The sequence below is a fragment of the Meriones unguiculatus genome, chromosome 8 (genome assembly GCF_030254825.1).
Source record: "Meriones unguiculatus strain TT.TT164.6M chromosome 8, Bangor_MerUng_6.1, whole genome shotgun sequence".
NCBI lineage: Eukaryota > Metazoa > Chordata > Mammalia > Rodentia > Muridae > Meriones > Meriones unguiculatus.
Genome location: NC_083356.1, coordinates 110,532,959 through 110,677,137, shown reverse-complemented (window position 1 = coordinate 110,677,137; position 144,179 = coordinate 110,532,959). Strand labels below are relative to the sequence as shown.

Here is a 144,179-nt window from a genome sequence, read left to right as displayed (position 1 = left end):
TTATTTTTTAATTCTCTTTGAGTCTTGGATAGATTTGATAATGCTGGTCCATATAGATGGAGCATATCCTAATCTAGTCTATTTGTTAAAATGTTATTTTTCTTCATTAGCACAACCATAAATGTTTAAAAGACTCTAGTCAGTGAAATTTATACAGAGATGAAGCATAACCCTTATCACTTCCGTCACCTTCATCAAATTCTCTCTCAAATTTGTTTCCTTTTCTGTTTCTACTCACAGTGTCTGGGAGTCACATAGTAGACACCTCTCCTCAACATCTCTCTGTGGACTGCGTCTCTCAGGCATCATGCTTGCCTTGACGTAAAGTAATTCATCAAAAGTGCATGCATTTCCTCACACAGTTTAAAATTCAGATCTTCACCAACTCTTTCTAATTCACCTCTTAACCACTCTTGAAGGTTTTCTTTCTTTCACTTGGTCTTAACCTGCAAACTGATGATGTCATGTTCCAGGAGAAAATTAGCCTACTTCCTGTTACTTATAGACGAACATACGCATTTTATTATAACAGATGATTACCAATGCTAAAATTTCTTTTTTATCATTTTACTTCATTTTTAAAATACAGTGATTTTTTTTAAGTTTAGTTTCTCAGTCATATCCAATACCACAGTGTTCTTTATGTTAAAAGAAAAAGTCACATTGATCTTAGGAGAGAGCTAAGTAGATTTTGGTACAACTTTTTTTTTTTCTTTTGTTTTTCTGAGGCAGAGTTTTTCTGTGTAGCCTTGGCTGTCCTGGACTCACTCTGTAGAACAAGCTGGACTTGAACTCACAGAGATCCGCCTGACCCTTCCTCCCCAAGTTCTGAGATTACAGGTGTGCGCCACCATGCCCAGCTTTTGATACACCTATTTATGGCTTGCTTTCATTAGCTCTTTGAAATCTCACTGCAGAAACAGTTAACATTTTATTTGTGGTAGTTGTTTAAATTACAGTTGAACAGTCATTTCTATAGGAGTATTAGATGTTTCTTCACAGCTATCACTCAATCAGGAGGCGACAGACCCATCATGACAGAACAGAGATACGGAACAACTGCAATCTAAGCAAACCCAGAGAACCTTCTGATCAGGAGGGTTAGACCACCATGAAGGTCTGGACCACTGAACTGATGTACCCAACTGTTTTAGTTAAGTTGCTATTGCTTTGATAAAACACCATGACCAATAGCAACTTGAGGAAGAAAGGGTTTATTTGGCTTAAACATCCATATCCCAGTCTGTCTTCCTAGAAAGTCAAAGCAGGAACAGAACACTGCTTGCTCACTGTCCCTCCTGGCTTTATCAGCCTGTTTTCTTCTATCACCCAGGACCATCTAACTGGGGACAATATCACTCCACTATCAATAAAATGCTAGACTAATCTGATGGAGGCATTCCCTCTCCCCATATCTATTTCTACCTTATCTCAGGTTGACATAAAACTAACCAAAATACCAGCTCTCGTACAATATGAGGGGGACTAAAATTTAAAAAAAAAGGACATCAAAGGCAATTATCTTGGAATCATTGTCACGTAGACAATGCTGCCTTATGAACAAAGGTTAAAGTAGATATCATTCTGGTGGTGTCAACAAATACAAGGCCATTCTGTCATCACACGTGATCATGGTGTAAGAGCTGCTACTGCTGTGACATAGACAGATCCTTCCTAGATTGAATGAATGACGACTTTGGCTTCTTGTGGGTCCTCTCATCTCCTAGGTTTGGGTTACTTGGAGGGCCATCTGAAGTGCTTCCAGATTTTGACAGCATGGTGTCCTTGAACTGTTTCCCAAATGTCTGTCCTAGTATCTCCCGACCTAGCTGCTCCTTCATGCACAGTTCCCCTGTCTACTGAAGCTTTATCCTCAGCAGTCAGTACTTCCGTGCACTCTGTACATGAGCTATAAACAGTACTTCATTCCTTACATCTGTATTAAGCATAGTCAATATTCAGGTGTGAAAATTCTTAAACCTTTCACATATTTCAAACTTTCACACTTCCCCTGTAAACACCTGGTTTACCTCTCTCCACTTACCTTCTAAGTTATTATTCATTAGAAGAGTTAGCCCCACTAAAACAGTTATGGATGTGATAGAAATCCTTGCATATCTACTTTAATAGACTAAGGAATGTCCAGGAGCTTGGTTAAAAGTCACTTCTTTGAAGTGTGAGAGACTGACACTGATATGAACAAACAAAATTAACACCTCTATCGGCTGTCCACCTGTGCTCTCTGATGGTCAGTATTTCTGGATGCCTACAGCTCTCCAGCTTACTTGTGGTCTTATTTCCTTCTGTGTCTCTAATCTTCCTCTCTTTATATACCCTTTTGAAAGATTGTCCAAGGGTTCTTCTCCAAATACCCCTATCCACCTCACAGTTACACGAAGGAAGCAAACAGTATATAGACCTTTCTTGATCATTTAAACATTTCCATAAAACATGTTTGTAAGTAAACTTTGCTTTAGAAAACTTCCAATTTTAAAACATTACACGGTAAAGTTAACAATATCCAAACTATGTGTCTCGGTGAATTTCAACACAGTTAGTATCAGTTTAAAAATAATTAGAAAAAGGCTGTTTAACAGGCAATTTATCACACATTTCATGTTGTGCAGTGTTAAAGTGATTGGCTAATTAATAGGCCTTTGTTAAAGAATAATGAAGTAAACATCTAATATATCACTTACATATGGTGTGAAATTTCACAAGTAATAAGTACTTCAAAAAAGTTATTAACACTTTAAAGAATGTGAAAAGACTGATTTCAGAGATATGCCTGAACATTGAGTATATAATTTGTAGTGTGGCATATAGTATAAACAGTTTGCAGCACATATAAATATATAAGCAAAAATATGAAAATGTTAATTTGCCAGTGTGGATATTTGGGGAAACTGCTGGTTAAAGAGTATCTACTGCATTACTAATAGTTGAATCAATATTAATTATTAATAATAATTTCCTACGCTGGTTACCTATACAAGACCTGTACAAGATCATGTCACACGTGCGTGAGGAACTTATAGGAACCCACTCTTCACTGATTGGGCAGGTAATGAATTGTGGGAAAGGGCGTTATCATTCTCTTCTGTGGTGTAGCCATTCCAAAACTGCCTATGTTCGAGGGAACAGCCTCCCTGACTCAGTTTTAGGTGTACAACCATAATTAATCTTAATGAATCGAAATCAAACAAACAAAGCAAAAGATTTCTAAGTAAAGAAGCACTTGTTTTGGAAGGTGATTTCAGTGAGTAGGGTTATTGAAAGTGAAAGGTCAGTGTATATACACATGAAATTGTCTGAGAAAAAAAGCTATGATGAAAATATTGATCAGATCAGACGAGGTGATTCTGGAGACAGGGTTGTATTAGAATTATCTCAATACTGTGTTAATATAGTTCAAAGAAGCCTGTAGAACCAAAAAACTCAAGTGAAGCTGAGGCATTTTCCAGCTACAGAATTATTGAGAAAATTTTGGGGTGCCTTTGAGTTGGGTAGAGCTGTAATGTGAATGAATGAAGACTTAGTTTTATTGAGGATAGGATGAACTAATGGACTCTGAGAAAATTCACTGTCCAGATAATTAATTACACTAAAGTTTGTGAGGGCTGAGGACTTGTAACAAAATCCTATACTTGCACTCTTGGCTCTTGTTTTCTACCTCCTGTCATGTGAATGAATATTCAATGAAATATCTCTGAGCTGAAAGTGTCACTCTCGAAGTGATGTGATGTACACACACACACACACACACACAGTGATTATTATTGTAGTTAAATTAAATTAAAATGCAAGTACATTTATTGGTCTATAATTATTAAGTGAAAAATATTGACTCACTTAAAAACTGGCACAAATTAAAACACCAAATGGAACTCAAAAGGATTTGAAGAAAATATTTTGTTGTTTGATGTGATTGTCTGAATGAGAAATGTCCTCCTAGGCTCAGGTAGTTAAATATTTAGTCCCCGTTACCATTTGGGCATGCAGCCTTCCTGGAGGAAGCTGGTCTCTGGCGGAGGGCTTGCCCCAATCCCCGTTTGCTCTCTGATTTGTGTTTGTGTGTGAAGATGCAATGTCTCTGTTTCCTGTTCCAGCCACCCTCTGTCATTCCTACCGTGCCAGTTTGGACTCTGCCTGTGAATATGTAAGCCAAAGAAAACTCTCTTCTGTAAATGTGTCTGGTTATGATATTCTATCAGGACCATTGAAAAGTAACTAATACCTTGGACTTTTCAGATAAAATACTGTTTTGTTTTGATTTGATTTGATCTGATCTGAAACACAGCAGTCTTGCTATGTTTCCTAGTCTGGCTTCAAACTTGTGCCTCAGCATCCCAAGCTCTGAGATTAAAGGCATGAGCCACATACCCAGTTCAGATAATTTAATAACCTAAAAGAAATGTGGATGGAAAGGTGACTCAGTAGGCAAACCCTCGTGTTGCACAAACATGAAATGGAACTCCAGCACAAGTCTGGTGTAGTCCCGCGCCTGTTTCTCTCCTCTATACCAAGAAGACCACAGCAGATACACGCAGACTGCGAGAGCATGCTGACTGCTAGCTGGAGTTGCCAGCCCCAGGGTTGAAGAGAGGTTACCTGGAAGAAAAGGACAGAGAGTGATGGAGGAGGAAACCTTCTGACCTCTTCCGATTTCTTCTTACGTAGGCACACTTAAACAGAAACATTTTAATCCTCTTGAATTAAAGAATGAGGCTGATCTTTGGCTAAATTAATAATGTGACTCAAAATTTAAAATGATATAATGTTTTATTACCGAAATGCATGTAAATTTAGAAATTCAGTATCCAAAGTATTTATTTTAACATTCTCTCTCTATGTGCATCACATACATGTATTGTGTGTTTCTTCTTCTTGTAGAACTTTTAATAAAGCATGTCAATATCTTAGTCTAATTATAATATTAATATTTATTTTGGCACAGACTATATAAAATTCTAGAGCACTAAACTTTTAATTCATATAATTTAAATTCATGCACATTGATTATGAATCTTAATGAAGACATATTTAAGTATACATGTGTATATAAATCTGTGAAAAGAAGACTACATGAAATTCCCATTTTCATTAACTGCAGCCTTACACCATTCTCAGGATCATTTAATAAAACCAACTTTCATGATAAGCTCTTATAAGGAGAACTGAATTAATTTCTTGGTATAATGTCTCTTTTTTTATTTGAAACATATATAGTCATTATTCAAAAATGTAAACTGGGTCCCCATCACTAGCAAAATTGCTTTATAATAAGAATATGTTTTAACATGGATTGTATATTTATGGTGTAGCTGACCAGAATAAATGAGCACTTAATTTGTGTGTGGCATCATAATATTATACAAATAAGGATCTTTACGAACTTTTTAGTCGACCTTTTTATTGTACACTGCATTCACTGCATCGTTCCTATGTCAGGGACATGACCTTGGACTCCTGGAGACAGAGCACTTGGCGTGAAATCAATGTGCTGTCTGAGCAGTCACAGACGGTTTAACTTTCTCAGAATACATTGTTTTTACTGTTGCTATAAAAGATCAAAATGAAATTCCCCATGGGGATTTTAACTGACATGTTAAGATATACAAAAGTAATTTTCTAACAAGTGGAACTGCAGAAATGAACTCAATTTCATTTTGATTATGATATATGTTACAGAGACAAAAGAAGATTCCAAATGAGCCTTTGGAAAATTTCATTAAAATTTAATATCATCTCTTGTAATATTTGAAATGCCTTATAGTAATGATATGGGAAGAGACAATACATATTCAGTTCAAATATCAGTGTCTTTTAGCATTGTATTTATCTTGCGAGATTGACTGGGCTTTTTACCTGCCAATAATGGCACTGTAAAATGGGAAAAGGCATGTTCACGTTTGAGTCAGTTCTTTATTGTAAGTATAAAGTTATCAGTCTGCAAGTCCACAGAGCAGTGTGAACTTCTGTAGACTCCAGACTGGCAGCAAGCCAAACCCAGCTGTGCACGGTGACACAGGACCTCTAAAAATACAGGCCTGTGCTAACACACACACAGAGAGAAGGATTTAAAACAGAATCTCTGCCATGTGTAGCTTGATTTACATAATTTAGTGTAAAATCAGGAAAACAGACCCTTGACTTGCAATCTCAGAAATCCCATATTACAAATTTTGGCACCTTCCAAACAAAATGCTTTAAACTTGCTTTATTTAAATTTGCCTTAAATTTGGATTATTTTTGCCTGTCATCATGAATGAGTACCTTTGACATAAGACTGCGAAACACATTCCAGACATTATAGAAACAATTTATTTAGTCTCTTGGAATGCTCTGCAGAACTGTCAGAAATTTGGTCACCTTTGAAACCACAGCTTTTTCAGTCACTTAAACCACAGAGAAGATCATAAAATAAATATCAAAAACAACTGGAATTGTTATTAGGATGTCTCTACTTCTGCTGTTGTTGACTTTCTGGTTTCTGCCTCAGTCCTGCTGCTTCTCCAGCCATTGCAGCTCCCATGGAAGGATTTCCCCAGCCTCAGTCAGTCCTGCTGAGGAGCCTGAGTCATTACCCCCCCCCCACCCCCCCCACCCCCCCCACCCCCCCCCACCCCCCCCCACCCCCCCACCCCCCCCCCGTCTCCTTCTTTGCTTCACCTCATCTGGGCTTCTTGGCTTCTTCTGGTCAGTCACATTGGTTGGCCAAATCCAGGAAAGGAGGGACAAATCCAGGAGTGGCTGCCTTTGCTTCCAGAAGATAGCAGAGAATCGAGGATTTTATACAGGATTTTATACAGCAGAGCATTCTAGAGCAGAGATTTCAAGAGTGAGGATTGGTGGCATTTCAAGTCCTGAGCTTGGGGCAGCTTAGGAATTGGTGGGTTTTTGTTCAGACTTCTCACCTAAAATAAGCATAAAGCTGGGCGAGGCCTCCCTGAGGGGCTGGAGGAGACGTCCTTGGTGACAGAGGGTGGAAATGCCAGTGTGACATTTAGAGAGGTGCAGAGGAGTGCCCTATTGACTCATGCCTCAAGGGGTTTGCCCAGTCCTGAACTCAAAGCTAAACGAAACAACTTTCCTTAACTATACTAGGAACTTACCCCAAGGGGTCAGATTCGGATCCTGGTCCCTGGCTGGCAGTGCCGGACGCTGTAAAGCTCCCTGCCTCAGAGGAATGGCTAGTTTACACATTGCGCCACAGATGGCTCTGAAGCTCACAGACTAGCTCCAGTTAAACGCTCCTTCCTCCCTTGAGTTCCCTGTCAGTAGCAGCCATAACGGAGGCCTCAGGTGCTGCCGCTTTCTCTGTGGCTTCAGCGTCTCAGTTTCTTTTTTTTTTTAATTTATTTATTTATTATTGATTTTATGTCCTTGTTGTAACCCCCATACCTCTTCCAGGCCCACCCTTCCGTTCCCCGGCCCCTAGCCTATTTCTCAGGAGAGCTCCCTTTCCCATCCAGCCCAGCTCATTAAGCATGTCCACTTCCCTTGTGGCCTGGCAAGACAGTCCCACCAGAAGAAGTGATCCAAAAACTGGCAGGTGAGTCCATGTCCAATGCAGTCATCACCTCCCTTACTAGAGGAACCATATGAAGTCTAAGCTGCCCATTGGCTACATCTTTGTAAGGACCTAGGTCCAGTTCCTACATGGTCCCTGGTTGATGCTTCAGTCTCAGCAAGCCTCTGGGCCCTGGTTAGTTGGCCCTGTTGGTCTTCTTGTGGAGCTCCTGTCACCTCCAGGTCCTTTTCCCTTTCTCCCACTTTTCCACAAGACTCCCTATACATGGCCCAATGCTTGGCTGTGAGTCTCAGCATCTGTTGAGACATTGCTGGGTAGAGTCTCTCAGAGGACAACTCTGAGCTCCTGTCTGCAAGCTGAGCAGAGTATTGTTCATAGTGTCAGGATTGGCACTCTCCAATAGGATGGGTCTTTGGGTGGGTCAGGCATCGGTTGGGCATTCTCTCAATCTCTGCTCTATCTGCTCTTTATCCCTGCACATTTTGTAGGTAGGGTAAATTTTGTGTCAAAAGTTTTGTGGGTGAGTTGGTGTTCCCTTCCCTCTGCTATGAGACTAGTCTAGCTAGAGGATGTTCTCTTCAGTCTCTATGGCCTCTTCTACTAGGAGTGCTTGAGTCCCCTCATATCCTCCCAGGAGCCTACCTTGACTTAGGTCTCCAGCTTGTCACAGAGATACCCTCATCCTCAGTGAGGCTATCTTTTCTCTATCCTCTCTATCTATCCTTCTATCCTCTCTCCATCACTCTACCTGGGTCTGATCTTAACTCCCTAAGCCTCCTCATCTACCTGGTTCCCTCCCTTCAAGCACTACCTCTGTCAACACAGACCCAAATAAGATAAATAACAAGGAGGATCCAAGATTCTCAGTTTTTTCAGGAGTCTGGTCTTAGGTCCCAGGGCTGTGGAGATTTATCCTCACATTGTCTGGAGTCCTGAGGTGGTGTTCTCTGGAAGTATAGAGAGGCCAGCAGCACAGCCTGAAGATCTAGCACTCCTTTCAGGGACCACACAGAGTGCCACCCAGGGGAGCTGATAAGCTGAAGAGGGTCAAAGATGTAGAAGGAGCCCAGAGGCAAAACTTGAAGCAGCCGGGTCTGGCTGCTGGATCTCCTCCCCAGGGCCTCGGACACTTTCCTGCAAAGTATGCATTGAATAGCCAACGCTGTAAAGCCCAATGAGCTCTTCTGTAAGCTGCCTTGTCACAGAGTTTTGTCACAGCAACATAAAAGTACACTAATCTTATTTTCAATCTTGACTACAAAATATGCATTCTAAGTATAGCATCCACAGCACCGTACTTAACAATTCTAGCTTCAGTACAAAAGCCCATAGATGACATCATCCACAGGGGCTCGTTCCTGAAAAGGCTGTTTACTATTTTACTCTTAGGTCAGCCACACCTGAATAGATCAGCCATGCTTTATTCACAGTGCACCCATAATCATATCATCCTTGATAACTCGCTGAGGAGCACCTTGCTTGTTCATCACAGTATCTACAAATGTTGAGAGGTCAAAATGAAAATGTACTTAAGGCAAGAAATACAAGATCTCATTTGTAATAAGTGTCAGCTGTAATACAGATCAACTAAAGGCCCTTTCATGCTGAAAAAGAAACCAACTGCGATAAAAAGAATCAACAAAACTAGCTGTATTAGAGAGCAGCATTAGGCTCAGCTTCAGGTATGGGAAGCAGTTAATAATGGCAGTAGCTAAGTTCCTTTTGTCAAGGGAAACCCAGCTACTTTTCTCATGACTGCAACTCAGTACAGGGAAGAAAGGAATAATGGTTTAGTTTGACCTTCTTAGTACTTAGAACAGGGCAGATGTTGACCTCAGAGATGGCAGTGGTAGTACAAGGCACTATTAGTACTAGAACAGCTCTATGGCCCAATTTCCACAGCTGGGTCCCAGTCCTAATGGTTCAATAAGTTTCCAGCGCACTCCTGGTCTGGGAATCAGCTGTTCACATGCATAAGCCATACGAGGTAAGACTGTCCCTCCCAGATCTGCAAAGTTTGCAAAGCCTGTTCCAGGTCGCCACAATGTTACTACTGTTCTGCTGGTAAAGTGCTGTTGGAGAAAAGTACCAGCCCAGTGGCCTTAACTATCAACCCTATGCTTTGGCTAGACCCCTTGCTCAGATCCCCATGGCTTTCTGGCAACCTGACCCCCAAACCAGCATCTGCTTGCTTGTTAGATTGCTCCAACTTGCAACATCCCAGACAGAAGACTTGTGTCTCTCAGGAACAGCTGTGTCACTTTTCTCTGACTGCTTTACTTAGTCTGTAACCTTGAATCTATTCTTAAATTCTCTACCTTTCTTTTTTTATACTTTCTGACAGGTCAGGTAACGCATCCGCTCTAACTTCCCTCCTTCAGCTACTGCCACCCTCACCACGACCCCTTCTCATTTACAGAACTTCCTTCTTCCTTACGCCCAGCCATTCTGTTTTAGAGAAATGTGTTTTACCATATACCATTTTAATCCCTGGCTCACCAATATGAAGTCAAACGTTTACACCCCTGGATGATAATATCCCTTACAGGGCCTTTATGCCACTCTGAGCTCTCTATCCTGGTCACAGCAGTTGACTGCAGCATGCATGCCTTAGACTTAAGTGTTTCCTGAGCTGCAACATTCCCAGCCACACCAGGTATCTGCACGCAAGCCTCTACTCGACCACTCCTGCTATCAGAGTCTTGTTGACACCATGGCTATTGCTGCTTTCCAGCGTCTTATTCCACACACGCTGAACCCCAGTCTTATTTACACACTGTGTTATTTTTTATCTTTATGTTTGTTTGTGCCTTTGTGAAGGAACCTCCCTGAATAGAACCACATCTCCACCGAAGCCTGGGGAAAGCTGACTAATTGATTAGGACTTCAGTGACTGCAGACGTTGGAAGGGCACAGGCCCCGAGCCCAATTATAATTTATTTCAGGATCTTTCAAACACTCTTGGTAACCATTCCATTCCCACCTCTGTCTAACTGAACATCTTTGTGACTAACAGGTAGAACCTTTCAGAAAATATCAACAGACCACTAGCTTCTATTTACCAAGAGATTGAGAATGTCATCAGGCAGCATCTGAAGCCAGCTTGAATTCATGAATTAGTGTTTCCACCAACGTATTTCAAAGTGCCTTAATTTAATTCTTTCTTCCTTCTGTTACTATAAAAAGTTCATTAAACTGTTACCAACTTGAAACATGGAATGTGGGGTACAGTAAATCTGCATTCCAGGGCTATGGTCATGCACACGTCTCCAGAATAAACTGTTTCTCATCTAATTTAGAATGAGAGTTGTATTTTGCACTGACAGTTTTTTGTTTTGTTTCTGTTTTTATTAAATGATCAGCACCATACAGGCAAAATTTTGCTTGATTAATTAATATGTCACAATTAATTAAAGTCACTGATACATAGTATGTGCTAAACAAATATTTGTCTTAATAATTAAGAAACAAGTGGTTGTTTGTAAAAAAAAAAAAAAGAGTGAAAAAGAAAAAGAAAGTCATCCCCTTTAAAATAACGGTCACACTGAATCCCCAGTCTCTGGAGCCTGAACGCTGAGAATGTGATCTTATTGGAAACAGGGTCATTGCAAGGAAACAAAATTAGGGTAAGATTATTGGGGTTAAGCTAAATCGTATATCAGTAGCATATTTATAAAAAGGAAATTTGAGTGCAGGCTTCTCCCACAGTGGAGTGCATCCCATGAAGAAATAGCTAAAACATGAAATGACCATGAAGGCAGAGGGCAAAGGGCTGCAGCTGGGAGAACCCCAGGGACCGCCAGCAAATGGCAGAAAATCCGGAAGAGGCAGGACAGAGGCTCACAGACCTCAGACAGATGACCTGCCAGACACTGAGATTTCTGACATCAAGACCATGAACAAACAGATCTTTTCTTCCTGTTTTAAGCCTTGTGGTTTGCAGTAGCTTACTGTAGCAGTGCTAGGAGGCTGAGAGTAAGTTTGTAACAAGTCACTGCAAGGAAAATTATGGCAACGTCATCACAAACAAATTCACTGACTGTTGAGGACCCATCTGATGCCAATTTAATTGTTTTAGTGTTTTTCAAAAGCCATTGAGAATATCCTGAGGAGCTCTGATTTTTTAAGTAAAAATTATTTTAAATCTGTTAATTCTGTTTGATATGTTTCATTATTTTAAATATAAATCACTATATCTTCCTTTTAATCTTCTGTCTTTGGTTATTATTTCTGAAGGGGCTATAGATTTATTTTTCCACTTTTTATGAAATGTGTGCACTTTGATTCACTGAATTTAAATTTCCTGAAATTGCATATTTTCTACCATATGTACTATGTTTGTGTTATTCATACAAATATGTTTACATACATATATGTTATATATACAAATACATATATTTATAGTCTTTGTCACATTAACAATTAATAATGAAATGTTTCTTATTTAATACTCAATTGGAGCATTAAAACAATATTTTTACATAAATATTTATTTAATATTTCTCATCTAAAAGAAGAATGATTTTTTTATACAGCCATATAGGAGCAATATGTTTGATAATTCTAGAAAGAATTCAGAGACAGCCTAATATCCTAACGTAAAGAAATTAACTACTTGATAGAAGTTACCATAACTTGACCATCATATGCTCTATAAATATTAAATTATCCCATTTAAACCCATATCCAAACAGAAATAACTAGCTGGTAGAAGTTACCAAGATTTGATATTCACACACTCTATAAATATTATTTTTTCCATTTTTCCAATAAGCACATATAATTACAATAGGTTGATTAAAAACTTTTAGAAACTGGAAGTTCCATGCTTAGTTTATAGATTAATGTAAGCAACGTATTTCCTCATTAAAAAAATCAAAATCCCTCAAAATCTTATACACATTTATGTTTAAAGCCTTGGAGAGATCAGGGATACAAGGCACATATCTAAACAGTAAAAACAATATACAGCAAGCCTATAGCCAAAATCAAACTAAACAGAGAGAAACTTTAATCAATCAAACTGGCATCAGGGACAAGGCAAGGCTGCCCACTTTCTCCATATCTCTTCAACATAGTACTTGAAATCCTAGCTAGAGCAATAAGACAACTAAAGGAGATCAAAGGGATACAAATTGGAAAGGCAGAAGTCAAAGTATCACTATTTGCAGATGATATGATAGTATACATGAGTGACCCCCAAAATTCAACCAGTGAACTTCTTCTGCTGATTAATACCATCAGCAAAGTGACTTTACACAAAATTAACTCAAAAAAATTAGAAGCCCTCCTGTATATAAAAGACAAAAGAACTAAGAAAAAATTAGGGAAACAACACCCTTCATAATAGCCACTAATAACATAAAGTACCTTGGTGTGACTTTAATCAAGCAAGTGAAAGACCTGTATGAAAAAAAAAATAAATAAATAAACAAAAACTTCAAGTGTCTGAAGAAAGAAATTGAAGAAGATATCAGAAGATGGAAAGATCTCCCATACTCAAGGATCGGTAGGATTAAAATCGTAAAAATGGCCATCCTGCCAAAAGCAATCTGCAGATTCAATACAATTCCCATCAAAAATACCAACACAATTTTTCCATAACTTGAAAGAAAATTCTCAACTTCATATGGAAAAACAAAAAACTCAGAATTGCCAAAACGATCCAGTACAACAAATCATCTGGAGGTATCTCCATCCCTGATCTCAAACTGTACTACGGAGCAATAGTAATAAAAAGTGCATAGTACTAGCATAGGAACAGAATGGTGGATCAATGGAATTGAATAAAACACCCATAAATAAACCCACACACCTATGGATACTTGATTTTTGACAAAGAAGCTAGAACCCTTCAGTGGAAGAAAGACAGCATCTTCAACAAATGGTGCTGGTCGAACTGGGTGTCTACATGCAGAAAAATGAAAATAGATCAATATTTATTACCCTGCACAAAACTAAAGTCCAAGTGGATCAAAGACCTCAACATAAAGCCAGACACACTAAGTTGGTTAGAAGAAAAAGTGGGGAAGATCCTGAACTCATTGGTACAGGAGACAACTTCCTGAACAGAGCACCAACAGCACAGGCTCTAAGAGCAACAGTCAATAAACGGGACCTCATGAAACTGAAAAGCTTCTGTAAAGCAAAGGATACTGCAATCAGAAAAAAAAAAAAAAACAAAAACAAAAAAACAGCCTGCAGACTGGGAAAGGATCTTCACCAACCCTGTATCTGACAGAGAGCTAATGTCCAAAATATATAAAGAACTCAAGAAGTTAAACACCAACAAACCAAGTAATCCAATTAAAAACCAGGGTACAGAGCTAAACAGAGAATTCTCTATAGAGGAATATAGAATGGCAGAAAAACACTTAAAGAAATGCTCAACGTCCTTAGGCATCAGGGAGATGCAAATCAAAATGATCCTGAGATTTCACTTTACACCCATCAGAATGGCTAAGATCAAAAACTCAAGTGACAACACACGCTGGAGAGGATGTGGAGAAAGGGTAACCCTTCTCCATTGCTAGTGGGAATGAAAATTTGTACAACCACTTTGGAAATCAATCTGGTGCTTTCTCAGACAATTAGGAATAGGGCTACCTCAAGATCCACTCCTACATATCAAATGGCAGAGAAACACTAAAAGAAATGCTCAACCTCATTAACCATCAGGGAAATGCAAATCAAAACAACCCTGAGATTTCATGTTACACCCATCAGAATGGCCAAGATCAAAAATTCAAGTGACAACACATGCTAGAGAGGTTGTGGAGAAACGGTAACCCTCCTCCACTGCTGATAGGAATATAAACTTGTACAACCACTCTGTAAATCAATCTGGCAAATTCTCAGACAACTAGGAATAACACTTCCTCAAGATCCAGCTACACCACTCCTAGGCATATATCCAAAATATGCTCAAGTACACAACAATGACATTTGCTCAACCATGTTTGTAACAGCTTTATTTGTAATAGCCAGAAGCTGGAAACAACCCAGATGCCCCTCAACTGAAGAATGGATACAGAAATTGTGGTACATCAACACTATGGAGTATTACTCAGCAATGAAAAACAAGGAAATCATGAAATTTGCAGGTAAATGGTAGGAACTGGAAAGGATCATCCTGAGTGAGCTGTCCCAGAAGCAGAAAGATGTACATGGTATATACTCACTCATATAGACATACAACATAGGATAAACCAACTAAATCTGTACATCTAAAGAAACTAATCAAGATGGAGGACCCTGACTAAAATGCTCAATCCCCATCCTGAAAGGCAAAGAGGATAGACATCAGAAGAAGAAGAAAACAGGAAACAAGTTAGTAACCTGCCACAGAGAGCCTCTGAAAGGCTCTGCCCCACAGACTATCAAAGCAGATGCTGAGACTTATGGCCAACTGTTGGGCAGAGTGCATGGAATCTTATGAAAGAAGTAGGAAATAGTAAGATCTGGAGATGACAGGAACTCCACAAGGAGAGCAACAGAACCAGAAATTTTGAACACAGAGGTCTTCCCAGAGACTCATATTCCAACCAAGTACCATGCATGGAGATACCCTAGAACCCCTGCACAGATGTAGCCCATGGCAGTTCAGTGTCCAAGTGGGTTCCATAGTAATGGGAAGAGGGACTGCCTCTGACATAAACTGATTGACCTGCTCTTTGATCACCTCCCCTTAAGGGGGGAACAGCCTTACCAGGCCACAGAAGATGACAATGCAGCCACTCCTGATGAGGTTTGATAGACTAAGATCAGAAGGAAGAAGAGGGGACCCTATCCATCAGTGGACTCTGGGAGGGGCATTCCTGAAGAAGGGGGAGGAAAGGTGGGATTAGGAGGGGAGGAGTGAGGAGTATATGGGGGATACAAAGTGAATAAAGTGTAAATAATAAAAGTTAAAAAAAATCCACTCCTACACATACATCCAAAATATGCTCAAGTACACAAGGACATTTATTCAACCATGTTTGTAGCAGCTTCATTCTTAATAGCCAGAACCTGGAAACAACCCAGATATCCCTCAAAGGAGAAATGGATACAGAAATTGTGGTTCATTTACACCATGGAATATTACTCAGCAATTAAAAACAAGGAAATCATGAAATTTGCAGACAAATGGTAGAAACTAGAAAAGATCATACTGAGTGAGGTATCCCAGAAGCAGAAAGACACACATGGTACATATTCACTTATAAGTAGATACTAGACACATAACATAGAATAAATCTACAAAAATCTGTACACCTAAAGAAGCTAAGCAAGAAGGGGGACCCTGGGTAAGATGATCAATCCTCACTCAGAATGACAAATGGGGTGGACATTGGAAGAAGGAGAAAACAGGAAACAGGACAGGAGCCTACCACAGAGGGCCTCTGAAAAACTCTACCCAGCAGGATATTAAAGCAGATGCGAGACTCATAGCCAAACTTTGGACACAGTGCAGGAATCTTATGAAAGAAGGGGAGATAGTAAGACCTGGAAAGAAGAGGCGCTCTACAAGAACAACAGAACCAAAATATCTGAGCACAGGTGTCTTTTCTGAGACTGATACTCCAGCCAAGGAGCATTCATGGAGATAACCTAGAACCCCTGCACAGATGTAGCCCATGGCAGTTCAGTATCCAAGTGGGGGGCCCTAGTAGGGGGAACAGGGACTGTCTCTGACATGAACTCAGTGGCTGGCTCTTTGATCACCTCCCCCTGAAGAGGGAACAGCCTTGTCAGGCCACAGAAGAGGACAATGAAGCCAGTTCTGATAAGACTTGATAAGCTAGGGTCAGTTGGAAGGGGAGGATGACCTCCCCTATCCATGGACTTGGAGAGGGGCATGGCAAGAGATGAGGGACAGAGGGTTGAATTGGGAGGGAATGAGAGAGGGCACTTCAGATGGAATACAAAGTGAATAAATTGTAATTAATATAAAAAATAAAAATTTAATTAAAAAAATCAAAATTCCTAATCCCATTCTTAGTTTCTTTAGTTTTAATTACTATGTAATATCTCTGTGTTTGTAATATTTAACTGATTTTAATGATAAAAAATGTAAGTAAATTATATTCTTGTGATTTTTTTAATCATATTTAAGGTTTGTTTTTAATGCACTCTGGGATTGTCTAAGAATCTTTATTACCCTTTTTGTTCAGCCCAGTATCTCTTTGCTTACAGTATATTCATTGCCTTCGTTGTTACTGACTGCCAAATCGTCACAGGTAAAATTGAGCAACTAAAACAATAAACAGGCTTTATTTACCATGTGTGGGATGTTCAAAATTCATCTGTAAATCATGGGCTTACGTCCTGGTACCTAACAAACGTTTTCTCCACCACAGCTGTCTGTGTTCCCTGTCTTGCCCCTAAATACAGCACCATGACTGTTACTCACTTTAGGATCGGCAAAAAGGAAAGAAATTTCTAGTTTTATGACACATTTAATCAATCTGTAAAGTTATCATTCACATAGTTCTTGAGCTTATTAGCAATTAGTTGAAATACAAATTTTCAAGAAGGAGAAAACCTTTTGATTCCTTTGAAATTCAGTCTCAGTGTACATTCATATTCCTCAGTATAGCCCATCCTTACATCATTTGAAGTTATACATACTTCAAATAGGAGTATATATTATAGCACCATTTTGGATACTTTAAACTATTTTAAAGTGCCATCTCCACCTTTTGTGTCTATCTACTTTTTAAAATTTCTCTCTGGTCTTAGTACTTAGACTATCCTAGCCCATACTCTTAACAAGACATAACAATTAGTATAGTCTTCATCTCCTTGTCATTCTACACAACATTTTAATAAGCCCAGTCATGCATGGCTTGCTGTGAACTGTATACGTTGGTTGACGGGCAGGATACTTCTGCCCAAAGGCACCACAGCTAACTTTAGAATAGAGGCAGCTGTCTCCCAGGAATGATGCACCATTAAGCATGCCCAAAGGGGATTTAGTTTATCTTCTTCAAACTCAGAAAAGTTGCTTAAGTTTTACATAAATGCCTCATTCTGCTACACTTAACTGTTGAATAAAAAGTTAGTCTGTCAGAGGGAGATAAGCGGATTAAAGGTAAAGATTTAATTATTGTAATCAAATTTACAGATTCTGTAAGCATAAAGGCTGAAATAACCTGGAGCCGAGGAAGGAAGGTCTCAGACTGCAGAAGACCTAAGAGGGAGAAATATTAGTGATTTTTTTCTATCCTAGAATTGTTCCTACCATTTTCCTCAGGAAAGAAACTTCTCCGGTATGCTCTCTAAAACTGTGATGAGTACCATAAATTTAACTGGCTGCTGGCTCTGCAATTCCTCTGCAAATATCTCTAGCTATGAATTGTTTGCCATTGCTTTTAACCTTTCACAGAGACCTATCTAAAATATCAGGATGCCTCTAGTCTCCATACAACTTACGCATCTTCTAGATCACAGTCTAGTCGCTCTGTGAAGGTGTGATGGAAGCCACCTACTTGACAGCATGGACAGGAAGCAAGGGCACGTTAGATTAACTGCCCTCATGTAGTCAACCAACACCAAGCATTCAACTCAGTCATTTGTATTGAACATATGGTCTTTTGGTTCACTGCATCACAGGTGCTTTCCACATGAGGCCAGTACTGATCCCACTGAGAACAGGGATAAGATGGTTAGCAGCTCTGCTCGCTTTGTGGGTTCACACTCAGAATTGTCTCTTGTGTGGAAGCTGAGCAGGAATGCACTGTTTTCTTCCTTCCTTCCTTCCTTCCTTCCTTCCTTCCTTCCTTCCTTCCTCTTTTCTTTTTCTTTATTTTTTTTCTTTTGGCCTTTGCAGATTATACAGTTCTCATTTGATTAAGGAGTTTGTTTAAAACAAGAAACTTGTGTATGCTCCACGCAAATTTCCCAATGATAACAGTCATTATATTAAGGAAACTAGTACCAAATCTGTCTCTAATTTTACTTCAAGTAAAATGCCAGGTGAGTCATAAAAGGGTTCAGATCAGTTTCAGCTCTCTAGATACTGTAACTGCCCACTGCACTGCTTCATCAGACGTCTCCATGAATCAAAATGAAAGTTGTACTGACTAACACATCCTGCTATACTGGATTAATGCCTTCAGTCAGGTGGAAAGGTCAAAATGTTTTTTTAAAGATATTTATGTGTTTACTAAATAAATTTCATTAGGATTTGTTCAAGGAATTGAGGTTGGGAATCTGAGAGTAGGTCTAGATAAATAGTACAAGTTTAACAATGCGCTGTGATGGTCTAGTCCTTTGCTGGTGACTCAAGAGTATGTGGTATGACAAAAGGGTATGGTAACATCCTTGACAGTCAGATGAGTAAATCAGTCACATAGGAAATTTTTATGAAAAGCTAAGTCTGAGAAATGGAAGCTGTATTGCTGAGACACATTTTTGTAGAGACTGCTCACAGTTTGACATGCATTACACATAGAGACACCGGCAGATTTGGTGCACCTCCTCTTTTATCTATTATACTAAATCACCTTGAAAGATTATGATGGTTAATTGTTAATTTCAACTTAACTGAGCTAAGATATGCCTTGGTAGCTGGTGAGATCTTTTTTGTTTGTTTGTTTGTTTTTCGGTTGGGCGGTTACTCTGATTCATTTTCAGGGTTATATAAGACATCACTAGTTTTATGTGGAACCCAGAACAAGAGAAACTTCTGAAACGTATCCAGGGTGCTCTGCATACAGTCAAGCAAACATGATCCAGTACATATCATTTGTTCTAGCACATACAATCAGCACATACCATATGTTCTAGCATGCACAATCCAGCACATTGGATGCAATGCAGGCAATAGTAGCAGACAGAGATGTTGCTAGGAATCTTTGGAAAGCCGTTAAAAGTAAATTTAAGGGCAATCCTTTGGGATTTGAGGAGACAGTGCTTGAACTGTTACTGAGCCACAGTAGAAACGGAGCCTCACTGTCAGTGAAGGCTGCCCAATTATCTCAGTGCCTGAGCTACGTGTTATGAACTGAGTGTTGACACAACACCTCACACTAATATTCATTCTGAACAATATTCCACTACTGCACTCTTCTTATACCCACTACAGAGCTCACTGCAAAACAAACAATAAACCATACTATAACCTCACAAACATACATGACATCACACGTATCATGATGCCTCATAATAGCAACTCTGTTACCAAGAAAACCAACTATACAATAATGCTCTACCATATTGTTAGGATAAATTCATTGTGTCATACTTTAATATAAAATAAATCATGAAATTCACTTAACAGAATCTTATCTCATTGATGTTTAATCTTATATTTCTTTTTTTTTGCTTTTTAATTTTTTTTTTAATTTTTCATCAATTACACTTTATTCATTCTGCATCCCCCCATAAGCCCCTCCCTCCTGCCCTCCCAATCCCACCCTCCCTCCTCCCTCTGCTTGCATGCCACTCCCCAAGTCCACTAATAGGGGAGGTTCTCCTCTCCTTTCTGATCTTAGTCTGTCAGTTCACATCAAAAGTGGCTGCATTGTCCTCTACTATGGCCTGGTAAGGCTGCTCCCCCCCAGAGGGAGGTGATCAAAGAGCGGCCAATCAGATTATGTCAGAGGCAGTCCCTCTTCACATTACTATGTAACCCAATTGGACTCTGAACTGCCCTGGGCTACATCTGTGCAGGGGTTCTGGGTTATCTCCATGAATAGTCCTTGGTTGGAGTATGAGTCTCTGGGAAGTTCCCTGTGTTCAAATTTTCTTGTTCTGTTGCTCTCCTTGTGGAAACCCTGTCCTCTCCAGCTCTTACTATTTCCCAGTTCTTACCTAAAATTCCATTCACTCTGCCCAACAGTTGCCCATCAGGCTCAGCATCTGCTTTGATAGTCTGAAGGGCAGAGGCTTTCAGAGGCCCTCTGTGGTAGGTTCCTAGTTTATTTCCTGTTTTCTTCTTCTGGCTTTCAGTAGTCCTCTGTAGAAGGTTCCTAGGTTGTTTCCTGTTTTCTTCTTCTTCTGATGTCCATCCTCTTTGCCTTTCCGGATGGGGATTGGACGTTTTAGTTAGGGTCCTCTCTCTTGCTTAGTTTCTTTAGATGCACAGGTTTTAGTGGGTTTGTCCTATGTTGTATGTCTATATGAGTGAGTATATACCATGTGTGTCTTTTTGCTTCTGGGACAACTCACTCAGGATGATCCTTTCCAGATCCCACCATTTACCTGCGAATTTCATGATTTCCTTATTTTTCATTGCTGAGTAATATTCCATTGTGTAGATGTACCACAATTTCTGCATCCATTCTTCAGTTGAGGGGCATCTGGGTTGTTTCCAGCTTCTGGCTATTACAAATAAAGCTGCTACAAACATGGTTGAGCAAATGTCCTTGTTGTGTACTTGAGCCTGTTTTGGATATATGCCCAGTAGTGGTATGGCTGGATCTTGAGGAAGCGCTATTCCTAGTTGTCTGAGAAAGCGCCAGATTGATTTCCAGAGTGGTTGTACAAGTTTACATTCCCACCAGCAGTGGAGAAGGGTTCCCCTTTCTCCACAACCTCTCCAGCATGTGTTGTCACTTGAGTTTTTGATCTTGGCCATTCTCATGGGTGTAAGGTGAAATCTCAGGGTTGTTTTGATTTGCATTTCCCTAACGGCTAGTGAGGTTGAGCATTTCTTTAAGTGCTTCTCTGCCATTCAGTATTCCTCTACAGAGAATTCTCTGTTTAGCTCTGTTCCCCATTTTTTAAGTGGATTACTTGGTTTGCTGCTTTTCAGCTTCTTTAGTTCTTTATATATACTGGATATGAGTCCTCTGTCAGATAAAGGGTTGGTGAAGATTCTTTCCCAATCTGTAGGTGGTTGCTTTGTTTTGATGATGGTGTCCTTTTCTTTGCAGAAGCTTTTCAGTTTCATGAGGTCCCATTTATTGACTGTTGCTCTTAGAGCCTGTGCTGTTGGTGTTCTGTTCAGGAAGTTTTCCCCTGTACCAATGAGTTCTAGGGTATTTCCCACTTTTTTTTCAAGCCGATTTAATGTGTCTGGTTTTATGTTGAGGTCTTTGATCCACTTGGACTTCAGTTTTGTGCAGGGTGACAAGTATGGATCTATTTTCATTTTTCTACATGTAGACATCCAGTTAGACCAGCACCATTTGTTGAAGATGGTGTCTTTTTTCCATTGTATGGTTTCGGCGTCTTTGTCAAAGATCAGGTGTCCATAAGTGTGTGGGTTTATTTCTGGGTCCTCTGTTCGGTTCCATTGATCCACCATTCTGTTTCTATGCCAGTACCATGCAGTTTTTAAAACTGTTGCTCTATAGTACAACTTAAGATCAGGGATGGAGATACCTCCGGAAGATCTTTTATTGTAGAGGATTGTTTTAGCAATTCTGGGTTTCTTGTTATTCCAGATGAAGTTGAGAATTTTTCTTTCCAGGTCTGTAAAGAATTGTGTTGGTAATTTGATGGGCATTGCATTGAATCTGTAGATTGCTTTTGGTAAGATGGCCATTTTTACTATGTTAATCTTGCCAAGCCATGAGCATGGGAGATCTTTCCATCTTCTCATATCTTCTTCTAATTCTTTCTTCAGAGATTTGAAATTTTTTTCATACAAGTCTTTGACTTCCTTGGTTAGGGTTACTCCGAGGTACCTTATGTCATTTGTGGCTATTGTGAAGGGTGTTGTTTCCCTAATTTCTTTCTCAGCCCTTTTGTCTTTTGTATACAGGAGGGCTACTGATTTTTTTGAGTTAATTTTGTATCCGGCCACTTTGCTGAAGGTGTTTATCAGCTGTAGGAGTTCCCTGGTAGAGTTTTTGGGGTCACTCACGTATACTATCATATCATCTGCAAATAGTGATAATTTGACTTCTTCCTTTCCAATTTGTATCCCCTTGATCTCCTTCAACTATCTTATTGTTCTAGCAAGGACTTCCAGCACTATGTTGAAGAGATATGGAGAGAGTGGGCAGCCTTGTCTTGTCCCTGATTTCAGTGGGATTGCTTTAAGTTTCTCTCCGTTCAGTTTGATGTTGGCTATAGGCTTGCTGTATATCGCCTTTACTATGTTTAGATATGTGCCTTGTATCCCTGATCTCTCCAATACTTTGAACATGAATGGATGTTGGATTTTGTCAAAGGCTTTTTCAGCATCTAGGGAGATTATCATGTGGTTTTTTTTCTTTCAGTTTGTTAATATGGTGGATCACATTGATGGATTTCCGTATATTGAACCACCCCTGCATACCTGGGATGAAGCCTACTTGGTCATAGTGGATAATATCTTTGATGTGTTCTTGGATTCGGTTTGCAAGTATTTTATTAAGTATTTTTGCATCAATGTTCATAAGGGAGATTGGCCGGAAATTCTCTTTCTTTGTTGAGTCTTTGTGAGGTTTAGGTACCAAGGTGACTGAGGCTTCATAGAATGAATTTGGTAATATTCCTTCTGTTTCTATTTTGTGGAATAGTTTGAAGAGAATTGGTGTTAGCTCTTCTTTGAAGGTCTGGTAGAATTCTGCGCTGAAGCCATCTGGTCCTGGGCTTTTTTTGGATGGGAGACTTTTGATGACCACTTCTATTTCTTTGGGGGATATAGGACTATTTAGTTGATTTACCTGGTCCTGATTCAGCTTTGGTAAGTCAAATCGATCAAGAAAATTGTCCATTTCATTTAGATTTTCAAATTTTGTGGCATATAGACTTTTGAAGTAAGTCCTAATGATTGTTTGGATTTCCTCAGTGTCTGTAGTTATATCCCCCTTTTCATTTCTGATTTTGTTGATTTGGGTGGTGTCTCTCTGCCTTTTAGTTAGCCTGGATAAAGGTTTGTCGATCTTGTTGATTTTCTCAAAGAACCAGCTCTTGGTTTCATTGATTCTTTGAATTGTTTTATTTGTTTCCAATTGATTGATTTCAGCCCTGAGTTTGATTATTTCCAGCCGTCTACTCTTTCTTGGAGTGTCTGCTTCTTCTTTTTCTAGGGTTTTTAAGTGAGCCATTAGGGTGCTTGAATGAGCTGTCTCGAATTTCTTCTTGAAGGCACTTAGTGCTATGAACTTTCCTCTTAGCACTGCTTTCATTGTGTCCCACAAGTTCGGGTATGTTGTGTCTTCATTTTCATTGATTTCTAGAAAGACTTTAATTTCTTTCTTTATTTCTTCCCTGACCCAGCTGTCATTTAGTAACAAGTTGTTCAGTTTCCATGTGTGTGTAGGCTTTTTGTTATTTCTGTTATTGTTGAGGTCCAGCTTTATTCCATGGTGATCAGACAAGATACATGGGATTATTTCAATCTTCTTGTATCTGTTGAGGCTTGCTTTGTGACCCACTATATGGTCTATTTTGGAGAAGGTTCCATGAAGTGCTGAGAAGAAGGTAAATTCTTTTGTGTTTGGATGTAAAGTTCTGTAAATGTCTGTTAGGTCCATTTGATTCATGACCTCTGTCAGAGACATTGTTTCTTTGTTTAATTTCTGTTTTGTTAACCTGTCCTTTGTTGAGAGTGGGGTGTTGAAGTCTCCCACTATTAATGTGTGGGGGTCTATATGTGCTTTAAATTTTATCAATGTTTCTTTCACAAATGTGGGTGCCCTTGTATTTGGGGCATAGATGTTCAGGATTGTGATGTCTTCCTGGTGGAATTTTCCCTTGATGAGTATGAAGTGTCCTTCCCCATCTCTTTTGATTAATTTTGGTTGAAAGTCTATTTTATCAGATATTAGAATGGCTACTCCTGCTTGCTTCTTGGGTCCGTTTGCTTGGAAAGTCGTCTTCCAACCCTTTACCCTCAGGTAATGTCTATCTTTGTGTCTTAGGTGTGTTTCTTGTATGCAACAGATTGCTGGGTTTAGTTTACATATCCATTCTGTTAATCTGTGTCTTTTTATTGGAGAGTTGAGTCCATTGATGTTGAGAGAGATTAATGATCAGTGGCTGTTAGATCTCTTGATTTTGATGTTGGCTGTGGTCATCAGGTTGTGTGCTTGGTTGCTTTTTGTTTTACTGAAGTGAGGTTATTTATTTCCTGTGTTTTCTTGAATGTAGCTAGCTTTCTTGGGTTGTATTTTCCCTTCCAGTGTCTTCTGTAATGCTGGATTTGTTTGTAGGTATTGTTGAAATTTGTTTTTGTCATTGAATATCTTGTTTTCTCCATCTATGAGGACTGAGAGTTTTGCGGGGTATAGTAGCCTTGGCTGACATCTGTGTTCTCTTAGGGTCTGCATGATATCCGTCCAGGCCCTTCTGGCTTTCATAGTCTCTGTTGAAAAGTCAGGTGTGATTCTAATGGGTTTGCCATTATATGTTACTTGGCCTTTTTCCCTTGCAGCTTTTAGTATTTTTTCTTTGTTCTGTATACTTACTGTTTTGATTATTATGTGGCGGGAGGATTTTCTTTTCTGGTCAAATTTGTTGGGTGTTCTGTAGGCCTCATGTATTCTAATTGGCCTCTCCTTTAGCTTGGGGAAATTTTCTTCAATGATTTTGTTGAAAATATTTTCTGGGCCTTGGAGAAGGCAGTCTTCTTTATCCTCTATACCTATTATTCTTAGGTTTTGTCTTTTCATATTGTCTTGCATTTCTTGGACGGTCTGTGTTAGGAATTTTTTGGATTTAACATTTTCTTTGACAGATACATCGATTTCTTCCATTGTATCTTCTACACCTGAGATTCTTTCTTCCATCTCTTGGTAGTCTGTTGGTTATGCTTATCTCTGTAGTTCCTGTTTTCTTCCCTAGATTCTTCCTTTCCATTATTTCTTCCGTTTGTGTTTTCTTTAATTTTTCTAATTCTATCTTCAGGTCTTGAGTTGTTTTGTTTACTTCCCTCACCTGTCTGATTGTACTTTCCTGTTTTTATTTTAGTTCCTTCAACTCTGTTTCTATCATTTCATTCAGTGTTTTAAGCATTTCCTTTCTAAAGGCCATAAACTGTTTGGTTGCAGCTTCCTCTATTTCTTTACGGATGGCAATATTCTGTTTGAGTTTATCTTCCTCTATGTCTTTACGAATCTTATTTGTTTCCTCTGTTATCATCTTCATGAGCATACTTGTTAGGTCATCTTCTTGGATTTCAGTTATGGTGGGGTATCCAGGGCTACTTGCCCCTGGGTAACTGGGTTCTGGAGATGCCATATTGCTCTGTCTTTTGTTGCTTGAGCTTTTACGCTGGCCTCTACCCATTGTGTTATCTTAGGTGTTTGGGGTTATTTTCTGGTGGTTCCTGGGGATCCTGTGGTGGAGAGAATCCCCTTTGCAGAAAGCTGGTTTTTCCTGAAGGATGTCTTCTCAGCTTTTTGGGTATAGTCCCTGGATGGCTGGTGTTTTTTCAGGAGTTGCTCACCTCAGGGATATAGACCTGAGTGGTAACTGTGGTCTTTGTTAGTCGAGAGGGTTCTCCTCTCACCCAGGGAAGTCCTGAGGGCAGCTGCCCTGTTTCTGGGTTTCTTGTTGTAAATTTAATGATCAGCTGCTGTGACCCAGTTGGACATCAGGCGCGCCTCAACTGTTTGTGCCTGTGTCTGGAGCAAAGCTGAGTGCTGGCGCCTCGGCCCCACTAGACTGCTAGACTTTTTCTAGGGAAGGAGTGGGTGATTTAGGTCAGTAGTTTCCTTCCTTCCCTGTGGATTCTCTGGAGACACAGATTTCCAGTGTCTTTTTTTGCCCTGGTGCACACTGCTCAGTGTCTGCCAGCTGGCTGGCCGCAGAAACTGCCTGTGCCTGGAGCACAGCTGTGTGATGGCGGCTCAGTCTCTGCCAGCTGTCTGGTGCGCAGAAACTGCCTGTGTCTGCCTTTGCGGCTTTTGGGAGCCCGAGTGGCTCCCTAAGCTGGGTAATTTTCCGGGGACCTTTTCAGGTTGGGGGTGTCGGCTGAGTGCTCTGAGATCAGACCCGCCGTTTCTATCTCCGGAGGCGAATCAGGCGCGCAGGCAGGCAGGGCTCTGTGCCGGAACCTGGGTCCCCGGCTCTGGCTCCGGGCTGGCTCCTGGGGTGCCCGTGGAACCCGCCTGAGTCTTTTCCAGGGGATGTCTGGGTGACCTAAGGCCGGTCCCAATCGTTTCCTGTACCCTGGGGTTATCTCTCGACTGAAAATTCCAGTCTCTGATAGTGTGGTGCACAGGGTTCAGTCTGGGACCGTGACCAGAGACACTGGCTTGTGGCTCTGCGCTGGGGCTGGGGCTGGCGGCCGACAGCCAAGCGTCTGGCGGAATCGGGATCTCTTCTGTGGTTTAGCCGGGTGACTTAAAAGCTGATTGAATCCCCCACCGTGGGGTATCCTCTCACCTGGGAAACACAATGACTGTGTTTTATGGCCGAGAGTTCTGATTGCTGGTCACTGTGCTGATCCTGCTGTGCTGCTGCTCAGAATGAGAGTCCTCCCGGCGCTGCCATCTTGCCCCTCCTGTTAATCTTATATTTCATACTGTAGTATAACTTTTACTTTATGGAATATACAATCTTCTAAATCATATATGGTAAATTACACAATATGTTATATATCAGTCCCCCTGGAGAGCCTCAACAACATAGAAAAAAATTGGTACTCAAGTTGGATAAAGTTTTTGACCATAGTGCAATACGACTAGAAATTATTTGATATTTGAAATTATGCTAATACTCAAAAAGGTAGCAATTTTTTTCATAAATAACCCAATGGGACAAGTAGGTCCAGATGACTATTTAAGATTAATTTTGAGACAAATGAGAACACATACTATGGAAAAGAAATTTGTAACAACTAATAACAAAAACTTAGAAATATATCAAATAAAAATCTACTGTTCTACCTAATGAGTCAATTAAAACTAAAAACAAACAGCCCAAATCAGCAGGAGAAAAGAAAGAATGCTAACAGTGGAAGTTAATGAAGTAGGGCTCAAGAGCACAAGCAGAGCCACGCAGCAGTCTCTCCCAGAAAATCCCCTGGACACACCAACCACAGAATCGTGACTGCTGATTTATCTTATTTTATTAATTTTTATTTTTTATATTAATTACAGTTTATTTACCTTGTATCCCAGCTGTAACCCCTTCCCTCAGTCCCTCCCAACCCCTCCCTCCCTCACTCATCTCCTCCCTGCCCCTCTCTTAGTCCACTGTTAGGTGGAGGTCCTCTTCCCCTTTCATCTGACCCTAGCTTATCAGGTCTCACCAGGACTGGCTGCCATGTCCTCCTATGTGGCCTAGCTAAGCTACTCTTCCCTTGGGGGCGGGGGTGTCAAAGAGCCAGCCACAGAGTTCATGCTAGAGATAGTCCCTGTTCCCCTTACTAGACCAGCCACTTGAATACTGAGCTGCCATGGGCTACGTCAGAGCAGGGGTTCTAGGTTATATCCATGCATGGTCCTTGGTTGGAGAAGCAGTCTCAGACAAGCCCTGTGCCCAGATATATTCCAAAATATGCTCAAGTACACAACAAGGACATTTATTCAACAATGTTTACAGCAGCTTTATTTATAATAGCCAAAACCTGGAAACAACCCAAATGTCCCTCAAAGAAGGAATGGATACAGAAATTGTGGTACATTTACATCATGGAATATTACTCAGCAATTAAAAACAAGGAAATCATGAAATCTAAAGGCAAATGGTGGGAACTAGAAAAGATCATCCTGAGTGAGGTATTCCAGAAGCAGAAAGACACACATGGTATATATTCACTTATAAGTGGATACTAGACACATAACATAGAATAAATCTACAAAAATCTGTGCACCTAAAAAAGCTAAGCAAGAAGGAGGACGCTGGGTAAGATGATCAGTCCTCACTCAGAAAGACAAATGGGATGGACATTGGAAGAAGGAGAAAATGAGAAGCAGGACAGGAGCCTACCACAGAGGGCCTCTGAAAGACTCTATCTAGCAGCATATTAAAGCAGATGCTGAGACTCATAACCAAACCTTCTGGCAGAGTGCAGGGAATCATATGAAAGAAGGGGAGTTAGTAAGACCTGGAGAGGACAGGAGCTCCACAAGGTCCAAATATATCTGGGGGTGACAGGTGGTTTCCATCTCCTCCTCATCCTCCGAGTCTGATTTCCCAGTCTTGTCTGCAGCTTGGAAGCAGACCACCTGCTGCAGCCTCTCCTTCTCGGCCACCACTCCCAGGGGACTAAGCAGACTCTTTTCTATACTCTTCCTTCTCCATGCCACCATTGTAGCGGGTCCCCATTCCTGTGTAACAGGAACTCCGGCAGTCACGCCTGGCAGGGACTCAGAGGCACTCTCCAGCAGGAAAACCAGAGACACCACCTGCTCCGAAGACCCAGTGAGGAAAACAGAAGTTATTGAGTATGTATTAGGGAATTTATTGGCATGACTTACAGGCTGAAGTCCAATTAATCTAAAATGGTTAGCTGTGAATAGAGAGCCCAAGAATCTAGGAGTTGCTCAGTCCCACAAAGCTGGATTTTGTACAGCTGCTTTTCTGTATATGCTGGAATGCTGAAGAAGTAAGCTCCAATGCTTCCAAGGGATGTGCTAGCAGGGAGAGGACAAGCAGGCAAAGAACAAAACCTTCCAGCACATGCTGTGACCCAGATTTAAGGCTGGATTAAAGGCTCGTGTCATCCAGCCTCAATATCCAAATTAAAAGCCTGTGGCTTCCAGCTTCAAGATCCAGATTGAAGTTCCTGCCTGGAGAGCGAGATCACAGGTATACAGGCTACAAGATTCCAGGACTTTTGTGGTGATGGCAGCTTTTAAATCTGATGATCAGGTTACAATCTATACAGCCAGAGATGTTAGATGTAAAGTAAGTGATTACTTGGATGTAAATGTAACTTTTATTTGCCTGATGTAATTGTCACCCCAGAGGCTTACTGTTGAATATGCTCAGCCTTTCTAGTTCTTTCTGAACTCTGACTGGCAGGTTTAACACTTCTGTTCTGGCTCAAAACTCCTCTCCAACCTGACTGATTCAAACTGGCTTCTCTCAGCTTCTGACTGAATTGCTCTGCTTGGCCTCATCCTAACTTTGGCAATATGTTCTAATCTTCCGGCTTCTTCTCATTCTCTGTCTCATTCTGTCTTCCACTCTGTCCAGCTTGTTCTCTCTCCACAGCCTGTCTCTGTATGACTGAACCAGTTGCCTCTCAGCTTCACTTACTTACCTTCCAGGAGCTCAAATCCACTGCGCTGCCTCTCAACTGACTGACTCACTGACCCACTGACTGACTGACTGACTGACTGACTCGGCGAACTCAACTCAACTGAACTCCACAGAAACTGACTAACTCACAACTGACTGACTAATCCTCCCTACTCTGCTCTTAGGTAGACTCTCTCTCCTGCTTGTTCTCCTGAGAGTTGTGCATCTCCTATCTCTGATTCATTCTGTCAAATCTTTCACTGCCCCTCAACTAGACTTCCTTCAACCAACTAATCTTTGCTATATTGTTAGGGATTAAAGGGATGCACTAAGGGCATGTCACACAAACCTTGAAGGTATTTGGATGTGATTCCTTGCCTCATCAGCCATGTTGATAGATTAAGATTCCACTACAAAAGAATTGGATCACTCTAGGAAGGGAAAATAGAATAGACAGTTGTGGATAGATGGGAACAGAACTGGAATGAAAGAATCAAATGGGAAAGTGAGGGAAAATGGGTGAGTAAAAGAGTATAGGAGGGCAATTGAGGCTGAATGGAAACCTAATACAGCAGAAGAGTCCTAAAATGCCTACATGTATGAAGCTGATCTAAAGAGAATCACCAAATAATAGTGATTTGGAGCCCTAGCTGGAAGCTCTTGTTGTCAAATGAAGACTCCAGTTCTGGGAAATGGGTTACATCTAATTGTGTTGTTGACCAAAAGGACCCCATGAGAAGTCCCAAATAATTCAAACTATTGCTCAGCCTATTGTTTCCTCTCCAAACTGATGAGCAGGCACTATTGCTGAAGACAACACCCACTCAACTCACGGAACATGGAGAAGTTGAGCTGGTGGATATCTAAAGCATTTATCCCTCCTGACTAGTGCTTACAGTACTGGACGTACTCTACATGCTCCCAAAGCTTGCATTTAAAGGCCACAAACACTTGCATTAGTGGCACAAAGCTTGTGGGATCAACCATCCAATATCTGTTTGGATTTAAGGTCCATTCCATGAGATGCAACCAATCACCAATACTGGCCAAGAGGCTGGAACTAGATAGGCCATAGACCTAGGGGAAAACCAAATACCAAAGAAATACCAAACGTTAAAGAAATGTAGCAAAAAAATGACCGCTAATAATGTTCTGCTAATCTTATATATCAGTGTCTTACTCAGCTATCTTCAGAGAAGCTTCCTCCAGCAAGAGATGCAGGGAAGAGACCCACCCCTGGACAAAGTGCAGAGAATGAGAGGCCTTAGAACAGTCAGTTCCAAATCAGATGTCTCCATAAATTCTGTCCCCTCAGGTCTCAGGGAAGCCGAAAGAAGGTAAGAGCAGATGGAGAGGAGCAAAGAGGAAAGGCTCCCTGAACAAAGCATGAGTGAGGCACGCACGCACTCATGGAGAATGTGACAGCACACACACGGCCCACAGAGGTCTGGGCCTGATGGGGTTCCATTGCTGACTGTGGAAGTGGACACAAGCCCACACTCCTAACCCAGAAGCTTTAACCACTCACACATCAAAATTTAGTTTCTCTACAAAAGTCTCACTGGGTTTATAACCACTCTAAGGCCAGGCTGCATGTCCAGCAGTAAATCACCAATACAGACCCAAGTCAATAGTAATTTTGAAGTATTTTTTGTTTGTTTGTTTTTGTTTTTGTGGTTTTTGTTTGGCTGGTTGGTTTGGTTTGGTTTTGTCACATAATGTTCTTTCTGGTTTTTATTTTACTTTCCCCACTGTAGGTCTTTGGGTTGTATATCATTGTCTCGATTTTTACGTTCCATGGGATTTCTGTGTTTGTCAGTGTTCATGTGTATGCATCTATACATGTTCCTTTTGCTTTGTCTTTGTTTCTATTTTATCTTGTTTTATTATTTTTCTTTTTTCTTTTAGATGTCTGTTTTCCAATGACAAAGAATGAGAAAGAATGTGGATTTTGGTGTGTTGGAGGTGGGGAGGATCTGGGAAGATTTGAAAGATGAGAAACCATAATCAGAATATATTGTATGAAAAGACTATTTTGAATATAAAAACCCAAATGACATGAACTGAAATCATGAACTAAAGAAGCAGTTCTTTTAAAGGCTTACAGAATTGTGCCGAAGGTCACGCTCAGCGTTAAGTATCCACATTGCTCTTTCCGAGTTCCTGAGTTCAGTTCCCAGTACCCACATGAGCTGAACCACAGCTACCTGTGACTACTGTACCACAGAATCAATATCCTACAGTTCTCTTTCAGCACTGCAGTCATTCTTATACCCACATACATATACGCATTACACGTACTCTTTAAAAATAATTAAAGGTAAGCAACACTTAAAAAGCTTTAACTGAATGAAGAAATATTCAAAATCAGAGTTAAAAGATAAAACTATATGACCAAGAGCAGCAAAGGATCATAAAACTATATGACCAGAACCAGCAAAGGATCATGATAGGTTATTATGAACTACCATATTGCCAAGACCTTTGGTAAGATAGAAGAAATGGACAAATTCCTCAACTTTAAGTTGACTGAATCACAAGAACTCTGAAAAGACTGATAATTAGTGATAAAATCTTGTAAGTCATAAACTAAAAGCCTGGGGCAAGATGCCTTTCCTGTTTAGTCTCAGTAAATGTTTAAAATGAGCATGTACTAATTCTTAAATTGCTTTGTTAAGGAAGCAAAAGGAATCCATATAAATAAATTCTATAAGGCCAACATTCCCCAGATAAAGATGCAAGATCATGTTCTTGGTAAATACACATGAAAAATATTCAATAAAGTTCTAGTAAATTAAACCCAATACCACAATGAAAACATTACTGTGATTACCTGAGATTCGTGTCAGGACAAGAGGATGATTCCATACTTGCAAATGTGATCATCCTCACAGATACAGAAAAGGAATTTAATGACAGTCAGTATCTCAGGATGGTGAGAAGGCTGAGCTGGTAAAGATGCTTGCTTCCAAGCCTGACCATCTGAGTTTCTAAGTTCTATCCCCAAAACACACACGGTGGAGAGAACCACCACTGTTAACTGGCCTATTACGTCCATATGTGGAATGGGCAGATACAGCTATTTCATCTGATTTTTCATTCCTTGGAATGCATTCTCCTTCCATATATGTGATGCCTCATCCAATTTCATAGAAACCATCTCTCAATTGGAGAGGCAGCGTGAGTTAGAGCACTATTAGACCTTATTGTCTCTAGGCAATAGACAGTGGAAGATAACCCCAGCTGTTCTCACTATTCATTTGGAACAGCATCCTTGAGAGGCTAACAGCCAGAAAACAGTCTTTCCTCGAACACTGGCACCTGCTATGTGTTTGTTGAGAAGCTCTAGTTGTCTGATATTGATAGTGTCAATGCCTCATGTCGATGTCATGTGCACTACTCTTTGTCTAATGGAGACTAACAGTGTAATGCCTTCTAAGGAAGGGAGGATATCTGCGTTCAAAGCCCGAGGGTACTGGAAACTTTCCATTTTTACAGCCCTGTACCTAGGACATCACAGACATTGACTGAATGTTTACAAGTAAGTGCTAGTCTCCGTGTCATAAATACCACAAGGAATTTGCATAAAATGCACCATGCAGAAACACAATAAATTGTTAGAATTAGCTCACTTTGTTTTCCAGCAATGCAAGTGAATCATGTTCTGTTAAATTCTTTTACCAGATTAAGAACTTGGCATAACCTAATAAGTAGAAAAAAATGGTACAGGAGTAAGTGTGTCTGGCCTACTTTGACATACAATATTTAGTTGAAAATTAAATTCTATGCTATCCTTTTTCCCTTTTGTTACTATGGAAAGATGAGTCAATTAGGTCTAAAATTAGTCCTCAAAATAATAAAATAATTTTCCAGTAGCTGTATTTGAAACTCTATCCTTACTTATTCTTTGCTTCTTACATGTTCAGCATACATGACGATATGGATAATAAAACAGTACACTTGCTAGAAAACCAAAAATAACCTATGAAGCTTGAAGGCGATTGACATACAATATTTTTTTCTCTTCCATATCTGTTGGGTTGCATTTTGGATCTGATTTGACCTGAAATCTCCTCCCAAGAATGCCTGGGTGTTTAGGATTATTAGCCCCCTGTCTAATTCTTATTGTCTAAGAATAAGACAATATTGTCTAAAAATAAGACAAGAGTTCTCTAAGAATATTGCCTATTCTTAGACATTAACAATTCTATATCTTGCTGAACTGCCTTTGACTCTCAGGACTGCAGATATCAAAGAGGAAGAATGAGGAAAAGATAAAGATACTCTCTCCTGCAACTTCGAAATACATTGTCTCTATTTTATTTACTTTTGATTTAATTTTGTTACATGTTTCTGTAATATCACTCTGCATTATATTTTCTTATTTTACGATTGAATAGTTAACATTTAATTAATACTTAATATTAAATCCAAATATCATATAAAAGTAACAGAGAAGAATTGAAAATTCTTGTGCATTTTAAAGGATGATCTTAAGGAAGAGGAACTTTTTTATCCTTATCAATAAATTGTACTAAAATAAAGGCTTCTTGAGAGACAAGATTATCCTGGAGAGTAACAGTAACTTGGGAATAAAGCCCTCCAAAGAATTAAAAATGGTTTTACTACAGAGAGATTATCTCAAGCTAACTCTAAAGAAACTAGATTTCACTTGATTCATCATCATTTTTAGGTATTTAATATTTAATTCTGAAATAACTGTACATTGTATCTTCTGCCAATCTGAAGACAAACGTTGTTTTTCTTTTTTTTTTCTTTCTTATTTTTGTCTTTTACAATCAACAAGTTCTCAAGTTATGGGATGCAATATCATGTTTTCAAACATGTGTAAGTTTTGTAATGATTAAGTCTGGTGATTAGTGTACCTCCTGCCTTGAAAATCTTCACAGATTCCCTGCGCAAACATTCCAAGTCCTTTCATCTAACTTTTGAAGTGAATAATGCATTATTGTGAATCATCCCATTTATGCAACAGAATACCAGAAATAAGTAACATTACATGATCTTATGCACATGTAAAATCTACACAGCTGAACTCACAGACGTTAGAAGAAGAGTGGCCATCAGAGGCAGAGAAAGAATGGGACAAGGAATGGTTAGCTAAAGTCTTTCAGTTGTGATGAGAAAAATACCTTTCGCTCGTGTAACTAGTCAGTAAGTTCAAATAAGCCTATTTCACAATTATTTTACTTCTTTTCAAGGCATAATAGCTGAGTCAGGGTCATGTTTTAAATACACAGTGTGGTTTCTACAGATTAATCATTGAAGGAAAGGATATTTCACAGTAAGATGTTTGTTGTTATATCTGTAGACAATAGAAAAAATGTGTTTCTTTACAATGTCTTTTTATTGATTAAGAATTTCATGTATTTATACAAACTACTTTCATTATATCTTCCCCCTCTCCTTCCAGGTGACACCCTCCCTCCACTTCAGTCCTCATTTTTGGCAAATGAGGACTTAAAAGACTATTTCATAGCCTGCTCTTCTCCCTGACCTGGCCCTAATGGTCTTTCTTTCTCTTCTGTGAAAAAAAAATTAAATAAAAAACATGTTTTTAAATTTTTCCATGAAAGCTTTTTTTTAGGAGCTATTTTCTATTTTCTATTGAGCCAAGAATATCATTGTATTAAAATGGGTGTGATTGTAAATAGCTCACACCATAAATCAGCTAAGATTGTTATTTAGATTCATTATGTGTATTTAGATATTTTAATGGTGTTTTCATTTACAATAATTACTCATTAATCACTGTAGTCAAGGGACTGAATAATGCAGAAATTTTATGTGTGTCTCTGAGTCTAACGGAATTTACCTGCTAGCATTGAGATTATGAGATTTAGTGGAAACCAGAAGATTCACCACTTTACACTTCACTTTCCTGTATTAACTAGGAGATAGCTGTTAAACAATGGGTTATTCTAGAACATAAAAGATTATCTGTCTTCTGAAGATCATCTAAACTGTGTAATAACTACTTGAAGTCCATAGCACAGGGAGAGAGGAACATTCTAGACAAATGACCAAGGGATGTAACAAAGCACAAGTCTAAGTAAATGTGAGGACTTTACCCACAGAATGTAGACCCGAGGCTGACCTATTGATAGAATGTGTCTGCAGCTGATTTACTAAGTGTGCTGCTGTGAATAAGAGTGTCCCCGTAGGATCATATACTTGAGTGCTTCTTCAGCAGTGAATGGAACTATTTGAAAGGATTCAGAGGTGTGGCCTTGTTAGAAGAGATGTGTGTGTCACTGAGGTTGGGCTTGCAGTGTCAACAGTCCACACCAGGCCCTCTCTCTCTCTCTCCCTCTCCCTCTCTCTCTCTCTCTCCCTCTCCCTCTCTCTCTCTCTCTCTGCCTGTTCACCACAATTCTTCCCACCATGATGATAATGAACTAAACCTCTAAAGCTGAAAGCAAGCCCCAGTTACTTCCTCTTTCTTATAAGGGTCACTTTCATCATGGTGTCTTTCACAGCAATAGGAAACTGACTAAGACAGAAGTGGGTACCAGAAGTGGGGTATTGCCGTGACAAGCCTGATGATGCAGTTGTTGGTAGAATGTGGACTTTGGCTTAAGAAAGCAGCCGAATGCTTTATAGGGCTGAAAGGACCATACTATCGGAACTTGGGAAGGCAGTGGTACTGAGAGAAATGTAGACTACGATGCCAAGGCTCAAGAAGTTTCAGAGGAGAAAAATAGTAATAAGTGGCCTACAGATGTTTCTTGTAATATTCTGACCAAGAATGTGCCTATTTTCTGGCCTTGTTGGAAAATCTGCCCAAGCCTAAATTGAAGAATTTTTGGATTAAAAGTATTGGCAAAGCAGATTTAAAAGTAGCCTAATATTGGCTCTATTGTTTGGCTATTAGTGAACACTCTCACACAGTTCTAAAATAAAAAAGAACAAGCCGAGCAAAGAAAAATACAAAATTTACAGAGGCAAAATTTGAGGGACAAAAAAGTGCCAGAAAGTATAATGAAGCTAAGTCCAATGCTCAAGGACATAAAACATTTAAAGAAGAAAAAGCCTGATCCTAAACGGAATTAGGAGAATCATGATCTCAGGGCAGCTAAACTTTCAACTTTTGAAAATGAATTAAAGAAAAGCTTAAGAAGTGGATGAAACCATCAGCTGCGGGCAGCTGATGAGTTGTGATTCAGTGAGGCAGGCAACGTTCTGCCTCAGCAAGCATCAACCTGGCAGCTTTAGCAGTTTCTGACTTTAGCAACACAAGCACAGTGAAGGTTTGGTGAATTTCCCTTCCTGGCTGAGGAAGGCCACTGAGGCCTTTCAGGGTGTCAGGGTATTTCTGTATGGAGGCCCAGAAAGAACTTGAAGCATAAAGGGGAAGCCTGGATTTTGTTGGATAACCCAAGATTTTGGAGCTGCTAGAGCCATGGGGCACCTGTCAAAGAGAGCTGAAGGCCTGGTGTGAAAACACTCCCAAGAGAGAGAGGCATTTGGAAGTTATGATGGCAGGAACTGGAGATCTGAGGAACATCTTGACATCAGACGTGGAGACAGAGAATATGGAGTTTGCCCTGTTGGTTTCAGTCATGCTTCTCAGTGTTTGCTCTCTCTGCTCCTTTCCTTTCCTTTGGAATAGTAATGTGTACCACGTGACACTGCCTGCCACAAGTATGTGATCATGGAGGTTACAGTTTTTAAAAAAAATGCCATTGGAAAAGATTTTGAATTTTGGATTTTTTTCTTTTTCTTTTATTTATTTATTTTGAGACAAGGTCTATCTGTTTTAGCCCTGACTGTCCTGGGACTCATTAGAGCTATGGACTTTTAAACAGTGCTGAAACTGTAATAGACTATGGAGACTTTTGAAGTTGGGCTGAAAACATATTTGCATCACAATATGGCTGCAGACCTAAGAGGACCAGGTAGTGGAATGTGGTGGTTTAAATATAAAGCTCTCCCCTTCCATCTGACCTTGGCCCATCAGGTCTCATCAGGGCTGGCTGCATTGTCTTCCTCTGTGGCCTGGTAAGGCTGCTTCCCCCTCCACCCACTCAGGGGGAGATGGTCAAAGAGCCAGCCACTGAGTTCATGTCAAAGACAGTCCCTGTTCCCCTGTGGCATTAGGAGGGATCAAGGGAGAGAGTTATAGCTGGGATACAAAGTGAATAAATTATAATAAATAAAAAAATAAAAAGAATGACTCCCTAGATTCATATATCTGAATGTTTAATCATCAGGGCTTGGCACTACTCGTTAAGGATTGGAAGATGTGTCTTTGTTAGGGGAAGCGTCGCCTTGTTGAAAGGAAGTGTGTCACGGGGAGTGGACTAAGCTCCGCCCCAAACGCTTGCCGCCAGGCCCAGTGGCTCCGTGTTGCCTTCTGCGGCCTGCAGACCAGATGTGGAGTCTCAGCTCCTTCTCCATCACCGTGTCTGCCCGCAGACAGCCGTGCTCCCCACCGTTATGAGAACAGACTAACCCTCGAAAACTGTAAGCAAGCCCCCAATAATACTTCCGTTCCTGAGACTTGATGTGCTCATGGTGTCTCTTCACAGTGGTAGGACACTGAGACCGGAAGCAAAGAAAACTGAATGCAATCTTGCTGTCTGAGGGTCCCAAGGCTGCAGGCAAGTCCCTCAAACAGTTTTTCTCGCTTGCTAGCCCTGTGAGAGGTGCAGATGTAGAAGAGTTATAGCACCAGGGAAAATATGGCGTGGCAGCCAGAAAGATTTTGAGCTGAGTGAATACACAACACAGATGTTATACCTGGGAAATAAATGGAACTAGAAATAAAAAATTAAAAATGATACAAAAAGACAGAATATATACAGAAAGGAAAACTAAAACTCTCCTGTGTATGTATGGAAAGCTAGTACACTGACAGAGTCTATAAGCAAATGATGCACATATTAATACAACTTGGATAAAGAAAGGAAAAATGAAGCACGCTGGAAATAATTTAAGAAAGAAACAACTTAAAAGAGAAAATTGTTTTCCAAGGAAGATGATAAATTTAAATCAGGGCTGTGAAATGACAACTTGGGCTTCATAATTTCTGCTTTGTCTTCCCACTGAAACACTCTGCCATTCTTTATCACAACAAAATGCTCTCTGCTACCAATGTCACTGGTGTTACATGTCATTAAAAAAATCTAGATGTTCAACAATTATCTAATTAGTCTATCAGTTATAACTATTTAATACATTTAAATTACTTGGTGCTTCAATAATATATGAAATAAATACCTAAAATTTTGATGTATTTCTTATTGTCTCAAACACATAATAGAAATTAAATTCATTTAAATAATAACATGTATTAACAACTTCTGTGGCAATAATCTTGTTATGCAATGTTGTTGCTTTTGTTACATATTTACTATGAATTTTAGTTCTTTAAAAACCAATTAGCCAAGGCAATCTTGAGGACACAGTTGGATACATTGTAACACATGACCTCAAAACATACAGAAAGCTATAACAGCCAAAATACTATGGTATATGCATAAAAACATGACAGGCAAATAGAACACAATTGATACCAGAGAAATAAATCCATTCATACTCAATTAATTCTTGACAAAGTTGCTAAAAGCATATGTGCTACCCTTGCATATTTTTTGAAAGTAGGATCAATATAAATATTTTGTAAATTAACATTTTTAAATGTCAGAATGTTATCAATTAGTAAATGTGTCCTTACTAATCATCAACTTCATATAAGAAATAGAAATTTAAAAGATTGTCTGGTGTCTGAATATCTTGGCACAATTAATAATACTAACTTTCAAAGCTTTCTTCATAACAGTAACAGCATTCCCAGTAGAAATGAAAACATTCTCTCTCAAGTTATTTTGATAAAATTAGATAAAACTTACAGAAAATCTGATTTATTTGAGTAGCGACTGAATGAAGAAAGTTAAGAGTATTCTAGAAACTGAATATTCATTTGATAACATGGTCACAGAAAGTATGATATATTCACACACCAATGTTTGCTTCCATAGATAGAAGATAAAACCCTAATAAAATGAGAACAAGAAAGAACATGTACTAAGGCACATCTGTTAACAACTGCACAGAATCCTCATGCGTATTGCGTTTACAATGCTGCGATGATCTTAAATAGATCTCGTAATTGTTGTGCTTCATAAACTCAGATTCTGATGGTTACTGTCCATTGGGTTAAGAATTGACAGAGTCTTCGGCTCTGATGTTTGCATGCTTGTTTTCAGTTGTGGACCAATTTTTGGTAGGTGTCCTTGTAAGGATTTTGAGAGTTTAAGACTCCAGGCAGTCCTATGCGCTCTCTCTCTTTGTGCCCACAGTTGAACACATGACCCCTAGGCTTGCTGTTTCAGCCTCCATGTCTGATGCCACATTTGAAGCTTCCCGTGATGGTGGTGGACCCTCAGCCCTCGGGAACAGCAACACTAACTCAGTCAACCCTTCCTTATATAAGTTGCCTTGGTCATGGTGTTTTATCACAGAAATAAAAAAAAGTAGCTAATACAGGATATAAACTTACAACCATCATATAAATGCTGACTAGGTTTTTGCTTTGTTTTGTTGCTTGTTTTTAGTGTAATAAAGAAAGCTTGTTATACTGACATAACACACAGGAACACTAAAGTCTGACAAACATTGCTTTTACATTGATCAATCAGCTAGGTCTTTAGAAAACTTAAAGGCTTACATTTTCACATAAGGCATAGACTATTCATGAACCATATTTACTCTAAAGATTTACTAGTAATTTCAAATATATACACGATTAATAACAGACAAATCAGATTTAGCATTTATTTACTTTAGTTCTGCCTTATACAAATACTTCCTATAAGCTGTAACTTCAGATAGTCAGTTAAAAAAATTCAATTTACCACAAAAAAAATGGGAGTATTTACAGGATGAAAGAAAATTACATATATCATGTGATCTTGTCAAAGGATGCATGACAGTCCTAGGGAAAAATGCAAAGTTGCATTTTTGTTTTATTTTGATAAAATTTAAGCTGTATTTTTATGAATATAGGAGCTTTGCCTGCTTATGTGTCTCTGTACCCTGTGTGTATAATGCCCCTAGAGGCTGGGGGTGGGGGGCTGAGTTTCACTACAACTAGATTTACAGATGTCTGTGAGCTTCCATGTAGGTGGTTTAAACTGAACCCAAGCCCTCTGGAAGGACAGCCAGTATTCTTAACCCCTGAGCCATCTCTCCCCAACTCTAGGTTGTTAAACCAGGGCACCCTTCCTTCAAAGTACTACCTACATAACAACCCACATGACTGCAGGGAATGTCATCTGTCCATCTGCGGAGAGGTCAATCATTTACGTTTATTTTTCCTGGTAAGATTTTGTGAATCACTTACCTTATTTTACTTTGGGAACACTTGCCACTTCTACTTTTAAGTGGAAGAGAAATGGATTTAAAATTATCAGCTATGTAAAGATCCAATGAGATAATTCATGCAGAGAATTTAACCAAATAATCACCAAGTTAAAATCCATGATCGCCCTGCAATGGTGCAGACCTGAAAACCAAGCCACTGGGGAGACTGAGCCACAGGGACTGTAACTGCAAGGCTTGCTTAAGTGGGAGTCAGTGGGTTCAAAAACGTGTAAATGAGTGAAAGCCAGCTCAAACTAAAACATGCAGGAAGCCATAATTATAACCATTATCAACTTTCCTATATTCATTCAGGGTTTACAAATCATTAACCATAATATAGGTGGAATTCAGGCACATTTAATGTGAGAAAACGTAACATTGTTGCTATCCTCTTTCAGTCACTATTGGTTTAATCACTAAACAGAAACTATTTTCTTAGCAAAGCACAGTTCTCTTTTTAAAAAGATGCTAACTATAAATTATTGTCCTTATTCCACAAAAAAGTGAGAGGTTGAAAAAAGTAGAGTAGCAAGTATTTTACTTAATATTGATAATTTTAAAAATTATACTAATGATCATTTTCTGAAAAAGATCACCATAGAAAAACAAAGTTTTCTAGAATGCATTTTGTAGCAGAGTACAATCAGAGAATTACTTTTAAATTTTTATAGAAAATTTAGTTTAAGTATTTGAGTCTTAAAATCAAACTTATGAAAATCAGCTGCTTAATTGTTTCTTTTACAAAAGAAAGAAAAACATTTGGGAAAATAAGTTAAAGCCCAATATTATAAATCCTCCACTTCAAGGTGATAGATATAGATCTATTTGCATTTTTCTACATATAGACATCCAGTTAGACCAGCACCATTTGTTGAAGATGCTATTTTTTTTTTTTTTGGTATGGTTTTGGCTTCTTTGTCAAAAATTAAGCATCTGTGGGATTTTTTTCTGGGTCTTCAATTTGATTCCATCAATCCACCATTCTGTTTCTGTGCCAGTACCATGATATTTTTATTACTTGTTGTTCTGCTGTACAGCTTGAGATCAGGTATGGAGATATCTCCAGAAGATCTTTTATTGCACAGGATTGTTTCAGCAATTCTGGGTGTTTTGTTTTTCCATATGAAATTGTGAATTGTTCTTTCAAGTTCTGTAAAGAATTGTGTTGGTATTTTGATGGGAATTGCATTGAATCTGTAGATTGCTTTTGGTAGAATGGCCATTTTCACTATGTTAATCCTACCAATCCATGAGCACGGGAGATCTTTCCATCTTCTGATATCTTCTTCAATGTCTTTCTTCAGACACTTGAAGATTTTTTGTTTTTGTTTTTGTTTTTTTGTTTTTTTTATACAGTCTTTCACTTGCATGATTAGAGTCACACCAAAGTACTTTTTGTTATTTGTTGCTATTGCAAAGAAGGATCCTGGGGAAGATGCTTAATCATCATTTAGAACAGCAAACAGAAGAGGCATTACAAGTAGGAGAAGGCAGGGAACAGGGCAGGAGTCTTCTGCAGATGTCCTCTGCAAGACTCCACCAAGGGGGATTGAAGCACATGCTGAGACACATAGCCAAACTTTGGGCAGAGTGCAGGGAATCTTATGGAAGAAGGGTAAGTCAGAAAAACCTGGAGGGGACAGGAACTCCACAAGGAGACCAACAGAAGCAAAAACTCTGGGCCCAGGTTGCCCTGCAGAGACTGATGAATCAACCAAGGACCATGCATGGAGAGGACCTTGACTGCCTGCTCAGATGTAGCCCATGGGCATCTCAGTCTCCATTGGGGTTACCCTAGTAAGGGGATCAGGGCTAACTCTGACATAGATCCACTGGCCAGTTCTTTGGTCACTTTCCCTTGTGGGGAGCAGCCCTTGTCAGGCCACAGAGGAAGACCATCCAGTCAGTCCTGATGAGACCTGATAGACTAGGGTCAGATGGTAGGGGAAGACCTCCCCTATCAGTGGACTAATGGAGGGGCATAAGGGGAGAGGGAAGAAGAGTGAAACCGAGAGGAGGCTAGGGAGGGAGCTTCAGCCAGGATACAAAGTGATTAAATTGTAATAAATACTAAATAAATCCTTCAGTGTAAGAACTGCTTCATGAGAGCTTGTTGTCCCATAATTAAGCTCAAATCAAAAAACAATGGTTTCAGGATCTGAAGGTTATCTAAAGCACTACACAAATTCAATGTTAAATAACAACACATGTACAACAGGTGTAGACCATACTTGAAATGAAGCACCTGAGTGACGCGGACTTATGGGATACTTAGTGTTTAAATGACACTTTTTCTTTGAACTTTCTTTTCTTGCTTGCTTGAAGGAAACATTTACTTTTGTTTCTTTTAAATCATTGAAGGAAAACACAGATGGTTCTAATGGTCACTTAATAGAAATCTCTTAATGATTACAGATATCAATAGTATTCACTCTCTGGGCCAGGACAGAAAGGAAAACAAAACAAAACAAAACATTAAGACCATAAAGAAGACCATACCATGTGTGGCAGGGTGGTCCATGGGTATAAACCCAGCAGTACAGAAGTGATGAAGGAGGGTTTTGAACTCAAGATCAGCTCGGGCTTCATAGTTAGACCCTTTCTCAAGTGCACAGATAGACATAAACAAAAGAGCTTCTCTTTATGAGTCCATGCTTAAAATCTTTTTTTGTGACATTTTGCATAAAACTTTCAAAAATAGTTCAACTAAGAATTTTTCATGAGGAAAGGGAGAGAAAAAGAAAGATCCAAAGATACAGGGAATACAAAATGAAACAACTTGTTTATATAGTAATTTTGTCAATAAGGGAAACTGAGTGAATTTATAACTACTGCAAAGATTCTTTCAAGGCCCAGTACAAGGCAAAAACCATCACCTTTCTGCTTGTAGGGCACTTAGTTAGGGTTTCCATCACTGTGATAGAACATCATGACCTAAAGCAGCTGATGAAGGAAAGGGGTTCTTTGGTTTATGTATCCTGAGTCACAGACGACTGAGGAAAGCCAAGGCAGGAACTGTAGCAGAGGAGGAACCTGAAGACAGAAGCTGAGGCAAAGGCCATGGGGAATGCTGTTTCATGGCTTGCTCTCCAAGACTTGGTCAGCCTAATCTTTTCTACACCCCGGATCACCCGTGAAAGGCTGGCACCATCCATCTCGCACAGCATGGATCCTCCCACGTTCACTGATAATTTTTAAAATGTACCACAGACTAGTCTAGAAAGGACATGTTCTCAGGTGAAGGTTTCTTCTTCCCAAGTAACTCCAGCTGCGCCAGGTGACATGAAGCTAGACATTGCATCAGAACCATGGCTGAGGCCGCATGGCTGAGAAGAGAGTGCCAAACACGGACAGGTACTAACACAACAGAGTGAGCATCAGACACTACAAGGGACTTCTGGGTGGAGAAGCCCCAGCAAGGAGAAGATGGTAGACAGGGTTTTGTTGTTCTGTTTCTTCCAGAAATGTCTCCAAAGATTCACTTTATTCTCAACTTCATTACGTGTGAAGCCATATTAAAGATAAAGCTTTTCTCAGACTGTTCGCTAATTAGGTGAAAATATTAGCAACAACATATAATCAAGCCATAGCTGATAAGCAGCTACCTTAAATAGCACTGTGATCTCCTGCACTGTTAATATAAACAGCCAGCTGGCAGCAGATGATAAGCATGTAGTAATATTTTAATTGGCACTTGTTCTGAGCACATGCATTAGAATGGTTACAATACCAACTACATGAATCAGTGACAATTATTCCATGTTAACAAAAAAACAAATTTCCTATAATTCAGTATTATGAAGATTAAAAAGTAAGGAAATTACAAAACCACAATTAGAGGTACTTTACTTAACTGTGTTAAAATGAATATTTATTCCTTGAAAATATTGAAAAGTACCACCTTATTTCTGCGGTGGTTGTACATAATATGATGTGGTTTTGAAAAAATAAGAACAACAAAAGGCCCTCTGAATGCAATACTCATTTCGGTCTAATAAGAATAAACTTAAACTTAAATAACCAGACAGCATGGGTCTCTGCTCTATGAAAATTGATTTGGGTTACAACATTAAGCTCATAATTTTTAGTGTTTTTAAATTTTTTCATATAATGTTGTTATATATTACTCTCCCAAAGTCCTTCCAAAGTCCTCCCAATCTTCCTATCCACCCTACTTTATGTTCCAGCTCTAAAAAAAATAATAAACCGGGGACAGGACAGGAGCTTACCACAGAAGGCCTCTGAAAGACTCTACCCTATAGGGCATCAAAGCAGATGCTGAGACTCATAGCCAAACTTTGGACAGAGTGCAGGGAATCTTATGAAAAAGGGGGTAGATAGAAAGACCTGGAGGGTCAGTAGCTCCACAAAGAGACCAACAGAACCAAGAAGTCTGAGCCCAGGGGTCTTTTTGAGACTGATACTCTAACCAAAGAAGGTGCATGGAGATAACCTAGAACCCCTGCGCAGATGTAGCCTATGGCAGCTCAGTGTCCAAGTGGGTTCCCTTGTAATTGGAACAGGGACTGTCTCTGACATGAACTAAGTGGCTGGCTCTTTGATCATTCTCCCCCTCTCCCCCAATTGGGGAGCAAACTTACCAGGCCATAGAGGAAGACAATGTAGCCAGTCTTGATGTGACCTGATAGACGAGGGTCAGATGGAAGGAGAGGAGGACCTCCCTTTTTACTGGACTGGGGGAGGGGTATAGGAGGAGATGAGGGAGGGAGGGTACGATTGGGAGGAAATGAGGAAGGGGGCTACAGTTGGGATACAAAATGAAAAAACTGTAATTAAGATAAAAATAAAAATAAATTTTATAAAGAAAAATAAATAAATAAACACAAAAAATCAAAACCTTCAATGAGCCAATAAGACAAAAAAAAAGTCAAAATAGAAGAAAAAGTCTTAAAACAAACCAAAACCTATGGCATTCATTTTGAGTTGGTCAACAACTCCTGGGAAGAAGACATAAGGCCTTCTGAGAATGTGGTGGTTATACCCTTCTCAGTGCTGAGACACTGTGTGGCTTAAACTTCTGAGAATGTGGTGGTTATACCCGTCTCAGTGCTTAGAGTGGCTTAAACCGGTACAAGTCCTGTGCATGTTTAATACAGTGTTTTTTAGTTCGTATTACTTTCAGTTGTTGAGTCTAGAAGACAATGTTTCTTGAAGTCATTTGTTCCCTCTGGATCTTGTGATCTTTTACTCTCCTCTTCACGTAGATCCCTAAGCCTTTAGGGGAGAAGTTTGAAGAACATATGCTATTTAGCAGTTAGTAATCCAAAATCTTTCACTCTCTGTGCATTGTCTATTTTGCATTTCTGTGTTATCATCTGCTGCAAGAAGAGGCTTCTCTGGAGAGGCTTGAACCAGGCAATGACCCAAGGTTGAGCAATATTTCACTAGGAGCCATTTTACTGCCATGTGTAGGATGCTCCCTGAGGCCCATGACCTATCTAGCCCCAGGGTTTTGGCCACCTTAGCAATGTCAGCTAGGGGTTCCATCACCTGGAGATGGCCTTACAACCACTGAAAAGTGGTTAGTTACTCCCATAACTTTTGAGCCACTCTTTCACCACTTTTTGAAGACAGGTTGCTGTTGAGGGTTGTAAAGTATTGTTTCCCCTCTAATGGTGTTTAGTGTGCCTTTCAGCACCGTAGAATCTGGTCAGTAGACATGAAAACTCTGGTAGACCTCAGATCTATTCATGCTTGATGACATAAGTAGTGCCATCAGCAGTAGGGCCTTACCACTAGTTTGTAGAAAGCAACCAACAGCCTTGATGAACCTCCTGAGATACTGGAGGCTTCCATAAGACAAGGTTAGCCAGTAACTCCACAAAATGTAATCCATTCCAAAATGGCACTGGGAGTTTTCCTTGTTGGAATAAAATGTGTAGTTATTGTCTCCCCCCATTAGCTATTGATAAAACAGGGTTAGATGAAAGGGGAGGAGGTCCTCCCCTATCAGTGGACTTGGAAAGGGGCAGGGAGGAGATGAGAGAGGGAGGGTGGGATTGGGAGGAAATAAGGGAGCAGGATACATCTGAGATACAAAGTTAATAAAATGCAACTCAATAAATAAATAAATAAATAAATAATTCTTAAATTTGAAAGTAATCCCATTTCACCCAGTCTCTGTGTCTTTTTTTTACGAAAGTATTCAATCAAATGATTACCCAATAGTAATTTCTATTTTCATATTTGGAAGGATGTCACTTTTGAGATTATCATGTCCTTCCTTAAACCTTGAAAATAAAAAGGTAGCTATTGACAAGGTGTTTATAGATTTATGGAATTATTTAGTATGTGGAATTAATAGTTTTATATTGTCCAGAAAGAGTGGCAATGGATCAAGGAACCTTTGAAACACACTCCTAGCTCTTAACCTAGCTCTTAAGGTTACTGCTGAGTACCAACTGTGTCCATGCAGCGGCTCAAAAGCAAGGATCTTATTTTATATACAGTGTGTTCAACCCTGTCCATTCATGACTGACTCAAAAGAATCTGGGAACGTTACAAAATTAGATTCGATGGGTGAGGCCAGGAGGAAGTAGGGTAAAGTAGAGGGTATAGAAAGAGCAGGAGAGATATAGGGTATAGAAAGAGCAAGAGAAAGGAAAAGTAGAGGAGGGAGGAAGCAGAAGGGAGCAGGATTCTTTGTGGGGTGTGGCGCTGACATTTAATTTAAAAGAGCGTGGTTATGGGGTGGTACGAAGTCTTTATTGGAGAAGGTGGATAAAGAGCCAGATGTCTGGTCCGAGGTGCCCACGGAAGCTCTGCCGACCTTTGGTAAAGCTGATACCTGAGCTCTCACATCTCAGGCTCTTGCAGGGCACGATTACACACTTTTTGTTTGGATCATCTGAGGGGTGAGGGTTTCCAGGAGAACCAGACTTACGGTCTGGGTCGTCACAGTCTCTGGGGCCGAACTTCCCAATGTGAGGCACTCCACCTCCTACGCAGCCTCCACTGTTCTATGTGGAACGTAAGCTCGCGGGGCCGCAGGGGGCCGGCACCGGTCATTCGGAACTGAGGGACCAAGGCGAAGGAAGCCAGGAAGCGTCAAGGGAGGACCTGAGTCCCCAGCTGCTATGGAGCTGTACCTCAGTGCCTGCTCCAAGACGGCCAACGTGGCGGCCAACAAGGCAGCCACCAGCAAAGTGGCTGAGGACAGTCAGCAATGCGGAGATGTGAGTAAAGTGGCCTCGGGCTGGGGCGGAGGTCCTGGGCCTCAGGCCAACGTGGCTATGCTGGGCCTCAGCCCCAGGAGCAGCCTCGTGGGCCTGGGGCCGGTGATCCTCTCAGCAGCTCCTAGCTGGCTGTATAGCAGGGTGCGCTAGGCTGGCTGGAGAGAGGGACCAGGCAAAGGTGTGCCCTTCAGACCTTGCCCTTTGGTTCTTGAGTTTCTATCCTTACGTGAGGATATGGATCAAAGCAAAAGACTGTTGCCAACAGAAAAGACAAATTCTCTGATTATATTCGACAGGGGACACACAAAACCCCAATTCCAGGGGTGGGAGCCGCTCAACTCCTGGATCTTCCTCTTGGGGTCAAGCTGCCTATGATCCCAGGAACTGATACTATATATTTTACTACGAATATCAGTGAAAAGGTAAGACAGCTTCTTACTGTATCAATTGTCTAACATCTCTGTGCTCTCTTTTCCTCCTTGCTCTTATATTCTCCAAGAGTACACTAGAAAAATAAGTACTAACCAGGAATGCTACCTCAGGTCCTGCTTAGATCGTATATAAAGCAGTTTCATCCAATGGCTTTACAGAATCATGACCCTATTTTAATTCATATTACCTAGCAACATACTAACATTTAATTGTATGACCTTTTCATGCCTATGTATTTATTAAGTTGTATTTAAGAATCATTTGATTCAAAGGCAATATCACTATTGACTATTAATTATTCACTAGAATTTTAACCAATACTAACTAGGACTAAATGCTCTATAAAAGACTTTTTTTTTTGTCTTTGTTTTTGTTTTTTCCTTTTGAGCCAAATGCTATCTCGTGCAATAAGTCTTTTTAAAGAAGATCTGAAATGATTTTTCATGTTTGGTATTATAATTCTTGTAAATGGAAAAAGGAAGGCCATGTGAAATGAGAGTCCATGGTCATCTGAGCCTTCTTTCTCTAGTCGTAGCTTCAGAATGAGGTCATCTAATCATTGTGTTTTATGCCCAATCAACAAACAACCACTATATTTTTGGTTCAATTTGTCTCCAAACTTGGTTTACTCCCCCCTCCATCCCAGTCCCCTCAATTCTTGACTAAATGATTCTGAATAAGGCTTAACACATTTATATTGAGTGGTAACTTTAATAAATATTGAGAAACATGTTTTTCACCATTAAAAGAGAGTTGGTAGGGGGAGGCTCTTATCTGAGCAGTAGAGGAGGAGGGATAGTGAGCGTTCAAGCTGAAATACAGAGAGGATGTTAGCACATTCCCACACAGACTTCTATCTTCTTTTTCTTCTTCAGAAGCCCTTGTACAAACTACCATCATCAGTTTCCCTTTGAAAAATTAACTGAGAACTCACATCAAAACCTTATTCTGATAATGATTTAGTTGATAAATGAGATTAAGTAATTTAGGATTTTCCTTCATAGTTAAAAAAATAGGGAATCATGAGCATTAGTTGACTGTCTTTCATTCTTCTGGTATCTATGTTGTAATATTTATATTTATATGGCAAGATTACATTTATATGATATTTATTGTATGAGGCTGTTTGGTATTATCACATAGGATAATACCCATTTTCTTTAAGATTTAAACTAGTATTTCAATGTGTTGAACTGTTTGACATGGACATTGACTTTCTGTATGACTATAACATTCAACATGCATTGGGTTTGTTAAAGGTCCCAAGACACAATGAATCTTTATTGTTAGTCTCTAGTATCTGAGTTCCATCTTTATTTTTATATGCATTTTTCCATTTAATTATACTAAAAGATTTTTCATTATTTTTCTACACTTTCAGATGATTGAAACATAATTAATTTTTTTTTTTTGAGTATAGTGTCTCCTCCAACAAGGGAAAAAGAAAAGGCAGAATCTTGGCATTGGCTTTATTTCTTAAAACAGATTATACACTATTTCATTTCTTTTCTCCTGTCTGTTTTTTGTCTCATGGCCAGAGGGTGATACAGCAGGGAAAGAACTGATTTAGCAAGGCCAACTATTTAGATTACTTCACATGGGTGAGGAAAGAAAGGAAAGCTTTCCTGAGTAAATCCTCCTGTTGCTCACATATTCCCAGTTCAAATTTAAACTACATGTTTGATTTTCTATTCATGTCAACAGGTTAATTAAAACTGAAAATATATTAATTTATATTTGTAATATTTTAATATCTGTGTTTGCAGCTTTTTCGACCTTCCTATGGTTTTAACCTGAGTGATCCTTACTGTCGACTTTTGGAAACTCAATATAAAAGTCTCCATGACCCACATTTAAGAACATATTACAAGCGCAAAGACATTCTAAGGAGACTAAAGAAAGGTGGCTACATCACCAGCAATAATAAAGTGAGTTGAAGGTTGCTTTAAAAAAAAATCAATGAAAACTTACACTATGCTGTGTTTGCTTCTTTACCCTAATAGAAAGCCAGTCTCTTGATGAAAAAACACAGCTCTTACCTCAAAGGGAATAACAAATAATTGCCAAAAATGTGTGACCATAACTCAGAAGCACAATTTTCCATTACTCCAAATTCCTTGATCTAATGTGGAAAAAACTTCAGGAAGTTTTTATAATAATCAAACAAAGAAAATCATAAATCAAGAAGCTTTTCAAATGTGTTGGCAGAAAAATCAGAAGTCTATAGAGCCAAGCAAAGATATCTCCGCTATAGCGTTGTTCTCCCTTAAATGAGTGGAAAATAGGGTTCTGTTAATACATCTACAAAGGGGTTTATGTCTTCGTGACAGTATGTTAGTTCCAGTACAGGTGGGAAAGGAATGTGTAAAGATACCCTACGTCAAAGTAAAACTGGGCTCTGGATCTGCGGCGTTCCAACTCCTCCACACCACTGCAGCTCTAGTCAGCTGTCAGCCTTTGCAGACAGCTTCTGCCCAGGGACTGTCTTTCAGAAGTATCATCATGACCCTTGTTCTAATCGGACACTTGGTGGGTTTTACAGAATACAGGAATCAGACATGAATGCTTCATATGTGACTATTTCCTTTACTTTCTTTTCTGTAATATCAAGAGGTTATTGACATGTATCTTGAAGAAGCAAAGGTATACTAATGTTCCCAGATGTTTTTTCTGATATTGTTTTCTTGTACACGATTTATATTTTTATAAACTTGAAATAGGAATGTAGGAAGATAGTCTGTTAACATCTTGAGAGATTATTCTTATTTGAACACTATACTTACAATATCCAATTAAAATTAATTTCCATTATTTTAATAATTACAGTTACTTGTGAATGATAAATTTCTGATTATATTACAGCAATAAGAATGTTTTATTTTTAGATAGAAATTTCTTGCTTACAAATGTGGAGGTGCCAACTATGAAACTGTTAATAATTTTTAATGTTCATACCAAAAAGGTCATCATTGCTCTTATTCCTCCTAAAAGCAATTGTGAGGAATGTTCAACTTTAATATATTTAAAATATTTATACAATTTTGATGTTTTTTTCTTTTTTTTAGATTGTATGTAGCTTGAGGGAGCTAAACAAATACCGGCAATACCTTACCAGCTTAAAATTAGACTTTGAAAGAAACTATTTAAGAGAACAGGTGAGTTATGAATTTATATTAGTTTGTTAAAATAGAAGATATAGAATGTTTTATTTATGTATATAATATTGTCTTGTGTTTTAAGGACCATGCACAGAGAGGACCTAAAACTCCTGCTCAGATGTAGCCCATAGACTCAGTCTCCAAGTGGGTCCCTAGTAAGAGGAACAGAGACTTTCTCTGGCATGAACTCAGGGGCAGGCTCTTTGATCACCTCTCCCTGGGAGGTATCAGGGAGGGCACAGTCTCGTCAGGCCACAGAGGAAGACAATGCAGCCAGTCCTGATGAGACTTGATAGGCTAGAGTCAAATAGAAGAGGAGGAGGACCACCCCTATCAGAGGAATGGAGGAGGGGCTTAGGGGGATAAGAGGGAGGGAGGGTGAGATTGGGAGGAGAAGGAGGAGGATGCCACAACCAGGATACAAATTGAACAAATTGTAATAAATAATAACAATTAATAAAAATGCAAAAAAGTTTTAATTGTTGATTAAATAAAATTGCATGTGAATTTGGAAGCAGAATGAACAATTTTTGGAACTTGCAACATTTGCCCAATAAGGTTAAAGGGATTAGTGATACTAATATTTAACATTATTATTTATATTTACCTGTTAATTTAGTAAGTAATTCAGTAAGTCAGTTATGCTACTCAGGCCTTAGCTGGCACCAGAATCTGTCTGTTGCATTAGAAGATTCTAAAGCTAAAACCAAAGCAATTTTTAAAACCAGTGTTTTCTTTTGTTACATTTATAATATTCTGCATAATATTTAAAATTCAGGCTGACTGTATAGATAGATAGATATGTGTATATATATATGAATTCATTCACAAAAAGTCATAAAAGTGAAGAATTCTTAAATTACAGATAGTGAGTCTTGAGTCAAAATTGTGTATAGCGTACAGCGTACATCTCTCTTTCTCTTCCTTGCCTCTTTCCTCCTCCCTCTCTGTCCTTCCTTTCTTGGCTTTTCTCCCTCTCCCCTCTCCTCTCTGTTTGTGTCATATAAATGGGTGCAAGTTTTTATTTTTTTAAATTTTTAGTTTTTATATTAATTACAATTTATTCACTTTGTATTCCAGCCGTAGCCCCCTTCCTCATTCCTTCCCAATCCCACCTTCCCTCCCTCATCTCCTCCCTGCTCCTTTCCGAGTCCGCTGATAGGGGAGGAGGAATCCCCTTTCATCTGACCCTAGTTTATCAGTTATCTTCAGGACTGGCTGCATTCTCCTCCTCTGTGGCCTGGCAAGGCTGCTTATCCCTTGGGGGAGAGGAGAGGTCAAAGAACCAGCCACTGAGTGGGGGGCCCTAGTAAGGGGAACAGGGACTGTCTCTGACATGAACTCAGTGGCTGGCTCTTTGACCTCTCCCCTCCCCCGAGGGAGAAGCCGCCTTGCCAGGCCACAGAGGAGGAGAATGCAACCTGCTTGGATACTGGGCTGCAATGGGCTATGTCTGAGCAGGGGTTCTATCCAAACATGGTCCTTGATTGGAGAATCAGTGCAGCCTTCAAGTGCCTGCAGAGCCCAGATCCAGGGTCCTTCTAAGCTAGCAGCCAGACATCAGATCCCTCCCACCTACACACCTGCTGTGGGAAACAGAGAGAGAGTATTCTCAACATGGAGGCCTATGTTCTGTGCGGTCTACCAGTGGAGTTCAGGCAAATACCTCCTGGAGCTCAGACAGAGCTGAATACCAGTGGCCTGCAGGCCATTGAGGTTTACAGGGGATCTGCGCATGTTTTTCTTAAGAGTCAAGAGATGTCAAAGAGAGGCAAGTGTGTTCTCAGAATTTTATATTACAAAGTAGGAATGTTAAAGAAAATGAGAATGACTAAGGTCAGTATGCATTTGAAGTCCTGGCACTCTGCGAAGCTTAAGTAGGAGCGCTGTGAGTTCAAGGTTAGCCTGAGCTGCAGAGTGTGAGGTCTTGTGTCATTAAGAATAAATAAATAGGAAAATAGACAGACTCAGAAATGTAGTATTGGTGAACCAATTAAATATTTGTCTTTTTTTCAGAGAGACAAATCCTTAGTGTCATTCTGTATTAGTAGTGGATGCGAACTAGAATTAAATGTAGTTTAAAAATTTGTCATTTACAAAATATAAGAATTTTAATGATTATATTCTTGGGAAATGTAAAAATAACATGTATTTCTTACATTTTTTTAAAATAGGAATTGATTTCAAAACAGCTACATAAGCTGCAAGAAACCAGTCAACTTCCTACCTGTTCTGAGGTCTCACGGTTCCAGAACTGGTTGTTACAGGAGAATACTCAGTCTATTAAGGACCAAGAACGTCTGTTAAGGCATAGGTGAGACTGAGGTTATAGCAGCGTGTGTGTGTGAATGAAATTTATTGTACTGAAAAGCAGTGTAAGCAGGGCTTTTATTTTTTTATTTATTTATTTTTTTTTCAATGCAGTTTATTCAGGAACCTTGAACAATCCTCGGACCCTGGGGAAAGCCAGCCCACAGCTTAAATAGCCTCTGGGTAGCCAACCCAGGCGTGCCACGTGGGCAATGCAGATAGGTCCACATACATGGAAGCAAGCCAGATCCTCAGCCTTAGCCAAATGTGGAATTGTTCGTGACAGAGAGCACTCACCATCGGGAAGGTGGAAGGCGGAAACCAGCTCCATTTTTAAGGCATAGCATTCCGCAGCTCTCTACAGTTCCCCCTTTTTATTTTAGACGCATCAGGCAAGGGCTTTTATTTTTTAAGTAATAGACAGTGTTTAGTGCTCTTCAACATAGCAAGAATGTAAAGGAAATCAGAGAAGTACAGGAATTAGGAATCTTTATCCTGAAGTTATAGGCTGAATCTTCCAGGGACTTGAGTTTTCTGGGAACCCAAGATTTTTTTTTAATTTTATTTTTTTATAAATTACAGTTTATTCACTGTGTATCCCAGCCGTATCCCTCTCCCTCATCCCCTCCCAATTCTATCCTCTGTTCCTCATCTCCTGCCATGCCCCTCCCCAAGTCCAGTGGAGATTTAATGAAGTCATAGCTGGAGGAAGCACCAGATCCCAGAGACTTTCCAGAGAAGAAATTATTTAAGCAGCAGCTGAAAAAGAAACAAAACTTTTTATAATGGTCTTTAAAGACCAACAGCATTAAGTTTGGAGAAATAAGTTCAAATACAGGAGTTTTAATATATCTGAAGAAAATATAACTATTCTAAATAACTACTAATTTATTCAGATAGTTCACATTCTTTTTTTTCTTTATTAATTACACTTTATTCACTTTGTATCCCTCCCTCCTCCCGTCCCAATCCCTCCCTTCCTCCACCCTCTGCATGCATGCCCCTCCCCAAGTCCACTGATAGGGGAGGACTTCTTTTCCTCCCTTCTGATCCTAGTCAGTCAGGTCTCATCAGGAGTGGCTGCCTGCATTGTCTTCTTCTGTGGCCTGGTAATGCTGCTCCCCCCTCAGGGGGAGGAAATTAAAGAGCAGGCCAATCAGTTCATGTCAGAGACAGTCCCTGTTCCTATTACAATGGAACCCACTTGGACACTGAACTGCCATGGGCTACATCTGTGCAGGGGTCTTAGATCTCCATGCATAGTCCTTGGTTGGAATATCAGTCTCAGGAAAGACCCCTGTGCTCAGATTTTTTGGTTCTGTTGCTCTCCTTGCAGAGTTCCTGTCCTCTCCAGATCTTACTGTTTCCCGCTTCTTTCCTAAGATTCCCTGTACTCTGCCCAAAGGTTGCCCATAAGTCTCAGCATCATTCTTAATCACAAATCAACATTCCTTACCAAATTTATTTTTCTGAAAGCAAGTCTTCTTCCTTTACTAAGAGTGAGAGCTTTTATAGTGGTGACTTCTACACTGTGTAGTTTTGCTCCTCAGCAATGACATAAGACATGCTGTGTCGCTGTCCCGGGCTGTCAGAGAGTTTTGTGTTGCTACCAAGAGCCCAGTGATCACTCTGTTACTAAAGGTCCTCCCAATGAATACATTTGAAGCTTTGATCGCTTTCTGTCTTATTTGCAAGTCAAAGATTCCTAAACCCACTGTGTAAAACTGAGCTAGTTTGCTCTAAACCCCACAATTTCTTTGACCATGATAACAAATATATATTCAAAAAGAAAAAATTTAAAATGAACCAGATATTATGAGAACATATAATCTGAAAAATGATGATGGACCTGACAAAAACAACCAAAACAAAAATTATGAAAACCCTATGACATTTCTGTGGTTCAAACCATAACAAACAAGGCAGGATTTGATTTGGAGTATAAGGCTAAAGCTTCCCAATTCACCTGCAATCATATGTTCATCCTAACTCAGATATTTAGATATGATAAGTAAAGAATTGGATCAACTTGAGCGCACAACACAAGAGCAGCGCATACTCCGCATGGACAGAGAAGAGAGACGGCAGCGGGAATACACACGAAAAAAACTTAGTCTTCGTAGAAAAATTGAAGAGGTAAGAGGTAAATTTAAATGTGTGAGGAAAAATGTGTACAGTTTTTCCATTTGTAAATAAGTTTAATTGTATTATACCATTTGAAAACACTTCGGTTTTAAACTTTCATATCTCTATAGTGCATGAATTACTCCATAAACTGTGGAGGCAGATACTACAAGCTACATAATGAAACAATTCTTTTAAAGATAACTATGATATAACTATTAAAAGTATTAATCATTGCTTCATTTCCCATTAAACTTCAGTGTGCACAAGAAGTATTTTTTAAATTATCTTAGTAAAAATTAACCATAGCTAATTCGTAATTAACAATTCTTTAGTCATGTGTGCACATGCCATGGTGGAGAAGTCCTGACAGTGTGTGGACGAGTTTTCTCCCTCTGCTGTGAGGGTTCTGGGAAGTGCACCCAGGCTGACAAACTAGACAGCCTGACCTTGCCCCCAAAGCACCTTGCCCCAGCTACTTACCTGATTTCTCTCTTCAAATTATTTTATTGTTATTATTTATTACAATTTATTCACTTTGATTCCCGGATGTATCTCCCTTCTTCATCTCCTCCTGGTCCCACCCTCCCTTTCTCTTCCTTCCCTATGTCCCTCTCCTAGTCCACTGCTAGGGGAGATCCTCCTCTCCTACTATCTGACCTTAGCGTATTAGGTCTCATCAGGACTGTCTGGATACCCTTTCTCTGTGGCCTAGTAAGGCCACCTCACCACAGGGAGGTGACCAAAGAGCCAGCCACTGAGTTAATGTCAGAGGCAGACCTTGATCTCCACTTATTAGGGAACCCACTTGGATACTGAGCTGCCATGGGCTACATCTGTGCAGGGGTTCTAGGTTATATCCATGAATGGTCCTTGGTTGGAGTATCAGTCTCAGAAAAGACCCCTGTGCCCAGATTTTTTGGTTCTGTTGCTTTCCTTGTGGAGCTCCTGTCCTTTCCAGTTCTTTGTATCTCTCCCTTCTTCCATAAGGATTCCAGCACTCTGCCCAAAGTTTGGCTAAGTCTCAGTATCTCCTTCGATACCCGGTGGGTCGAGTCTTTCAGAGGTCCTTTGTGGAAGGCTCCTATCCTGTTACTACTTCCAGTGTCTATCCTGTTTTCCCTTTTGAATGAGGATTAAGCCTCTTCCCTAAGGTCCTCCTTCTTGCTTAGTTTCTTTAGGTATACAAATTTTAGTATGCCTATCCTATATTATATATCTAATGTCCACTTATAAGTAAATATGTACCATGTGTGTCTTCCTCCTTCTGGGATATCTCACTCAGGATGATCTTTTCTAGTTCTATCCTTTTGCCTGCAAATTTCATGATTTCCTTGTTTTTGATAGCTGAGTAGTAAGTATCCCATTGTGTAAATGGACCACAGTTTCTGTATTCATCTTCGGTTGAGGGACATCTGCTTTCTTAATGCAAGCACAGTAGGGAAAGCTCGTTCGAGAAGCACTGGGTGACTTTCACATTATCTGGTCCAATGTTTGTTGGGCCCTTGACTTGTCAGTTTTTCCTGCTGGTGCACAAAACGCATTTGCCATGAAAACGGAACACGCACCTACCAAGCATGGTAATACTGTGGTTCCTAGGAATGGAAGACAAAGGAGATGCTGCTCCTCTCGAAGATTGGAGAAGACGTGAAGAGAGAACAGAGGGTAGAAGAACAAAGGCGGAAAAGCCGGGAAGAGAGCGACAGGAAGGTGGGTGACATTAGGTTCTTTCCTGCGACATTGGAAGAGAGAGTAAATATTTGTGTAACCTGTTACTCAGTTAATGCACACACACACACACACACAAGTATGTAGGCATGTATATGTGTTAAATACTTTAAAAGTTCATCTTACTATGTGGCCTAAGCCTGTTCATAAACTCCCGGCTCAGAGTCCTGTGAGCTCCGTCTTCTGAGACACACACAGGCCTTGTGCCCACTCCACTCCGCAGGTACACTTTCACCTGTAGCAACTAATGCACTTTTATACTGTGAAAAGCATCGCACCAGTATTTGGTGTAGCCTCTTTCAGATTAACCTTCACGATAAAACAATAACTCTAGTTCTTATGAAAATGTTACTCTGACCAAAAAAAAAAAAAAATGTTCTTCTCGAGAACTAGATATTTTAGTTAAAAAATCTTTGATTTCCCTATCTTTCAAAAACTTTTACTCTTTTTGAAGTTTAATAGTATGCTGTTCTTTGTGATTTAGAATGCAAAGCAGAATAAGGAAAACCTGCAGCACATAGAATCCTTTTACCAGGTTACTGTTAAGTACACAAAGACATAATAATACTTAATATTCTTATGAATATTCATTCATTCCAAACAGTAAGCACATTCGTTTGTATCTTTTTTTAAAGACTTTTTTTTTTAGTTTATGTTTCTGAGTGTTTAACAGCGTGCATGAACCTACAGAGGCCAGAGTGAGCGTCAGATGCCCTGGAAACGGAGTCACAATGGTTGTGAAGCACCGTGAGGCGCTGGGAACTGCACCCAGTCCTCTGGCAGTGCTCTCGGCCCTGTGCCCTGTCTCGTGTTCTTGCTTTCATATCTTACAGATTATTTTATATGCTGCTTCTTCAACTAATAAAACACTATAAATAATTTTATGTTAATAAGTGTAGATCTAAAATTCTGAATGTGGAGTAACTCATTCCTTACAAACGGGTAGGATTTACAAAGTTTGATGTGCTGCAATATAACAATCTGCTTAAACTTCACAATGTTGGAAAATAAAGTATCTATTTTATTTTTTATGAAAATATCATAAATTGAAGTTTGACTTTTTTTTCAATTATGCTTCTCTCATGTACATCTTAGTCTTGTATGAGAGTCACTATTCATGTGAATAAGTAGGCATGTCTTATTTAATATAATTGGCATATCAGTGCATAATGTAAATCAAAATTTAAATGTTCAATCAATCTGGAATATGTGGTCATTAAATCAATTCATTCCATCAGATTGTATTGTAAATTGTATTATATGTGGTTTGATAAAAATTGCCAAAATTTTGTGTGGAACCTTGTAGAAGAAATAAGATTTTTTTTTTATCTTGTTCAGTGTCTTTTTCTAGATCTGGTATTGGTGCATCACTATCTCATTCAGTTGGTTTGTAATTCTGCTCAGGTTTCTCCTGAGCCTCTGAGTTTACCATTTGAGGAAACTTTGGAATTTTGTAGGCAGCCATTCCCAGATAATTCTCATATTAGTTACTTTCTCCCCGTGGTCAAATATGTAACAAGAAGTGACTTATAGAAAGAAGAGTTTATTGTGGCTTCCAGTTGAGGGGATCCAGCCTGTCATCTTAGGGAAACAAGAGCACAGGATCATGACAGCGGGCCACAGGGCAGCCACGGTGCCATGTGAAGAGAAGAGCAGAGACATGAATGTTTGTGCTCATCTCACCTTCCTCCTTCACATTCAGGCTGAGGTCTGTCCTCTGGCAGTGTACTGCCCGCGTTCAGGTTGGTCTTCTGCTTCAGTCAAGCCTTTCTGTAAACCTTACAGACCACCATGTGGTATATGTCCACCATGTGGCGTGTGTCCACCATGTGGCATGTGTCCACCATGTGGCGTGTGTCCACCATGTGTGTCCACCATGTGTGTCCACCATGTGGCATGTGTCCATGCTGCTTCCAAATCCTGACATGTTTGCAATGAACACTAACTGCACATGCACATATATGCTTTCCCCATTCCAGAACAGCAACTATGTTAAGCTGTCTCATGTATCTCTGAAGTCTGAGTTTTTTCTCTTCCAGGGTTTTTTTTTAAGATAGTTTCTATTACCAAACTCATACAGATCTCTTCTAAAATGTCAGATCTGTTGTCAATTCCTGTTCATTGCTAATCTCACATACTGAATTATGTAAATTCTTTTGTATCCACAATATCATCATTTTATTTTGCAAGCACATGGAATGTTACTATGCTGAGTGGATTGATATTCTTTGTCTGAATTCCAACTTCTTTGTCTTTTCTGGGTTAATTGTAATTGAGGGATTTATCTTTACAGGTCACTGCCTTATTTCTGTGCAGGCCCAGCATTCTTCAACTAGATGCCATATATTGACTTTGCATATTTAGTTTATTTCTATCTTTGGAAACATTTTGGTTAACCAGATTTTTTATAATTTGTTAGATGAGGCTCGTGTTAGTTTTTATCTGAACTACTTAGTCCCTGTTATGAAAGCAAGAACTATTTCCGTATTCTAGCCAGTGTGACTCCTAAAGCCTTTATACTGTAGCCTGTGAAATACATATATTTGCATTTCATAGGAACACAAAGCTCTCTTCTATCTTACAACTTATGATGATCCTTTATGCCACCTTGATTGTTTCTTCATGTTTACTGATTCTTTCTCTTAAGGAATGCTGAATAAAATTTCCAAGGCTCTCCCTGTGCATGGATCTCTCTTCTGACATGTCAATGGTCAGTAGTAGTCCAGAGATTCACAAAGAAAAGTTACATTTCAAAGACTGTAATAATTGTTCCAACATATTCAGTGAGGTAAATTTCACTAAGTATTTGATCAGAAATAAAAATGGACTCCTTACTACTCTCAGGCTCTTTAAATTTAAAATTTTAAATGGACTCTTTATTGCTCCTTAAGTTTTATATTCTTTTAAGTCACAAGACACAAGTAATTGTTTGTTGCTACTATACTTTATGGCTTAAACATCTGTTTTGTATTTATAAATGCCAAATTAATACTAATCAGTGTACTTTCTTTAATATTTTAGAAACAAGCATTACTAGAGAAAAAAATGGCTTATCATATACAAAAAATGCAGGATACTGGCATTAAAGATGACATGGGAAGAAATGCATTTGAATATAAAGGACAAAATGGAACTACTTATGAATGTGAGAATATTATCCACTAAGTAGGAAGCGTTGATCTCTGTTGCATGTAATATCTTACCTGCTTGTACCTGCCACCCACTTTATATGGAGTGCTAAACTCACCATTCCACATTCCTGTTAGAGTTGGAAAGATCACACTTGCGCGTGCATGTATACACACACACACACACACACACACACACCTTAACTAAAACAACTTTATCAACAGGTTCAATAGACAAATTTGATTGCCCTACTGTTTCTACTCCATTTCCCCATGCTTAAGATAATGTATAATTTACTACTAATACTTTAAAACTAATGTGTAAAATAATTGTTCTTATGTATCAACATGGTGCTTTGCTATGTTGCCAACTAGTAAGAATAGAAATAAACTGGAAAAATAAGAAAATAAAGATGGAGGAAAGAGTCGTAGAGAAAAGAAGGAAGAAAGAAAATGGAAGGAATAAAGGAGCATAACATGGCTGTGCCTAATCCATAGCAGTTGTATTTTGTGTAACATCGAGAAACCACAGCAAAACTCTCTATAGTAGTTATCAATTAACATAGCAGTATTTTTAAAAAATGTTCTGGGGATGTATACTATTGAGACAAGAACATGGCCACCGACAGTCTTGTCCCTTCTTGGCCTCACTTTGAGATGAGACCCTCCCTTTGTCACTACATCACCCCATTACCTGATCTCAGCTGGATCCCACTATTTAACTTCTCCCAACTGATTTTGTGCGCCTATATAATTCTGATAATTTCTTCTGCTAACCCCAAACTACTTCCCTCTAAGTTGAGTGTAAGGTATGGAGAAAGTGCTCTTGGCCACATGAAGTGCCGTCCTAACGTAAACTCGGAAGCCTCCTCTGCGCCCTGTGTTTGCGGTGATGCTGTCCCTTCCTGGCACCGTGCGCAGGCTCTGGAGCCAGACTCCTGCTCCAGTTAGAAAGCTCCTTCTTTATAATTTTTGAGACCTACAGATGGTTTTGACAAGTCACTTAGCCTTTCATAGACACTTTCACTGTCTAAAACTGCACCTCATGCACTAAACAGCTGTTGAAGACTTTTAAAATTCTAGCACAAATTAGGGCTTCACAGTTCTGTCAAATAAGAATATTGACTATTATTAAACAGATTAAATTTCTAATTTATTTTGCCTCTCTGAGTGTATTTTCTCAGCCCACAATCACCAGTCACTGTTTCTTTCTAATCTTTCACATTCGATTTATATCGAATCACATATTTTTAATAACCTTAACTGCATGAGCCGCTGGAAGCTTGCGACCTTCTATCTGGCTACAGCTTTCTAACAGTTTTAATTACTCTAAGACTAAATTTCTATTTCTGTATATCATAGAACTTTAAGGAAAACGAACCTACAAAAATAAGTTTCCTAGATGAATTAACTCTATTTATTTACTTTTTTGAAAGATTAAAGATTACTACAGCTCTGTGCTTCAGAGGACACGTCACTTCACAAGCTCTGTAACCCTGTTGTCTCATGCAATAGGGAAAGAATGCAAATCGTCCATTTTTCAGTCTTCATGAAATTTATGTTACATACATGAGTGTGTTTCTGTACACACGTCTGTATATACGTATACACAGTATCTGCATAGCCGGTGTCTGTGAGGCTTAGAAGAGGACAACATACCGGTGGAACTGTTGGTCCTGGGAAGCAAACCCAGGCCTTCTGCAAGAGGAACAGGTGTTCCTAACGTCTAAGCCATCTGTTCATCCCCCTGAAATTTGAGTGTACAACACTGCTACATCAAATCACCTTTAGAAAGCAGGATGTTAATATTTTTATAATATTGAAGTGACAACAAATAACGATATCAAATTCACAATTGTATACCACTGTAGTAATATCCTCTTCTACCAAGTAAATTCTCCTAGAGAAACTTATGTATGCACACACACAACAATGTGTGTGCGTGTGACATGTGAAATCCAAGAATCTTATAGTCCGTTTGGCCCAGTGGACCTTCATCCGTGTCGCTATGCTGGCGCATCCTACAGACAGGAAACTACATGCTCCAGCAGATTATGGTGTGGGCTTTCCACTTTCCAAAATAAAAAAAAATAAAAAAAGCCCTTTAAGCTAAAAACATGCCTTTTAGGTTGAAGGCATATTCAGAAATAATTATATCTTCCCTTTTGACATTTCTCTATCTTCTTTCTTTCCTCCAAATTCCCAAATAGATTAATACTTCTCTTGATAATGAAAGGATAGTCAATTTTGGTAGTTTCATTGCCACTACCAATAATATGTTTTCTTATATTTCAAAGCTTCAACAAAGAAGAAAAAGAAGCAGTTTGATGATATAAAAGTACTTTATCCTGACACTGAGCTGAAACCATGTAAAGGAACATCAGGTAATTGAATATTTTAACAAGCACCAAATATTTAGAGCAATGATTTGGAGGAAGACTGAGTTGGGTGTGACCTTCAGTTGAATGCAGATAAAACTTTGGTTTATCATGATGAATGACTGGTTTTTGAGGTTTCATGCTGTGTACTGTTTATAGAACTTAATCTCTACATAGCTGATTTAGTGTTTCCAACTGGTCATCAGACTATCACTTAAGAACAGTTAAAACAGTATTTATTAGTGATAAATAGTAGATATGGATTGACTGATTGCAAAATACCTTAAATTCTCAGAATGATTTTAGAAAACTCAGAAATAGAGTAGAAGCTAAACACATTGATTTTAAGCTGCTGTGTCACTTATGCTGTGTCACTGATGTTCTCAGTTTAAACTCATCATGTTATGAATTTTCAAGAAGTACTCTGATGATAAACATGAAAATGAAAAAAACGAATTTTCATTAATAACTCTCAAAGTTGTAAAAACTTACAATAATGTGAAAACAGAATAACCTTGAAATTTACTGATAAAAAAGCTAAAGAAAACAAAGTTGCGATTTTATTTTTCTTCCCTGTGTGTAATCTGCTTGCTTTTTACAAAATCCAGAAACCTGGCAAAAAAGACAATGCTGCCTAATCTTCAACTATCTATTTACCCCAGAGATTATGAGTTTGAGTATGTTCATCTCTATGATGCCTTGAATGAGAATGCCCCCCAGGCTCATATATTTGAATACTGGATACTTAGGTGGTAGAATTGTTTCAGGAAGAATTAGAAGGCGCAGCCTTGTTGACTAAGGTGTGTCACTGGGGTTGGGACAGCTTTAGTCTCAAAAGCCCCATTTCCAGTTAGCTTTTCTCCGCCTCTGACTACAGTTTGGTCAAAGTACCATGGCCCATAAGAAAATCTTCCTCTCCCTCCCCCAATAGCTGTCACAGTTAGTAATCACTGCTGCTTCATTTTTAACACTATTGTCCATGTCTTGTTTGGTTTTATCACCATTGTTGTCATTGTTGGGGTCTTACGTGGTTGTTGCTGTTTTCAGAGTTTCATCTTGTAGCCCAGGGTGACCTCAAACTTGTAGCAATGCTTCTGCCTCAGTGTCCTTTGTGCTGAGATTACAATCATAAGCTGCCACACCAAAAGTCTATTTTTCGAGTTCATTTCCTGCCTGGCTATTGTTTTTACCATGCTCTCTGAACAGTCTTATTGGGTATATTTTACATTATAAAATGCATTTTCCTTAAAAATAAACAGTAAATCAACACTGTACCTTCTTCAGTGGAATATACCAATCTTGTCACTATATCATAATATTCCTCTCCTTCAGAAGTTTTTCGTGTAACACATCTCTATACATTCAATGGTCAGTTAGATGTGGTAAATTTTCCTTTTAATTATGAAATATATGTTTTACAAATTTGTTAGGAGAAAGTACATCGTCTGTCGAGATTGCTGCCCTGCCCCTCCTTTAAAGACATTTGTGCCTCGTTATCTTTCTGCTGTTGTTTCACCTCCGCTGCTTTAGTGTCTCTTTTAAATCAGCTTTTCTAACATCAAGTGATTCTACTACTTTTGCTTTTTTGTTGTTTGTTTTTTTAATTTCATAATGTTTTTAATCTCTATTTCTTAAATGTATTACTTTCAGTTAAAATAAATTTTAAGTTGAAAGTTTATATCTATATAGTTAATATATATTATACATTAAAACTAATATAACATTATATAACCAATATGTTATCTTAATTATATTTTATATTTAGCATATAATTAATATTATGTATTGTATTACTCTTATATAGAACTAATATATGTGCTAGGGAAATGGTTTATCTTTGAAGTGCTTTTACAGAAGTAGAAGGACCTGAGTTCATATCCCCAGCATTCATGTCAACATTCTGAGTACCTAATGCCAGTGCTGGGTCAGGTGGTGAGGATGAATAGACACCTGGATCTGATTGGCCAGCTGAAAAGAAGAGTTTCTGCTTCAGTAAGAAACTCTGTTTCCAAGTATTTAAAGTAGAGCCTGGTCATAGCAGAGTCTTCGTTGACCTCAGGCCTCCACATACATGCACACACACTTAAATCTATATCATGTAAACATGTGCACACCATAAAAGACATGTACCCACATATGTCTACACACAGAAAAAGATTCTAGTTCACTTTTTCTCATAGTTCTGACAATATATCTATAATATTTTAATTAGTGTTTATATAATGTATCCAATATGATATTATATACTATCTTCTGTACATTGCTACTCAAAATCGGCATTGACTTTTTCTTTCCATAATTTTTGAGGATTTTAAACTTTTCCTAGTAAATAATTAAAATAGAAATAAACCAAGTGGAAGGTGATAGTATGCCTTGTATCTTCATGACTACCATCTTCAACAAGGCGGCAGCCATTTTATCTGTCTCCAGCCTGTCCCACATATAACATCATCATCAAAATTTCAGTATGTGTTCTACTAAAATAGGGTTACTATCACTACTGTAAAGTTTCTGAGGTTATTTAAAGTTATATGGCCAGGAAGATTTTAAGATAAAGTTTTATTAGCTTAAGTTAAGTACATAAAAAGACATAGCAATAGTTTGATAGAACTTTACATTAATTGATTAGTAGATATATAGTAAGTACTAACTACATATGTGTTGCGCTTTCCTATGTGTGTATATACATACATATATGTATACATATTCACATAATTTTGCACATGAAGACCACAGAAGTCCATTTCAGAAATGGCTGAAATGAAAAACAACTGAGATGTCTATGAACTGATGGTAAAATACAAAGTGTGCTGTATCCAAATAAAAAGGAACAAGTGTGGAACATACCACGTTATCATGTTGCATGAAAGAGATCACTTTACTTCCTCCAAAACAGAGACAAGGGAGAAATGTGCACACTGTGTAATTTCATTCATGGAAAATTGCAGAAAGCACATAATAATCCTAAGAGTTATAGATCAGTTCTGTTGGGAATAGAAGGATGGCTTCATCACACACATGCAGGGATTTCTATGTGAGAAATTCCAATACGCTATTGATCTACTCTTTCAGCTGGATCCCTCTCGGAAGTATCATTACTCATTAATGTTTCAAATTTTAATAATTTAAGACAACAATTTTTGCTCTAACAGAGTATTCAAAACCTAAAGATTTTCTTCTTATTTACTCCTAGAAGCAGCAACTATAGTTAATCAGTCTCCAAGCAGTGCAAAGAACATTACAAAAATGTCAGCATCCTCAGTCGCTTATCAGACAGAAGTGTGCAACAGCGTTTCGGAACAGAAGGTAGAGTGTTTCAAAGCCGGGCTGCTTCACCTTCAGTTTTCTTTACATGTGCTGTCTCTTCTACTAACCTTGTGTTGATTAATTAGGAGAGATGAATTCTTGCAAGAAAAACTGATCCCTTTCTGGGGTAAGAAATAGTCAATTTAGCTTTATTACTGATGGACTGTGAAATTTAGCAAAAACAAATTCAAAGCCATTTTCAGTTTTGATGGTGATGTTGCCATTTCCTGGTACTATAGAAAGTCTTTGCTCACACTATTAAATGAACATTGGAAGGAGCCAAACCATGGGGAAACAGGAAAATTGGGAAAATAGAATACAAAGATGAGTAAGACAGTCACTCATCTTGAAGACACATGCCTGGTAAGGCACAGATACAGGAAATGTTACAGTAATCTGGAGTGACTATTTTTTGCTCTAGCTCTGACCCTTAGGAGTGTTTTGAATAGGCATTATATAGTGCTGCATAGGATTTGAATTGGTAGAATTGTAATTGTTTTTTAATCCAATTGTTTTAAAACTATCCATTGAATGGGCCACTGTGCCATTAAATAAAGTCCAGAATGGAAGAAAAGTAACCTGTGCATGGCTATGAGTGGAGTTCAATTTTTAGCTCCACCTGAGATAGTGAAAAGTATTCTGAGGAGTTAATGACACACACTGTGCCAGTACACTCTTTATGTCTGACTTAGGCATGAGGAGAAGCAAGTGTCTAGATTCATTTAGTTATCCGATAGAAAAAAAATTTCTTCCAGGAGTATTGATACTAACAAATATTATTCTCTTTAATATTTTGCTGTATAGAGAAATGGAATAACGAAAAAAATAAGTGAGGAAAGAGGTAAGATTATGAATAGTACTACTGATTCTGGTATTAAGTATATGATTTTACTCCATTTTACAGTTTTTTAATTAAATTTTTATTTTTTATATTAATTACAGTATATTCACTTTGTATCCCAGCTGTAGCCCCCTCCCTCATTCCTTCCCAAGCCAGCCTTCAGTCCCTGATCTCCTCGCATGCCCCTCTCCAAGTCCACAGATAGGGGAGGTCCTCCTCCCCTTCCATCTGACCCTAGCTTATCAGTTCTCATTAGAACTGGCTGCATTGTCCTCCTCTGTGGCCTGGCAAGGCTGCTCCCCCATAATGGGGAGGTGGTCAAAGAGCCAGCCACTGAGCTCATATCAGAGACAGCCCCTGCTCCCTTTCTAGGGATCCCACTTGGATGCTGAGCTGCCATGGGCTACATCTGAGCAGCGATTCTAGGTTATCTCCATGCATGGTCCTTGGTTGGAGCATCAGTCTCAGAAAAGACCCCTGTGCCCAGATATTTTGGTTCTGTTGCTCTCCTTGGGGAGCTCCTGTCCTCTCCAGGTCTTACTATCTCCCCCTTCTTTCATATGATTCCCTACACTGTGCCCAAAGTTTGGTTATGAGCCTCAGCATCTATTTTGATACACTGCTGGGTAGAGTTTTTCAGAGGTTGCTGTGGTAGGCTCCTGTCCTGTTTCTGGTTTTCTCCTTCTTCCAATGTCCATCCAATTTATCTTTCTGAGTAAGGACTGATCATCTTATCCAGGGCCTCCTTTCTAGCTCAGCTTCTTTAGGTGTACAGATTTTTGTAGATTTATTCTATATTATATGTTTAGTATCCACATATAAGTGAGTACATACCATGTGTGTCTTTCTGTTTCTGGGATTCCTCACTCAGGATGATTTTTTCTAGTTCCCACAATTTGCCTGCAAAATTCATGATTTTCATGTTTTTAGTCGCTGAGTAGTATTCCTTGTGTAAACATATCACAATTTCTGTATCTATTCCTCCATTGAGGGACAGCTGGGTTGTTTCCAGGTTCTGGCTATTATGAACAGAGCTGCTACAAACATGATTGAACAGATATCCTTGTTCTATACTTGATCATCTTTTGGATATGTGCCTAAGCATGGTATAGCTGGATCTTGAAGGAGCACTATTCCTAAATATCTGAGAAAGTGCCAGAATGATTTCCTAAGTGGTTGGACAAGTTTACATTCCCATCAGCAAGGAGGGTTCCCCTTTCTCAACATCCTCTCCAGAATGTATTCTCACTTGAGTTTTTGATCTTAGCCATTCTGATGGGTGTGAGGTGAAATCTCAGGGTCGTTTTGATTTGCATCTACCTGATGACTAAGGATTTTGAGCATTTCTTTAAGTGTTTCTCTGCCATTCTCCATTCCTCTACAAAGAATTCTTTATCTCTGTACCATTCTTTAATTGGATTACTTGATTTGTTGCTTTTTAACTTCTTGTGTTCTTTATGTATTCTGGATATTAGCCCTCGTTCAGATACAGGGTTGGTGAAGAACTCCCAGTCTGTAGGCTGTCATTCTGTTTTGATGACAGTGTCCTTTGCTTTACAGAAGCTTTTTAGTTTCATGAGGTTCCATTATGGATTGTTGATCTTAGAGCCTGTGCTGTTGATGTTCTGTTCAGGAAGTTGTCTCCTGTGCCAATGAGTTCTTAGGCTCTTCCCCACTTTTTCTTTTAACCGATTTAGTGTGTCCGGTTTTATGTTGAGGTCTTTGATCCATTTGGACTTTAGTTTTGTGCAGGGTGATAAAGACGGATCTATTTTCATTTTTCTATATTTAGACATCCAGTTGGACCAGCACCATTTGTTGAAGATGCTTTTTTCCATTGAATGGTTTTGGCTTCTTTGTCAAAAATCAAGTATCCATAGGTGTGTGGGTTTATTTAAGGGTCTTCAATTTGATTCCATTCATCCTCCATTCTGTTTCCATGCCAGTAACATGCAGTTTTTATTACTCTGTAATAAAGTAGTACAGCTCTGTACAGCTTGAAATCAGGGATGGATATACCTCCAGATGATCTGTTATTGCACAGGATCATTTTGGCATTTCTGATTTTTCTGTTTTTCCATATGAAGTTCAGAGTTTTTCTTTCAAGTTCTGTAAAGAATTGTGTTGATGTTTTTTATGAGAATTGCATTGAATCTGTAGATTGCTTTTGGCTGAATGGCCATTTTCACTATGTTAATCCTACCGATCCATGCGAAGGGAAGATCTTTCCATCGTCTGATATCTTCTTCAGTTTCTTTCTTCAGACTTGAAGATTTTTTTCAAACAGGTCCTTCACTTGCTTGGTCAGAGTCACCCCAAGGTGCTTTGTCATTAGTGGCTATTGTAAAGGGTGTTATTTTCCTAATTTCTTTATTGGTCCTTTTACCTTTTGTATACAGGATGGCTACTGTTGTGTTTTTTTGTTTGTTTGTTTGTTTTTAGTTAATTTTTTATCCAGCCACTTTGCTGAAGGTGTTTATCAGCAGAAGGAGTTCACAGGTTGAATTGTTGGGGCCTCTCATGTATACTATCATATCATCTGCGAACAGTGATACTGTGACTTCTTCCTTTCCGATTTGTACCCCTTGATCTCCTTTAGTTGCCTTATTGCTCTAGCTAGGACTTCAAGAACTAAGTTGAAGAGATATAGAGAGAGTGGGAACTAAGGAGATGATCATATGATTTTTCTCCTTCAGTTTGTTTATGGTGGATTGCCTTGACAGATTTCTGTATACTGAACCACCCCTGCTTTCCTTGGATGAAGGCTACTTGGTCGTGGTTGATGATATCTTTTATACATTCTTGGATTTGGTTTGCCAGTATGTTATTGAGTATTTTTTGCATCAATGTTCATAAGAGAGATAGGTCTGAAGTTCTCTTTCATTGTTGGGTTTCTGTTTGGTTTAGGTATCAAGGTGACTGTGGCTTCATGTTTCCTTCTGTTTCTATATTGTGGAAAATTTTGAACCGAATTAGAGTTAGCTCTTCTTTGAAGTTCTGAGAGAATTCTGCTCTGAAACCCTGTTGCCCTGGGCTTTTTTGAGAAGTGAGACTTCTGATGACTGCTTCTATTTCCTTGGAGGATATAAGACTAGTCAATCTATTTACTGATCTTGATTTAATTTTGGTAAATGAAATCTATCAAAAAAAGTCCATTTCTTTTAGATTTTCAAATTTTGTGGCAAATAGACTTTTGTAGTGAGACCTAATGATTGTTTAGATTTCCTCATTGTCTGTTGTTATGTCCCCTTTTCATTTCTGATTTGCTGACTTGGAGAGTTTTTCTCTGCCTTTTAGTTAATTTGGCTAATGGTTTGTCTATCTTGTTGATTTTCTCAAAAAAAAAAAAAAAAACCAGAACAAAACAAAACAAAACAAAAAAAAACAGCTCTTAGTTTCATTGATTCATTTCTAATTCCTGATTTCAGCCCTGTGCTTAAATATTTTTAGCTACCTACTCCTCTTGGTTGTGTCTGCTTCTTTTTATTTTCCCCTAGGGCTTTCAGGTGAGCCATTAATTTGCTTGTATGAGATGTCACAAATTTCTTCTTGAAGGCACTTAGCACTGCTTTCATTGTGTCCCATAAGTTTGGGTATGTTGTGCCTTCAGTTTCATTGAATTCTAGAAAGTCTTTAATTTCTTTCTTTATTTCTTCCCTAACCCAGCTGTCATTGAGTAGCAAGTTGTTCAGTTTTCAGGTGTGTGTAGGGTTTTTGCTATTTCTGTTGTTCTTGAGGTCCAGCTTTAGTCCATAGTGGTCAGACTGAATACAAGGGATTGTTTCAATCTTCTTTTATCTGCTGAGGCTTGCTTTGTGACCAACCATATGGTCTATTTTGGAGAAGGTTCCATGAGGTGCTAAAAAGAAGGTATACTCTTTTCAATTTGGGTGAAAAGTTCTGTAGACATCTATTAGGTCCATTTGATTTAGGACTTATCTGAGTGTCTTTATTTTCTAGATGATCTGTCCCTTGGTGGACCAGTGTTGAAGTCTTCCACTATTAAGATGTTGTGATCGATGTGTGATTTAATATTTAATAATGTTTCATTTACAAATATAGGTGCTCTTGTAGTTGCAGCATAGATGTTCAGAATTGTGATATCCTCTTAGTGGATTTTTCCTTTTATGCTCCTCCTCATCTTTTTTGATTAATTTTGGTTGAAAGTCTATTTTATTAGCTATTAGGATAGCTACCCCAGCTTGTTTTCTGGGTCCATTTGCTTGAAAAATATTTTCCAGCCCTTTATTCTGAGGTAGTGTTTATCTTTGTTGCAGAGGTGTGTTTCTTGGATGCAGCAGAATGTTGGATCCTGTTTCTGCAACCATTCTGTTAGTCGGTGTCTTTTTATTGGAGAGTTGAGTCCATTGATATTGATAGATAATAGTGACCAATGAATGTTAGTTCCTTTTATTGTGGAGTTGGTGGTCTTACTGTGATTCATTGCTTGTTTTCTTTTAATTTTTGTTGTGAAAGTTCTGTGTATCCTATGTTTTCTTGGGTGTAGTTGTTTCCATTAGATTGGAGTTTTCTTTCTAGTTTCTTCTGTAGAGCTGAGTTGCTGTGTAAATATTGCTTAAATTATTTTTGTCATGGAATATTTTGAATTCTCCATCTATGTTGATTGAAAGCTTTGCTGGGTATAGTAGTCTCGGTTGGCATTTGTGGTCCCTTAAAGTCTGCATGACATCTGCAGCCCTTCTGGCTTTCATAGTTTCTGTTGAGAAGTCTGGTGTGATTCTGATAGGTCCATCTTTATATGTTACTTGGCCCTTTTCCCTTGCTGCTTTTAATATTTTTTCTTTATTCTCTAGATTTAGTGTTTTGACTATTATGTGATGTAAAAAGTTTCTTTTCTGGTCTAGTCTATTTGGTGTTCTGTAGGCTTCTTGTATATTTATGGACATCTCTTTCTAAGTTGGGAAAATTTTCCTCTATGATTTTCTTGAAAATATTTTCTGGACCTTGGAGCCTGGAGTTTTCTTTTTCATCAATTCCTATTATTATTAGATTTTGCCTTTTCATGGCGTCCTTGATTTTTTGGATGTTTTGTGTTTGGGACTTTTCTGATTTTACTTTTTCTTTGAGAGAAGTATCAATTTCAGCAAGTGTATCTTCATCACCAGAGATTCTCTCTTCCATTTCTTGTATTCTATTGGTGATGCTTACCTTTGTGGTTCCTGATCTTTTCTCTAAGTTCTCTAGCTCCAGGGCTTTCTCTGTTTGTATTTTCTTTATTTATTCTAATTCTGTTTTCTTGCCTTGCACCATTTCCTTCATCTGTTTGAATGTGGATTCTTATCTTTCTATGATTGCTTCTACTTTTTTATTTCCTCTCCATATGCCACTAGTTGTGCCTCTACTTGTGCCTCTATTTGTTTGGCTATATTTGCCTGTATTTCTTTTGAAAGCTTCGTTCATTTCCTCTTTATTTGCTTCCACTTGTGTGGCTATTTCTCTGAGAGATTTGTGTGTTTCCTATTTATGTGGGTTTAATAACTGGATAAGCATAGCTTTAAAGTCATTTTCCTGTGTTTGTGATGAATTGAAGTTTCCATTATTTTGTGGGTTGCTCGTGAAGCCATGGTGTTCTGATTTTTGTTGGATGTGTTCTTATGCCCACATCTGGCCATCTGCTTATCTGTAACCTTCACTGTTTGTTCCTGGAGTATGTACTTCAGACTGGGTCCGTCTTTCTCTGGTGTCGGGGGTATTCTTCCGGAAGATGAGAGAGGTCCACTGGTTTGAGAGTGTGCGTTGGTATTTCAGCTGTACCTAGGGGAGAAAGAGCCGTTGGCACAGAATCACATTTGCGGGGAGCAGGTGTGGGCGTGTGCGTGGAAGTGTGTCTTGAAGGACAGAGTGCTAGAGAGTGTAGCTTGGAAGGTGGGGGGATGCAGACGCAGGAGGTGGTGCGGATGCTAGTGCAGTTTGTGTGCGCAATGAGCCTGTGCAGATTTCCTGAATGCCTCAGTGGTCTACTGGCCTGTCATACTGTCTGTCATTCTGGTATTCAGATCTGTCTGGGCTCCAGGAGCTGTTTGCCTTGACTTCACTGGTAGACCCACAGAGCAGGGTCTTCAATGTTGACAATGTTGTACAAAGATTCCCTATGTTGCCGCAGAACTTGGGAGCTGGTGTTGCGGTCCACTGTGAGTCCAGCCACCAAGGCAGAACTAGGAGGCTACTGGCACAGATGCCTTCTGGCCTGGTGGAGCCGACAGCGCTGTGCTCTGTACTAGAAGCTGTGGACACTGCGTACTGGACTCTGCTCTCTGAGTTGGGAACTGTGGGCTGCCTTTGCAGCCTCCGCCCCCAGCAAGGAGGGAAAAGGGAGGCCTGTTGTGGGGAAATGCCAGGAGACTGAGTATTCTCTGTCTCGAATCTCAAGCAAGGAGTTCTGTGCCGAGAGCAGCCAGCACTCTGCTCTCTGCCAGGGGCTGTGTGCATGGTGGGCCTCCTCCACTGCCTCTGGGCTGTTGCCTCCACCACTGAGTAGGGAAGCCCATTAAAGGGGAAGTGAGTCCCCAGGAGAAGTCTGCAGAGAAGTCCGTGGTTGACCTGAAGCCAAATGGTCTCAGCTCAAGGTTTGTCCCCTTTCTCCCAGGAATCCTCAATGTCTGTCGATGTTCTGGCTTCAGCTACCCCTCAGTTTCGGAGTTTCAGATCCTCTGCCCCTCAGATACGGTGCATGCTGGTTAACACCATCTTGGATCTCCCATTTTACAATTTTGAAAGCTATTTTACCTAATTTTGAAAGGATTGCTTAGTTTTCCTTAATTATTAAAGTTCCCTTCCTCTTTTTGATTTACTGTACATCTTGCAGTGAAAAAAAAAAATCTTTCCTAAACAAGTCTTTATCACTTTTATGCCTTTTGCCTAGAATCAGTTTAAAACACAGCTTTGTTTATTCATTTGGACAAACTGTAAGTTGTCATTTCATACTGAATAAAATTAAAACAGTCCATTTTGTCCAGGGGCCCCATTACTTTCATGAAACTAAGATAAGAATTTCAGATTTTTCTTTGGAAGCAACAGGGAAGCAGTGACATTTTGAGGCAGTAGACCTCCAACAATGATCTGTTGTTCTTGGAGAAACTTCCTGAAGTTGGACTTGTGACTGAGACTCTTCTGGTCAGTGTAGCAGCTTAGTGGGCAGAATGCTAGCGCACACCTTCAGCTTATGATTCACCCTCGGCGCTACAGGACGCTCACGTTGAAAGCTATCTCTTCTCTCTCTAGTTCCTGCAAACATATCAACTAGAGAGTCAATTTTTTCAGCTCAAAATTCACCCACAAAGAATAATAGAATTTCACGGTCATCTTTAGGTCTTCAAAAAGAAGAGGTATGTATAATTTTATTTACTCTAAATTCAATCAGAATAAAGGAGATATCTTATGGTCATTTTAATATGTGAAAATGCCATCTTTTAACCTTACAGTATAATGTCATCTTACTAGATGTATCATACCATAGTAAAAATGATTCAAGTTAAGTGTGTCTAAATATAATCCACAAGGTTTAATATTTACTGTGTACATGGAGCCCTCAGAGGACTCAATTGAGCTTCCTTAGTGGGCTTATAATAATGCTAATTTGGCATTTTTCACCAGCAACCAGGTATCTGCTCATGAAAAGTTGTCAATAGTGATCAAAGATTATAGCCATTATGTATACTTGTTATCTTATCAATAAAATCAACACCCTTGGTTTGAATATTAGCATGATATTAACTGATGCACTATTCTCAAGAGTTTACATGGTTTTCCACACACTAGATATTTAACAAATTCCCTCCAAATGAACTCTTATTATTAAAATAGATAATAAAATTTGATATAAGGTAGAATGTGTAACAATTGATATCAAATAATGCAAAATATAAAAACATATCAAGCTTAACATGATGTTATGTCTATATACATGTTATTATAAATAAATATTTGTAAACTGTACTTTTTATAGTTCACTATTTTGCTATGTCCTGTTAAATATGCTAACAATCAGGAAAAATTTAGCTGCTGGAATAGTCACGTTGTTTACCAAAATTCAAAGGCTTTAAAATTTAAGAGATGAAAAACGACTTGTTACAACTGTCTTTAAAACACTGCAGCACACATCTCTGTTTTGTACATCTTCAAATATTATAAGGAACAAGAAGTAGAAAAGCATGTGTCTGTTTTGTTGATGGGATTGGGAGTAAAACCTAGCATGATAATATGCTATGTGTGTTGATTATGGAAATACTCCAGACTGTACAATGAGATCACTTCTGTGTTACACCCTGATCACTGTTCGGTGAGGTACAGAAAACAGCTTACCTCAGTGCACAAACATAGTATTGTAAGCTGCATTGTTGACCTACCTGAGCATTGCATGCTTTACTCACTCTACATATTAACCTCCAATGGTTAGTAGATGTCTGCCATGGTACTCAGAATATATTTGTACTCATATCAAACATGGTATCATTATGCAGGTTCGTGAACTTATGTACAATTGGAATTGGCATTAGGAGTGAAATTGGCCTTAGATGTTTAGCAGGAAGGTTCTGTGTAGAAACATAAATTCTACCAAGTTTATGACAAAAAAGTTTAATTTTCTATGGCATACCATGAAGAGCCTAAAATTTTCTCATTGCCTACTTTCAGGTTTCAAATATTGAAAAATGAAGATGCCTATTGTCATGAATTTTTTTTTTTTTTGCAAGCAGGTTGAGCACAAAGAAAAGAATGAAAACTCACAATCCCTCATGGAGGGTGCGTGCTCTCTCTCTAAGTGCCACCGTGATGATTTTTTTCCTCAACAATATCCTGTACTTCTAGTTAAGTGCGTTGACTTGTACGCATTCTTCATGTAATTGATTTGGGGTTACCACCAAATATTCAGTTTGTAGGAAAGAGGTGCCCTCGCAGGGACACAGAACCTTCCTGCTAACCAGCTAAGGCTTCAGTTTTCACTCCTGATGCCAATTTCAATTGTATATAAGTTCACTAACCTGTATAATGATACTATGTTTTATATGAATACAACTATATTCTGATTGTCATAGTTGGAAAACCATCATATTTAGAGGAATCCCTCTTGTTTATGTAGAAGGTGATGCAAGATGATTGGAATGGAAGACCAAGCAGGAAATCAAGCTACGCTGTTGAACCAGGTAAACATTAGCAATAAACTGTACAGCTTTAAAACACATTTCACCTGCTACTTACTATGCCGATTCCAAATTCTTTGCTAATGAGTTGATGCAATGGTTTCTGCTAGAACTTGTGCAGAGTACCAAATGAAGAAGGAGAAAGTAGCCAGTACTGTTACCCAGAGCCTTGTCCCTGTAATGGAAATATTAGTCCTGACAAGCCACAAGCCACGATTACTAACTCGATGGGGAGTGTGCAAAAGAGCTGCCACCTGTTGGGAGAGAGCAGCTAGGGCTATGTTATTTGGGGCACAAAGATTCTTTCAATTATTTCTTTCCTTTTTGAGATTATAATATAAAATCCTTTCTTCCTCCAAAACCTGCTATATGCTCTTCCTCTCTCTCTTTAAAATATACATATATCCTCTTAAGTACTTGAGTGCAGTGTGTTCATTCTGTATGATATTCCATGTGTACGTGTCCTGTCAGCATTCGTTAGCTGCCTGTACTTCTTTGTATAGGATTGAGGCATCCTGGCCTTCTCCCTTTCATTTTTAACATGCCTATGATTTTGTCCATATTCAGTTCATGTCCAGGTAATCATGTTGGTGAGACTCAATGGGTGTCATTTCTGCTATTTCTAGGAGACAAAAATGGCACAGCACACTTCCTGTTTCTCCAGCTCCCACAATCCTCCTGTTCCCTCTTCCTCAATGTCTTCACGAGTTTTATATGTTTTAGCCTCTTGCTGGATTTAATGGGCTATTTCTGATGATGACAATCAAAATTGAAATAATCTTGTAGTATTTTATGCTTTTATTTTTATATCATTCTTGCTTGTGCAGTACCCTATCTTTTCCCTCTTCCAGACTTTGAACATAGGTGACAAATAAAATTATATAAAGTTAGGATAACTTACTTAATAATTTGAGATATTTGAAATTATTGATATACCTCTACACATATATATGATATAAGCCAGTCCACATATTCTTTTCCTCACAGTTAACTTGTGCATGTGTGCATGTGTGCATTGTTAGAATCCTGAAGATCATCTCTCCTAACAATTTTTAAATATAAAACAAAACATTGTTAAGAAGAGTCACAGTGCATACTGGATCTGTAATATCTATTAATTTTCATTTTCCCTTTCCTTCCATTCCATTATTCTCTGTTATTACAAGTTTGACAACTCAAATCTCTCATGTCAGGGCTAACATTCAATGGTTGCTTTTCTGCACTTTTGACTTATTTCACTAACAATAAGGCTCTCCAGATCTGTGAGTGCAGTTTCAAATGGCACATTTCTTTTTCTTTACTTTTTCATTTTTAAGAATGTCCTTGATTTTTCATACTCCCACCTTCATCTTAAGGTCCATCTTTCAATGTACAACAGTGTCCGTAGCAGCATAGTTTGCCGTTGTGAGTCCACACAGCTTTGAGTTGTGCACTGCTTACGCCAATGCTGGGTGCATCTTCACTCAGCATGTGTACCTTTAGCCTGTTACTGTTCTGTAAGCAGTGCAGAATAACATCTACTTCCACAGTATGCTGGGTGCCATTTTTATTAACTTACAGATTACCTGGAGAATAAAGGGTACAAGAGGTCTGGCTAGATTGTATATAAATTCTATGGATTTTCTATGAAGAGCCTTCAGACACATGGACTTGATCCTCAGAGCCCCCAACTCCTAACAAATCTCCTAATGATGCGAAGCGATAACTCTCTATACCAATGTTCTCTGTCCCTTCATCCATCAGTAGGTATTTCTCTGTCTTAGTACATTTTTGTTCCAACTTGAAGCAGGACCCAGTGTCTTAAAAACTCCCTCTCCTGGGCTTGAGAAATCAGCTCAGTTAATAATTACTTGTGCACATACAGTGAAATGATTGTCTGTGACAGTTATTGTTCCTGAACACTCTTTGATGTGAACACTCGTCTTTCTATGGGAGGACGGGTGTGCATGCTCACATATATGCAGGGTGTGCATGCTCACATATATGCAGGGTGTGCATGCTCACATATATGCAGGGTGTGCATGCTCACATATATGCAGGCACACGTGAATGTATGAGTGTGTGCTTCTATGTGTACAAGTGCACAGATGTGTAGGTCTCATGTCGAAGTCAAAGAATCAACTCTTGTGTATCATACATGAAAACACACATTTTTCATTTTTAATCAGCAATTCTCACTGGCCGGGAATTTGAGAAGTAGGCTAAGCAGGATCTCCAGAAAGTTCCAGAGGTCAGCCTTGGTCCATCTCCCTAGCACACACGTGGGTTTATAACCACACGTCACCAGGCACAGCTGTGCATGCTGAACCTGTTTCTTCTTCAAAATCAAGTACAAGCAAACATTTCCACACACATCAAAAAATATAGCACTCAGCAATCTATATTATATATATGCATGATATATCTTTGTTATTCATTATTTGAAAACACTAAGAATTAAGTTGATTTGAAATAGCTCTAAGTAAAAACACAACTTTTCTCCTGACAGTCCATTCTAAGACTTTCATTACCTGTTCATTTGCATACACAAATCTGCGCATCTGATCTAGTAAAGCAGTGGAGCTCCTGTACAGAAAGGCATTATCTGTCACTTTATTAACCATACTCAGGAGCAGAATTTCTCTGTGTTGTTCTCAAACTAAGTCAGACATTTGGAAGGGATGAGATAAAGAACAAATCATTGGACAAGTGTTAGGAAAACATGAATCAATTAAGACCTTCCACAAACAGGTGTTACTGAGAATACTGTGGTAAAGCTATTAAAATTTCCAAATATGTAAGTAAACATGTGTTTATCAGAATATATTGTTTTTAATATTTAATATTACTGTTAAAATTTGTTTGTTGGTATGTCTGTGCACATGTGTACAAGTACAGGTGCCTGAGTAATATACAGGAAGGTATCATATCCTTTAGCTCGGGAGTTACACACCTGTGGAAGCTGTCTGACATGGCTTTAAGTAACGGCATTTGGGTTCTCCATGAGAGCAGTATGAACTCTTACCTGATAATCCCTTTTCCCAGCTCATGTAAAGTATTTAACATAAGCATTCTAGAGTGTTTTGAAAATGCTAAGGAAGGATATCTATTTGTTTAGGTGAGTTTCACAGGATATTGTCAAAAGTCTTAACACAGACTCAGCAAATGAGAAGTATAACTACATGGTTCTCCAAAGGCCAGGGAAATAGTCCAGAGGCTTAGGAAGCAGGAGGACAGTCAGTTTTATTCTTCATGTGTAGACCTTAGAATACATACCAAAGTAGGCATCAAGAGGCATTGGAGAGGTAAATAAGGAGTTGAGATTGTACAGTATATTAAACTCTATGCTAAGAACTTCGGAAATTGCTGCAAAATGTCCTTAAAAGATTGTAAACTAGTTACAACTGAGAACCAGTATTTGAAAACAATATTGCAATCTCAAAGACAGCAAGGATGAATATAAATTTCAGTCTTCTTTTCTTGATGCTTAGGACCTCAGGGCGGTGCTCCACCGCAGGGTATCTTTTCTTCTCCTGTTTACTCACATATGTAAGTACCGAAATTATGTTTGTGGAATTTTGAATTCATATTTTAGTAAGTGCTTAAGTGCCTGGTTACCTAACGTCCCCTTGCCTTTAGTAGCTCTCCTTGGGTTCAGTGAGACTTCAGTGCTTGAGAACGTTCAGAACCGAGCTGGAACTTTCGACAAAGAGAATGCTCTCCTCCCTCCTTATACCCGGTACTTTGCTCTCTGCAGCCAATGTCTGTGTTTTGTTTTTGTTTTTTGTTTTTTGTTTTTCTCCAGCAAGCTTCCTTGTATTTCTCTTTGAAATATTTACCTATGCATTTGAGATTGTGGGCTTCAAAAGGCTGATAAAATCCTATTAGTTGCCATTTTTCACCATACCTTTTTGATGACTTGATCATCATTCCTTTTTTCTATTTATTTATTTATTAAAAATTATTCATTTTGTATTCCATCTATAAGTTCCCTCCTCAACTCCTCCTGGTACCATCCATCCTCCCCCTTTTCTCTTCTCATGGCCCTTTCTCAGTCCACTGATAGGGGAGGTCCTCCTCCCCTTCCATCTGACCCTAGCTATCATGTCTCATCAGGGCTGGCTGCATTGTCCTCCTCTGTGGCCTGGTAAGGCTGCTCCCCCCTCAGGAGGAGATGATCAAAGAGCCAGTCACTGAGTTCATGTCATAGACAGTCCCTGCTCCCCTTACTAGGGAACCCACTTGGACACTGAGCTACCTGTTGGCTTTCTCTGAGCAGGGGTTCTAGGTCCTCTCCATGCATGGTTCTTGCTTGGAGTATCAGTCTCTGCAGGACCCCCTGGGCCCATTTTTTTTTTTTTTGGCTCTGTTGCTCTCCTTGTGGAGTTCCTATCCCCTCTAGTTCTTTCTATATCCCTCCTCTTCCATTAGGTTTCCTGCACTCTGCCCAAAGTTTGGCTATGAGTGTCAGCATCTGCTTTGATACCCTGCTGGGTCGAGTCTTTTAGAGGCCCCCTGTAGAAGGCACCTGTCCTGTTCCTTGTCTACTCCAACTTCTGATGTCTGTCCTGTTTGCTCTTCTGAGTGAGGTTTCAGCCTCTTCCCTAGGGTCCTTCTTGATTAACTTCTTTAGGACTATAGATTTTCGTATGTTTATCCTATAATATATGGTTAATATCCACTTATAAGTGAATATATACCAAATGTGTCTTTTTGCTTCTGGGTTACCTCACTCAGGATAATCTTTTCTAGTTCCCACCATTTGCCTGCAAATTTCTTGATTTCCTTGTTTTTAATTGATGAGTAGTATTCCATTGTGTAAATGTACCACAATTTCTGTATCCATTCTTCAGTTGAGGGTCATCTAGGCTGTTTCCAGATTCTGGCTATTATGAATAATACTGCTGTGAACAGTGTTGTCCAGAATTATACTAGTGTTGTAAATTGAATCTTTTAGAGAAGAGATGTTGAGTACCAAAGATTTTCAATTCTCAAACAAATATTGTGGAACAGCTATTTTAGGTTTCTTTAGTCAGTTAGCTTTTCAGCTTGAGAAGAGGCCATTGTTTTAAATCCATTGCCATCTTTTAGAAAATATTCATTTGGGGGTGATATGCATGTTTATATATGTGCATAGAGGGAAAACAAAAGTCAACATCACTGGTGGTCATCATCTTCCCTTTGATAATTTATTGTTATGACACAGTTTTTCTCTGAATATGACCCAGGTTTATGCATGTGCTCAGAATCTAAATCCAGTTCTCATGCCCAGCCACTGCATGCACACAGAACTCTCTTCTCAGCAGCACAATGCTAAAACCTTAAAAAGAAATCAACAAGTCAAATGAAGTACAAACTTAAACTACATTCATTACAAAGCTAGATTCTTGGGTAAATGACTATATAAATGAAAAGATCTCTGATGGCAAATGATTTTCATATTTAGACTAAGCTTTGTCAAAGAATACTTTCACCTAGTGATTCACTATAACTCAGTGAATGTTCATAGAATACATAGCTCTGTACTATATCCAGAGAGAATGAATCTCATCCAAATGGGGTAAAATGAGGAGGAGAGAGGTCCACTGTGTTCAGATAATGATTACTTGTACTTATGGAATAAATAAATGCCAAGGAAGAGCATTACAAAGCCTTTCACTGCCTGACCAGACTCTGCTCCTCACATGTACTGATTTAGCCATGTTTCATGACAGACATTACCAGGAAGACACCATGTTTGTTCCATTGTCAGCCACTTTTCACCTCCTTTAAATACTTCACTCATTTGCCGTTTTTTAAAGTGTAAATGCATAAGAAGGCTAAGGTAAAAATGAAAATTCATGACAGAGAATGGAGATAAATTGTGTTATCAGTGGGAGTTGAATTGTAATAAGCAGATGAATGATTTTAAACTCCTCTGAAGGATAGATTCTGCTTAGAGCCTGTATTAATTGTTAAGTAAAAGTCCAATAATTTGGAACAATATTATGATCAAATTAACATACAGTTAAGTTACTTGTCAGCAATACATGGGAAAAACCAAAGGCAACACATGAAGGGATGTGTTCACCACATCATACATGAAGATGATCGAGGCTGGCAAAGGGATGATGGAACTGCAGGCTTTTAAAAAGCAGATAAAGGGTTATCAGTTAGTTACGATAAAAAAAGCTTTCAATTTCTTCATCTCTATCAGCAGAAAAAAAGAGAAATCACCTGAGCCTTCCTTTCTAATCCTGTGTCACACCTCAAAGAATCACATAATGAACTTCCAGACACAGGCATTGTTATGTGATACATCGCTTACAATGATTCTACTCTCCTGAGTAAACAAAGCACACTTTTTAGGCTACAAGATCATATCTTAGTATAACATTAAATAAAGCAAAATAAATTTTAGAGCATTTTATATTTATGTAGAAAAACATAAAAAAGAAACTGAATAAATTATAGAAATTTAAAAAGTATTTTTATAAATTATTTGTTTTAACTTAGCTAAATTATAACTATTTCTTGACTTTACAGGCAACAAAATCTACAAAACTGCTTGCAAGATAAAGTATGTATCATAAAAATCAAGCAATAAGGCAATGTGTTAATTACTATGTGCCATTCTAGAAAATAATTGCAAATAAGATACTAATCACCTACTGGATTGTGTTGTTCTTACACTTTACCTTTTATTGTAATTGAAGTTTGCTCTTAGGTGATTTTAATAGTTTCCTATTAGTTCAAAGCTCCTCTTGGCATTTCAGAAAGGCCTCTGGGATGTAGAGTAGAGGCACAGGCGAGGGCCAGCCTGGATGAACAGCTGAGCAGCGTGAGATAACAGACTCATCTCTCATGGACTCTAATTAGCCAGCATAGCTTTTCAGATTACCGGTGAACTTTTTAAAGAATGAGATGCCTGCATACGTCTATAGCAATTCTCATGGGGGAAAAAAAAAAAAAAAAAAAAAAAACTTACCTAAGGTCACAGGCATACTTGGTCACCTGTGAGCTGAGACTTGAAACACACACACACACACACACACACACACACACACACACACACAGAGAAAATGGCATCCTTTTTTTATTCATGTTCCATCCCGAATGTAACCCTCTCCCTTCTCTCCTCCCTATCCCACACGCTCTCCCTCTCTCCCCACTTGCCTACCTTACTCCTCAGAAAACTCCCATCCACTCACTGGAGTGCATGAGGTCACATGAGGACTAAGGGCCTCCTCTTCCCCTGTAGCCTGGTGAGGCAGCCCACCCAGTGGGAAGTGGAAAAGCAGGCAACAGAGTCATGTCAGGGACAGCCCCTGCTCCTTTTACTAGGGAGACTCACATGAAGCCTGAGCTGCCCATTGGCTACCTCTGTGAAGAAAGGAAGCCACGGTCCACCCCAGGCATGGTTCTTGGTTAGTGCTTCATTCTCCATAAGACCCTCTGGGCCCTCCTTAGTTGGCTCTGTTAATCTTTTTGTGGAGCTCCTGTCCCCTTCAGGTCCTTTTACCCTTCCCTGTCACTCTTCCACAAGTCTCCCTGTATTTCACCCAATGTTTGGCTGTGAGTTCCAGCTTCTATTTTGATCAGCTTCTGGGTAGAGCCTCTCTGGAGACAGCTATGCTAGGCTTCTGTCTGCAAGCATAGCGGGAGTGTCATTAAACGGTGACAGGGGTTGGCTCTCTCCCATGGGTGGGTCTCAGGTTGGGCCAGTCAGTGGTTGGCCATTCCCACCGTCTCTACTGAGATTTTTTAACCTCATTTTGCTACATGAAAAATGTTAGGAGATGCCCTCTTTTTATATTAGAATTGTAAATGCTTTACCCTCCATCTAAAGAACAACAATACGAGTTTGTTGTTCACTATATCTTGTGATAAGAAAATAGGTTAGATATTGTTATATATGCATTAACTATTGTTCACCTAGAATAATTATCATCTAAGTTAAAATATAAAATCTCTCATTAGAATTATTGATTAAAGGTTTTTATGTAAATAACGTTTTTGTATTTCCTGTCATCTTAATCTCTGCTTATCAGAGCGCTATCCATCGCCTGTGATAGCAATGAACAACATTATAAAAAACTGTGGCATCAGAGCTAGGTGCTCTTTTGTGAGGCACTCTCCAAGAGCTCCAAAAGTGGATCATCAGAGAGGGTGCTATTTGGATTTTTAGCTTTTCTTGTAATGTTGACTTAAAACATGAATAAACTCAGTTTACCTTAGATAGATTTTGAGTGAGAGCAACATGTCAGCCTTGCTGTCATATCTTGTGTTTTCATTTAATCTATTTTCTGTTTTCCTAGCTAGTTTACACCGAGAAGTTATTTAAGCTACAAAGTCAGTCTAAAATGCACTGATTTTTTAATTTCATGAAAAGAGACTGTTTGTTGTTATGGTATGAAATGGATGTGAATGAGTTTTTTATCTTCATATAGAATCTACAAAACTCCAAAATACTTTTACTATACCTGTTTGGAAAAGTACTTTGAAATAATTTCATCTGTTTTTAAAATGTATAGCAGAGTTATGAATGTCATATTGGTTTTTTTTTTCCTAAAAACATTTCATGAAATGTGACTAGGTAGCAAATTGATAACTTTATTTTAAGGTTATTTACCCAAGTAATAAATGTTGGGAAACAATTTATATATCCTCTTAAATAATTTAAATAAAATTAAATTTTATGTTCACATTATTTCTCTCTAGTATGAAATTAACCAGCTTAAAATAGTCTGGAATTTCAAATAGAGTCTTGGTCATTTTCTTATAAATCATACTGGTAAGAACTGTTTAGTATAAAAAGTGGGATGCTACCCCCATTATCTCCCAAATATAGAGTAAATATTTATGACTTTCTTTTTTTCTAGGTAACTTCTGAAGAACTAAATAGCATAATTCAAAATATAATGACTTGGGTTGTAGCTACAGTAACCAGTGTATTGTATCCGGCCATCACGAAGTATGAGGAAAGAGTGCAGAGCAATATGTACCCAGTGTCTGATGACTCAGACCTCTCTTCAGATAGTTCAAGCTTCTGTAGTACGTGTAGTGAGGGCTTTACCTTCAGAAGCTACACAGCTGACATGTTTCCAGTAGATCTGTGTGCATTTGCCAGTGATATGCCAGCCAAGAATCCACCCTCACCTGTGAAAACATCCCCACCTGTGAAAACATCCCCACCTGTGAAAACATCCCCACCTGTGAAAACATCCCCACCTGTGAAAACATCCCCACCTGTGAGAACATCCCCACCTGTGAGAACATCCCCACCTGTGAGAACATCCCCACCTTTGAGAACATCCCCACCTTTGAGAACATCCCCACCTTTGAGAACATCCCCACCTGGGAGAACATCCCCACCTGGGAGAACATCTCCACCTATGAAAACATCCCCACCTGCAAAAACATCCCCACCTGTGAGAACATCCCCACCCGTGAAGCCTTCCTCTGCACATGCAGAAAGCACAGGTACTGGCACAACATTCCAAAGAAAAGGACAATCTACAAGTTCATCAGTTAATTACAAAAAATCCACGTCAGACTATCCAATTACAAGAGTAGGCAGCAGTAAATCCGACAGTCAACTTTTAACATCATTGGAAACAAGCACTAAAATATCCAAAGATGCTACCACAGAAACAGAGAGTTTAGAGATTCCGTTGCATTATGATAAAAAAGCAAAGGCCATAGAAGAAATGAAAAATCTGAAGAATGTCTTAGTAAACTTTAAATGTCACTTGAAAGGAGAAACAAAACTTATTTTAGAAAGTATTTTTCAAGAACTAATGTCTGACTTAAGCCAGGCCATTCCTTCTCTCTCTTCTGTGACAGCTGAAGTTTTTGTTGACCAGTCTGATGGAGAGAGAGAAGAGTTGCTGTCCAATGTTGACATATGCTCAGTAGCTTCAGAGATTGTGGAAAACATGCTTGAGAAGCTAGAGTCTGCTGTTGAGAAAAAATGTGTGCAGATGTATTCACAAGAAGATTTATCAGTGGACATTAACCCAAGTATATCAGCTAGTGGTGAATATTTATTAACCGTAGAAACAAAAACCTCTGAAGACACACTGTCTCATACTTTGGAGCCAATGTGTGATATTGCAGATGATATGGTACATTCCATTTTAGAAAAACTCAAGACTCTTGCATCTTATAAGAAAAATGAACTTCTTCCTGAAGATACAACTAAACATTTCCACCAAAAAATTAAGACAGAGCCAACACACAAAGTCCATCAAAAAACAGACCGAAAGAAATCTAGTCCTGCATCTGATGCTGCTAATCTCATTGTCAAAGAAGAGATACAAAACTTAATATCAAATATTTTTTCACAGTCCTCTCTAGTTGGTCATGTAGAAGAAGCAATCAGCACTATACTAGGCTATGTCCAAACTGAACTCAATAATGAGAGACTTTTCGCATCTGAAGAAACAGTGGTACTTCTTCAGTTACTGGATGATGTCTTAACTCAGCTTCACCGGGATCCAGTAAAAACTAGTGTTAAAAAACACAGACAACCCAGAGTACGAAGTCTTTCTAACCCTGAAGAAAAGTACAGACTTGCTGGCCCTAGATCACTTAATGGTCTTAGGACTAAAAGACCATTCCCACCTGTTAATGTCCCAGGCATGGTTCTTTATTCTGAGGACGATGATGAGGAAATAGATAACTTGGTGCAAAGCGTACTTGACTCATCTTTCAGTGATGAAAAAATAAAACCACAAGAGCATACTCCTCACCATTGGCCTACAAAGAGGGATACTTGTTTCAAATCTAAAAGAAGTAATAAACCATCAACAAAACTTACTTCTCAGGGCAAAGTAGAATGTCAGGACTGCGGGTTAAAGTTGGAGTTATCTGTCAGCAGTGATGACATTCCCAAGACAAAGCACCATCTGAGGACTGATGCTTCAATTTTCAGCCAAGACCAAAAGCACCAAATACAAAAAGCTTCAGAAAACATTGTAAAACATATTTTAATAGAAATGATCAGTGATATGTCTTCCGTTTCATCTAGTCCCTCAGGAAGCAAGCTTGATGAAGATGCTCCTCCTCATCCTTTCATCTCAGAAACTTCTGAAAGACTAGCCGATCAAGATTGGTTGGGAAAGATGTTCTCTGGGTCAGAAATTCAAGTGTTTGCACAAGAAATAACAGATTCTGTGATAAATATACTTTATAAGGCCTCAAAATATATTCCTAATACCATTAAAAATGCTTTTAATCAAACTTGTCTATATCATTCTGATATATCCAAAGATACATCAAGTAAAACACCATTCAATGTATGGTTTGACAGTGAAAAGAAAATGAAATATTTATCTTCTCTCAACATAGAGCTCGAAAACAATTCTCGGTTAAGGTCTGGAGAATGTGAGTCTAAGCGTGTAAATGATATCACTGATAAGATTATCAATACAATTTTTAAAAGCCTAAAGTTATTTATTTGTCCTAAGTTGCAGACAAGCAACAAATCTTCACTGGTAGGGAAATCATTACATTCTCAACTTAGTACTTACACAATGAAAATAGTCAACATTGTTTTGCAGGCTATACAGAATGAACTGGAAATCAGCAAGATAAACCCAAATCCTAGGGAACCAAACCATAGCAAGTGTCATACAAGCAAAGGATGGCCTACTGATTCCAGCGAGGCAGTAGACTGCTATGGCATCGGTGTCAAGGATAGTATGGAAAGTCCGTTACTGACATGTATCTGTGAAATGATATCAAGTACAAACAAAGATCAAACAAAATTTTCACCCTCTACAGATAAGGCAAAACCTACAACTTTATGTGGCTCTGAAGACACTAGGAAAAAGAGCATTTTGTTAAATAAACGAGAAAGCAGTTCTTTTCGCCAGTACTTGGCCACGCCTTGTGTCCACCACAGTGTTGCCAGTGAAAAGGACATTAAGGATAGCCCGAAACTGCAGGTATTAGATCGAATTGGGGAAACGCTGCATGAAATGTTACGCAAACTCACAGGTGAGCACCCTGATTCTCAGCCATCCTGCAATCAGGAAAACACAGAGAACTTACATAAGGATACTCCAGAGAGCTTACATAAGGATACTCCAACACTACCTAATGTCCAGCTCCTTTCCAAAGGAATTCTGGAATATGTACTTGCAAAATTATGTGATGTTAATATAGATAACAGCACTAAAAATTCTGGATTGAAAACTGCCTCAGAATCACTTGATATCGACAATCTATCATTTGCTTCAACTCTGGAGGAAATGGCCAAGTGCACCAACATGATCTCTAAAATAATTTCCAAAATTATGGCCGAAAATGAAGAAAAACATGCAGCACCTTCCAATATAGAGAAATCAAAAGAAATGTGCCCAAGTAAACTAAAAACTGTTGCTGCAGATATTCTTAACATGGTTTTTGCTAAACTGGAAAGATTTGCCAGTGGAAATGTAGAAAATATTGATGTTCTCAACGATGAAAATAAAAAAGAGAATACGGCAGGTTGGGAATGTGAAAGCAACAGTTCTCTCACAGAGTCCCATGATAAATCATTGTTATCTGCTCTGTACACTTATTCTAAGAAGGTATCAAATGTTATTTTGAAAGCCATTCAAACGGAATTAAATATGAACCCGTCAGATTATACAGAAGATGTAAGAGGCTCACCACAGGAGACACAAATGCTTACAAAAATAGTCGACTTAATTGTAGGAGCCGTATCTTCTGATATGTTTGCTGAACCTGAATGTGAGAACAAAGGCATGGAAAATCATGGATACCGACCAACTTATGGAAATTTCCTTCCTGGAGGAGCTGAATCAGAGGCATATCTAGATGATGACACACAAAGTAAAGAACTCATTAGAGATAGAACATCATGCGGAGAAGAAATGAGAAGCTTTTCTACTAACCAGTGGATTCTGGAAAGAACCTTAAACAAAATTGAAGTGAAACTCAAAGAACCACACAAATCTCCAATTGTTCCCATTATAAGAAATATTTTGAATGAAATCTTTCAAAGTGCTCTAATCAACCAGTTAAAGTTGGTTTCCCTCTCTCATTTTCGTGGCATGGCCCACAATGCTCCTGTGTCGACTTCTCAAACATCTGCTCATTCCACAGATCATCTAATGGTCCCTTTAGTGTCAGACACAGATGTAACTGTCGTGGTAAATGACGTCGTTAGGACAGTGTTTCACAAGCTGTATTCAGCCGCCATGACAGGAAAGCATGTAAGTGAAAGCAGATGTGGAACAATCATCTTTTCAACCAATGTTTCTTTTCGTGAGCCCACCTACGGAAGAAGCTCCCCTGTCAGTGCACTGAGTGGGCATCCGTGTGACCTTCAGCCCAGCTGGAACGTTGACAGACAGACCAAAATAAATGTAGTAGAAGATATTGTGCAGGCAATATTAGAAAATTTAGAAACTTTTGCTGCTTCCAAAGTAGAATCACTTGTTTGTCCCCAAGTCGATTTCAGAGTTCCAGTGACTTTGCCAGTAGAGCAGGAAGGAGGAACACTAAGCAAAGCTTTGTCAGGCAAAGATTCATATTCTGAGGAGCAACTTCCCTGTTGTCCAGTAGATCATAGTAATCCAGAAAGGATGGACTCATGGTGCCAACTGTCTTTGTCCAAATTAAATATTTATGCAAAAGAAGTGGCTAGGAAAATTTTACAAGGCATCAAACTTGAGTTAGATAAAGAACAATGCAGTCCTCTCTTGACAAGCAACATTGTGGTTTCTGAGAATATTGCAAGTCAGATTGTTAACACTGTGTTGGACATTGTGTCATGCAAGAGCAAGTGTGAGAGAAACAGCTCTGACAGAGAGAGCTGCTCAGATGAGCAGGATGGTATTATTGAAAGGCTAGTCAATAGGACAGAATATGGAAAAATACTCGAGTTTCAAATTCAAGATACCATTGAAGGGATCTTATGTGATATTTATGAAAACATCGTGTGCAAGAATAACCTCTCACCTGCCACGCCAACTCTGAAGTATGGTATACCTGGCAAACTCCCAAAAGCAAAATTTGAACCAGTTATTATGGGTACAAATATTATTCCTAAGGTGTCAGTACCTAAAGCAGATGTAATTTTGGTGTCCAAGGATATAGTGGACATTGTGCTTTGTAAACTTACTTCTTTGGTCATGCTTGCCATAAATGCAAAGGATTCTGCTTCCACAAGATTGGCCTTCTATGATATGTTTCCAAAATCACTGTGTCAACAGCCTCTTTCTATAACACAAGGAACTGAGGGAAAACCAGAGAATTTTTCATATGCAAAAAATAAGAACTTAGCTTATGCTGATGTTTATCAGATGCCTGTAGAGGTAGAAAGAGACACCAAGGAGCCTGCTCCTGACCCATGTGAGGAAAACGCCAACTTTATTACCGAAACTATTTTCAATCGGTTACAATCTTTTGCCACTGAAAGAATGAATTCATTAATGACTCTTGCCTTTCAGTCTAAAGAAAATGTATTTGCTAGCCCAGAATTGGAACATGGTGAACAAGATGACAGCAGTTTTCATGAATTAGGCCAAGTTGAATCTGATGTGAATGTCCTAAAATTATCAACAACCAAAGCTGTCCCTAGCCAAGAGCTTTCAGAACCCATTTTTGCCAGCTGCAAAAAAAATTTTGGAAGCACCATCCATTTATCACAAACTAGCCTTAAGGATTATGCCGACTTCCTTGCCAGTGCTATTTTGAAGCTTATTAAAAATGACTTAGACTTAGAGATGCAAAGTATGCACACATATTCAAACCACGTTTTATTTCAAAAAAATATGATTGTGAGTGAAATTGTTACTAGTATCTTAAAGATTTTACACAATAAAGAATCTGTAAAGCAATTTTTTTTATCCTCACCAGGAAATCCTAGATGTTCCCAGTTAACCATATCAAATGAGGTTTTGCTGGGATACAATGAGAAGGAAAAACCTGACACATTACCACAGTGTACAAATAACCTCTTAGAAGAAAACCAAATCGCATTGGAAAATGAAAGCCAGAGAGTTGTTTTGGAAGAAATATTTATGAGAAAAGCAGAATCAAAATCAAAAGAAAAAAACGAAAAACTCAGGGCCGTGGAAGAGATTTTGAAGACCTTGAATAAAAAAATAATGGAAATGGTAGGCCACTTAGCCCCATTTAATAAAATCCCCTATGTTGTGTCTAAATGTAGAAGTAAGACATCAGCTATAACACAGAAGAAATTCTTTCAATCGCATATTGACAATGTATCAAATAATATAGTGGAAAATATTTTGGGAGAAATGCACTCGGTGATTGTGACATCATTGTACAAAAATAAAAAAAGCAGGAGAGAATTAGAAATTCAGGACAACAGCTCATCAGTAAGGCCGCAATGCTTTAGAGAAACTAAGCCAACAAGAAAAAGAAGTGACCCCCTTAGACTCGGGATACCACAGATGTATCCTCATGCTGACAGCTTGAATGCTCTTGTGCTGGAAAACACTCTCTTGCCATATTCATCACTGCAAATTGGAAGATACTTAGTTCAAATAGTTCTTGATAAGTTATCAAACTTTGTCTCCATGCACCTAGAAGAGAGGTTTCCCCCTGATGGTAGTTATGATGACTTATACCTTCTTAGGCTACAAAATTCTAGACTTAGCCCAAAGAACAGCCCTAGGCCAGGATGTAAAACAAGTTTAAAAGCGAGGTCAAAAATCACCTCTCTCTCTAAATCTAAAACAAAGCCACATCTCGGCATTAGTGGTGGTAAGTCTAAAAGCAAGACCAAATTAGCTGCTGGAGAGAAGACTCCCAAAGAGAACCGATCTAAAACTGCCACTGGGCTGCCACAAACTCCACCTGCAGAGGACGCCAAAACCATACTGAAAACAAAACTCCCCGTCTCAGAATTAAGAATTTATGCGAAGGATATAATAACTGGTATCTTAGAAATAATTATGAAAGACCTTGAAAGAGCTGCACAGAGCAGAGCCAGCGTGACTCCGAAAGCCTTACCATCTGAGCAGATCCTTGAAGCGAGTGAAATTGTTCATTCGGTGTTGCAGGAGCTGCACACTGCAAACGACCATGACTTGGCTTCTCCAGTTAACCTCTCACATCTGGATGACCTTCCCCTACCAAAGCAGAATCTGGGTGCAGGTTCACCTGCGGAGAAACAGGCATGTTTTTACTTAGAGAATGTTTCTTCACAACTAGAACAAATTTTTCCTAAAGAAGGTATATTTCAAAAAATGTTTGACAAATGGCAAACAGAAACAAGTGAAACAGAAAATGAAAAGTCTAAACTTTTAACCATAGCTGAAAACATTTTGACTGAAATTTCAATTAAAGCAAAAGATTTAGAGTACTCACTTTCACTTTTAAATTTGCCACCTCTTGAAGACTATGAAAACAGACTCTATGACCGTTTTAAAGGCAGCTCTACAAGAGCTGCAGACACAAAAGCACAAATCAATATGTTTGGACGGGAAATTGTAGAGATGCTATTTGAAAAATTACAGCTCTGCTTCCTGTCTCAGATACCGACTCAAGACAGTAAGCGAACTTTAACCAGTGGGAAAGAACTCGCTGCTGTGAAAGGTAAGTATGGTGTCCCAGGCAGGCGCCTCCTCAGCAACGCAAAGACCTGCAACATGAGGACGAAAGGCCAAGTGACAATGAGCCCAGGCAACCACATTGTACCAGAGATTGTACAAAGAGTCTTAAACATGTTGGAGTCATTTGTGGACCTGAAGTTTAAGCATATCTCTAAATATGAGTTTTCTGAAATTGTGAAAATGCCTATAGACAATCTTTTTCAAGTGCAACAGAGACAATTAAGCAAAAAGATGTTGCCGAAGTTACAACCATTTCGAGCCTTTGGTGATGAATCAAAGTCAAGTACAAATGTATCCAAGGATAATATACAAAATACACTCCTACAGGTTCATTTATTCCATTCAGAATTACTTACATATTCGGTCACTACTGTCAGTGACATGCTTAGTTTAATCAAGAATAAGTTAGACAAGGAAATAAGCCAAATGGAACCATCTCCAGCCAGCATACTGAGCGAGAATATCGCTGCAAGTGAGATTATTGGTACACTGATAGACCAATGTAGTCATTTCAGTGAATCTTTGATCACAAACCTTGCAAGCGACAATTGGTTCAAAGGAACTGAGAATGTTTACATTGTTAATCAGGTTGAATTTACACCTGATGTGAAAATATCTACATCAACAATAAGGGACACCAACGGAAGGAGTAAAACTGCACAAAGCCACGCATCTGGTGAGGCGCCTAACTCAGAGAATGGCATGAATGAAAAGTGCAGCACTACCCACAGCAGTGCTGATGTAGAAAACGCAGTTCAGAGCCTGGAGCCAATGGGAAGGCCCAGGTCAAAAGCTGTGCCATCCTGCTCCAGAAGCAAGTCACAGGACCACAGCCACAGGACACTAAACCCTGGACATTTTGAGGAATCCTCAAGAGGTAACAGCTTTCTCCCTGAAGGCAGCATGCTACAAAAATTGTTTAAAAGGGCAAGCGATTCCACAGAGGAGTCACTGAAACAAGTCATGTCGTTTATAGAAATGGGGAAAGGTGCAAACCCGAGGGTTTTTCATTATGAGGCCACCAACCCAGCTGAGCCAGATGAGATCCAGACAAATGCTTCTCCGCTTAGGATATGCTTAGCTGCGGAAAATATAGTGAACACCGTACTGTCCAGCTATGGCTTTCCCCAAGAGCCACACCCTGATGAAAGTGTGGAGACCATGAAGCCATTCTTCATGTCAAAGCAGAATTCTCTGTCTGAAGTATATGAAGGACAAATGAATGAAGACAAAAATTTGCTCACAACGTGGTGTGAACGAATGACATGGGTACATGATGGAGAACATAGAGATCTTGAACCCTGTCAAGAGAATTTTCCTTTATTACGCAAATGGAAAAAAAATAAACCCCCCAAAGCAACAGCAGAGACTTTGGAGGAAACTGACACCATTGTTTTTGCTGATCACGAACTGGGTCCGAATGAAATGCATTTGGTGGCAAGACATGTTGCTACGTCTGTGATCACACATTTGAAGAACTTCAGAGCTGAAGGTAAGCAAGAGATAACTTAGTTTCTAAACTGGAATAATTTGGCAAAACAGTAAAAGATGTATTTAAAGGATCCCCTGTCTGAGAGTCTACATTTTGTTTGTTTTTTGTTTTTTTTAAATAACTTTGGAAAGGCACAGTAACTAGTTGATTGTTTCTAAACTTCCATGGCACACAAAAATGTTACTAAGTTAACTGTTTCATGTGTCCAATCTAAAAGACCCATTATTTCCCCTCCAGGCCTACAGATAGGAGGGAAAGGAGAAAAAAAAAAAAAAAAAAAAGAAACCAGAAAATTTTGCTTGGGCATGCATCACGAGGTAAAACGTGTGCAAAGTAGGTGTGCATGTTGCTTCTGCTCCAGTTTATCACAGACCATTCTGGAGTTGATACACACATAATCTATTCATGCTGATAGTGTGAGACAAACTTTTACATCTTAAAATTAAATGCAGCATAGCATCAAACATTTGACCTAATATACTTCTAAGTAATCATATCACTGGAGCTATGGCAGCATGTTTCAGTAAACTTAAAAATCTGGTCTCCTAGTTGTCATAACCATACAGTCAACCCATGTCATGATTTGAATGTGAAACGTCTGCTTTCTCAACAGACAGCCTAAGATTCACAATTGAAAAGCATTTAGGAAAAGTTCAATTTTTTTACTAAATTAAGTTTTGTCTTTGACTTTAGTAAGGTGGTTCAAAGTCAAAATGGCTTTGCCAGCAAGTTAACTTTTCCATATTTTTTATAAACCATACTCAAAGTGTGCTTATGTTTATGGTTCTCTTTCTCTTTTGTAGTTTCAACAGAGGAAAAGTTGTCTCATGTATCTTCATCCTCAAAGAGAGAAAATGCCGCAACAGAGACTCTAAAAAGCATATACAGTAATTCTTTAATTTATCAGTTTTGTGAGCATCTCTCAGAATCAGTTATCTGGTACCTAATTTCAAATATTTGTGATGGCACCAAAGAAGGTAGCAAAGAGAAACCATGGGAAGTCCAAGATGCAATAGGTTACAAAAATATCTCAATTCATTCTCAAGTACATGAGAGCAGGTCTATTTCCATTAGAGAACTTGCCTTAAGTATATTCGAAGTTATTATTGAAATTCTTTCTAATGGCAACATGATAATTGCTGACAAGGCCCACCAGGCTTCCATAAAAGCAAAGTATATGTTCTGTCCAGGAGTGATACCTTGTGACTTTGATGATATCTTTCAAGATCTCTTAAAAGGGGTGATTTTTGTGTTGTCCAAAGTACTAAGAATGAATCATTTTGAAAATAATGTAAGAAACAAGTCATATTCCACATTTAGAAATAATGTGCCCATTTTCAACAAAGTCAATACCATGGGAAGTCAGATAGGCCCCAGAGACTGGGACCCATCTCACCGAACTGATCATCTTTCTCAGAGAAATAAATTAAATTGCCTCTCATCTAGGTTGAACAGCCTGGTTGGTAGCCTAAAATCTCATGAATCCAAAGAAGTCGTCAATGAAGTCTTTAATATTGTTTTAGATTTGTTTTTACCAGATGAATCTCCAGATGATGAGTTAAGTCCCAGTAAACTAGCAAGAACATTTTTCTCCTCAAATAATCAACAAAGTAATGGAATCATTACAAATAGTCTAGGGCTCTCCCCTAAATCAATTTTCCTTCTCAATATTGTGTGTGAGAAGCTTATTAGAACACTTCTAGAAAAGTGCACAAGCCCTGCATTTTTTGAGGATAGTTCACTTTTTCGTGAAGTAGCAGAAGAATGTCAACATTTGAAAGTACTTCAGAATGTTCAAGGTGGAGGTTTTGATCATCCTAAGGCACCAACGGACTATGAACAATTTCAAGGAGATTGCAAGTCAGACTTTTTGGAAAATCTGGCAGACATGGATCAAGATTTATTATCCTCAGACTGTATACTTAATTTTATTTCCCACAGCTTGGTTAAGTCTCTGATGGATAAGCTATCTCATGGCTTTCAACAAACTCCTTTTGAAAACAAATACATGAACTACAGAACAAGCGAAATAGAGCCTTTTTTCCCAAAAGCAAAAGGGCAAGAATTAATAGGAACAGAACCAACTAAAGCTGATGTAGAGTTTGTGAGCTATGACAATAATTTTCTTGCCAGGTCCTTTAATAATTTAAATACAACTAGCTTTAAAAGTCAAACACCATTTGGCAAACAATGTGCCGTAAAGCCTTTGTCTTTGTCATGTCCTGACAGACAGGAAGCACGGAGAATGAACTCAGTATCCTTTCATAATCTATATCAAAGAGGTATAAGTGGTGGTGTGTATTCAGCCACATTTCTGGAGGAGATAATCTTAGAATTATTTTTTAATCTGTCTACATCATTGTGGAGGAAAAACGTAAACATCACTGAAGCCTGGCTCAATGAGATAAATACCTTACTAATCACCAAAATAGTGAAAGAGTTAAATAATGCTCAAGTTGCCGTTCTAAGGTATCCTGAAGAACGCTTATATTTTCCATCAGCCCATAAAAAATGTGTTACTAAGATCGTTGAGTCTGTTTATTACAATGTTTCAGAGCAATATGAATTTATAGTAACCTGTAGTAGTAATCTGCCGTTTGATAATCTTTCAGTAGCTGAACAAATATCTAATGGCATGTTGTTAGAGATTGTAGATTATCAGCTTCCATCTTGCTTCAAGGGAATGCTCAAGTCAAATTTATACCACACTCTCAATGCAGACATCATACTCTATAAGCTTCAAAACAATCTAAGAAAATGTATTTCTGAACCCATGTCTCCCAAAGGTTACAGTACCATGTTTCCACAATCATTTTTAGAGTATGTCATCAAAAGACTTTTAGCTCAGCTTATTCCCCTGCCTGCTGAGCCTTCATCTTTAGAAAAAAAGTATTTGATGAGTTCTGATTTTAATGAAATGTCCAACTGCATAACAAATAAGGTTATGTCAGCCATTTCAAAACATAAAATCTGTTTCACTATCTGTGATAATCAATATCTGCATACAGATAAAAACCTCCAAAAGATGGTAGATTCTGTTTACAGTAATATTTTACAAATGTCTGATTCTCTTGATTTAATACAGAAAAATATAATCAGCCGAAGCCCAATTATGATTGACCAAATAGCCAGTTTCATTATTCAAGAGATTATTGATAACCATCTTCAGCCATTTTTGTGTGGAGAGAGTTTGTCTCGCCCCAGAACTCCACTGGATGAGGTGTCTTACATGGTCAAGGAAGTTCTCAGTGAAGCTGTAGAGTCTCACAGACCTCAGAGGCCATCATTCTTTAGCGTCTACCCTGAGCAGTTTGTAGGGGAAATCGTTACCAGAGTTTTATCAAAGATTTTTAGTCCTAAGCCTAGTACTAATGTGGAGATGGAAAATATGACCCAAAAAATAGTAAACTCAGTGAACAATCACTTAGACAAAGCTAAGATTCCTGTTATATGTGATAAGCAGTTGTCCTTTCCCTTTGGTGATGAGGATATTGTGGACGAACTTGTCACCTCAGTCTATAGGAATGTTCTGAGGCAGCATGGGCTCGATCCTGACATTGATGAGTCTGAAAATGGTGATGCTTTTGTGGAAAACATTTCCAAGTTAATCATGGCAGCTATATCAGACTACCTTCTTCACCCCTTGTTTTCTGGTGATTTGTCATCTGCTTCCTGTTACAATTTAATGACTGATAGTATTGTTTATAATGTTCTTGGTAACACTAATAAATCTATGAAACCAAACCAGGCATTGCCTCCATATAATACATTACTACCATATACATTTTTAGAAGATATGATCAGAGTACTATTATCTAAAATTTTCCCTTCATTGCCTACAAAGGCTTCAAACATGGAAGCTCCAAAGGACAAAGAAGGTGTAAATTTTAATGAAATTGCTTCCAATCTGATCAGTGATATTAGGAGAAAAATTTCCCAACATGAAATTAAAGTTTCAAAGGATGAAGAAAAAACCAAGTTTTTTTACTCGGAAGACAATGTCCAGCATCTCGTTGACTCTGTTCTCAAGAATATTTTAGAAAACGCCGGTTCTCAAGAATCAGTGGAACAAAATATCACGAAGAGTAATGATGTTTTCATCGATAAAATAGCAGGCTTCATTATTAAATATATCTGTGAACAGCATCTTCAGCCATTTGTGGAAAAAAAGCAAGTGTCTACTTCATCATACAAATGCTTTGATGATAATGGAGAGCAAGAGCACGTATTTTATGCTAGTGCTTATCCTTCAACCTTTTTGGAAGATGTGGTCTCTGGAGTAGTGAGCAAAATATTTCACAGGGTGGTTGGCATTGTACAAGTGCAGTCAACAAGAAATGCAGAAAATGTTTTGTTTGATAAAGCTGAAAACCTCATATACTGGATAACAGAGGAATTTTCAAAAGCCCACGTTACCACTATAGAGAATGCTGAGGAGCTGTGTTTTTCCCCAGTAGAAAAAGATGTGCTCATGAACATTATCGACACTGTGTACAGCAAGGTTTTAGAAGAATATGAAATGGAAACCATGCCTAATAAAGATTTTCTGCATGACACAAAGGCATTGGCTGCTCAGATAACCAAAATCATTCTGACTGAAATTCTTGATTTCCAAATTCCACCAGATCTTGCAACAAATCTGCCTTTAAGCTTTCATTCCAAACTTAGTCAAAATGTTTTGGTAAACAGAGTTCATCATGACATTAGTAAGTCAAGATTTCGAAGACAGGCTTCAACAATATATACTAGCATGCTCTCTCATGTTCATTTAGAGAAGATTGTCACTCAGCTTATGTCTCAAATAAGTCCATCGCATTCCACCATGGAACTTTCTGACTCTTCTCAATCAGACCTAAGTAACACAGTCATAAAACTGATAAATGAAATCATGTCAATAATTTCAAAACATGCAATATGTATTGTAAAACATGGAAATGAAAAACAGAGTATGATTTCAGAAAAGGAAATTCAGACAATGGTTGATTCCATTTATGCTGATCTTTCCTGTTCAGATCTATACCAATCTCTCTCAAAAGATAAAAAAGGTCTAAGTAGCATACCTGTTTCAAAAATAGCAAGTTGTATAATAAAGGAGATCTTCAATCATCATCTAGAGTCATTCTTATCAGGAGATAAAAGTATTCTTTCAGCTCCAGTTGCTCAAACCTGCCAGCCGAAAGCAACAAACTCTAGCCAAAGAGAATTGTCGTTCATTGTGAACTCAGCTGTCTTTTTGGAGGAAGTAATTACTGAGCTTGTCTGCAAAATTCTTCAGACATTCATACAGAACTGCTTTGCTGATGAAACCCCAGAGAGAGCAATCGCCAAAGTAATGGACATTGTTACAACATTAGTAAAATCAATTGTTTTAGAGTTCACCACATCTGAGATTTTAGTTGCAGAACATTTGGATGAGAGTCTATGGTTTTCAGAGACATATAAAGAAATGGTTCAAAAAACAGTCAATTCCGTTTATGCAAATCTGTTAGATGAATATAAATCTCTGACTCAGCTACACAGGGCCGTACAACAGGGCACTTCTTGTCTTGGGGGGAAAATATACCATTTCCTATTGGAAGAAATTTATGATTATCAGGTGCAGTCATTAGTTTCAGGAGAATTAATGCCTTCTTCTTACTCTTCCCCTGAAGCTGCAAACATCATCAAAAATGTGCTCAGTGTCATCTTGAAGGACACCAATGCTTTGCCATCATGCATCACAGTGCTCCCTTGCTCTCTGATAGAAAATATGATTTACAAGCTTTTAGGAAGCATCTTCCCTCCAGATGACACTGACAATGAACTAAAGGAGAAAGAGGTTATGCCAGATGAGGAGGATGAGTTCCTGGCTGCAGCCTCAAAGCTGAGCAATGATATCATAAAAGAAATTTATGAATATGAGATCAGATTTGCCATAGCAGAGGAGGATGAAGCCAGCCCACAGGAAGAAACTTCTGAGAATTTTGTTGACTCTGTATGTAATAATATTTTGAAAAAAACTGAATTCCAAGCAGAAGTACAGAAAGGTGCACACAAAAAGGGAAGATCGTTCCTCAGTAAAGTAGCTGGCTTCGTTATTAAGGAAATGATGGATCACCGATTGCGACCATTTTTGTATGGTGAAGACTCACCTCCTAAAAACATACCTGAGTATGGCGATGCTTCTGTTGTTGCGAAGCCCGGGAAGGAAAAGGCACAACCCTCTTTGTTTTCAGCTGCATTTTTAGAAGACGTAATTGTTGACCTTGCTCACAAGTTTTGTTCTTTTGCAACTCCTACTGAAGATTCCAGGAAAAAGGACAAGTCAGAGGCAGAAATTGTAAGCTTAGCTATCAACTTTGCAAATTCTCTGGTACGGGAATTCAGGAAAAGTGAAATTAAAGTTTTACCACACGCTGAAGAAATATTTTCTTTCCCACCAGTTGGGAAGGAGACAGTTGATAAGATATCAAATATTGTGTATGATCAGTTTGTAGGGAAATTTGGGTCTGATGGTCTTCAGAAAGGTGACACTGGAAACATTGCTATAGAAATGGTTTCTTCTTTGGCCCAGAAGGCTATCTCTTCATTCAAGATTCAGCCACTATTTTCAGGAGCCTGGTGTTCAACTTTCTTTTCATTTCTAGACCCAGAAAATATCACCCAAAGGGTTCAGCTCCTACCAGAGAAGACATCCATGCAGATTAAAAAAACCTTAAACCAGACACAGCTTGCTCTATCTAAAGATACATCAGTGAAAAAAGATGATACTCAAGGTCCAATACTTAGCTCTATTGCTAACATTATGAAAAGCAATGTTATCAACTTCATATCAGGATCAACTGCAGATGTCACAGACACAAAGAAAGATGATGAAAAAAAACTGAAGTCTGTCACTCATAAAGATGAAAATAGCTCAAAAGTTCTGTCGTCAAAAACCAGTATGAAAAGTAAAGGTACTCAGGAACAGCATTTGAGTGACAAACGTAAAAGTGATGAAACTCAGAAAGAGAACTTAGTTGTAATGAAAGAGCAGGGGAAGGTTCTTGAAATATACACCCATTTTGCAGTTGCTGATGAGAATAGTCCTGAGAAGGGGGCACGTAGATGTGATTTTGAAACAGTCAATAAAAAGAAAATTGACAGAAAATCCAGTAAAGGTTCAGTGAAAACAGATGACAATCCCAAGAGTAAGAGTAAGATTAAAGAGACCAAGGGAGAGAAAACTATAAAAATAGCCCAGGTGCCAATCAAGGAAGAGTGTGAACAGACTGTAGCTGAAATATATGTCCCTGGAGAACAGAACTCAGAAACTGAACGTGTTGAAAACGTCATTGAAAATATTTATGACAATGTTTTAATGCTATCACAAGAGGCATTGGATTTTCCCAAGCCAACATACAACAGAAGCCTTGTAAGTGATAAACCACTGGCTGTACTTCAAGATCCTGCACAGCCTGTTCCAACAAAGGATTTGTCCCCATCAGTTAACAAAGACTCCACTGCCAAAAAGAGAGAAAGCAAAAAATCAGAAACTAAAAGAAAAGCAGAGAAGAGTGAGATAAAAGGAGAGAAAAACATTAAATTTCAGCCTCGTATGCCAGAGCATCCTCCATCCTCACTGGAGAGTAAACCTGGGATTGTTCCGGCTAAATTTCTAGAAGATGTGATCATTGAAATGGTGAGCAAACTTGTATTTGCATTTCCACCAGAAACACAAAAGTGTGATAAAGCTACAAATGTAAAGGATGATCAGAATCAAGATGAACTTTTTGACATAGCTATGAGACTCATCGATTCAATGTTGAAGGAATTTTCAGATGCAGAACTTAAAGTATTTAGGCCAGAAGAGGAAAAAGAGATAGCCCCACAAGCGGTCAAAGAATCAGGTCAGACGGTACCTCCTGGGTTCCAAGAGGCAGCTTCAGAAGTACCACCGTGCAGCATGAATACTGAAAGTGGGGATAAAGCACCACACATGCATCCAACATCTGAACAATCCTCCCTTGATGAGGCGCCTTCCATTAGTAGAATGTCATCAATTGAAAAAGCAGTAGTGAATAAAATTGTTCACTCTTGTGTTTGTAATGTTTTAAAGGAATGTAAATCTCAAGAGTCTATTTGCAAGAACATCAACAATAATGGGGAAAATCTAGCAAAAAGATTAACTGGCACAGTGATAAATGAAATTTTTCAGCATCAGCTCAACCTACTATTTTCTGATGAGACACCAGCTTCAGCATGCATGCCTCTGGGATCAAAGGATGTTGAGGAAAAGGCCCAAAAGGTGGTGCAGACGGTCAGTAAAGAATGCCAGACCTCATCTCCGTACACCATAAAGTTGCCTTTCAAGTTTCTAGATGATGTGATTTCTGCTCTCTTAGCAAAAGTCTTTTCACAACTATACAACATCAAAACTAGAATACCTCAAGAAAATCTGTTGACACAACTTGAATTCCTTCAAATGAAGTTAGTAAGTACAGTTGCAGATGAGATTTCCAAAAATGAAGATTTGGATATACAGTATGTAGAATCCTTGCATCCAAATGATGATGAAGTCATTCAATTGGTGGTTCAGACAATTTATAATAATCTTCTGCCACAGTTTGGATCCGAGGAAATCTTACAAAATTGTATCGTCAGTGGATGCAAGCTCCTCTCACAAACCATAGTTGACTTAGTTCTACGAGAAGTGGCTGGCAACCAGTTACAGAACTATTTTGGTGGCGAGTTGACTCCATATCAGTGTGCAGAAGTGGACAGTGTTGTTGAAAACATCCTCACCAATGTTGCCTTAACTACTCCAGCACAGGCGTCGCGCCCTCATAAACTGTCGTGTAACGTAATAGAAGCAATTGCTGTAAGATTCTTATCCAAGCTTTTGTCTGTGTTTCCAAAAGTGCAAACAGAAATAACTAATTCTGAAGAAACAGATATGCAAAACATAGCTTCAAAAATAGTAAATTCAATCCAACAATTTATCTCCAAAAGTAAGATCAAAGTTGTGCAGCCTGCCAAGGAATCGGACACTGCGCCTTTGGCTGACGATGCGGCTATTGAAAAGGTAGTTAATTCAGTTTATGCCAATCTTTTAAAACACTCTGGCTCTCCTACCTCTGTATTTGAAGATTTAATGGGTAAGAGTGATGTCCTCTCTGACATAATAGGACTCTCAATGGTGAAGGAGATTTCCAATTCTGAATTTCAACCTCAAGGAGAGGAAGAACTTCCAACCTCAGAATTGGCTCTAGAAGCTGTCAAAATTATGGAAAAAGTGGTGAACATTATCAACGAACTTAAGTCCCAGGAAAAATCTGCATCTGTAAAGGATTTAATATTAGACTCTAAAGTTTTAGAAGAAGCGTTGGCCTTGTTCTTGGCTAAACTAGTAAGGAAGCCTGGTGTGGCCAGCAAAGACACAGACGGTTTAACAAAGCCCGAGCTGAATACGATCGCATCTCAGCTGACAAAGTCTGTATCCGCTGAAATCTCCAAAAGTAACATTAGTCTTGTGGATTCAAATCCTGAAGAACAATCATTAGATCCGGAAAATATTGAAATGATTTCTCAGATTATTGAGTCTGTTTATAGTAATGTAATAATGCAATCTGAATCCAATAAGGAACTCTATGATACGAAAGGTACAAAGAAGGTTTTCCCTAAAAAAGTGGCTAGCTTAATTGTCGATGGAGTTTCAAGCGCTGCCTTAAGTAGAGTTAGCACAAAGAGCTCTTACTCTGCTCTTGGAGATCTAGACACAGACAGGATCATCGAAAAGGCACAAAAGCATGCGGCACAAATGAGCTCTGACTCTGACAAAGAGTTCGAAGATATATTAGGAGACCAACTTCCGGTTAGAATAATTCCACACGTCAGGAATAAACCACTGAGAATAGATCCAAACATCATCTCAGAACACTTGGCCGTCATTTCCATGAAAACCCAGCCTCTGGAGACACTTAAGATGGACTGCATAAGGAGAACTGGACGCAGCATCGCGGAGCTGAGAAGAGCATCCATAAGCGGAAAAGGCCCCTCTTCCCAGGATGTGTCAGAATTAGGAACCAGACATAAAGAAAGGCGCATCTCACTGGACAAGACAGGCCGGCTTGATGTGAAACCTTTGGAGGTAAGTATCTCAGCAAGGGAGACGACGCGAACAGTGAACTGGTTCTAGGCCTCTCTTCCTCTCCTAGGGGAACTGTACACCGACTCATCTCCACAGTCATGATTTTCAAGGACTTGCCATATTAGTTCCATATTCCACAAGAAAGGCCTAAGGCTAGTTTCCATAAGATAACCCACTACAGATAGTTCTTGAAGCATGGAAATGTAAGTATGTGTCCTTATGAACATTAGGATGACTGAAATGTAATTTTATTTGAAAATTTATAAAAGCATGCATATAAAGTGTTTATTTAAGGCGCCACAGTACTCTCTTTCTTATATTTTTATTTACATTTTTTTCATATGGTATATTTTAATCATATCTCAGCCCAAATTCCTCTTAAATCCTCTATACCTTCCCACTCAGACAATCCCAAATTCTTTCTTCCTGTCTCTCTATTAGAAAAAAAAAAAAGAAGAAAAACAACAAAACAAGTAGAAAAAAAAAAGACAAAAATTCCCAAAAGAAAAAAGCACACAAAAATCCACAGAGTTCAGTTTGTACAAGTCAGGACTCTTGGTCATGAGTGCGCCCCTGGAGTGTGCTTGCACCCCTAGAACACTCCATCAGAGAACACTGGTTTTACGTTTCTCAGCGTGAGAGCACTTACACAGGGCTTAGGGATGAACTGCGTGCCCACTCTCTCTCCTCACTCCCGGAAGGTTTTGTGATCTACACTTGCACAGGTCCTGTCATACTGTCACCCTCCTTGTGAATTCATATGTTCAACAGCCCTGCTGCGTTGTCTAGGAGACACCTGTGACCCTCGCGGTTCCTCTTCTCCACAGATCCCTGGGTCTTGAGGGTGGGGTTTGGCATAGACACCCCCTTTAGGGCTGAGTCTCTTTCTTTACACTTTCCAGTCGTGGATCTCTGTGTTAATTACCAAGAAGATTATTCTCTGACAAAAAGTATTGCTATGAGTATAGCCATATGTCCATGAGAAATCATTTTATTTACCAAAGGAATAGTAACTGGTTTCCTGCTAAGCCAACGATCTCTCTAGTCTCGGGTTCTTGGCCACGTGAGCAGCACAGGGTTCTATCTCATTAAGTTTACATGTAAGCAAAAATTTAGCTACTGCCATAACTTTGTGCCGCTGGGCTGGTCAGGTCACTGCTGTATGTTCCATGGTTTGCAGGTAGACAATACTGAAAACTGCTATTTACCTCCAGCAGAATGCAAAGTGCCTTCCTGTGCCACAAAAGCCAGTCGGTAGTTAGGAAGCAAAGCTTCTAGTCAGGCACCAGCTCTGTCTCTCCACGTGCTGTCTAGCGTATTTTACTGTCAGGTTGTGGAGGGGTACCTGATAGCCTTCCAGTGTCTCGAGGGTTCTTAGGACCCCTTTCCATAGGGCCCCTTTGAGCTACAGCTAAATAAGAAACAACCCATTCCTGGTATGGGGGTTCTACTCAAACTCCTCACATTGAATGTGCTCATTTTTGAGGGCTTGTTTGTTGTTGGTTTTTATTTACTCATTTAATGGATGTAGTCTGCCATTGCCCTGACACAAGTATAAAGCTATATTCTCTGTTCTCAAGAATAAACACTTCAATTTTGTTTTTTGCCAGAATGATGCAAAAAAAATCTCTGAATTAAGTCTTATGGCTGATAATAAGTTAATTAGTGGTTGATCTGATTGCTTGATTGCTTGATTGTGTTGTTGAAGACAGAGTCATTGTTTAGACCTGACCAACCTAGAACTCATTATGAAGGCTGGTGATGTTTAGCTATTTCTTCCAAATATAACATTCTGATTTAGATAGAGGCTTATTAAGACTCAAGTGTTATTAAATAACACTTTCAAGTCTCAGGAAGCTCCTGGGGCTTATAAGATTCACAAGATTCTCCTCAACATCATTTCAGCAGTAACAGCCACTAGACAATGGAAAGCTACCTGGAAACTGTCCAGGGAGCCAAGGGATGAAATTAGAATGACTCATCACCCATGCTGGGGTGGAATTTTGTACTAATATGCGCTTCTATAAGTAATCTCTCACCCATATTACTGTAAACAGCCACAGTAAACTCACTAGTTTCAGTAAAACTAATAAGCTAGAGTTGGGCAGAATTGTTTGGTGGTGGTGGCAGTGGTGGTTTCTTTGTTTATATGGTATTTTTTACTCTATTCCTGTGCTCTCTTTGAGATGAGCAGATATTTGTTCATGTATCTCCAGAAAAAAAGTTAACCCAGGCTCTCGTGAGTTGCCTCTGACTATTATGCCTCTGCCTCTCAGTGCTAAAATTGCAGGTGTGTGCTTTATGTTTTCAAGCTGAAATACTAAAATTATTGTGCAATTATACTTCTGTTGATGTTATTTATTTTTAACAATACATGATAGTCCCTTTGAGCCTTCCAATTTCTTTTGTCTGAGTTTTCATTGCTACATTAGCATATATTTGTGTAGCATTCATTTATATATAATCAATTCCCTGAGAGTAAAGTTTGTGTGGACATCTTCTAATATTACTAAAATAAACTTTGATCATCTATAAAGCCATCTATAACAAATTCTTTTCCTGGTTACCAACTTTACTTAGGTCACATACAAACAACAGAAAACAGTGAGTTTAAACAAAAACAAATACCACATTCTTTTTGAGGGGAAAAATCCATTTAATAATAATATTAGTCATAGCAGCAGCAGTAATAGTAGCAGAAAAACAACAACAGTAATAAACAATGTACAATTCCGAGCACAGCAATCTCACAAGCCAATCTGAGTGTGCCATGTCCTTTGTCAACCAAGGGACAGACCAGAACAAACAAACAAACAAACAAAAAACATAAACAAAACCTGTAGGTCAGGTACTTTAGGCTCTTGGCTTTGCCTCATGGTTTAACACTAATACTCTGCTTAGAGAGGCCATACTTTTTACCTAATGAGACATATTTAAACCACCTTCAGTAACAAATCTACAACTATGTTGCATGTATTTGGATTTTCTAACATTAATACTTTTTACATATAACAAATAAAGTTAATTGTTTACAATATTTAAAGAATTGCTTCTAAATAATTTATTTCCACAGATTTTCTCATTATTTATTTATTACAGTTTATTCACTTTGTATCCCAGCTGTAGTCCCTTCCCTGCCCTACTCCCTCCCTCCCTCCTCCTTCTCATCCCATGTCCCTTGCCCAGTCCACTGATAGAAGAGGTCCTCCTCCCCTTCCAACTGGTCTCATCAGGACTGGCTGCATTATCTTCCTCTGTGGCCTGGTTAATGCCCGCCCCTTCAGGGGGAGGGGACCAAAGAGCCAGCCACTGAGTTCATGTCAGAGACAGTGCCTGTTCCCATTACTAGGGAAACCCACTTGGACAATGAGCTGCCATGGGCTACATCTGGGCAGGGTTTCTAAGTTATATCCATGAATGGTCCTTGGTTGGAGTATCAGTCTCAGAAAAGACCCCTGTGCTCAGATTTTTTGGTTTTGTTTCTCTCCTTGTGGCACTCCTGTTCCTTCCAGGTATTTCTACCTCCCCTACTTTCATAAGATTCCCTGCACTCTGCCCAAAGTTTGGCTATAATTCACAACATCTGCTTTGATACCCTACTGGGTAGAGTCTTTCAGAAGCCCTCTGTGGTAGGCCCCTGTCCTTTTCCCTGTTTTCTCCCTCTTCCGATGTCTATCTTGTTTGCCTTTCTAAATGAGGATTGAGCATCTTACCCATGGTCCTCCTTTTTGCATAGTTTCTTTAGGTGCACAGATTTTAGTATGTTTATCCTATATTATATGTCTAATATCCACTTATAAGTGAGTATATACCATCTGTTTCTACTTCTGGGATACCTCACTCAGGATGATATTTTCTAGTTCCCACCATCTGCCTGTGAACTTCATTATTTCTTTGTTTTTAATTGCTGAGTAGATTTCCATTGTGTAAATGCACCACAATTTCTGTATCCATTCCTCAGTTGATGGACATCTGGGTTGTTTCCAGATGCTGGCTATTACAGATAAAGCTCCTATGATCATGGTTGAGGAAATGTCTTTGTTGTGTACTTGAGAATAATTTGCATATATGCCTAGGAGTGCTATAGCTAGATCTTGAGGTCACACTATTTCTAAAATGTTATCACTTGGAAATACGGTTTGGAATGCTGCAAAGGAAGGTTAAGTCAAAGATTAGTTATGAAGTAATTTATAATTTCTATGATATAGTGAAAAGCTACAGAAATGAAATGATCTGTTTATTGAATTACAGTAACCTATTCTTGGATTTATTTATAAAATTAAAAGTGAGATAATTTGAGTAATTGCAATGAAATATAAGAAAGAAATGAAGATTTACATATTTTTACCAAAAACAAAGAATAAGATTATAGGGTAAAAAATTATCTGAAGATCATGATTTCAGTGAGTCATTGTTTTTATCAGTAGAAGTAAAGTCTTCCTATTTCATTAAAAGTGAATGTCTATATTTACACAGAATTCCTTACTGAGAACATAAAATACAAGTTAATTATGTAGTTCTATAACAATTTTTAAGAAAAATGACAAAAAGAAAACATCAAGTTTATTTTAAAATAAAATATATAACTTAAACCATTCTGTTAGACAAGATATTTGGAATAAGCTATGACAGAGTAATATCTCAATGTAAAAATAATGCTAGATAAAAGCAAGTACTGCATAGTTTTTATCTAAACTTCTTTTAAAATAATGAAAATATATTAGTAAAAGGTATTTGAAGAGATTTGCTAGATTGAAGTAAGAAATCATAAAAAATAGCTATGATACAAAGTAATATTTGAGAAGTAATTGAGATATTTATTTTTAATATTGATTGTATGTTTAATTCTAGGCTGTTGGCAGAAATTCATTTCAAAATGTAAGAAGGCCTGATATCACCAGAGTAGAACTTTTGAAGGATATTAGTAGCAAAAAAGATCTGATTATTCGGTTAGTAGCTCATGATATTAGTCAAAAAGATTCAGAAAGTAGCTTCAGAGAGGGCATCGTTTCTGATGAGGATGAGATTGTTTTGGGAGAGGTTGTTGGACACCAGTGTTTAAAAGAAATTTTTGAAGACCAAGTTCAAGAAGTGAAACCCGTAGAAATCCAAGCTGTTTCTCCCGAGACGAGCACAAGCAGCCTGAGAAAGTTCTTATCACTAAGCAAATGCTGTCATCCCACATCTGGTGAAAATATTGAAATCATTGAAACAACTGGAAATCAGACAGCACCCAGTGAGACACAGGCTGAAAGAGCTGCTCCTGAGCTCCGTGTGTCCTCTCCCAAAAGCCTGGCAGAAGCATCATCTTATAGGGACAAGACACAATATAAGGTAGGTCACACACAAAACTCCCCATAGTCAGGAAGGTGAACAACTCATCCATTTTTCTTCTAGGCTTCACCTTCATTATCCAGCAAAGCATACTAAGGGAGAGTCATTATCTGCATAGGTCTGCAGATGTATAGTGTAGATTAAATAATTAACAGAACATGAAACTCAATTAACTATTTGATAGATAAAAACCTATTACTCCTAGCTGAAGGAAAAATGGAAAATGGAAACTGCTTAAGGAAATTCAGCCTCATTAATTAAACAATGGATTGCATTTTGTATTTGGCTGTACATATTTGTTGCACATCCATAGAAAACCTTACGTCAATAGGATGAATCCAGATGTGCTGGCTAAGTTATAAAGAAGTTATAAATGATCTGTGGAAAGTCATATTGTTGCATAGCATTTGCTTACACGTAGGCCCAATCCACAGCACTGAAAACAAATAATAACAAAAAGAAAACCATTATCTTGGTTTGAATTCATGCTTTCACTTAATAAAAGTTATGTTACCTTTCTTAGAAGTTACATGGTAAATGTAAGGTTTTTATATATGCTATTCCACATATTTTCTACACGCAACAAGTTATTCAAAGTATTTTGACCATCATTTTTACATTCATCCATTAAAGTTCTTGATCATGATTGAGCACACGGTTTGTGTTACTGCATCAAGCTGTCAAGTGAGAAGAGACTCAATGACCCTTTTGGTTTTACCCTGTCCAAAAGTCTGTACTAATCAGATTTTTGGAAAATCCTATGATGTGGGATTTCTTAATGATACAATTGCCTTAATGAAACATCTTAACAAAGTTTTTGTGCTTTTGTTCTTAGGCTAGCACAAAAGCTGCAATAAACTACAGAAAATAAACACATGTAACTACAGTCACATCAGAAGCACTGAATTTGCCAACAAACAGATCAGAGTATGTGCTAAAAATGCCTGATCAGACAAGAGTATGGGATGCCTAAAGTTGTAGCTCTGCTCTCTTATTTAATACAATAAACTGCAATTAAAGTATGTTAAAGTCTAAAAATAGATTGTACAATTTCAATAGCTATACTAGGTTTATGTTTAAAATGTGTTCAAAACCTAGTATCATAATGTAGAATATCTTTACAGAGCCGTTTAAAAAGACTTATATGTCTATTAATTTTTAAATAATATTTAAAGTACTCTCTAAAACTTTCATTGAAATATTGACTAGGATACAAAAATTCCAATGGGGGAGAAAGTATATATCAAGCTCTATTGCATATAAAACCTGACTTGTATTTTACAGAAAGAAGAAATCCATGGTACTGAACCAACACATTACTTCATACACAGAATTATGAGTTCATCATCATACAACCAAGACGACCTTCTTTCTGGGTAGATAAAATTTAACGAAATACAAACATAGAAAATTGATGAAAGTAGGGCTTATGGAAAGAATGGGGCTGCTAGGAAAGCGGCATCTAAGAAAGTGCCCATCACCAAACCCTCACTTCTGACTCCATCTGCTCACTCTGCTAGAAGTCTTAAGTTTTCTCTCAGCATGCGATGCTGTGTTTCCACTTCTCTACCACATATTTGTCTCAGTACCTGCTCCCCAGGGGATAAACGTCTTGAACCAGATAGTTGCTAATGTGATAGGGTGCTGTTGTTGTTTGAGGTTGTTGTTAAAACCTGAAGGATATCCTTAGGATCAGCACAGAAAGATTCCTGTTCAGTTTCCTACCTCAAAGTAAAACAACAGCACAATAAAAATGCAAAATACCTGAACAGAAAAATCCTCTAAAAAGATGTACAAAAAAAAAATACATGAAAGTTACTTCACATCACTAATCACTAAGAAAATGCAAAATGAAATCACAGAATATGCCATTTGAACCCATGAGAATAGCTGAAGGGAAAAGGGAGGATAAGGAGGAAGGAAAGAAAATGAGTACTGAGGATGAAAAGAAATTGAAACCTTTATGCACTGATGGTAAAATTATAAAATTGTGAAATCACTGTTAAAAGAAGTGTGAAGCTTTCCTAAAGAACTTGGCATGCAACAAGCATGTGACCCAGAAATTTTGAGTATATTTCTCAAAGACCTGAGAGCAGGTACTGCAACTGATATTTGTGAACTTGTATCCAAAGCAGCATGATTCACAACAGAGCAGCAAAGTAAGCAACATACAATGTTTATCAGTGGATGAATTCTTACAAATTCTTTAGAATATATCTACTATTTAAAGAAAATCAGTACTTGGTGCAGTACGCATGAATGTGGATGATGTTGGACATTAAATCACAAAATGACAAACGTAGCTTTGATTCTGCTTATCCAGAGTAGGCAAAATCCTTAAGACACAAAGTAAAATAGTGGTTTCCTGGAGGTATAAAGGAAGAAGGGATATCACTGGTTAAGTACAAAACATGGTCAGGAGGCATGAGACCATGTTTGCACAGCAATGTCAGTGTTCTCAGTGACATGACACAGCACATGCTGTCCCATGTCTGTGTTCATAGGAAGAAGGACATATTGCTGTTAGCCAGTATCTTCTTCATTTGTTAAATGTACACATTAAAATTTGTTCTTTTTATTTTAGTGAAGCAGAAGAATGTGTACCAGATCCAAAGGCTAATGCATTAGAAGGTTGGATATTTTTCTTAACTTTTAAAAACTGATGAACAAGAAACTTTGTTGACTATTGTGATAGCCTAATTACTTAGGTTAGAAAACGTTAGTTATCAACCTTGAAAGTGTTTATTTTTCTATTTAGGATGTTTGTTTTGGGGAAGCATCCATTATCATTTCAACCAGCTAATAAAACTAGCTGAACGCTTTGTCTTACATGAATTTGATCAGAAGTATGTAAATTTATCATGACCATCTTCCTGGGAGAAAAGAAGCATGTATTGTTATGCTAGCTTTATATCTGGACTAGAACTGGATTTAATTTTCTCGTGGAGAAGTTACGCTTTGCTCCACCAGAGCGCACCCCTATTAGGATGCAGAGGCCCTTTAAAGACCAGTGCACACCCCTATTAGGCTCCAGAGGCCCTCTAAAGACCAGCGCGCACCCCTATTAGGCTCCAGAGGCCCTCTAAAGACCAGCTAGAGTGTTCACTTTCAAGTCTGGCTAGAATGAGCTGTTTCACTTTTTAAAATATCAGCTTTCATGGACATCTTACCCCATTTTTAGGACGGTTTAGTCCAATATTAGTTCAGACCTTGGGAGATAAATCTGACTAGATAATAGCAGTACAGAGAAGAGGTATAAGGGTCGATTTTACTACAGTGTGGGCTTGAAATTCAAGCCGCAAACGTATCCTGACTGTGGCCCTGAAACCTACTCGACATGGTACGGGGTAGTTTTCTCTCAACTTGGGTGCAGGGGGAGTTTTCACCATTGTCAGTTGTAATTGTGTTTGAACACCATGGAGGTATCACAACCTGTAAGCATGATGTTAGTCACCAGGGAGATTTCCGAGTTCTGAAACAGGCTCTAAGGTCCGGCCCGGAAAAGGTCCGGCTGGGAACTGCCTAGCGCTGGTCTCGGCTCTCACTCCTCAGCGCCTGTCTGCAAGTGCACACTAGGGCTCGCTTCCTGTGGTGAGATTTTGTGAATTATTTTGCTTTGTCTTGCTTGGGTGTTTGTATTATGCATTTTCTTTGGGGATTTACATGTTAGCTTGAGGTGAAGAGTCCAATGATAAGAACATTAGATAAATCCAGAAGTTGAAGAGTCCTTTCTGCTTTACTAAGGACATAATTTGAAGAGACTGTAATAGTTCAAGACCTTCCATCATTAGCTCATCACTGTCCTCCATTTCTTCCATTTGTACCTCCATTTCCCTTGTGGCTTCCTCTGCCCCAGAAAACTCTGCTGTCCTTCCATCCCGAAGAGCCTTTCACTTCTGGAGTATTCTTTCTCTTTAGCCTGTCTTATTCTTTTCTCACCTTAGACTTTTTCCATTTCACTTTCCCAGAGAGGTCTCTTCTGATCCCAGCCCCTGAGATGAAATTAACGGCCTCTGTGCCTTATCTAGGTCACGTATTTGCTTCACTTTCTCCAGTGCAGTTGTCTAAATGCTGTGTCTTTTAATTACTTAATCTTGACTGCTTCTTTGAAAATCAGCTTGCTGAATTGATGTTCATCAAAGCCCAAAACAACATATTGGCATCTAGATGTTAAAAACATTGAGTGATACAGGAATGAATGAAGCCAAAGGAGTGGAGAGGAAGAATGTGAAACAGTTTGTTATGAGACTAAAGTATCCATTGGACATCGAAGCTGAGAAAACATGAATTGTTGGATATTTCAATATAAATTTCAGTGGGGAGGTCAGGTTCAACATGCTTAGGCCTAATTTCATACAATACAAAACAAAATCTCAAGTAAGTGTGTATAGCTGAGCCGATTAAATACCTGGAACTTTTATATAACTCTTAATCAGTGCAGCTGAGTAGATGGTCCTAATGCCTATGTGCCTATGTGTGCCTAAGCAACAAGAACAACTGGTGTCCACAGTTATGGCCCTCATATTAAACCCAAATATTTTCAATAATTTCAAAACTAAAGTCAGTTCACTTGTGTACAATATAAAGTAGAACCAAATCCCTAAGGAATATAACTATTCAATCGTAAAGTTACTAATTTTGTCAGCCATCCCAATAATTCTTCTTTAGCTGATATTTTTTTTTACTTTTACTTTTTTCTGGAATCTATATTTCTTCCAAAGAATAATGTCTATCTATTTGTGATGGGTTTTGATAACTTAGTGTGTACACAGTACTTGAACGCACTCTATGTCCTCTTGTCTTCTTATAATTTAGTCAAAATGAATAGTCTCGTTTCCATTTTACTTATGAGAAAACTGAGCCAGAAAATTCAGATTTAATTTGTCAGCCAGTTCTAAGCAATGAAGCTAAGACTCAACAGAGTTTCTCTGCTACATTAGTTGTCTCCTTGACAATGGGTCTCCAGGAACCTTTGCTTGCAAATTAGTTTCTACTTGCTTGTGTTTCAATGATATGCTCATCTCCCTTGAAGACTCAGGCAACTTTTTGATCTGATGTGATTCCCCTGGATTTTCTCTGAGTATTGACTCACCATTTCAAAACATCATAGCTTTCTTCTTTAATGCATTTATGTGTTCTGTTTTTGAGTCAGGCTCTTTTTATGCGGCTCTGTCTGCACTGGAATTTGCTATGGAGACCAGGCAGGCTTTGAACTCACAAAGATTAGACTACCTCTGCTGAGAGTGTGTGTCACCATGCCTGGCTCGCTTATCGTTCGTAATTAAACAATATAGACATGCTAAAGTTGGAGGGTCCCTTAAGCTTCAGCATTAAGATAATCTGTCTTCCATTGTTTGTTTGTTTTTCACAAATCCACTTTTATTTATTTACTTTTCTTTAGTTTAAATCCGGGAAGGGTACAGCATCACACGGATTTTGTGTCCAGTGGCCTTTACAAGAAGGTTGCTTTGGAATTTGGCAGGAACCAGGCCACTGTTCCCATGGGCCCGAGTTACTTTTCCCCAGATCACTCTGGTTTTGTTTGCGTGGCCTCCAGGAGTCACTGTATTGTTTCTTGCTTTATGCACATAAGCACACCTCTTCCAGAGGTAGAATTCTGTTTCCTCTCGGGCATAAACATCCACAATTGTAAGAAGAGCTGTACGCTGTCTTTGGTTCCGGAGCCCTCGCTCGTAGCCAGCAAAAATGGCCTTGTACCACATTTGCTGCTTAGAAGTCCTGCTCCCAGCAGGCCCCGGACACCTGCCCCGATGCTCAGCAGCAAAAGCTTCTCTCACCTTCCCAGGTGCAAAGATGTCTGATGATCTGTCTTTTGAGCTTTAGGAAAACAGGCACAAGGCCTGAGTGGCCTTGCGTAGATGTCCAGCTACTGACACGCAGAGCTTGTCTCTCCTGAGAAATTTCCAAGCGGAAGGCAAATACCAGCTCTATTATTCTAGATCTCTCATTTGTTTCAAACTTGTCCCAATTGCCTATGCATTAAAAATAATAACCCTACATGTCTATGTTATATGATCTCATATGAAAATACTGGATTAATATCAACAAATATATGTATGTATGTCTGTATGTATGTATGCATGTATATGTATATGAAATTTTTTCCTGCCTTTTACAGAAAGTTCTCAGGAACTACACACAAGTGACTCAAACACTGTTCAGGTAAATGATTTTCAATATCTTCTAATTTCTGTATACTGGGATCCAGTTGAAAATAGCTCAGTTTTCAAGTTCTATCAGAGACTGAGAGGCATTATTGAGGAACATCAGGAAACATTACCCTATAAACAATTCCTTCTCACTCAGATCTCCCCATCTGAATGAGACCTGTCCTTCATATCTGAAATTCCCTTTTTGAAAGTTTTTGCTCCTTGGAGTTGAATCAGAATTCCTTTTGTAGGTGAGTAGAGTAAGTCGCTGCTGGTTCTTAGCACCTAACTTCAATTGCATTAATAGCTTGATCTCTCTCTGAAGAAAAGCCTAAAGGTGAGAGTTACTTGACTGTGCCTAGTGCTAAGCGTCCAGTGATTAAGTTGTAGATGTGAACAGGACACAGGGTAGCCTCAAAGATGCTGCACTATTCCCACAGAATGACTTTACATGCAGCCAACTCGCATGGTATGGTCTGAGGAACACTCTCCTCCCTCAACCCTTTCAGTGAATAGATTCGGCCGTATATTCTTTTTTTAATTCTTTTTTTATTCGTTTTTATTCTTTTTCTTTTGTTTTGTTTTGTTTTTCCAAGACAGGGTTTCTCTGTGTAGCCTTGGCAGGCCTGAACCTGCTCTGTAGACCAGGCTGGCCTCAAACTCACTGAGCTCTGCCTGCCTCTGTCCCCCTGCATGCTGAGTTTAGACACATGGCATCCAGCTCTCTTTATTCTTTTTCACAATGTCTTCTTGGTTTATTTTAAATCAGCTTCATAACTTACCCCACCTCAGTGAATACAGAATTACAAAATGACCAGCAACTCAGAAACTTCATAGTATTACAAAATAGTGCTGCTTTAAGAGCCAATTAATAAAAACCTGTTCACACTTAAACAATTTTTTGCCAATTAAAAAAAATTTACTTCTACACTCAACCTTTAAGCATCTATGTAACAATCTCCAACTCAGTTAATTCATACCTTGAAGAAAATAAAATAATATGTCAATGGAAGAGAGGCTCTGATGTTCAAGTCTGGGAGCCATCAACATTCTTTGAATGATTCTAAATTCCTAACGAGTCCACAGCCTTCTGCTCTGGTAAACCTCTTGTTTGCTCTCCTCTCCATTGCTGAGAGATGGATAAAACTGTCATTCTCGCATCTCTACATGAACTTGCTCCCTCCTACCCGCATATCCCGAATCGATTACAACTGAAACCTGGTAACAGTATGAGGATCTGAACATAAATACTATACATCCAGCCTGGGAAAATCAAAGCTCAAAGAGCAGTCAATACTGTTTCTTCCATTTTCTTTCACTATTTCATGGTACAACTTTGAAATTTCATAGAAAGAAAAGAGAAAATGAAGTTTGCTTAAAAGACTTTGATGACATAAACCCTGGTGGTGAAGAGGAGCTTTTTGCTTGTTTGTTTCTCCTGCTGCCATTCACACCTCCTTGCTTTGACAAGTGTTGGTCATGGAGATGAGATGCCATCTAAAATTCTAAAAGAAAATGCTTCTTACAAGAGAGTGTAAGCTTCCAAGCTGATGAAAAGTATGGAGTGGACCTGTTACTTTCATTTTATTGCTGTGCTTTGTTGTCATCAGAAATTGGAGGTGGCTGCAATCCAGCAGAGTATGAAACATAACATACAAGGAGAAGAGAGCCCTAGGCCATTCTAACAAGAAGACTATGGGGGCAAAGTCTGGTAGGACTCTACAGTCTTAGACTCCAAAGTCTGAGAAAGATTACATGGAGAGACATAGGAAAGAAAACATGCAAGTCTCTCTGAAGTTTCTCTCTCCCTTTTTCATTGTCTGATAAGGTTGTTTCTTCCTCCTTTTTAGATTTTCTTTAAATTTTTATTTTTTTAATATTAATTACAGTTTGTTAACTTTGTATCCCTGCTGGATCCCGCTCCCTCTCTCCCTCCCAATCCCACCTTTCCACCCTCATCTCCTCCCTGCCCCTTTCCAAGTCCACTGATTGGGGAGGACCTCCTCCCTATTCATCTGATACTGGTTTATCAGGTGTCTTCAGGACTGGCTGCAAAGTCCTCCTCTGTGGCCTAGCAGGGCTGCTCCTCCCTGGGGAGGGGGGGAGTTTAGATTTAAATTTATTTCTTTTTTTTTCACTTGCATTAGATTATAATTTTTTTAATTTTATTTTTTTTCTTATCAGTTACATTTTATTAACTCTGTATCCCAGCCGTGTCCCGATCCCTCATTCCCTCCCAGTCCCTCCCTCCCCCCCTCATCTCCACCGTGCCCCTTTCCAAGTCCACTAATAGGGGGGGGACCTCCTCCCCATTCATCTGATCCTGTTTTATCAGGTATCTTCAGGACTGGCTGCAAAGCCCTCCTCTGTGGCCTAACAGGACTGCTCCTCCCTTGGGGGGTGGGGAGACCAAAGAGCCAGTCATTGAGTTCCTGTTAGAAATAGTTCTTGTTCCCCTCACTTTGGGAAACCAATTGGTTACTGAGCTACCACAGGCTACATCTGAGCAGAGATTCTAGGTTATATCCATACATGGTCCTTGGTTGAATGTCAGTCTCAGAAAAGACCCTGTGCCCAGATATATTTGGTCCTTGTGGAGCTCCTATCCTTTCCCCATCAGACTAACTCCCCTTCTTTCTTATGATTCCCTGTACTCTGCCGAAGGTTTGGTCGTGAGTCTTTGCTTTGAAAACACTGCTAGTTAGAGTCTTTCAGATGCGCTCAGTAGACTCCTGTCATGCGTTCAATGCACATCCCATCTGTCTTTCTAAACGAGGATTGATCATCTTACCCCATGTCCGCTCAATTGATTATCTTTTTTAGGTGTATAGATTTCATTATGTTTATCATATCATATAGGTCTATATAAGTGAGTATATACCATGTTTGTTTTTGTCCTTCTGGGATATTTCACTCAGAATGATCTTTTCTAGATCCCACCATTTGCCTGCAAATTTCATGATTTCCTCCTTTTTGATTGCTGAGTAGTATTCCATTGTGTAAAAATACCACAATTTCTGTACCCATTCCTCCGTTGATGGACATCTGAGTTGTTTCCAGGTTCTGGCTATTACAAATAGAGCTGCTATAAACATGGCTGAGCAAGTATCCCTTTTGTGTACTTGAGCAAACTTTGGGTATATACCTAGCAGTGGTATAGCTGGGTCTTGAGGAAGCGCTATTCCTAATTGTCTTAGAAAGCGCCAGATAGATTTCCAGAGTGGTTGTACCAGTTTACATTCCCACCAGCAGTGGAGGAGGGTTCCCCTTTCTCCACAGCCTCTCCAGCATGTGTTGTCACTTGAGTTTTTCATCTTGGCCATTCTGATGGGTGTAAGGTGATATCTCAGGGTCGTTTTGATTTGCATTTCCCTGATGGCTAATGAGGATGAGCATTTCTTTAAGTGTTTCTCTGCCATTCGATATTCCTCTGTCGAGAATTCTCTGTTTAGCTCTGTTCCCCATTTTTTAAGTGGATTACTTGGTTTGCTGCTTTTCAGCTTCTTTAGTTCTTTGTATATACTCGATATTAGTCTTCTGTCAGATAAAGGGTTAGTGAAGATTCTTTCCCAATCTGTAGGCAGTCGTTTTGTTTTGATGACAGTGTCCTTTGCTTTACAGAAGCTTTTCAGTTTCATGAGGTACCATTTATTGATTGTTGCTCTTAGAGCCTGTGCTGTTGGTGTTCTGTTCAGGAAGTTGTCTCCTGTGCCAATGAGTTCTAGGCTGTTCCCCACTTTTTCTTCTAACAGCTTTAGAGTATCTGGTTTTATGCTGAGGTCTTTGATCCACTTGGACTTTAGTTTTGTGCAGGGTGATAAATATAAATCTATTTTCATTTTTCTGCATGTGGACATCCAGTTGGACCAGCACCATTTGTTGAAGATGCTGTCTTTTTTCCATTGAATGGTTTTGGCTTCTTTGAATTTATTTCTTTTTAATTTATTCACTTTACAGCCCAATCATAGAACCCCTCAGTTTCATCCCAGTTCCTCCCTCCGTCCTTCTTCCCCCACCCCCTCCCATAGCCCTCAGAAATGGGGAGCCCTCCTCCTTTACTAACTGACCCCAGCCTATCAATTCTCATCAGGACTGCTTGCATCCTCTTCCTCTGTGGCCTGGAAGCACCCCCCAACCCCCATCTGAGGAGAAGTGATAGAAAAGCAGGCAACAGAGTCCATGTCAGAGAAAGCTCCTGCTCCCCTTACTAGGGAACCCACAGGGAGCCTGAGCTGCCATGGGCTACATCTGAGCAGGGAATCTAGGTTATCTCCATGCATGGTTCTTGGTTGGTACATCAGTCTCTGCAGGACCCCCTGGGCCCAGATTTATTTTCTCTGTTGGTCTTCTGCGGAGCTCCTGTCTGTCCCAGATCCTTCTATGCCCGCACTCTTCCATAAGACTCCCAGGGCTCTGCCCAAAGTTTGGCTTTGAGTCACAGCATCTGCTTCGATGCCTTGCTGAGTGGAGTTTTTCAGAGGACATTTGTGGTAGGCTCCCATCCCATTCCCTCTTTCAACCACTTCCATTGTATATTCTATTTGCCCTTCTAAATGAGAATTAAGCATCCTCTCTAGGGTGCTCCTTGTTACTTAGCTTCTTTAAGTCTGTTGGTTGTAGTATGGTTATCCTGTATTATACAGCTAATATCTGCTTATAAGTGCATATATACCATGCTTGTGTTTCTGGGTCTAGGTTGCCTCAGTAAGGATGATCTTTTCCAGATACATCAATTTGCCTACAAATTTCATGATTTCCTTGTTTTTAATAGCTGAATAGTATTCCACTGTGTAGCTAGACCACAGTTTCTTTATCCATTCTTTGGTTGAGAGACATTTGTATTGTTTCTAGTTTTTTGCTGTTATGAATAAAGCTACTATGAATATAGTTGCGCAAGTGTCCTCGTATGGTGCAGTAGCTTTTGGGTTTATGCCAAGGAGTGGTATAGCTGGGTCTTGAGGAAGAGATATTTCCAAATTTCTGAGAAAGCATAAGACTGATTTCCAAAGTGGCTGTACAAGTTTGCACTCCAATATCGAACTTGATCCCTTTTACCAAAAGCTCTCCACATGTACTGTCCCGTGAGTTTTTTATTTTAGCCATTCTGACAGATGTTAAGATGGAATCTCAGAGTTGTTTTGACTTATATTTCCCTGATGACTAATGATGTTGAACAATTCCCTGCACAAAACTAAAAGTCCAAGTGGATCAAAGACCTCAACTTGAAACCAGTCACACTTAAATCTTTTAGAAGAAAAAGTGGGGAAGAGCCTTGAACTCATTTGCACAGGAGACAAATTCCTGCAGAGCACCCACAGCACAGGCTCTAAAATCAACAACCAATAAATGGGACCCCCTGAACCTGAAAAGCTTCTGTAAAGCAAAGGACACTGTCATCAGAACAAATGACAGCCTACAGACTGGGAAAGGATCTTCACCAACCCTACATATGACAAAGAGCTAATATCCAGAATAGACAAAGAATATCAAGAAGTTAAACTCCAACAAACCAAGTAATCCAGTTAAAATGGGGTACGGAGCTAAACAGAGAATACTCAGTAGCAGACTATCAAATAGCCAAGAAGCACTGAAGTTTCTCTTGAACACTTGAAATTACCTTGAGAACTGGAGCCTTGGCAGTAGCTGTGTCTTGCCCTTTAGGGACAGGTACTCTTCCTTCATTCAAAGAGATGATGCAAATTTCCAGAATACAACCAGTATCTGGATGTCCCTGGTAATATCAAAACCACAGTGACTCTTGCTTCAGAACCCTGTAAACTGATAAGCTATCTATGGAGAAAACTGAAGGTTGCAAAGTGAAGCATTTTGCTTCTCTCTTATCATTTTATCTTTTCTCAGAAACATGTTTGCAATTTAATACAGTTTATTGCAATGAGTGCAAAGAAGGGGTGGGTAAACTGCTAACTTTTCTCTAGTGTCAACAGAGCTCAGCCTTTGGTTGCTGTGTGGCCACGGGCAAATCACAGAGACAGATCCTTAGAACTATAGCTGGTAAAATTCACCTGCCTGAGTCTCGGGAGTGGGAGGCTCACTCCAGGTGGTAAAACATAGATTTCACTTGTATGAAAGCGTAAATAGTTGATATATCTTTGGATATTTCTTGGTATATTCTTGGTATGTCTTTACTGTCCAAAGACTAAGCCTGACAATTTGTCTTGACAGTTTGTCACCATCTTTGAAGGATCAAAAAGTGTGGCCAGCTGTTCACGTCCCTCAAAGGAATATGTTTCAGGTACAAAATGCAACTAAACATTTAACCATCAACAAAATGTAGCTCTTATTGATATTATTGTGAATGTAGATATTTTTATCATTGATCTTTCCAGGATGAGTGACCTTTCCCTTATACATTATTAATACGAAATTGATATAGTATCCATAGCATTTGTGTAGAGGTCTAAAGTTTATTATATAAATTGTCTTTAACTTTGAAGGCCAAGGAACAACAGACAGTGTAACTAACATTTATTAGGCCACAGTTATACATCTATCACTATACAATAAGATGGAAATAGTTGAGGAGGAACACTATAATAAGCTCTTTAAGGTTCTATGGCTGCTGGGCTGCACAGAGCCCGGGATTTTAGGGCCTGGGTTTGTTCATTAGCGGTGTGATCCATGGGGGAGGATTGCTGGCTGAACAAGGTGGATGGTGCAAGAAAAGTGTAGTAAGTGGCTCAGGGGAGCTGGCATGAGCCATTGGTCAGTGAAATGCGAGGTTCTTAGTAGCCTTTTCCGAGTTTACTTTGTTTTTAAAGATAAATTAAATATGGATATTTAAGGATTCCTGACTTTTGAAAGTCATATATTACAGCTAGGAACATGTTGGGTTTTTGACATCTTATGTGTTTTCAAGTCCTATAACAAGTCGTCATAAGTTGAGATATTTTCTTAAAGATTCAGGTTATTAATAGCTGATACAGAAAACTGAATCCAAATACTGACATTTTCATTATCTATGCAATTATATCTTACATGACAAAGGAACATACCTATGGACTTTCAAAAGGAAATTTACACAAAATTGACCAAAAATGACAGCATTTTAATATATTTCTGCTTTCACTTGAACAGTATAAAGTAGAACCCACACACAGACCATTGAAATGCATCTCCCTTTTCAGCTCATTAGGTATTTTCAAGTAGCTTTCAGGAGGGACAAGCGGTGGATGTTGCATGTCCACCAGGAGATGCTCCAAGATCAAGTGGGCACCACACCCCAGAGACAAAATCACTGGACTGAATTCCCAGCTTAGACTCACTCTACCTGTATGATCTTAGCCAGGGTCTTCTACCTCACCAAAGTTCATGACCCATAAATGAAGACACTGCTGGGCCCAATGCCTTCGGGAGAGCATAGCAAATCAAGTGAAAGTAAGGCAACCATGCTTTATCTTTCACAGATTATTTTACCAGCACCAACTTCTGAATTCTAAATCATTGTTGTAATGCAACTGCTTCAACAATCACTCAGTTTATTATGATTTTTCCCCAACAGAAATGGCCAAGAACATTATTTCCAAGCAAGGCTCTAAAGTGCTAGCAAAGGTATCTTCAACTCTGTCAAAGGTGTTCTCCCGCTCCAGTGGCAGTATTCCAAAATCATCCTCACCACCTCACCAGGAAAAACGCGGAGGCTTCTCCACCTGATAAAACTGTGATTCCCTATAAAATAAAATGATATTTAAAGTATAACATACTGTCCAATTATTGTAGTACCTCAACTTCAGTTAAAGGTATAATAAAAGCATTCATTTTATTAAAATTATTTTTTCATTTTTTTATTATTGCGATTATAGTTACATTATTGTTCCTTTTCCTCCATCCAAATACTCCCATACTCTCCTCCTTGCTCTCTTTCAAATTTATGGCCCCCCTTTTTAAATTAATTGTTGTTACACATGAATGCATGTATACATATATCTTGTCTGAGCAATGTTACTTATCTGCATGGTTTTCAGGGCTGACCACGTGATATCGTATAACCAGTTAGGTGATTTTTCTGACGGAGTCCATTTCTCCGCTCCCCGCTTTCCCTAGCTGCCCGTAGTTCTTTGTGAAGAACTGAAACTCTGTTCTGATGGGAGCAGGTCTGTTGTTGCTGTCTTTGTTCGTGTTTGGGAAGTCATGATGATGGAACTTTACGGATGAAATTCTGGAATTACCAAGATGCACAGCCTCCCAGCATATCCTCTGTCCTCTGGTTCCTACAGTCTTTCTGCCTTATCTTCAACAGTGTTCCTTGAACCTAAGGTCTGGAAGTTGTTTTATAGATGTTCTATTAGGACTGATTTTAGTTAGGACATGGAAACATTAAATTATACAAAAATTTATAGGGTGTGATAACATATTGGTCAGTACATACATGTGCAGGTAAATGTATACATGTTTATAGTATATTGTTTAAATTAGGTTAAAGCTATTTGTTTCTTAAAGAAGTTATTTCTTTATTGCAAACTTTAAAATTAACTTGAGTTAACTTTATGGCCATCTTGCCATATATACCATAAGTATCAGTGATTCAACTTCTGTGTATTAAGTGTTTTTTTTATGAGAATTTCAGTAAAAATTTAAGCTTAGTAATTATCTGTAAACTGTAACAGAAATGATTAAAATTGTTATTAATAAACCAAGTAACCCAAAGCACCTTTTAGAATTGAATATGGATGTTTCGTGTTAAAATTTTAGAAGATGATGGTTAGCAAGTACAGGACAAAGCCAGTAGGAGTTACACAAAACAATTACAAAAAAGACTGTTGACTGTCTGAGGCACATTTATATCTCCAAACTTCTACCGTTATAACTGGAAAGTTAGAAAGGAACCTAACATCTTGTCCTTGCTAGGTTTCTTTGTTATGATAAACATCATGACCAAACACAGCTTGGGAAGGAGAATATTTATTATAGCTTGTAACTCTCAGATAACAGATAACTTAGGGGCAGGAACCTAGAGGCAGAAGCTGTAAGAAAATCCGAAAATCCATGGGGGAATGCTTCTTACTGGCTTGCTCTTCTTGGCTTGCTTAACCTACTTTCTTATACAACCCAGGACCACCTGCCTGGCAGTGGCACTGGCCACAGGAATCTGGGTCCATCCATATCAATCATTAATTGAGACTTTCTGACAGACCAGTCTCGTGGAGACATTTTCTCAACTAATAGTCTCTCTTCCCAGATATGTCTTGGTTTGTGTTAGGTTGACAAAAACTTACTAGCACAGATATTAAAAATATTATCTAGGGGCTGGAGAGATGGCTCAGAGGTTAAGAGCACTGGCTGCTCTTCCAGAGGTCAAGAGTTGAATTCCTAGCAACCACATGGTAGCTCACAAGCACCTAAAATGAAATTTGGTGCCCTCTTCTAGCATGCAAACACACATTGTATACATAATAAATAAGCAAGTCTTAAAAAAATATTAACTAGATATTTTTAAAAATATTGATGCTAAATATATTGATAATAAGTAAGAGATTTGGAGAAAGAAAATATGAGGAAACTATGCAAGAATTGTAAGAATTCTGTAATTAATTAAAGGCAAATCACTGGACATACCCGTAAGGGATTTTTTTTTTTTTTCATCAGATTAGTTGACCAGGAAGAGCCACTCTCAAATGTGGGAAGCCCAGAAAAAAGATGGAAGGAAGGTTTGCTTTTGCCTGTTTGCCATTACTTACTCTTGCTGGCAAGTTCATCTGTCTCATCCCTGCCACTGATGCATTTGTTCTCGGGGACTAGGGCTCAGCCTAAGTATTCCAATGTGAACTGAAGAGAAGGGCCTTTCCTGGTATCTTTTGATCATTTTTTGAGAATCTTTTCACCAATGTTAGTCAAAGATATGGATTGGTGTTTTTTAAGTATCTTTGCTGAACACAGTGTAAAAAATATCTGAAGTAACTAATAAGAAGAGGTATTCCGGAAAATCCACAAATCATAGAGATTAAACAAAACTCTCTTCAGCAATGACTGAGTCAGAGAGGAAATCAAAAATGGATTTTAATGATGCCTTGAGAAAAAAGAAAAGAAACATGGTAAGTCAGACCTGATGGAATTCAAAAGCACACTGAAGGAGAATTTTATACAGCTAAACATCATCATTAAAAATGCAGAAAAAGATGAAAAAAAATTTATCTCACAATGATTCAGAAAAATAACAAACTAACTCCTAAAATATAAGGAAGGTAATATAGACATCAGAACAGAAATAAGTCATATAGAGAACAAAATTCAGCAAATAAAAAGTTTCTTTAAAAATTTTGAAACTCCTGCCTAACCTAAGAAAGAAAAAAAAAAATCTAAATGAGGTAAGAGAACAGATGCCTCAGAAGCAAAAAACAATGATGAGCTGTTATGAGCAGTGGTATGCAACAGGTTACAAAATTGGAGGAAAGAGATACATTCTTCAAGACATGTAACTTTGCCAAATATGAATCATGATGAAGTTGGAAATGTAGACAAGTAACAAATATTAATCAAAAACATCCTATAGAAAAGCCTAGTAGTCTATGCCTTCATTAATGTAGCCTGCCAGTATTTAAAGAATAATTATTAAGAATTATCCATAAACATTTCTAAAATGTAAAAATACAAATACTTCCAAACTCACTTTATGATGCTAATGTTACCCTGTTAAATAAAGTCAGACACGAGTCATTAGTTTTCTGTTTAAAATTTTTCAGTGTAACTATAAAGAACTTTACAAAAAATCTTTATGCTTTAATAATTTCAAGTCCTTTATTAGCAGCCAAATTGTAGAAATATTATTGCATTTAATTTTAAATTGCTCATATAAAGTTTGAGCATAAATTATCAAATCGTGTGTTTTCCAATATCATAAAGGAAAGCCCTGGCTTTGACTGCACATTGCTATGTGACAGAGCTTACCAAAATGTTAGTTGACTGAAGTTCTCAAAGAGTGAAGCACATTCTTGTGAGGTGTGTTTAAGAGTGTTAGTATACAATCCATAATCTTTACTTTGATGGGATAAATTCTAAATTTCCTAACTGAATTTTTGTTTTTAGTCAGGGTCCAACTCGGGCTAGCCTCAAAAATCACTGTGTAGCACACAGTGGCCTACAGTCACAATCTTCTTCCTTTTTAATCCTCCCAAGGTGTGGGGTTAGAGACATGATCTACCATGCCTGGCAGGCATTTGGAATTTTTGAGAGACATTTCCTTTCAAATCTCTTGTAAAATTTCAGGAAAATAATAGCAGACAGTGATCTGGACAAAATGGAAGAAATCCACTGAAGAAAGGATCATAATATATACAGGATTCTGTGCGATGAGAGGCAAGGTGGCTTGTAAAGTATGAAAGTACAGTCTCGGCATGTATTCCTGTTCAATGTCCTGTTAATTCCTGTTAACTTTCTTTTGAAAATTAAAACAGCTCATAATATCTTAGTGTGTGGGAATGAGAGACTTTGGATCACCCAGTTCTAAATGGAATTTGGCTATCAAATCCCTCCCCTCAGGGCTCAGGTAACTCTCTGGAAAAGGGGGCATAAAAAGTGTAAGGAGCCAGATGGGATGGAAGACACCAAAGAGACAAGACCCTGTAAACAAAGCAGGACAGTGACACACACGAGTTCACACAGACTGGTGAGCTGGTCTGCGCAGATGTGGGCAGTTTCCGACACTGCCCAAGAGCCGAGAGGGTAAGCAGACACATACCCCCATCCCTCACCCAGAAGGATCTCGAATTGATAACACTCACAGATGAAAAGTCAGCTCTCTCCAAGGGTTCCACTGGGATCAATTCACCCTCAGATGGGGTACAGTGCGTGCCCAGAGCAGATGGCCAACACAAAACCAACTCAGTGGCATCTTTGCATGTTCTTTATCTCATAAGGTTTCGTCAGGCCTATTATTTTTTATTTTTTCTTAACTTACAGGTCCTTTGCATATGTATTATGCAGGTTTCAGGTTTTGTGTTTTTATGGGATTCCTGTGTGCAGGAACATGTGTGTCTCTGTGTCTGTATTTGTTTCTCTTTATCTTTGGCTCCTTCTGTTTATTTTGTTCTATTCTGTTTTGGTTGTTTCCTTTTTTTTTTTTTTTTTTTTTGCTGTTATTTTTTGGGTTTGTTTTTGCTTTTCTTATTTCATTATTATTCTTAAGATACCTGGTTTCTAAGAAGAGACATTTTAAAAAATGCGTGTTGGGCTATATGTAATGTTTATTATTTGCCCTAAGATTATCACTGTGGTATTATTTAACCCAATATCACAAGTAATAAGACACAGACACTGTTAGATTTTATAATTGCCTTATAAAATTATAAGGGTCTGGCAGACATTTCACCTACACTGGCTCAATAACTTCGCCATCCTTCTCCCAGCCCCCACCCAACGCCATCCACCTTAATTCTCCTCATCTGGTCAGCCTTCTGCCCATAGTCCCACGGTATTTGAGTGTATTTTTCATCTGGGCCTTTTCAAGCCATTATTAGAGTCCTTCCTCTGGGCCCACGTGGTTTTTTTTTCTCCACACTAACCCTTCATGAAGTTCTCCTTCATGTTCTCTTCTCCTCTACCTGTCTCTGTGATTCTCATGTCCTCTTCAAGCCTGAGAACCTGAGCCATGCCCACCCCATTCTGCCCTGCCCAGATAGAGGCCGTTTAATCAACCAATCATGTGTGTCTTAGGCAGGTTTTCAGAACAAAGATAGGTGTAACCAGATCTTTAGTGCCAGGAACACACATCAGACCAACCTCCAACAAGACATAAAAGATGCAGATTTACTTTTTAGTTTAAGTTTTGCAAAGAAGTTTTGGTTTTTTTTTTTTTATGTTTTACAGTTTTATTTGCAAACCTAATATGTTTGAATCAAAGTGATAATTCTTTGACTGAATTAGCAAACAAAAACAAATTCACTAAATTTTAATTTAAGTGTTGAAGTAAAACAGATTTTTTTTAACATCTTAAAATTTGGATTTCAAGGATATGTTTACATCTTGAGTTAAAACTCTTTGTCTAGCTTATATGAGATCTTAGGTTCGGCTTCCAGGAACACACACACACACATACACACGCACACACTCACTGGTGTTTCTTCAATTGTACACTTTAGCACAGAACTCAAAAGCCACAGAGCTCAGCACAGTGTCTGCACAGTTACTGTAATCTGGGCTAGAATAGAAGGAAGGGACGGATGGCTCGTGTTGATTTTTAGAAAGGTCGTTTAGTCAGAGGGTGGGACATTTCTCCTGCAGTTCCTGGCATGGGGCTCTGCTGAGGGCAAAGGGCAGGGTGGTCTTCCGCCTTCTCTGTTTTCTGTGATCCCAGGGCCAAACCAGAGAACAGAGAGCCTGGTTACCCCATCCCTGCTGAAGTTTTGGTTTTTAATACAAATGAATTATATCATGTTTCCCTCTTTATTTCCTCCCTCAGACCTCTCCCACAACCTTTCACTTTCAATTGGATAGTCTCTTTTTCTTTGATTATTGTTACATATATTAACATAATACACAAAACTTGCTAAGTTATTTGCATGGTTTCAAAGCTCACTACTCTGCATTGGTTAGTCTAAGTAATACAGACTGACTTTAAGGCCAGCCAACTCTAAGTTCTAAAAGGAAACAGCATATTAAAAAGAATGAATCATAAATAGTTATCTAGAAAAATCATGAGAGCACAGCTTATAGAATGGCTTCCAGTGTGAAAATATTATTCAGATCCAATGTTGGTAACACTGAAATCACTGCAGTCATTCCAACTTTACTAATGCATAAACACATCTTCATTATATATAAAAGAGTATTCCCACATTTCCAACAAATACAAAATAAAATGACACTTTCACAGTTTACAATGAAAACCCACAATCAGGTGTGCCCACTTCTATATGTGCTAAAAAATACATTTGACATGAAGATACAAAAATTTTATTCAAAGCATAACTTTATTTTCATCAGTCATACATTATATGTCAAATAAAATTATTAGAACCGGGAAAAAATATAACAGATTTGTAAACTGTTGAAAAGGAAATAAATGAAGGGTTCAAAAACTGAGAAATATTTCAGTAAGTGAGATCTTTTTCTTCTTAAAAGTTATTAAAATAATGAATGTAATAATGACATATAGTGTGATTTTTATGTATAAGTAAATTTAACGGTGAAAATCATAATCAAGTTTCTTCCAAGAAGCTACTCTCCAGTCTGACAATGTCTGCCACTTACGAGAGCTTTTAAATCTCAATTTTGTATTAAATATGGAAAGGCATTGATTATTAGTTACATATCTTCGGCTTTTGCTTGTTTCTCCAATAATGGTTATAGTATAGTTATATATTTACATATGTCTCTTAAGTAATTTGCCATTTCACATTTCCATTTTGTCTACTTATCTGTTACCTATTTATTTCATAAAAACTAATTCTGGATAAATCAAAACACAAAACATGATCTGTTTTAGGTCTGGTGTGTCTGTTTTCCTTTAAGTGTCAGAGAATAGGCATGTGATACTGTCCTCATGTCATTCCTGCTGTGTGTCCATACAAAGGCCCTTGGCTAGCATTTTCCTGATACCTGAAAAACTGCCTTGAACTTTTCTCCAAAAGCAGGTCTCAAGGTGATGATTTTTTCAGCTTTTGCTTACAAAGTATTTATGTGACCTTTATTTCACAATATATATATATATATATATATTTCTGTGAGAATAGAATTTTACTTTGAACCTCTTTATGCTATTTTTTTTCTTGTTTTCAAAACAGCATTTTCTTTCACTTCATCCTTCTTCACTCTGGGTCTTTAAGTTTTATTTTTGCTTCTGTCATCAGAGCTCAGTCTGTAAAGGTTTTGAACTTTCTATGCAGCTTAAACTGGCCTTCAACCCAGGTTGCTCCACTACTCACTGCCAAGCACTGGAGTATGCCCAGCTTATTCTGGTTTCTTTTCCGGATTTTCATTTTACAACTGACTTAATAAATAGATTAGAATTTGACTTTTGTGACTGATTGTGCATGTTACTTGTACAAGGGCTTATTACTTCCAACAACTGTGGGAAACAGTCCTTTTTCCTTTTCTCTTTCCCTTCCTTATGTTGCTGCATTTATATTTTAATAAATCATTAGAGATAGTTTATCAACTAGGGAAACTGGTTCACTACAATACTCTCAAATACTACATAATTTAAGAATGTCTTTCTGTGCTATAGTCAAATAGTTCTATTGCTATATTGTGGAGGTCATTAAAATTCTTTTCACAGCTCATATTTATCTTGAGTACCTCCTGGCTTTCTCTAATCATGACAGTTAATGTCGGGAGCCGCTCCCGCCATTACAAGATGGCGCCGGTTTCCTGCTTCCTGGTTCTTCTTGCCAAACATTGTCTTGCGATGTACGCATGCGCCACTTTATGCTAATGTAGGTTTGGTTGTTCTCCCTATTGGAGAACACATGCTAATTGGGTTTTGTGTAAAGCACCAATCACAGACGAGCAAGTCACCCTGCTGGCTATTTAAGCAGAGCACGCACAGGGTTTGGGGTCCTTCTCCATCTACTTTCAAGAGCTTCGCAATAAAACTGCTGCTGGACAAATCCTCTGTTGCCGCGTCATCCTTATCGGCAAAGGCTGCGCGCGACAAGTTAATGCTTTTTTATTTCTAGTGTTTTAAACCTACCAAGCATTTTTTAAAAACATTTGTAAATGTCTCTCTCTGTCTCTGTCTCTGTCTCTCTCTCTATGTGTGTGTGTGTGTGTGTGTGTGTGTGTGTGTGTGCATTCATGGCAGCTGTGTGTCATGGCACAATGGTGGAAATCTAAAGACAACCTGAAGAAATTAGGTCTCTTCTCTCCATTTTTTGGGTCCTGGGAAATCAAACTCAGGTCATCAGGCTTGGAAGCAAGTGCCTTTGCCCACTTTACCTTCCAGTTTCTTTCAGGCCATTTTTTTTCTCTTGACCACATAGCATATGTTCCTGTTTCTTTGTCTGGCAGGTTTTGATTAACCAGAAGGTATTATCACCTTAAGATCAATGACTTCGGGGGAGATCCAAGATGGAGGTGACCAGCACGCACAGTATATGAGAGACAGAGGATCTGAAACTCCGGAATTGGTAAGTGGAGGGACAGCTAAAGCCAGAAAATCGACTGCGAAGCTTTCTGAACAAGAGGGAACATCACATGATGAGACCTTTAGACTCAGGTCAGCCATGGACTTCTTTGGGGATGGAGAGAAACAATCTTTTGATCCTCTTGCACTCCCCTCTTTCAGGCCTCCCTCCTCCTTGGCAGAGCTGGCTCACAGAGATTCTCAGCACAGATCTCACTGCCTGGGGACTGCGACCGCAGAGGCAGGGCTCTTAGTTCCTCAGTGGTGGCAGCCAGCTGTGCCAGCCTCCCAGATCCGTGGTATCATCCTCCTGGATCCCACATCTGCAAGTGGCCATATCTACTCCTCAGAGCCTCCCAGCCAGTGACTTTAAGGCCTGCCCAGCATTTCAGTGGCAGACAGCTGGCTGTACAGTCACATAGTCCAGCAGACCAGCCAAACAATTCAGGTACAACAGGCATCGGGCCACCTAGGTCTGTGGATCACTGTTATGGCTCCCCAGGACTTCCCAGAAGGCATCTGGACCGGCTTCTCACTCTGCGGCTACAGCTGGGCTCCCTACAGCTGGCCTCCTTACAGCTGGGCTCCCTAGTTCGGCGGTGGCAGCACCACTGAGCCGGCGGAGCTTGTCAGTCCTCCTGCATATGACTCAGCAGGTCCAAACCTGAGAGCAGAGAGCTGCGGTACTCGGGTCCTAGCCAAAGTGACCTGCTTGAGAGTGAATGCACCCTCAAGTGCGGGCAGAGCCCCAGATCCAGGGTCCTTCTAAGCTAGCAACCAGGCATCAGCTACACCCACTGTGGGAAACAGAGGGACTCTTGGGATATTGAAGCCCCTGCTCTGCAGGTCCACCAGTGGAGTTCAGGCAAAAAAACGTCTAGAGATCAGACAGAGCCAAATACCAGCAGGCTGTAGGCCACTGAGGTATTCAGGGAATTTGCATAAGGAAATTGTGGCCCAGATTATCATCAGAACCTGTCACACCTTCAGCGCATGCATCGCCATCTAGACCTGCAAGATAGTGCCCCTTCCACACACTCAAGGGCTCTACATTCTCTAGCACCTTGTCCCTCAAGGCACACTTCCACCCACATGCTTGACCAAACTTGTCCTTCTGCGCACTCAGACTTTCCTCCCACAGGTACAGCTGAAACACCAATGCACGTGCTGAAACCACTGGACGTCTCTCATCTCCTTGAAGAATTCTCCTGACAACAGAGAAAGACTATACCAGTCTGAACTGCAGAATCCAGGAACAAACAGTGAAGATCATAGATAAGCAAATGGCCAGAGGTCAGCACACACCCAACAAAAATCAGGACATTATGGCTTCACCAGCAACCCCAAAAATTAATCGATACTCCAATCCATACAGGAAAATGACTTTAAACCTATCCTTATCCAGTTATTAGAGGCACATAAAGAGGAAACCAACAAATCTCTCAGAGCAATAACCATACAAATACATAGAGTTAAAGAGGAAATGAACAAATCTCTCAAAGAATTGACTACCCAAGTGGAGGCAAAGAAAGAAGAAATGAAGAAAGCTCTCAAAGAAACATAGGCAAATATAGCAAAACAAATACAAGTAGAGGCATAATTAGTGACATACAGAAAAGAAACGAACAAAAAAATAGAAGCCATCATACAGAGACAGGAAGCTACATTCAAACAGATGAAGGAAATGTTGCAAGGCATAAAATCAGATTTGGAATCAATAAAGAACACATAAACTGAGAAAACCCTGGAGCTGAAGAGCTTAGAGAAAGGACCAGGAAACACAAAGGTAACCATCACCAATAGAATACAAGAGATAGAAGACAGAATCTCTGGTGCTGAAGATACACTTGCAGAAATTGATACTTCTCTCAAAGACAAAGTAAAATCAGAAAAGTCCCAAACACAAAACATGCAAGAAATCAAGGACACCATGAAAAGGGGAAATCTAAGAATAATAAGAATTGATGAAAAAGAAAATTCTAGGCTCCAAGGTCCAGAAAATATTTTCAAGAAAATCATAGAAGAAAATTTTCCCAACCTAAATAAAGAGATGTCCATAAATATACAAGAGGCCTACAGAACACCAAATAGACTAGACCAGAAAAGAAACTCCTCACATCATATCATAGTCAAAACACTAAATCTATAGAACAAAGAAAAGATATTAAAGCAGCAAGCGGAAAAGACCAAGTAACATATAAAGGTAGACCTATCAGAATCACACCAGACTTCTCAACAAAAACTATGAAAGCCAGAAAGGCTTGGGCAGGTGTCATGCAGACTTTAAGAGACCACAGATGCTAACACAGACTACTATACCCTGCAAAGCTTTCAATCAACATAGACGGAGAAAACAAAATATTCCATGACAAAACTAAATTTAAGCAATATCTACACAGCAAACCAGCCCTACAGAAAATAATAAAAGGAAAACTCCAATTCAACTAAAACAACTGTACCTAAGATAACAGAGGATACAGATAATTTCCCAAGAAGAATTAAAAGAAAAAAAGCAATGAATCACAGCAACACCGCTAACTCCACAATAAAAGGAAATAATGTTCATTGGTCACTATTATCCATCAACATCAATGGACTCAACTCTCCAATAAAAAGACAAAGACTAACAAAATGGGTATGGAAACAAGATCCAACATTCTGTTGCATCCAAGAATCACACCTCTGCAATAAAGATAAACACTACCTCAGAGTAAAGAGCTGGGAAAAATGTTTTTCAAGCAAAAGAGGCAGAAAACAAGCTAGAGTATCTATCCTAATATCTAATAAAATAGACTTTCAACCAAAATTAATCAAAGAAAATGAGGAGGGGCACTTCATTCTCATCAAAGGAAAAATCCACCAAGAGGACATCGCAATTCTGAACATCTGTGCCACAAATACAAGAGCACCAACATTTATAAATGAAACATTATTAAAGCTAAATCACACATTGATCCCAACACCTTCAACACCCCACTCTAACCAAGGGACAGATCATCTAGACAGAAACCAAATAGGGAAATAAAGGCATTTACAGAGGCCTTAATTCAAATGGATCTAGTAGATGTCTACAGAACTCTTTGAGTCACCCAAACTCAAAAGAGTATATCTCCTTTTCTGCACCTCATGGAACCTTCTCCAAAATAGAACATATAGCTGGTCACAAAGCAAGCCTCAGCAGATATAAGAAGATTGAAATAATCCCCTGTATTCTATCTGACCACCATGGACAATGCTGGACCTCAACAACAATAGAAAGAGCAAAAAGCCTACACGCACATGGAAACTGAACAACTTGCTACTCAATGACAGCTGGGTTAAGGAAAAAATAAAGAAAGAAATTAAAGACTTCCTAGAATTCAATGAAAATGAAGGTACAACATACCCAAATTTATGGGGCAAATGAAAGCAGTACTCAGAGGAAAATTAATATCACTAAGTGCCTTCAAGAAGAAATGTGTAACATCTCATTCAAGTAACTTAATGGCCAGACTGAAAGCCTTAGAAAAAGAAGAAGAAGAAGAAGAAGAAGAAGAAGAAGAAGAAGAAGAAGAAGAAGAAGAAGAAGAAGTAAATATACCCCAAGTAGCAGATAGCTGGAAATAATCAAACTCAGGGCAGAAATCAATCAGTTAGAAACAAATAAAACTATTCAAAGATTCAATGAAAACAAGAGATGGTTCTTTGAGAAAATCAACAAGATAAACAAACAATAGCCAAACAAACTAAAAGGCAGAGAGAAACTATCCAAATCAGCAAAATTAGAAATGAAAAGGGGGATATAACTACAGACACTGAGGAAATACAAACAATCATTAGGTCGTACTACAAAAGCCTATATGCCACAAAATTTAAAAATCTAAAAGAAATGGCAATTTTCTTGATAGATTCCATCTACCAAAATTAAGTCAAGATCAGGTAGAAAGACTGAATAGTTCTATATCTCCCAAGGGAATTGAAGCAGTTATCAACAGTCTCCCCTCCAAAAAATGCCCTGGGCCAGATGGTTTCAAAGCAGAATTCTACCAGACCTTCAAAGAAGTGCTAACTCCAATTGTCTTCAAAATTTTCCACAAAATAGAAGCAGAAGGAACATCACCAACTCATTCTATGAAGCCACAGTCACCTTGATATGTAAACCACACAAAGACCCAACAAAGAAAGAGAATTTCAGGCCTATCTCTCTTATGAACATTGATGCAAATATATTCAATAAAATACATGCAAACTGAATCCAAGAACACATAAAAGATACCATTCACCATGACCAAGTAGGCTTCATCCCAGGCATGCAAGGGTGGTTCAACATAGAGAAATCCATCAATGTAATCCACCATATAAACAAAATGAAGGAGAAAAACCACATGATCATCTTAGATGCCAAGAAAGCATTTGACAAAATTCAAAATTCATGTTTAAAGCCTTGGAGAGATCAGGGATACAAGGCACATACCTAAACATAGTAAAGGCAATATACGGTAAACCTATAGCCAACATCAAACTCAAAGGAGAGAAACTTAAATCAATCCCACTGAAATCAGGGACAAGGGAACGCTGCCCACTCTCTCCATATCTCTTCAACATAGTACTTGAAGTCCTAGCTAGAGCAATAAGACAACTAAAGGAGACCAAAGGGATACAAATTGGGAAGAAAGAGGTCAAAGATGATATGATAGTATACATGAGCGATCCCAAAAATTCAGCCAGAGAACTCCTTCAGATGATAAACACTTTCAGCAAAGTGGCTGGATACAAAATTAACTCAAAAAATCAGAAGCCCTCCTGAATACCAAAGACAAAAGGGCAAGGAAGAAATCAGAGCACGAACACCCTTCACAATAGCCACTAATAACATAAACTACCTTGGGGTGACTCTAACTAAGCAGGTGAAAGACCAGTTTGAAAAAATACTTCAAGTCTCTGAAGGAAGAAATTGATGAGGACACCACAAGATGGAAAGATCTCTAGTGCTGATGGATTAGTAGGATTAACATAGTGAAAATGGCCATTTTACCAAAAGCAATCTACAGATTCAATGCAATTCCCATCAAAATACCAACACAACTCTTTACAGACCTTGAAAGAAAAGTTTTCAACTTCATATGGAGAAACAAAAAAAAAAAACCAGAATTTCCCAAAGGACCCTGTACAACAACAGATCATTTGAAGGTATTTCCATCCCCAATCTCAAGCTGTACTAATAAATAAATAGTAATAAAAACTGCATGGTATTGGCATAGAAACAGAAAGATAGATCAATGGAACTGAATAGAAGACCCAGAAATAAACCCACACACCTATGAATACTTGATTTTTTACAAAGAATCCAAAACAATTCAGTGGAAAAAGACAGCATCTTCAACAAATGGTTCTGGTCTAACTGGATAGCTACATGCAGAAAAATGAAAATAGATTCATATTTATCACCCTGCACAAAACTAAAGTCCAAGTAAATCAAAGACCTCAACATAAAATCAGACACATTAAATCGGTTAGAAGAAAAAGTGGGGAATGCCCTTGAACTCATTGGTACAGGAGACAACTTCCTGAACAGAACACTACAGCACAGGCTCTAAGAGTGATAATCAATAAATGGGACCTCATGAAACTGAAAAACTTCTGTAAAGCAAAGAAAATGTCATCAGAACAAAACAACAGCCTGCAGATTGGGACAGGATCTTCATCAACCCTATATCTGACAGAGGGCTAATATCCAGAATATATAAAGAACTAAAGAAGATAAAAAGCAATAAATCAAGCAATCCAATTAAAAAATGGGGTACGGAGCTAAGCGGAATTCTCTGTAAAGGAATATAGAATGGCAGAAAAACACTTAAAGAAATGCTCAATGTCCTTAGCCATCAGGGAGATACAAATAAAAACAACCCTGAGATTTCACCTTACACCCATCAGAATGGATAAGATCAAAAACTCAAGTGACAACACATGCTGGAGAGGTTGTGGAGAAAGGGGAACCCTCCTCTATTGCTGGTGGGAATGTAAACTTGTACAACCTTTTGGGAAATCAATCTGGCACTTTCTCAGACAACTAGGAATAGTGCTTCCTCAAGACCCAGCCATACCACTCCTAGGCATATATCTAAAATATGCTCCTGTACACGACAAAGACATTTGCTCAACCATGTTCATAGCAGCTTTATTCATAATAGCCAGAACCTGGAAAAAACCCATATGTCCATCAACAGAGGAATGGATACAGAAATTTTGGTACTTTTATACAGTGGAATACTACTCAGCAATTAAAACAAGGAAATCAGGAATTTTGCATGCAAATGGTGGGATCTAGAAAAGATCATCCTGAGTGAGGTATCCCAGAATCAGAAAGACATACGGTATATACTCACTTAGGTCTACATACTAAAATCTGTACACCTAAAGAAGATAAACATGAAAGAGGGCAAGATGATCAATCCTCACTTAGAAAGACAAATGGGATGGACATTGGAAGTAGGAGAAAACAAGTAAAAGGAGAGGAGCCTACCACAGAGGGCCTATGAAAGACTCTACCTCGCAGTGTATCAAAGCAGATGATGAGACTCATAACCAAACCTTTGGCAGAGTGCAGGGAATCATATGAAAGAAGGAGGAGTTAATATGACCTGCAGAGGACAGGACCTCCACAAGGACCAAATATATCTGGGCACAGGATTCTTTTATGAGTCTGTATCTCCAACCAAGGACCATGTATGGATATAACCTAGAACCCCTGCTCAGATGTAGCCCATGGTATCTCAGTATCCAAGTGGGTGCCCTAGTAAGAAGAACAGAGACTATTTCTGACATGAACTCAGTGGCTGGCTCTTTGACCTCCCCTCTTCCCCGAGGGAAGACCAGCCTTTCTAGGCCACAGAGGAGGACATTGCAGCCAGTCCTGAAGAAACCTGATAAGCTAGGGTCAGATGGAAGGGGAGGAGGACCTTCCTTATCAATGGACTTGGAAAGGGGCAGGGAGACGATGAGGGAGGGAGGATGGAATTGGGAGGGAATTAGGGATGGGGCTACAGTTGGGATACAAAGTTAATAAATTGTCACTAATGTTATAAAAATAAAAATTTAATTAAAAAAGATCAATGATGCTAGTTTGGTAGTTATTTCTAATCAGCTTTCTCTATTTAGGCTTGATGGAATTTTTTTTTTTTTTTAGTTTTAATTTTCTTTCACAATTTATTCATTATATATTCCGATTGAAGCCCCTCCCTCAATCGTCCAGTCACACCCTCCCTCCATCTTCCCCTCATCCCCTTCCCCTATTCCACTAAAAGGGGGAGTTCTCCACTATTGCCATCTTCCCATAGCTTGTTAAGTCTCATTAGGACTGCCTGGATCCTCTTCCTCTGTGGCCTGGCAAGGCTGCATCATCAGGGGCAAGTGATCAGAGAGCAGTCAACTGAGTTCATGATAGAGGCAGCCCTTGATCCCCTCACTCGGAGATCCACATGGAGATTGAGCTGTCAATTGGCCACATCTGAGCAAGTTGTCTAGGTGCTCTCTGTACTTGTCCTCCATCAGTTCATCAGTCTCTGCAGGAACCCCTGGGCTCAGATCTTTTAGCTTTGTTGGTATCCTTGTGGGGCTCCTGTCCCCTCCATGTCCCTCTAACACAACCCCTTTCTTTTTCCATAAGAGTCCCTCAGCTCTGCCCAAAGTTTGGCCATGAGTTTCAGCATCTGCTTCAATTCCCTGTTGGATGGATCCTTTCAGAGGACACTCTAGAGTAGACTCCTATCCTGTTTCCTCTCTTCCATCATTTCTGGCGTCTATCCTGTTTGCCATTCTGAATGAAATTTAAGCCTCCCTACAGCCCTCCTTAGTGTTTAACTTCTTTAGGTCTGTAGATGGCTGTCCTATATTATACAGCTAATATCCACTTACAGGTGAGTGTATGCCATGCCTGTCTTTCTGTTTCTTGGATACCTCACTCAGGATATCTTTTCTAGTTCCATCCATTTGCCTGAAAATTTTATGATTTCCTGGTTTTTAATACCTGAGTAGTATTCCACTGTGTAAATGCACCACAGGTTCTGTATCCATTCCTCCACTGAGGGGCATCTGGGCTGTTTCCAGATTCTGGCTATGCAAATCAAGCTGCTACAGACATAGTTGAGCAAATGTTCTTGTTGAATGGTGGAAAACCACAGCCTACACACTGGGAAAAAATCACCACCTACATCCGATTGAAGGCTAACATACAGAATATATAAAGAACTAAAGAAAGTAAACACCAACAAACCAAGTAATCCAATTAAAAAATGGGGAACAGAGCTAAACAGAGAATTCTCAACAGAGGAATATCGAATGGCAGAGAAACACTCAAAGAAATGTTCAACATCATTAGTCATCAGGGAAATGCAAATCAAAACAACTCTGAGTTTCCATCTTACAATGATCAGAATGGCTAAGCTCAAAAACTCAAGTGACAACACATGCTGGAGAGGTTGTGGAGAAAGGGGAACCCTCCTCCACTGCTGGTGGGAATGTAAACTTGAACAACCACTTTGGGAATCAATCTGGTGCTTTCTCAGAAGATGGGGAATAGCACTACCTCAAGATCTAGCAGTAACACTCCTGGACATATACCCAAAAGATGCTTGTTGATAAATTTTGATAGTAAAGTTTCTTGTAATCATTGTGCAGGGCAAAGCAGTCTTTTCCAAAGCAATAACTTTCTGAGGAGTCTACTAAGTATTTTGTACACTATAAAATCCATATGCTAGATGGTACATCACAAACTTTTCTTTTTTATTGTTTGTAAATAATTTATTTTCATTTTTTCTGGTTTTTCTTGCCCTGGTCTTCAGTGATTTCCTTTCATGTATCCACAGATCTTCACAAATCAGTACCTAGTTAGAGGTTTTAGTGTAGAGGGATCCCTCTGCAGATCCTCAGACTCTTTCCTCTCTTTCCTCTCCTCTCTTCCCTTTCCTCTATTTTCTCTCCTCTATCTTTTCTCCTCTCTGCATAGCCAGTGTTATGACCTTTTCCTTGTCAGACTTGAGCCTGTTTTCTGAGCTCAGTGTGGGTTATGACAATCTTGTTTGTTCTATTTCTAGTGCTGGAGTGAAAAAGATGTCCCCCATTGGGGATGGTAACCTGTACCTTTACTCCTAGCATTTGAGAGGCAAGTAGATGTCTGTGGTTTTATAGCGATTTCCAGAACAGCATATGGCTGCTTAATGAGGCCCTTTCTCAGACAGAATGAGAAATAAAAGAAGGAAGGAAAGAAAAGAGAAAGAAGGGAGAAAGGAAGCAAGGGGAGGAAGGAAGAAATAAAGAAGGAAAGAAGGAAAGAAAGAAAGAAAGAAAGAAAGGAAGGAAGGAAGGAAGGAAGGAAAAAGGAGAGGAAGCAGGAAGGAAGAAGGAAAGGAGGGAAAAAAGAAGAAATGAAAGAAAGAAATAAAAGGAAGAACAAGCACATGATTGGGTGCCAATAGTACTTAGCTGAATTTTCTTTTCTCAAAAAATTGCAGGCTTAAGCTCTGTCTGCAGTGTCTATGAAGAATTATTTCATACAAATCTGGCTGTCTTCTGGCTGTCACATCAGGAGGCAGAACATACTCAGCCAATTATTCTGTCATATATAGAGAAGGAAGAAATTAGATACATTCCTTACTGTGCCGTGACCTCTACCTGAGCTGGAACCCCCCCATATCAACATGCTGGACGTTTGGAGACAGACAAGAGGACATTCAAGTACACACACAAAACAAAGCAAAGCAGCATGTGAGTTTAGCTCTTTACTGACAAATATAACGATAACTGTTTAGATAAGTCATTTTTATACTGCTAACCAGCTTATAACATCATCATAAATAAGTATGTTTTACATTTTCCAGACACCCATGGATAATATGAGCCCTGAGCATCTGATAAATTTTGAAACAAGTCTCATAAAGTCTCATGGTCATCTCTTTCACATGACTACATAAGGAATTTCAACCTTCACAAATTCAGTTTTCTTTAAAACTTAAATGCAATTAAAAATGTTTTTTACAAAAAAAAAAGAATTTCAAATTTTATTGCGACATGGTTAGAACAATTATTAATTTATTAATTATTAATATATCTTTTAAATTATATATTCATTTTCTGAGAATGATATATTTCTGACTTGCAGAAATCCAAATTTAAATAATGATTAAACTATTTCATTTTCTAATACATTTTTCCTACAATTTATCTTATTTGCAATGTTAGGAACAAGAAAGCAGCTGAATTTTCCAGCTGTGGCAAAGTGCTTCAGTAAATGAGGCAAGCAACACCAGTATTAAATAAAGCAATTTGTTTGCTCCTCAAAATGGCTATTTCTATTTTAAAACAAAACTATGGATGCTGGTAGAGCCCAGCAGCTGCTATAGCTAAACTGAATATTTACGAAGAAATTAAGCTGCCACTATATTAGCGATATTATACTGAGACAAGAACACTCAGATTCCTGTGGAAGCATTTAACAACCTTTTCTATTAATTCACTACAAAAAGTAAAAAAAAAAAAAGCTTATTTTGTTTTGGTCACTGATACCAGGTGTGTGTCCATTTCTGCTTTAAGTAAACTTCTACTCCCCTGTGTAGAGAGAGATTCTCCCACAGGGAGGAAGAAATGCAGTGAAGCCATAGAGTGGTGCAGGAAGGTGAACTGATCTTGCATCTCCCGAGGCTGCTGTTTCTAGGAGTCGTAGAAACAGAGTGTCTCAGTAGAAAGCCTGCTTGCAATTCAGAGCTTTCCTACACACACTTTTGATTGTCGCCTGTCACATGTTGCAGTTCACCAGCACACTTAAACTTCCAAACGTGTCTGTAAGACTGTTATTCCTAGAAATCACTAACACTGTTAGGATCTACAATTGAACAGAATTCCTTCTGCAGTAGAAAAGCCATGCATTCAACCCGTAAGCATATATCAAATCCAAGCCTGGAATTGTGTGAATGCGCTAAAATTAGGATATTACAGATCAAGTCAGCATTTATCTGTAGATCCAAAAATGTGCCTGCAATGTATATTCTCATCTCTAAAAATTAGTATCGTTTTAATATTTCTGTGAAATTACAGTTTTTGCTTTCATGCCACTTTGCATATTATTTTATAGCAGCACATTTTAAATGCCATGCAAAAGAGGAAATAAATTACTGTGCTATTTGAGTTATCAATAATTTTAGAAGGATAAATGATAACGGAAAGCTATATATCTAGCTTCTCACACTTTGTTCACTAGACAGTGAAAAAAGAAACCCCCTCCACGGCTGTCAGAATAAGGTAATCAGGTTCTGTGTTAAATCCCATCTTTAGTAAGCATTTTGTTTTATCTTTGACTTCAGTGAATTTCCACATTATTTTTAATTTTAATTTTGTTGATTTCTATTCTTCACATTCCCTTCCTTCTGCTTAATTTAGATTCTTACAGTTCCTTGAAATGGAGAGTGTGTTGGTTTGTGCTGCAGCAGAAGTCTGAGTGAGACAGTGAGAGCGAACAAAGAGTATGTCTGGCACTGGGCAAGGGGCAGAAAAAGAGACGTAATGCCTCTTAACTCAGAATCCTGAAAAACAATCCTACTACTTCACAAGAACTAGGTGCCTTATGTGTCAGTGGGAAGAAATAGCTCAATCAAAGATTGTAATACCCTGAGAGTTCACCTTACACCATCAGAATGGCTCAGATCAAAAACCCAAGTGACAATACATGCTGGAGAGG

The 144,179-nt window shown here is 38.8% G+C and overlaps 2 protein-coding genes across 2 annotated transcripts; one reads left to right on the top strand and one right to left on the bottom strand.

The window, feature by feature from the left end:
* Positions 1-48,075: 48,075 nt before the first annotated feature.
* On the top strand, positions 48,076-124,068 carry Fsip2 (fibrous sheath interacting protein 2). Its single transcript, XM_060390535.1, has 25 exons — positions 48,076-48,174; positions 48,471-48,596; positions 50,373-50,534; positions 51,672-51,761; positions 53,939-54,078; positions 56,069-56,210; positions 57,798-57,908; positions 60,948-61,071; positions 63,352-63,438; positions 64,182-64,184; positions 66,626-66,738; positions 67,543-67,579; positions 74,822-74,925; positions 76,677-76,740; positions 80,208-80,265; positions 83,242-83,275; positions 85,578-85,874; positions 86,151-94,785; positions 95,589-104,893; positions 109,745-110,227; positions 111,512-111,603; positions 112,812-112,858; positions 116,367-116,410; positions 122,581-122,650; positions 123,917-124,068. The coding sequence occupies exons 1-25, from the start codon at positions 48,076-48,078 to the stop codon at positions 124,066-124,068; spliced, it is 20,619 nt and encodes a 6,872-aa protein (XP_060246518.1).
* LOC110566210 (large ribosomal subunit protein eL33-like) lies at positions 115,630-115,950 on the bottom strand. The gene has a single exon (XM_060390604.1). It carries the CDS (start codon positions 115,948-115,950, stop codon positions 115,630-115,632), a length of 321 nt encoding a protein of 106 aa, XP_060246587.1.
* Positions 124,069-144,179: the final 20,111 nt, after the last annotated feature.

Bases quoted from the DNA above. Each gene is read 5' to 3' on its own strand.
- Fsip2 (XM_060390535.1), top strand. From the start codon at position 48,076: ATGGAGCTGTACCTCAGTGCCTGCTCCAAGACGGCCAACGTGGCGGCC. The intron at 48,175-48,470 runs GTGAGTAAAGTG...TATATTCGACAG, and splicing joins ACAGTCAGCAATGCGGAGAT to GGGACACACAAAACCCCAAT. The intron at 48,597-50,372 runs GTAAGACAGCTT...CTGTGTTTGCAG, and splicing joins CTACGAATATCAGTGAAAAG to CTTTTTCGACCTTCCTATGG.
- LOC110566210 (XM_060390604.1), bottom strand. From the start codon at position 115,950: ATGTGGTACAAGGCCATTTTTGCTGGCTACGAGCGAGGGCTCCGGAAC.